This window comes from Danio aesculapii, chromosome 17 (assembly GCF_903798145.1).
Source record: "Danio aesculapii chromosome 17, fDanAes4.1, whole genome shotgun sequence".
NCBI classification, from domain to species: Eukaryota; Metazoa; Chordata; class Actinopteri; order Cypriniformes; family Danionidae; genus Danio; species Danio aesculapii.
The window spans coordinates 20,491,966-20,636,144 of NC_079451.1; the positions used below are offsets into that span (position 1 = coordinate 20,491,966).

A 144,179-nucleotide genomic window follows, 5' to 3' on the forward strand; every position below is an offset into this window, starting at 1 on the left:
AAATTGTTTACATTTTTTCTCCTTAACCTCTTACTGTTTCTATTGCCTAAGCATAGAATAACAAAAAGAAATGTGTCAAGCCATCAGAACCGAACCGAAGACCATGTTAAAAACCAAGGCATGTATTGTATTGTAGGCTAACTGTATTGTTGCATCCCTAATGAACACCAATACTCTGACTTTAATATGAATAAGACAATACTCTGAACAAGAGTCTACCACGTAAACAGTGATTTTTGGTCATCTTAAAGGACCACAGACACAAACTTCGGAGGAAACATTTATAGGCTGGTGATGCAATGACATTAATGGATGTATGTGCTATAACATGTAACTGGAAATCATGAATGTAACATTTAAAAAGCAACTTATGTAAACACCTGAATCATATTATTGTCTTATTCAGATTAAGGCAAATCATTAGATCACTGATGTCCATGTAAAAGTAGTCACAAGCCCCAAACCCAGAAAAAAAGGTGTTCCCTGATTTTGTTGACAGCCTTTCCACAGGTAATAGTAAGCTAATGTAATGTTAATAGCATAATGCAAATCTTGCATTCATGCTAACAAACAAATGATCAAAAGAAATATATTAATGCAATTCAAATATATAAAATATTAATTGAGGTAGGTAGCGCAGTAGGTAGTGCTGTCGCCTCACAGCAAGAAGGTCACTGGTTCGAACCTCGGCTGGGTCAGTTGGCGTTTCTGTGTGGAGTTTGCATGTTCTCCCTGTGTGGGTTTCCTCCGGGTGCTCTGGTTTCCCCCACAGTCCAAAGACATGCGGCACAGGTGAATTGGGAAGGCTAAATTGTCCGTAGTGTATGTGTGTGTGAATGAGTGTGTATGTGTTTCCCAGTGATGGGTTGCAGCTGGAAGTGCATCCACTGCATAAAACAAATGCTGGATAAGTTGGCGATTCATTCTGCTATAGCGACCCCAGATTAATAAAGGGACTAAGCCGAAAAGAAAATGAATGAATGAATGAATAATCGATGTTTACTTTAAACTTATTACAAATATATATTTATATTGTTCAATTATAATGATTAAAATATTTTTTGTCAAATAATTTTGTGGCTAAAAGTATCGGTTCAGGCACAGTTTTGTCACCAGTACCATTTTAAAAGTATCGATTTTGCACCGGTATCGAAATAACCTCAAACGATACTCAACCCTGGTAGATGCCCCAAGGATAAAAAGTAACAATACTCCTGATTTAGATATTGTAGTAATCTCTGTGTTTCTATTTCTCACAGGAACTGTGTGTAAACGGAAAGAATAAAAAAAAGCCATAATACTCTCCATTTAATCTCATTGCTGTCTAAGACAAATAAATATATTGAGATTTCTGTTTGTTCTCTTTTTTATAGGCACTGGTCTACCCTTTTAAATCCCTAGCAAATCATATTAAGTTGTACTTTCCAGCTGTTAACTCTCAACAATTGCTCCAATAAAGTCAATGACAGCAGATCTTAACATCTCATTATAAAGCAGGCTACTCCCATTTAGACTAATCATAGTACACAGAAAAGATAATGCAGCATTCCCTAATGGTGTACGGTATATGAAGATCTGGACAGGTGTGCAGAGTAAGCAGTTTTTACCAGCCTTGCACACATTAACCTTATATTGTGATTTCCATTAAAGCTCCTCAACCTTCAGTTGTCACAGAAGTTCTACAGGCCTTGTTAAGTCCACTGCTGAGTCTGAGTGTCCTCATAAACATTTGAAGGGTTGGGGGCACGAACCCCGGCTGCTTACTTTTAGAGCCCGCTAAGCTGAAGTCCTCTATCATTTATTAATGAGCTCTTAGGATACCTTGAATTTTTAAAGCAGTGCGGGATGGAGATTAAAATTTAGCCCAAACCGGTTGTCGACAAGTCCATCCGGCTTTTGCTGACTAGCTCATGCTCTCTCTCTCTCTCTCTCTCTCTCTCTCTCGTTATCTCTATCATTCTCTCTCTCTCTCCTCTCTTTGTAATTACTCCTAATGCAAAAGCTTAATTTATTAACGAAAGTGCTTTGAGCCGCTCTCTGTATTAATTGCTCAACCTTTTCCTGCTGTGTGTGACACTGTTTATTTGTGCTCTTCCAACTCACTCCCTTGTTCATGGTGTTTTTTGTTTGACCACAGCGATGCAGGTAATATTCAGCCACATTCCAAAGACAAGCGCTATATGGGAATTAAATAAACTGGCCGTAGTGTATGTGTGTGAATGAGTGTGTATGGATGTTTCCCAGTACTGGGTTGTAGCTAGAAGAGCATCTGCTGTGTAAAACATATTGTGGGGGAGAAGGGAATTTATTTTTATTACTTTTGTGTCTTTATTTTTTATTAGAAAAGATGTTTAGACTATCAACAGATTAATCGATCTTTTTCTTTTGTATGAGACCATATATTAACCAAGCATACTTTCCTACTGTGTTGCATACTTCTAAGAAGGAACTGCTGACAAGAGGGAAATAGCTGAATAAGAATAAATATAGTGCGAGAGAGTTACTCCAGATTTAACTTCTGTCTAATAAGAAGTCTAGACATATCACAAAGAGCTTGATGCTTGTAGAAGTTGTAAGAAGTCAATAAAATGTTCAGTTCTGGTATGCAGAGAAGGGTTGCAGAAAGAGGAAGTATGTTTGGGTACAAGAGCCAACAGACTGCAGAATGACATAAGTGACGTTACTACAAAACTCCACCTGTTAATATCAGTTTATATTATATGTATATATATATATATATATATATATATATATATATATATGTATATATGCTTGAGTCAGGGAAATGTAAGTTAGTTGCGAATCTCCTGAATGTAATTCTTGTATTTCTTTGGGGTAAAGTAACCCAGAGCTCTATCCTCTAATTATTCATTTGTATCGAATAAATTACTAATACTTTTGACATTTGAAGAAAATCCTCTCCTGACCTTTTTTTATTGAACACGCATGGAATTGGCTTGATATTCCAACAATATGCTGGATAAGTTGGAGGTTCATTCCACTGTGGCGACCCCTGATTAATAAAGAGACTAAGACAAAAGAGAATGAATGAATGATCATTTCATTTTATTTGCATAACATTGTAGGGACTTTTTTTATCTACTTAGTCTGCTTTTATGTTGTCACTGTTTGACTGCTGATACAAATTATTTGAAAATTATCTAGAAATAAATGTCTTTTATACTGATTATTCTCCTAAAATAGATTAAAGAATATGAGTAATCTTGTTACTTTGTGACAAGTTTCTTGTTCTTTCTCAATATGCGTTCTACAGTGATTTTGCTTCCTGGTGTTGTCGTGTAACATCATCATCAGCTGCCAAAGTTCAGTTCCTAAACTCAAGACTGCAAGAACAGAGGACGCATGAAAGTTCCTGAATGTGTTCTTAGTGTTGAGGATGCACCGATGCAGACTTGAGCACCGAACTCGCTCTAGAAGTCCCAGAAGTCATTGCAACTGGAGGTGGAAAGTTAAAATTCCATTAAAAATGCGTGAATGTCACGTGACCATCAGGAAGAACACAGCAGGTTAACCAGTAGGTTAAGGTAGCTCAATCCATTTAAGTTAAAAAACTAATCCTAATGAGTACTGTGAACTTAATCCATTTCAGTAAACGAAGCAATTTGAGCACAGAAAACCCAATAAATGCAGAGAACTCAATACTCAAAAGTATTGTTAAACCCTATAAGTTAAGGCAACTCAAACGTTTTGAGGAAAAATTATTTAAAAAATTATAGTACAGTGAACTTACTCCATTTAAGTTGAAGTAATGAGGTATTAAATTAACTCATTACCTTCAATACTGAGTTCAAAAGTCTTTTCAGATGAGTAGAATTAACTTTCAGTCAATTTTGAGTTAACTGCACTCATTTCATTTGATAACGTTGACTGCTGGATTTTACAGTGTATTTTTCTATTTGTATTAAATCAAGTTATAATTAATAATAATGGTTTTTGCTTTTTAATCATTCAGAAAGGTCCCCATAATTGTCATGAATCAGTTTAAAGTCGTGACAAATATGGGGACTTGTCTGGGATTTGAACCTTCTGTAACCCATTTTTAGAAAGCAAAATTCATTATTCAAATGGACCCTTTTCACAAGACTGTTTACTATTACACTTTTAACAGTAATCGTCATCTTAATTCCTTGAAAGTTTTTAATATTTAGAATTAAAAATTGTATATATGTAATATATGTATTCATGTATGAATTCATCTTTTCATCAAATTACAAAAACAAAAAAACTAACTACCGCTTGTGCAAAGCATTTGAAATGCAGAGTGGGACAATAAATTTGACGTTGTTCTCTTTTCTGGTTGCTGTTATCAGTCTCACACTATTTTTTCCTTTTTTCTGAAAGTCTTGATAACACTACTGTGGAGTTTTTTTTTTATTATTTCAGCAAATAGTATTGTAAAAAAAATATTTGTTGTACTCCCCTCTTCACTGCGCTCTAAATTTAACAACTATGATGATTTCCACTTCTGAGAAACCCGGAAATGTGAAAAGAGTCCATTAGTTTTATTAGAATTTTAGAATTGCATTGTATATTAGAATAAATTGACATGCTTACTGTACAAATTTACTTACAGTCGGTAGAATGTGCGTTTGGGTTTCAACAAAAGCAACAGCCATATCAACCTGCAGTCCAAAACCGGGTTACTCACTGAAGCTAAGCAGAGACCACAATGCAAAACTAGGTTGCTGTCGGAAGTGGTGTTAGAGAGGCCAGGCCGGTCCTAATGCCACAGTAAAGAGAAGGGGACACTATACTGTCAGTGAGTACCATGTTTCGGATGAGACGTTAAACTTAGGTCCTCACTCTCTGTGGTCATTAAAAATCCCATGGTAATTTTTGTAAAGAGTAGGGGTGTAACCCAGGTGTCCTGGCCGAATGTGTTCCATCTGCCTTAACCCATCATGGCCTCCCAATCATCATCATTCACTGAACTGGCTCTATCACTGTTTCTCCACTCCATTAATAGCTGGTGTGTGGTGAGCGCACTGGTGCCATGGCCCTGTGGCTGCCTTCGCATAATACAAGTGGATTCTGCACACTGGTGTTTGTGTGGAGAGGCCCCCCTCATGATTTTGAAGCACTTTGGATGTATGGCCATACACAATAATAATATGTAAATACACACTTCATTACAAAATAAAGCATTATCAGACATTAAATAGTCTACCCTATGACATTTAATGAATTGTTACGACAATCATTTGTCAATTCGGTAAATGTTTAAAAGGTAAATCATCTATTTAAATGTTTGTTTAAACTACATTTTTATAATATCCCAATTAGTTTGAAAAGCCCTGGTTTATTTCACAATGAAATATTGTTTTTCTGTGGTCTACAGTTATTCGGTAGACTACAGTTATTAATTTGAGGTCATGGGAGCAAAGCTGGGAAAGGTTTCACCGCTAAATCTTTCTTTTTAAAGGCCAGTGGCGAAATATGGATTTTGTCAGACACGCGAGGCGCTCAAAGCATGAGCAGCTATTGGGAAGATTACAGCTGGCCCATATGCTCTATAAGATTTATCCCCAGCACAAACCTCTTTGAAATGAGATCCTGTTATCAGTTCACTGGTAAAATAGTTCTCTGCCACCGTCACAAGCCACAGCCTTAGTGTTGTAGTTTTTGTAAGGATGGGTAAAGAAAATAAAATCCCAGGAAAGTGTCTATAGCTTAATTTAATTGTTTTAAATGAATATTCATTCCAAGACTATGAAAATAACTGCACCTAATTTTTAAGTTGCAGGTTTCTGTTTTAAAATATCAGTCATGGTATAGTTTGGGGACAAGTTCACACTTTTAATTTTTGACTACGACTTTTGTCTCAAATAAACATCCAGTTTGCTGCATATTAATAGGTAGTACTGTAAGTGCTGTTAAATTTAGGTATGTGATGGGATTATGGAATTTAAATATGGTAATGAAGTACAAGGCATTAATCAGTACTAGTAAACAACTAATATTCTAAATAGATAATAGTGGAAACTGTTCCCCAAACGAAATTATCAAAACGCTTTTTAGCAAGACTCCTTTATAAATCTGTTCAGAAAGATTTCATGGGCAGAAAACATCATTTTGGTCACACAACATCCACGCGCTAACTGTTATCAATATTTAAATGAGGCTGTTTGATCATAAAATACGTCTGGAGAGATTCATTTGCAGCCGCATCCCTCCGATGGGTCAGTAGAATTGCATTTGCTCTGTTTACGTTAGTTATGTTTGCAGAAAGAGTTAGAGGAAATATTTCAAGCCCTTGAGTCAAAGTGACTGACGGTCTCTTGGCAGCAGGTGTTCAGCTGGAGGCCATCCAATCACAGAGCTCGCCTGTGGAGTGTGTGCCAAAGCTGAAGCCAATCAATTTTAGAGAGAAACGTTGCAACCATCTCATCCTCCAGCTGAGTCCTGTTCAAAGCACTATTCAATCATCTTCATGAATTGAGTATCACCACCGCAATCCACTTTGCAAGAATCCCAAAGCAGCCCCGCGCTCCTTTGGTCTTACTCGAAGGTACGGCATTGGGAACAGGACAGTCGAGGCACAATATTTCACATTGGTGTCTTTATTGTAAATGCACTGTGAGTAGAAATTGTATCAAATGTAATATTGCACAATATAAATCAATTGCACTTTCTCAAGGTATAATAATGCATCTGTGTTATGCTACAGGAATACGTTATGCAGGTACTGTGCTCCAATTAAACAAGATGTTGTGACTGAAGATGTTTTTTTTTCTTAACCTATTGGTACTTTCAAATACATAACCTACATTTATGAAAACATCCTGCAATTATGAAGGATCTTGGGCTACAGCTACTGTAAATACAGTGTTTGGCACTGTATTGACGAGACATTTGACTCGTCAATTAATTTCCATTCAGACTCATTGGAAAATGGGCCTCTACCAACATTTTTGCAAAACACAGACAATATACCAATACATTCTGTACATTTAGCAGAAATTAATATGAGAATATTTTTCCCCTTTCACGCTAATTATGATTACAGAGGAGAATATTAAATAATATAGACTCACTTCTGCACAGTTCCTTTCACAATACCATGTTATCGCCTCATAACATGTTTGCGTATAGTACATTTTAATATTTCTATACAGGGTTTGAAATTAACTTGTTTACTCACCTGCCAATTTGGCTACATACTGTTTTGTTACAAATAACTCATGACTCCCTCAAGCCAAAACAAAACATCTTAAATGACTACAATATTGAAGTCATAGCTTAGGTGTTCATTAATTTTCCTTCAGCTTTAAGAGTTCACACTTAGATATTGTTTGACAATTGTTAACAGGTTTGGCATGGTGTCCCAGGAGAGAACCCTGAGCTCGGAGATAGTTGAGCCCAGGGCTCCCGCCTGGTCCATAGAGCATGTGAAGAGAGTACGAGATCAGGTGGTTCTCGAGAGCTCCCCGTGGTAAAGGAGGAAAGGAGGAGAAGGGGTGGATAGGGGGTTTCTTCGGAAAACGAAGATAAGAGAGTAGTTCTAGCTAGGTTACTTATAGTGAGTTGTGATTAATCTGATTGGTTAACTAATGAATGTAGATGGGTGGCCAGCTGCAGTCAATCATATCACATGCTCCTTTCGAAATTAGTTTGTGAAACTTCACTTAGTCTCTATTTCAGAGCTCACCACAGCGGAATGAACCACCAACTATTCCAGCCAACCCAGGCTCATTCTGAATATGTACCGCTATATACATTTCGAAGATCGTGAAATACGTCCCAGGAAGTATGTTATTTGCATTTTTTTTTTTGCGGACCAGAGGCCACTGTGTACGCTTTTTGGCTGCATTTAAACAGCAGATCTTGATGGTCAATTAGATTTTGTGACTGTATCCTATTTTTTTGATGGCCTGCTTACATCATCTTTTAAAAGTAACTCGTATCTGATCGTCTGCATTTACACAGCATGCAGCAAAGGGGCAATGACCAGGAAAAAAAAGAGCGGGCGCTGACTAACAGCTGATAATTAAAGAGTGCTCTTTTCTCTGTTCCTGTATGTAATCTGTTGGCAGCTTTTGACAGGCTTTTTTACTATAGTTTATGACAGAAAGGGTCTCATTTGTCTATCGTCTTTTGACATAGAGGCTTTTTTTAAACCTTTAGGCATCTTAATGTCATGTCCATGGCGTGATTTATGCATGTGATGCATGCACTAGTTTTATATTAGTTTATATTGATTACGTGGCGGACATTTTGCTCTCTCGCTCTCGTTAACATGCTGAAATACCTGTGCTATATGACAATTTGAAAGCTGTTTAAGTCCTCGTGTATAAGATTTAAGGTTTGCGACTGCTTACGTCTGGTCTGAAAAAAAGTGTCAGACTTGACGTCATTCGTTATGGTTTTAAATGACGCGCGATTCACATTGAAAGGTAAAAATCCGTTCTTCCTGCTTACATTGCAGACACGAGAACACAGATCCGATTCATATCGGACAAATTTCCACATATGAACAAGGCCTGAATCTGATTTGAGTAAACCGGAATCCATGTGATTTGTTCCTGCTTACACATACATGGGGCATATCCGATCTGTGCCACATGGGAGAAAAAAAAATCGGAATTGGGTCACTTGAACAGTGCAGTGTAAATGCGGCCTTTGAGATCTCAAATTTCTCTCGCGAGTGCCATTACAGTGCATGTCTTTGGTCTGTGGGGGAAACCGGAGCACCCAGAGGACACCCACGGAAACACAGAGAGACCATGCAAACTCCACACAGAAATGACAACTGGCCCAGTTGAGGCTCGAACCAGCAACCTTTGCTGTGAGGCAACAGTGCTAACCACTGAGTCACCAAACAATAGATCTGATAATAGATAAAGGCCAAAGGGACAATTTTAATTAGAATTAGACAATTAGAATTTTGTATCATTATAATGGTACTAAAGCCCCACTCATACCCGTATTTCGGCCATGATTTGCTTGTCTGAGACAAACTTTGTAAATTCTAAAAGATTCCTATAATCCTAATCTTAATTCGGTGAACTTTGATTATTGGTTTGACATTCACTGACAGCTGATTAGTGGCCATTGCAATCATATTTTCACACTTTTTTCACTCTTTGCTGCAGTGTGACTTTTTCTACATTCAACATCAAACCAAGAAGCAGCATGAGCGCTAAACCTGGTGATGCAATAAGCGAGACAACTTTAAACAACCTCACGAAATGTCAAAAAGAAAATTCTGGTTTTATTGCCATGGCATGTTATGAGTAAAATAATGCTATTGTGGCTGTGTCCGAAATCATATGCTGCATTCACACCAGACGTGGAAGAAGCTGAGGCTGTGCGAATGACTCTGCGCGAGCTGAGCATTTTGCGCGATTTACGCGATTAGTAGACTCAGACATGGCTCCAGACGTATTAATGCTGTTTTTCAGCCTTCATAAAAGCACATAAACACAGCAACTCTCTCAATAAAATCCATGTTAGCCATTTAGCAATGAAGCTAGAGTCACATGATGCAAATCCGCGTGTGTTGTGAAGTGAATTTGACGCGCAAATGAAGTGAGTAAACTCAAAATGTTCACACGCGAATAGCACAATTCATTCACGCATACTGCATCTGGTGTGAACACAGCATTAGCTGACTTGTTGCCTAGGTGTCTTTTTCCACAAAACTTTCAGACAGACCTTTGAAACAGCATAACTATTTAACCATGTACAACAAAACAAATAGAGTTTTGGTGAAAACCAAGTGAATATTTGCTTACTACATTACTAACTCAACGTTGGTCCAAAATATATTTACACTTTGGAGATGCCTTTTTTTACTGAAAAACAAAATCTGTCAGAAAAGAGTGCACAGGATTGTGGGATTTCGAATGCAGTAAATGACACATCTATGCTTTTTGTCTATAGGCTCGTTTCCACTGACTGGTACAGTACAGTATGGTTCGGTTTGGTACGGGTCACCTTTATCAGGCTTGCGTTTCCACTAACAAGGGTACCCTTTTGGTGGGCATGGTGTATGACAGAAAGTTTCAGTCGACGTCATTCTCACTCGAGGAAATGTCTACAATAAAGCTGTTAGGGATCACTTACATATCATATGAAAAGCACTTCTCACAAAACAGACACTTTACACACATAAATACTTGTGTAGAAAACAGTGGAAACGGCCATAAAAGCGTACCAAACCGAACCGTAGCGTACCACTCAGTGGAAACAGGCCATATGTCTTTGAAATTTGATCAGGAAAAAGGTATTTCCAGAGGGAGGGAGTAAAGCAGGATTTGGGTTCAAACCTGCCTTCATGTATTCCTGCCTTTGGAGGCAGCATTTTAAAGCTTTTAGACAAAGCCGTGTTAGCTGTGCGGTATCATTTCAGAATGTTTGTTAATGAACGTGTGATGGATTGATGAGGTCAAACTTCAGATGAATCTTACATTTGTCTGTGTTTGGTATGTCTTGGTTGTCGTTCAGTCTGATATTATTACAATCGAGATCTTACTGATATCTGTGAGAATCCTAAGTCCATGTGGGTTCCAATAGCTCTTCTGCAGTATTTCTGATGATTGGGGTGCAGTTCAACAAAAATCTACCTTCTGCCACTTTTCCAAATGATCAACTAAAAGTCAAGCTATTATTTGTTGGTCTTACAACTGGGATGGACGACAAGACTTTTGTCAGGAAGTGTAAAGTTGCACAGTGTGGGCCTGGCTTAACTCATTCCAGTCCTCCAAAACAGCAAGTTGTACACCAAGGACAACTGCATGAGTGGATAAGGCCGGTCATAAACTGATATTTTAGGCTTGATTTTAAGCCTAATGTTGACTTATACGACTCTTTTTGTTGAATCTAGATGAATTTCAGCTTTGTTGTGCATCATTTGTCGTGTTGTGTCCATGCAGTATACAGGCGGAATGGAGAGGTTATTAAACTCTACCAACTGACAAATAATGTATTAGGAATCGTGAATATATGTGAGGGAATCGCACAATTGAATCAGAGCTACAAACCAATTGAGCTGAACTCAGTGTTCATGCTGCCCCTGCACGAAAATAGAAACAGATACAAAATTCTGCAACATAGACTCATTCTGAAAACATACCCTTATAAATTTCTGGAGATCGCAAATTATGTAGCAAGAGGTAGGTACGTATGGCTGCATTTCATCTTTAAACGAATGTGACGGGGTGGTATGGTCAATTGGTGCTTTTTAAAACACTATCGGTTGGGTTTAAGGAAGTAGGAGGGTGGGTCAGTCGACTGGTTAGTCAGTCAGCCAGTTGGTCAGTCAGTCAGTCGACAGCAGCCTCTGGTGGATTTACATGAGAACAACAGGCGTGAATGGCACTCGCAAAAGAAATTTGAGATCTGAAAAAGCTTACACAGCAGCCTCTGGTGGATTTGCGAAAACAAAATCCGCAAAAAAATACCTCGTGGGACATATTTGGCGCTCTCCAGAAATGTATACAGGGTTACGTATTCAGAATGAGCCTGTGTTGTCATTCTGGGTTCACAGGGATTTTATGATGCAATTTAAAAAACATATTCTAGATTGCAAAGAAACAATTAAAAGTGTATGAAATTCTGTTCATATTTTTGCGAAATACAGATCTGATTAGAAAAAAAACTGTAGTGGTTTTTAATTTCCTCCTTTACACCTGAGCTTCACACTCCTTCCAACCAGTATTAAACGAAAAAGAAAAAGAGGGAGTGAAGTGCCTCAAAATATTGCATCATGAGTACAATTATAGAACCCCAGCATATAATTTCATGATAATAAAATTACAATGCCCTCACAATCAGTTTTGTCAGTAAATATATCTCAGTGAGAGCCAGTACAATAAAAAAAAAAAACCTGATTGATCTTGTTCTATGTTATTACGTTGAAAGATGTGTCACTCCTATCAGTTTGCCTACCCTCTTCAGACTTTGCTTTGCTAATGTTTGAAGCTCCCTTTAGGGGAAGGCACTGAAAGTGATTACACATAAGTGCTAGAACATCATTTACAGCCAAACTAGCTGGAGTGTAAATACGCATTACCCACCGAGGTCAATATTCTCCAGCAATTGGCAGGTGTTAATTTCAAACCCTTTTTGAATCACTTACTGTATTTCTGTATGTATAGTATACTGTACATTTCTAATGTAATGAACTTTCTCAAAGGCTCACCTGAATAGAGATGCATTTAAGATGCAGAGTGCTTAGGTTTTGAGTTTTGTGAATCCTTCAATGCTGTTGGATTGTTCTGGTGTAAGGTTTAGTGTACTATATTTGATGCTACTTTCAGTAACACTCATTATCTTTTAGCAACACTCATCCATCATTTGATTCCCGAAATGACAACATACAGCACATGCATGACACAACATAAAGCAGAAAACTCATAGCGCCACTCATTGGTCATTTCACATTGAAAATTCATACAAGAACCAATTATTTATTTTTATTTATTTTGCAAAAATGCCACCACAGGCAGATATTTTTCATGAGTCTGGGTTAGAATATCTAATACAAATATAGTTTAAAGTTAATAAATGCTAAGTTTGTATATACATAGCCCTCTATGTGATACCTGCATGATCATACTCCCCCGTTTGTGTTGTGATTGTTTCATAACTTTGCTTCAGGTGGGTAAACAAGCACAAGATTTCAGTGATTGACCGCCATCATATTAAAATTTAATTGAACAAATGACATGTCAGCTTGAACAGAGTGGTGTGTGGTTTAGGCCAGAGCCTATATCTGCTATATTGTGTTCCGAAGTTGTGCACTTTCCACCAAATAACACAAAACAAGGTTCATCTAAACAGATTAAAGGTGTTCTCATACTTTTTCCATCATGGTATATATCGTCTAGAACTAATCTCCAGCCAATTCAGTCACATTATCAAGCATCTTTAAAAACACATCTACTGAAAAAGTGACCTAGGGTTCATGTTTATGCTGTGAATATAGTGTCATATTGTCTTATTTATTTCTGTGAATGCTTTTCTTATCAAAGAAATGTTAATATCGCAATATCTCTGCTGAAGAAATCTGCAAAAAACTGAAAGAAAGATCACAGTTTGTGTTTTCATACATTATGAATCTTTTTTTAGAATACCAACTGTGTAAACCCATTTACACTCACACATTCACAGCCTAACCAGTTCTGACAGACTAATTGTGCATCCTCAACATTTTCCAAGAAAAATATCTCTACAAAACCAATGATTATTAGTGCATGCAGTCAACTGATTCTGCATTTACTCAAAATGTTTAATTGAATTTGTTCTGTTCTGTTCTGTCTTTTCATTTAAAACCAAAGAAGTGAGAGTTTAGAAAGAAAGAAAGAAAGAAAGAAAGAAAGAAAGAAAGAAAGAAAGAAAGAAAGAAAGAAAGAAAGAAAGAAAGAAAGAAAGAAAGAAGGTAAATTTCAGCTACATAATCTAATTTATAATTCTCAAAAGTTTGTGCTTTGCTGATTAGATGTCTTTGATGTACGGCTCCAAAGTAGTTTTGTGGCAAACTAGCATTTAGCTTTGAGGTTTCTTGACGCCTCTGCAGGGTCCCTAAAGTAAAATGGGATAAATGTGAAAATGAGTTAAACATTGCAAACACAGACACACACACAAACACACTGCGTCTACAAGCATCCCTGCTCTCTTACCTTGCTAACGTGTCTAAACCTAAGGATCATTGTGTAATCCCTTTGGAAAACATGAGATCGGGTGAATTCAGCAGTTCCCAAATTCAGAGGGTTTATCAGAGGGTCATGATTAGAAAACAACTGTTATTCCTTAATAAATTCCAGTCGCTCGGTGGATCCAGTGACACGTTCCAAAACGCTGGCTAAAAGGGAACATTTTTCCATGTTTATCCATTGAGTGAAGCAGAATTCCAGTAGAATTTGCTTGTTTTGGTTGCCTGATGGTTTCCGGATACTGAATCCACGGTTTAGAGGAACCAGAGTTTCCACCGAGCGTGTTTCTTGGACTCAGTCTTGGACTTGCGCTTGGGTGTGGAGGTGAACACCTCGTGTGTGTAAGGCAGAGAGGGGTACAACGGCTCTTCTAATGGACACAGTCTCTTCATTAAGGGCTGAAGTTTGTCCTCTTGAAGTTTAAAATCTAGTTCCACACTAAAAGAGAAAAGAAAAATAATTTGAGTTAATAGATTACAACATCGTATTAGCAACAAAATAGGGATATAAATTAGACATTAATCAAATCATTGACTCCATTTGCTTTTGAAAATGAATTTCCTTGTCATGCTGGATCATTTTATTAGCAATATTCCAAAAGAGCATTTTAAAATGCATCAGTGTTTGAGATCTTTTAGAATTTTATCAAAATATAATAATTTTATTAAAGAGCCCCTATTATGGGTTTTTGAAGATGACCTTCCATGCCATTTGTAACAGCTCTAAGTGAAGTGAAATACCAAGCTAAGGCTTAAATCTAAAAGTACACCTTGTTTAAAATTTTTGATTCATCTATAAAAGAGTCAACTCAAAGTGGTCCAAATGAATCATCGGGGTAACAAATCTTTAGCTGTGTCGGCGTGATGTCGATACGGAACTCAAGCCCCACCCATTTGTGCACCCACAGACCCGGGAAAATTGAAACCCCCGCCTACAAACACTGTAGCAGATATAGTTGAATCATGTCGCGACGACGCTGTGCTCTGAAATGTGAGGGAAAGTTAGTGATATTTTCTCTACCCAAAGATGAGGCTGTGAAGAGTCTGTAGTTTTTGCAAAAATATCTCAGCAGTATAGCCCCAGCCGTCATTTTTTTTACAAGTCCTTCAGCAATCTACATGCTTACAGCGGTATCTGGTTAACTCTTTATATTCTCATATCGTGTCTAAAATCACGTTGAAAACGCAATGCGTGCCGTTTTGTTTACGGATCGACTGCTATTTACCGTTATTATAGCCATCGTTAGCTGTTCCTTTACACATGCGGCGGTCAAGTTTCAAAATAGTTCAGCTCTTGCCGCTGTGTGGATTAATACTGAATGTGTTATGGTTAAGATTAGAGCAATATGCTGGTGTTTAACTGCACTGCTTTAATGCACTCCTGCATTAGGCTCACACATACACTCTGCACTCTGACTACTTCAAAATTGTTAATAAGCCATGGTAGGCGATTTTTTGGGAACAAATTAATTGTTGAACAAATCATATGGGAGTCGTTAGGATAATTAGGTAAAAATAAATGCATATAATAAGACAATGAAAGTGTTTTTTGACCTTGCATGCATATCAGCCTGTTTTGGGATATGCAGACCTCCAAAACCAAAATATAACCTTTTTTAATGCATAATAGGGGTTCTTTAAAATGAATTTCCCTGTCATGCTAGGTCATTTTATTAGCAACATTCCAAAAGAGTATTTAAAAATGCATCAGTGTCTAAGAACTTTTAGAATTTTATCAAAATAAAATAATTACATTAATCTTTTGAATCAAAATGAGTTGTTCTGATACCATTCAAATAATAAAACAGTAATAAAATAGTTTATATATTATATTAGCTATGACAAAACAGGATCTTACAGATCAAGATCACAACATTAATGGTATAAAACATCAGTCTACAGAGATCTGCCTGTATCTACCACATTCATGAATTCACCAACATTATAAAAATAAATTCTAAAATAAAGTATAGAGCTGTAAATGTTTACATCGCAGTCAGATTTGTTTGCGCCTGAGCAAATAACAGATAATTGCAACTAAATATAGATGTACCCAAAACTAATTATATTTCACATTGAATTAGAGACGTGCTCTGAGGGACCGAATGGCTGCTGATGAACGGGATGTCCTATCACAAAAATCAACTACACACATTTTAAAACAGATGCAACAATATAAATAAACCACATATTTAAAAACTAAACTTCATTATGGCCTGAAAAAGGCTCACATTAGGTGATACACATTAGGTGATAAATACATTAGGTGGTGCAATAGCCACATATGAAAACTGTTGTTTTAAAAGACAATAGTATCCACAATATCGCTGCATCATTGTTTGTCCTGCATTTTTTATCACATAAACACAGAGGAAAAAGTTCATGCATTTGAGTTTTGCCAGCCTTAGCAAATGTTGTAAGCGTAAAGCACCTCGTCCCTGACCTCTAACATCATGACTAAGCTGTTTAGCTCAGTCTCACAGTATGTGTGCGTTTGACTGTCCTCACACAGCCGTCTGACCTAGTCCTCCCTCTAAAGTCATAATCCCATGACAATCAGATGATTCCTGATGATTGCAGTGGCTCAACTCCCAGATTAACCATCAGAGGCAGCTTTAATCTGATCTAAATGAAATCATTCACAAAGCAGCGTCTGACTCATCAGTGTAAAGAACAAACATAGGCAGACCAATCACACACTGGCTATCAGTACAGATCACTCTCAACTGAACCCATTCCTTTTTTTCACTTCCCTGCCCTACAAATGAGCGCATTGGAAATCAATGTTGTTTGACACATCAATTACATCCATTTATAAAAGATTTGCGCAAAAAGAGAGAGCTCTCCAACCAAATTGCAGGACAGAAGTCAATTCTGTTTATCTGCAACCTTATACTGTTTGGTTTTCACTAAAGAGTGCTTTATATTCAACAGTGAGCTGTCGTTTTTTCCTTCACCTGCACTCAATAAAAAACATTTTTCATTGAGTTTTTTGGTTTAAAGGATAACCTGTGAACAAAAATTCAACCAGAAAGTAACAATGTCAGTTAATCCATTAAAAGAATAGTTCACACAAAAATGAAAATGTGCTAGTAAAATACTCATCCTCAAGGCGAACATATGTGATTTAGGTGACTTTTTTCTACAGTACAAGTTTTTTTGTTTAAACCATGCTCATGAATATGTACCCCTGTATAAAGTTCTAGAGAGTAAAAAATACGTCTAGGGAGGTAATTTTTATTTTATTTATTTTTTTCAGTTTTTTTTTTCGCGAATCCACCAGAGGCCACAGTGTACGCTTATTCAGATCTCAAATTTTTCTTTGCTTCAACCAATAGTGTTTTCAAAAGCACCGACTGGCCCGCTCACCACCTTCCCTAAACCCAACCAACAGCCTTTTCAAAAAGAATCCAGAAAAAGTTTCAGACTCTCTTCTTCCATCTTGCAAACTCTCTGCACTTGATACGAACAGTGCCACTGATACACTCTGCTCCACACTAGCATCATGTCTAGACAGACTATGTCCTCTTACATCCAAGCCAGCATGTAAATGCACAGTACAGTTACAATCTCATTGCCACATTATATCATTTTGATAACATGATATCACTGCTTTCAGTGATTTCTTGAAGACAAATACCAAAAAAAAACCACAACTGAAATAACTACAGCAGTCTTGATCTCATATGAAGTAAAAGATTGTGATGACAGGTGTTGTAGTGGTGTCCCATTTCATAGGAGTATAATTTGAAGCCCTTCCCCTTCACACTCTGTTTCAATGGCCAATGGGAAGGGGTAAAAAAAATAGAATTGGGATTGGGTCTAAGAGGCAACAAAACGCATACAGACAAGATTAATATGACTCCAGACAAACAAGATTAATATATGTGACTTCTAACAATATATTGAGGTCTCTATGTAGAAAAACAATCAGTCTGTGCAAGAATCTGAACATTGTTCACAACGAAAGTTTGGTATCATTATTTTTTTAATGATAACAATACCAAATCAATACAGATTCACAAATTAAAGATACCAAATCCACTGCAATAATTTAACAATAAATAACAGTTACAGTAATAACAACATTGTCGTTAATTACAAACAGTATGACCACTTTCAATACAGTTTGCCAAGACTGTGGATTAAAGGTAATAATATCATAAAGCATGTCCAGATTTTTGCACAGTCTGTTCAGTTCGCTTCATAAGGCTACAATAAATCATCAAATGGCTAGATATTTAAAGTGCCAGTACTTGACTTTCATTTTATGAATAACCAAAGACCATAGTTCCAGCTAGATTTTTAATGCTACAGAAAATAAAAATTTGGAAGTTAACTATCCCAAAAAAGATTTTACATTTTGTTTCATTAACGGCTGCTACAGTGGAACACAGACATTAATCGTTCAGTTCATAACAGCCTTTGAAAATCCAATACAGCTTTATCACATATCCCCACAAACAAGACATCTCCCACTACATGCATATCAAACTTAACAAAAACCAGACTAGAACCCGTGGAGACAAAGTGATCTGCATCTCATTTTCAAGTCTGGCCTGGATTTTCACAAATGATCAGAAAAAACTTCTCTGTCATGATATATTTAGCAGCTGCGGTGTTTGGTTTGTCTATTTACAGAAGTTGTGAAAGCTCAGCGATTCTCGGCAGACACTCGGAGGGTGAAGGGGAAATAAGCAGCAGCGTTTCCCGCTCCAGGATGAGCTAAACTACACTCAGCAATTAATCACAGGACAAACGTGAGCAGATACATTGCATACGCGACTAACAGAAGGCTGGAAAACATATGGGTGGCTAGTGAACAATGAACAGCAAACAATAGCAGAATCCGCAAACCTGGCTCAGAACGGACATGATGCCTCAAGGTTATCAATCCTAAAAAAATATTTTCTGTAGTCCCAGATGGGCTTGAACAACAACAAATGCTGTTTATCTGCTGTTTCATATTCCATGCTCATCCCAAGCAATTGTAACTGATATATTTTCACAAAAAATCTACTAGAGAAAAAGCAGAGCAAAATCTAAGACTATATTCTATCCTACTCTCCTCTATTCTATTCTATTTTCTTCTGTTCTGTTCTATTCTGTTCTGTTCTGTTCTGTTCTGTTCTGAATGTATGTATGTGTGTATGTGTGTATGTATGTATGTATGTATGTATGTATGTATGTATGTATGTACTGAATCCTGATTGGATACCTGCATTACTCCCAAATTGGTTGAATATATTTATATATATATATATATATATATATATATATATATATATATATATATATATAAAAAAAGAGCTGTTGCGCTAGCTTTCCCAGAACGTTGTGGCAATTCAGACATCCTCATGTCAAGAATTAACCATCTCTTTGACTCTGTAATCTTATGGTTTTGTTTTGCATAATTTAAATCATGTAGGTAAAGTTTTGTTGTGATTATATCTTAAGTTCTTTATCTTTGTTATTTGTCCATAGACATTTGTTTGTTTTGTTTGCTTGTTGTTCTATTAGTTTATAATAAATAATTTGCATTTAGATTATTTTGTCAGTTGATCTCTCTTTAATGCTACGACATAAAATCGTAACATACAATTGGGGGCTCGTCCGGGATAACTACATGTGTAAGGTAATGAATAATGTTTGTGTTCACCAAAATAAAGGAGTAGACTTCAATATAAATGTAAATTAAACAGAGCACTTCATTAAACTAGTTATATAGTATCAAATATTTTAAATTAAAAAAAAATATTTGCATGTAAAATATAATATAATACAATATAATATAATATAATATAATATAATATAATATAATATAATATAATATAATATAATATAATATAATATAATATAATATAATATATCAAGTCACTATGTATGTTTTGTAAAATCACATTAGGTATACAAACAGGAAAATAATTTTGAGGTTTCTTAAAGTAAACACAAAACTCCTCATGATGGTATTTTGAAAACAGCAGACTGTAAGTTCTGCAAAACATCTTACGTTTCAAGCAAAGCCAGTCATATTGCTTAGAAACTACATAAGGAAAAATAAATGAATTGTAATTTTTGCATTAACAACTCTTTTTACAGTGGTTAGTAGTGGGTTCACTAAAACTTAATTTCAAATAGATTTTTAATAAATCTCTGTGGGTACGAATAGGTGGGATGTTAAAATAACTTGCAGTTGTTAACATCATATATAAGTGGCCTGGGTTCTTGCTCAATTATTTGCTTCACTGCATTTCCGTAATTCAACATAACACACACACATACATACGGTCACACTCAAAGGGAGCTAAATATTTAATCACAGTAAGACTGAACATTATCCTTTATACAGGTACACAAAGGTTCAGCGCGAACTTCAGTCAATGGCAGTGTCAGATGGCACAAATATTATGTTCAAGCACTTTACCGCAGGGACAAACTGTAATAGGTTCAGTCAATGAGAGGCTTTATTAAAAGAAAGGCTCAATCATGGACACAACAATGTCAAATATTATGTTCCAGTACGAGTCAAGATCGCAATTTATTTCAGAAGGAGGCCTTAAGGTTTTTATCTAAGTGTGCAGAGGCTGGTGCGAGAGATCAGCTGGATCATTTCTGAGAGCTTTACTGAAGTGACTGGTTTACCAATGTACCAATCTTCTTCTTTTTTATATCCGATTGTGATTGCAGATTTTTTACAAGCAAATTGGCTGTTTCTGATTTAAAATGTCTATTTTTCTAATTGTCTCTACACTGGAGAAAATGATGTCTATATGTGTTGAATTTAAACTAAATAAATGTAATAATTTTCAACTTAATTTGTTTGTGTAAATTCACACTGTAAAAAAATCCTGGTTGCCTTAAATTTTAAGCTGAATCAAATTAACCTTATGAGTCCATTTAACTTATATCATGTTAAACTGACTTAAAATGGCTTGCATAACTTATAAAATTAAGTTAGAACATGATTAACTCATAAGTTACAATGACCTAAAAACATTTGCTGTCAGAACTAATTGATCATATAATTTTTTACAGTGCAGCATAAATAAAAAGTTTACAACCACTTAACTTAAAGCAATTTAACAAATTCAAGTAATCATCTTTGAATCATTTTTTCAGAGTATTATTATTCATTTTAATTACCTTCCATGCAGTTCCAACAGGCATACAACATCATAAGACATTAATATTAGGTTAGATTTCTGTCATGACGTCAGGTGACCAAAATTCAATGTCTAGTCAACGTGTAAAGACAACGTTATTTTGACCTCCAATAACGACGTCAAATTACAATGATTTTAGGTTGTGTTGCAAAGTGACCAAAATCCAACGTCTGATAGATGTCATAGTGGTAACGTCCACACAACGTCAAGGTGTAACATGAGTAGACGATGATATTTGTTTGATTTTACGTTGGACGTTGAACATTTATGTCGGCCTGACGTTGGATTCTGATATCAACCAGATTTTCATTTCCAAATTATTTTTTAATAATAAACTGAATAGTATGATTACAATATAGCAAGTCAAAACTAAATTATTCAAGTTTAGCTTTGTGAAATAATGCTACATCACACCTTAATAAAAAAAACTGTAGACAAGCTGAATCAAATACAAATAAACTCTCTTTCAGTAATTAGCGTCTATAGAACAGCAGACGTAATGACATTTGTTTGTTCATTTGTTCTTCCTGCATGAGTGTAAACAAAGCCCTTATGCTTATATTTACTGTGTTATATATCACAGTAAATGTTCATTAATTCTAGCTTTAGATAAAGGATTGTAAAGATTAAATTAACTTAACATACAGTATGCTCATTTTTTCAGACTTTTTTAAACATTCAAAAACACTAAATATGAGCTATAATAAACATGAGCCCAGACACATAAATCTGATGCACACAATCGTTTCATTTAGTGTTGAAACATTGCAAAAATCACATAAGTGCGAATTGAACAAAGGACAATATGTATTACATTTGTAAAAGAATGTCTTGTGTTTTCTGGGGTTTCGTTTTTTCTTTTCACACTTACGTTAATTACGGACACATATTATCAACCTATAAAGGATTATTTCCATGCAGTTCTTTGCACAACACCAAATAAATACCACAAAACAAATTAACGGTGTCAATTATTTGTAATCGTAAGTGTTTGACTCACCTACTGTACCTATTTCAATATGGGCAACTTTTCAGGCATGGTCAGTTTGCTCAGTAGCTTACATTGTAGAGTGTTATAATGTGATGCAGAGTGCTCAATTTTAATTCTGTTGAAGCACGGTTCCACAAAAGATATAAAATCCAGGAAAAACTATGTGATTGCAGTCCTATTTTCTCATAAGTTTGCTTTTGAAAACACCATTGGTTGGGTTTAGAGAAGGGTTTAGGTCAGTGATTCACTAGTCTAGGTGATCGATATGACAAGCGCCGCCTTCTCGTGGATGTGAACAAGAAGAAAACTTATAATAAAACATACCCTAAGTAACATATTTCAAATTTACAGAAATGTAGACACTGTCCTCTAGTGATAATCACATCTGAAACGTGCAATTAAATGTACCCAGCGCAACGTATTTTACGTTTTGCATAAATGTAGGCTGAAGGCACCTATTTCCAATGAACCTCGGTTAGCTAGATTTTTAATTGATTCATTAATTTATTGTTCCCTGAAACTGGATTCAGGTGGTTTCATACAGACAGGTCAGGTTGATTTGGGAATGAAAGACGAAGACCTTCCAGTGACTAATGGGCTCACTGTAGTTGCAGTCTTGAGAAGCTGCCGCTCATCCAGTCTACTATGCCAACCGCAGACATCACAATCAGCGCCTCCTCGCCAGCCGCTCTGCCAGCTCAGGGCAGGAAATGAGATTTTTGGCAATCAGACAATCAGAGTTCCTCTTGTCTTGTGTTTCCTTTGCTGTTTGCTAGTGAAGAACTGGTCTGCTCATTAGTGCTGAGAGCAGCACAGTATTCAGCACAGATGAGCAGCAGTATCCAAACACATGAATGTTCGCTTTCTGAACCAGTTCTTTTCAAAAGCATGTTCACTTCTCATCATATATGCCTTGCTGGGGAGATTTCTTGGTCATTTTAGTATGCTACTGATTGCACATTGAAGTCCATAATGCAATGGGATTAATAATTTAATGTTACGTATCCTGAATACTTTTCTGTAACTTTTTTTAACTTTTTACTTAAAGGGTTAGTTCACCCAAAACTGAAAATGATGTTATTAATTACTCATGTCATTCCAAACCCAATCCAATACAACTTGATATAGTTTAGGTGCAATCTGAGAGCTCCCTTATACCCCATAGACAGCAAGGTTTCTTATTGAAAAACAAAAATAACGACTTCATTCAACAGTTTCTTCTCCTGAGTGTTATATTGTTTGTGTTCATGAGCACTGTGAACTAACACTTTAACCTTAATTTTAACATAGATTTGAATGGGATTATTGTTGCACACATTAACCTTTTCTTGTGGTGGTTTTAAATACTCCAGCTGACCTTCCTGCATGAGTTTTTATTGTGATCATTACTTATGATGCATTGTGTTCCCAAAGTTCACTATGAAAGTAAGTAACTGTTTATCTGGGAGAGGAATAGAGAAAATAATTGAATAAAAATATTGAAAAATAATTATTATTGCCGTCTCCATAGACATCCGCGTTTTACAAACTTTAAATATTATGTTTTTCTAGTAGTTATGTGTATACGAATGTCTGAAACCTAATATAAGTGAAGTTTAGTTATAAACAAGTTTCGAGAGGATCACGTGCTTATGATTGCTAGCGGCTGGATCCGCATTATCCAATTCTCAATGCACCAATCAGACGACTCCTAAGCTACTACAAATACCCTGGGTTACGTACCACCGCTATCTTCGTTTTGAAGACAGCTCTGCTCCGAATCAACTGCTACTGCCTACAACAACTACTTCAAAACGACTACATCTCCAACTATACTCCAACAACAACATCAAAACCTTCCACTTCAAGTGCCTCACACAACGCATCCGCTGTGTCTTCAAACCAATTCTCCAGCAAGATCACAGTCAAACTTGATCACCGTCCATGAACTCTGCTCAACTCTCAAGACGCCAGCGATTACGCCATGGCAATAAATAACTCACTGCTCTCCTAGCGGTGCACCTGCAGTAACGTATATCGCATGCTTTAAGGGGAAGCCTCGCAGAAAAATAACTACTTCCCAACAAGACTAAACATCTACAAAGCTTTTGAAAGACAAGAATCGCATGACTAGAGAAATTTCAACCAATAACTCACCTTTCCAGCCTCCTGCCCGTCCACTGATCCATAACATTCCAAGTAATTCGACTGCAAAGATCCAGACAATCTAGTCCCTAAGCTTTGGTCCGCGGCATGTTCGTGCGTAGAGAAACATGACAGAATGCGCTGTCATCATCCAATCTAGTCACGGAGCGCAGCTGCGTCTCCTACACATTAACTCTAGTATTCTGGTCAACAAAATGGCCGCCGATCTTTTGATTGACACCTCATTGAGCCAATAGCTAAAAGAAGACTTGTCACCATCCAATGAGCTCCCAACTCGAGATGGTCCCGCCCTCTCTGACAATTTATGAATGAACTCGGCTACAACACCTTGTGAATTATAGGCTCGTGATTTAATAGCATTGAGATTCCAAACTTAATGTTAATGGATTAAAGTAAAGCCTATAACAACATTCCATTCACAGTTCTTCTAAGTGGTGACTTTATAGTTCAGAGTTTGATGTTGGCAGTTGATTATATTTATATTAAAAAAAAAAAAAAAAAAAAAAAAAAAAAAAATTAATTAATAAATAAATTTTTACCCAATCATTTAAATTCAACACATCTAGCACAGAAGTTAAATCGTAATGTGATTCATATGTCCATACCAAGCGGCAACCTCCCGCTCTCCCTCGGGAAGCCAATACGGAAGTAACTAAAACTGCAATTCATCAATTCCGCTAGTCCCGGATCCATAATAGAGCAAATTGCAGTTGAGCCCACTGTTAGAATGGCCAACTTTACAAAAAAAAAAAAAAAACATTGTTTACACCCTGGTACAAAGAACGATTTGGCTATTATTACCCTCCATGACAACTGCGAGGGGGGGTGAATCTTTTATCCATTTCCTTTATATTAAGTTTGCATAATTAAGGGCATGGCCACTTGAGTGACAGCTAGGTCTCGCTGGTCGCCGTCACTTCACCTCAGCTGAATCTGGCAGATTAGCCACTGATCTCGGCATATTCATCGTATTTTTGTTTTGTTTTATGTGGCTTTACACAGTCAGCTGCCTTTTGGACTTATTCTTACAATTATCAGATATGGGATGCTGTGTGCACTTAATTGTGCTCACAAACCATTCATGTGGCCTCCGTTTCCCATGTGAGTAAAGTTATATACTTATACACCATCTCTATAAATGTGTGTGTTTTTATTAAGTTCATTCATCATTTATAATGTTCTTTAGAGCTGTAAAGCACTCCAGAATGTGACAGATGGATTAGCTGTAAGCTCTAGATCAGTCATCTGAAGCGTTATCATACAGTGTTATGCTGGAGTTCATCAATAGTTTGCATTTACTTACACACACTATATCTGAAGTGTTTGGAAGTAGTTCGCGTTTTCCTCCTGTAGAAAACGTCATAAGAACAATGCTTAGTGGCTCAATGTATTACAACAGTGTTTTTAAATGTCTAAACACTTTACTGATATAGTGTACAGCCAAGCACATGTGGTCAGAACACAACAAGTTGCAGGTAATAAAGTATTAAGTGTTTCTCCCAAAGTAAAGTCTGTCTGCCAGGTCTAAGCAAAGTGCCAGCAGGTGTCTGTAGCTCCGCTCACTCTCCGCCTCTTTGCCCTTGTTTGGTATCCCGCCGTGGGTGCGATGACGCACAAACAAATGGCGACGGTTGGCCACACCCACTTGTAGCTTCTTTTGCGCTCTTCAGAAACCTATGGGTGGCGTCACGGATGCTACGTCCATATATTTTACAGTCTATGGTCCATATACAAGTGACATGCAAGGTCATAATAACAATTCAGTTGAATCTGAAAAGGCAAAGGAATAACTCCATGCTTGATAAGTAGGAGGAGGACATTTCTGACAATAGATCTTCAAGAGGTATCTGTCTTCAAGAAGTACTTCCAGGACCACCAGACAAGCCACACCCCATATCCTCAGCTCTCCATCCATCTGCCATCCCGTGGGGGGACGAATGACCACCCCTACCATCCTTGCACTTCATGTCAACGAGGCTATCATACCATGCATTAACAAAGGCGCTTGAATTCACAGTTACCCATGCCCTTATTAAGATGCCTCACATGGATATCAGCTAAAACAAATTATTATGTCTGGCGTACATGTATCATGTTGTAAAGATTTCATTTCTGATTCTCTTTGGTTTCTCGTTTCAGAGATTATGACTGCCGGCCCTAGAAGCTAACCCTCATCCAACCTATTACAATCCACATCATTCCAAATACATTCACATTCCATGCAAAGGATACATTTTCACTAACCCAGCCCACACCACGATGCCATATTCCCACTTGTCCCTTTTAGTTTTAAGATGTTCTGAACTAACATCAAATGTCAATCCCAAAATCCACCTCACCACATCTGATCTAACTTTGCTGGATGAAGAAACTCCATGTTTCTTTATTAAGCAAAGCAAATAGCTCAATTTCATAAAGGACGTTCTGGATACTTCCTCGATATCCCCTCCCCCACACACTCATTCCAAACCCTCCAAGCATTCTTACACAACAGTAGAGCAATACCCCCTCAGGGAAGCCCAGCTGATCCTCTCCAGCCGAATTCCACCCACACGCATTTCTAGGTATAAGCACGACTCTGCCTTTTCCCCCTATTCTCTCCTACTAACATAGGCGCTCCTTCACTGCCCTTCCCACTTTTTACTTCATTTAACTTTCCCTCCAAACTGAGGTATTCCATACTCCTATTCACCCCCATTCACCACAGCTCACACCCATTTTGGGAGCACCCAGAGTTTCAATTGCTGCAGCAGAGACGCTCTAAACAAGCTCACATACACCTTAATTTCCAATACTACTATCGTGACACTCCCACGTACTCATACAGCAGCAATGCTTCTACGGGTGCGCACATTACCTCCATACTGACCCACTGCACCTCTTCAGTAGCATAGATGCTCTGCCGAGCTGCACTTACCCATAGCACCACCGCAACTGTAGTGAAGCTCTAGCTAAGCCCTTATTTTCCTTCATCTCTACATATCACTACGGACAGTATTTACATTCCAGTAGGAACACTCATAACTCCAATACTGGCCACCTCTGCAACCGCAGAGGCACCCCGCTGAGCTACACTCACCCATAGCAACCAGCAACTGCGGTGACGCTCTAGCTGAGCCCCTATTTACTCTCATCTGTACACATCACTATTGACAGCATTTAACATTCCTGCAGGAGCACTCATAACACTTCGATATTGAATACCACTGCACCCCCGCAACAGAGGAGACGCTCTGCCGAGCCTTATTCTCCCTCTCCACCACTGTTGCAGCAGTGACGCTCCACCTGAGCTCACACACATCTCCATTTAGCCATTCACTACCAATACACTCCCCAGCGCTACAACATCAGTTAAAACGCCTCTGCGGAAGTGCACTTGCCTTCCAATTTTGACTTCCACGACACATTTGCAACAGCAGAGAAGCTCCGCAGAGCTTCCTTTCCCCTCCTCAACACTGCCGCAGCAGTGACGCTCTGCCTGAGCTCACATACACCTGCATCTAACATACCACTACTGACACACTCCCCAGCACTGCCACAGCAGTTAAATTGCCTCCACGGAAGAGTACTTGCCTTCCAATACCGACTTCCACCGCACCTCTGCAACAGCAGAGAAGCTCCGCTGAGCTTCTTTTTCCTCTGCTCCACTGCCGCAGCAGTGGCGCTCTGCCTGAGCTCACACCTCAAGGAAACCCAGCTGGCCCTAACCAGCTAACACAATACTCCAGAACAAGGGCTCGAGCATGACCCTCTGTATGCGTGCGTATGTGTGTACATGGATCTATGTGTATGTGCGTGTTGGTATATATGTGTATATGTGTATGTATGCGTGTGTATATATGTATATGCATGCATATATGCGTACATGTATATGTGTACGTGTGTGTGTGCTTATGTATACATGTATGGGTTTGCGTATGTGTATGTATGTGTTATGTATGCGTGTATTCATGCGCGTACTTGTGTATGTGCATGTGTGTGTCATGTATGCACGGTATGCACGCATGTGCATTTGTGTGTGTCGTGTGTGCACGCATGCATGTGATGTGCATGTGCATATGTACCTGTATGTACATACCTACCTTTCTGTTTCCAAGCTTTGCTATGCTTTGCCATCCCACCCAACAGCTCTGACCCCCGCAGGGGTCTAACCCGAGCTTCGACTCCCGCAGGAGTCACTTCAAGCCCATCCCTGGCCACCCCTTCACAGTCACACCTCCAGTAGGAGCATCCCTGCCCCCTCCTTTCTCCCCACTCTTACTGGAACCCCACCCCCCCATGGCTCTAACCCCCGCAGGGGTTGCTCCGAGCTTCGACTCCCGCAGGAGTCATCACCGCCCCCCAGCCTTTAGGAATGGTATGCACACACGTACGAGCAGGTATATATGTGTGCATTTGCGTGTGTGTGCGAATGTGTGTGCGTGCATGTGCACGCATGCAGGTATATCCCTTCTCCTTTGCTTCCTTCCGGCGTCGAGATCCTCCGCCACCCTCTTTTTATCCATCTCTTTTCAGCGAATTACTTCGCTACTCTTTCTCTTCCCATAGGCCCTCAATCCTCAGCTCTAACTCCCGCAGGAGTCACTAAAACGAGCTTCGACTCCCACAGGAGTCTCGCCCCGGCCACCTCCTACAGTAGTCTCCACCGCCCCCTCCCTCCCTAGACTACAGCAGGAGAAATGCCCACATCAGCTCTGACCCCCGCAGGGGTCGCCCCGAGCTTCGACTCCCGCAGGAGTCATTCACTGCCCCTCCCTGGCCCTTACTTATCGATTTTTATTTATATATATATATATGTGTGTATATATATGTGTATATATATTTTACATTTATACTCTCCTTTTCTTCTTTCCGGCGTCGAGATCCTCCGCCTGGCAATTATTTGCCCTTTCTCTACTTCCTTACAGCGTTGAGTGCTTTTGCTACCTTTCTACCGCTTCTTTTATCTCCTCCCTTATCTCCTTATCTGTCAATTCCCCCAATAATTTCCTCCTTCCTGCGGCAAATTTTCTCCGCTAACTGTTTTCTTTCAGCATTGATTCCGCTACTTTTTACTTCCGCTTAGGTCCTCAATCCCCAGCTCTAACTCCCGCAGGAGTGACTAAAACGAGCTTCAACTCCCGCAGGAGTTCATGCCCCCCCTGGCCCACCACACACCATCTCATGCAGGAGTCTTCACCGCCCAATACCTTTCCCCACTCCCGCAGGAGCCTGCCCACCCCAGCTCTCACTCCCGCAGGAGTGTATCCAAGCTTGACTCCCTCAGGAGTCAATCCAGCCCTTCCCACGCCTCCGCTTGGACTCACGCAGGAGTCTACTTTCCTCTGCTCCCGCAGGAGCCTCTCTTCCTAAAATATCAATATATCCAGCAGCCGGATATGGCATTGTTACATCTGCATTTTGGGGGGTTCTTAAATACGCGGCTGCTGTCCCGAGCTATATATGGCATTTTGGGGAGTTCTCGAGATCTACCTGAGCTCAAACTCCCTTCTCGCCTTGCAACGGGAGGGAGCCCCGGGCTCGAGGATCTTATGAGCTCAGGGCTCTCTCCCGGGACAGCATGCCAAACAAGCTTATAATTAATCATCAGCTAAGTGTGAACTCTTGAAGTGAAGTTTAGTTATAAACAAGTTTCGAGAGGATCACGTGCTTATGATTGCTAGCGGCTGGATCCGCATTATCCAATTCTCAATGCACCAATCAGACGACTCCTAAGCTACTACAAATACCCTGGGTTACGTACCACCGCTATCTTCGTTTTGAAGAATCCCCCCATCCACCCCTACTCCTCCTCCTTCCTAGATGGGTGACACGGTGGCCCAGTGCTTAGCACTGTTGCCTCACAGCAAGAATGTCTCTGGTTCTAGGCTTTACCAAACCAGCAGACATTTCTGTGCGGAGTTTGCATTTTCTCCCCGTGCTCACGTGGGTTTCCCCCGGGTTTCCCGGTTTCCTCCCACCGTCCAAAAAACATGCAACATAAGTTAATTGACTAATCCAAACCGGCACTATAGACATGCTCCTAGTAAATGGTTATCTCTCAAGAGCAATCACTGGCTGTTCATTGGTTATTACAGCGGGGGAGTTCTCGAGATCTACCTGAGCTCAAACTCCCTTCTCGCCTTGCAACGGGAGGGAGCCCCGGGCTCGAGGATCTTATGAGCTCAGGGCTCTCTCCCGGGACAGCATGCCAAACAAGCTTATAATTAATCATCAGCTAAGTGTGAACTCTTGAAATGTTATTTGTTTGAAAACACAGATAAATTGTGATTTATGACAAGCACTGCGCACCTCTGTGCCTCAGAGCCAGCCGTCAGATTTGAATTTGAGCAGTTGATAATGCATTATAACGTTCTCATCACACCGCTTTGATCGTACACTTCAGAGACCAGCCAAGGCTGATCTCACCAGTGTGATCATATGCGTGAAAGGGTTAAAAAACTATTTAAGTAGCTTTAAATAACTATTTAGTTAGAAACTAGTTCACTCAATTTCTCATTTCAAAATATTGCTTGATATTTTACAGTAGTTGTTGTTGGATCAACTTGACTTAAAATTTTAAAAGTTTTAAATATTACTGGGCTTTTGGTTCAACATTATCCAACCTGTATGTAGCCAAAATTTTTAAATGTTTACTTAATATTAGTGAGTCTTCCTAACGATAAGACTATTAGATATAAGACAGATAAGAATATATAGATATGCTTAGATATTTATGCTCTTCCAACACGAAGGTCAAAACTCAGTACTACTCCATTTTACGCATTTTTGTCTTAGCTCAGGAATGCTGAGGTTTTTTTTTTACATTCTTGGGCTGAATGCATGTCACATAACATCAGAAAATCCCACGTTTAACAGTCGGCTAAGTCTAAAGTGAAAGTAAACATTTGTGGATTTTTCTGGGTAAATGATAGCAGACAAAATTAACACTTTGTCATCATCGGCATTAATCAACAACAAAAAACAAAATTAAAACTAATACTGAAATAAAAAATTGGGAAATTCATTAGCTACATGTGTGAAAGCTTAGAATGTTACATGCTTAAAAAAGTTTATTTTTTTACTACATTGAGTATGGAAGATCATTATGATTACCTACAATAAAAAACCTCATATGACCAACTGAGAAAGTAAGTGGCATCGTTGTGACCATATAAGAGTATAGAGCCCTAGGCTACAGCTAAAACAAGAGTCTGCATTTTTATAGCAAAAGAAATTCAGCCTTTATACATATCCTTTTAAATATGACATTTGTGGTTTTGTTCTCAGCTACAGAATGTACAAATAAAAAGCCAGTTGGAATAATAAAAATTTTCCCCTCTTGCTGTATCAGTATCAGATTTAATTAATCAAAATAACAAGTCTATAGATCAAGCTGCCTCATTCGTTTCGTTTTTTGATTACACAGCGTTGAGAATAACTTTTTAGAAAGCACATGTTAATGGTAGAATATTAGACCCTTATAATGTTTTTTCATGCTGATGATGATGTATACAAAATCAAACTAAAAACCGTGACCACAGAACCCCTTTATTTTTATTTTTTAAATGTTTTCTCCTTACAGAAACACCACAAGAGCTTCACATGTTAAAATCATGATAAACACACATGGAGCATGATAGATTTTCAAAATTTCCAAATGAGAAGCTCATGTGATGCTTGTGTTTTTCTGTAAGGGGTTTAAAAAAGAAAGAAAAAATAAAAAAAATATCCTTTTCTTAGTTATTAACACCATGGAATTCATTAAAGCCTGTCACACCAGTTTTCTCAAACTGTGGTAAATGAAAGAACCACAAGGAGTTGATGAAAGCTAATAATTAATTAACCTAATTAAAGTGAATAAGTAATTTTTAAGCCACTTGACTTGGAAATAATGAGTGTTTACCTGCATGTCGGCGTGACCATTAACAAACACCAGAGAACTGTGGACATGCAAATGTGTTGTTAAATTATTAAAGTATTCGTTTTAAATGTAATACTTTTTTAATCAGTAAGTTACAAAGTTTAGTAACAAATATAATTATTCATCTCATACGTGGTACTGTAAAACTATGCTTCTAAGGCCAGAATTAATTGCATGGCCATTCTATATTGCAAACATACAAAGATGACAAAGTCACCAGCCAATTAGGCTATGATATTTACAATATTTTTTCTGTAATTATTACTAAATTATTTTTTATATTATTATTATTATTATTATTATTATTATTATTATTATAAATTATACAACATTTTAAATAAATGTATTGGTAATTAAAAGCATGTTTTGTGTGGGTGTCATTTCAGGATATCTAAAGTTTCATGTTTCAAGTTCTTAAAGGTTTTGAGGCCTTTTGTTGACCCTGGCCACATGGTTAAAATGTTTTTTTATTGATTTTGTCTCTTGTCTCTCTTTTTTAAAATGCTTTTAACTAACAAAAGCTTCCAGGATGACATTCTCCTCCAGAACACCATGTTGGAAAAACAGCAGCACTTTTTTTGTGTATTCCAGCACTTCAGTTTTGTGATGTTTCCAGTAATTGTCTCATATAAAAAAAATACCTAAAAACATGTAAAATATGGTTACAAATATCAAAAATGAATTCCTATGAGTACAGAAAATGTGTTTGTGAGTTTCAAGAATCAAAAGGTAGCCAGTTTAAATCTAAAATGTGATTTTTCACACCAAACAGCGTGTGAACGAAGCCATATTTATAACTCCGGCGCCTATATTCTGCTGCTGTGTGAATCTCGCCATTGTGATTAGATGCAATTCTCTGAGCTGCGAGCGAGTTGAGAAATCGGAAGAGAGAACGGGGACACTTTCCTACATTTTGAGAAATCATCTGGAGTCTGTACAAAGCACACGATTTACCCAGTTTATTCCTGCTTCATAAATTCTTAATGCAAACCGACTCGCTGCTTATAATGAGAAATATTGCGGCCCTTTGAAAAAGTGAGAGGAGAATATCTGCATCACACCAACTCAATAATTGATGCGCACAAGAAACTTACAGTAATCCGCTCGGAAAGAAACAAAGACATTTAAAACACCATGTACAGATCCAACTGGAACACATCACAACTGTATTTGGCACCATTAATGGGCCTTTTTCATAAGCAGGAAGGATGTTGCCAAACGTCTATAGACACCCACTGGGCCACCGTAAGACGTGACACAAAATAAATGAAGTTGGAAGGGAAAAGGTGCTAAATGAGAACTGTAGGAATACCACAGGGAATCATCTTGGACGGCGTGCAAGAAAAACTGATGGTTGTCACTATTTCAAAACTCTAATGGTTACATTTTTTTCCCTACTTGTGATGAATGAGTCATGCCTGTCTCCCGTCAGCGAACCCTGAGGACAGAGCCTGCTGCTGCAGGACGGCCACGGGTCGAGCTGTTCGTTCTGTCTCGATCTGTCTCTCGGTATGTGTCTGACTACAACGACACTGCGGTACAATCACACCGTGACTCTGACATATGAGAATGTGAAAACATACAGGAGGGCATGTACACAGATGTATACACAGGTGCAAATGTGTTGAGAAACGAATACTATTTTATCTTTTTTACATGCACTGTAGTTTCGAAGAAAGTGTGCATCAGCTTTTTGTGTTGCCATACTGTATATTATGCTGCAGACCCAGTTACTTATTATTAGTTATTTATTAATTGTCTTCCAGGGAAGAGGTTGTTTTTATTTCAAATATCTAAAAAAAAAAGTCAACAAGTATTTTCTAGACAAGTAAAAACTATAATTTTGATTAAAAAAATAATAATAAGTCACAATGTAGGTGACACGAGGGCTCAGTGGTTAGCACTTTCACCTCACAGCAAGAAGGTCACTGGTTCGAGTCTCGGCTGGGTCAGTTGGCATTTCTGTGTGGAGTTTGCATGTTCTCCCTATGTACATGTGGGTTCCCTCCGGGTGCTCCAGTTTCCCCCACAGTCCAAAGACATGCACTATAGGTGAATTGGCCGTAGTCAATTCAATTAATCTTTATTTCTATAGCGCTTTTACAATGTAGATTGTTTCAAAGCAGCTTAACATAGAAGTTCTAGTAAATTGAAACTGCGTCAGTTCAGTTTTCAGAGTTGAAGTTCAGTTTGTTCAAATTTGTGGTTCAAATTTCACTGCTGAAAGTCCCAAACCAAGCAAGCCAGTGGCGACAGTGATGAGGAACAAAACTTCACCAATTGACAAACGTGAAGGAGAAAAATACTTGAGTGAAACCAGGCTAAATTGGGCACGACCATTTCTTTTCTGGCCAAACTTATGCAGAGCTGCAGTCTAGGTGCTGGAGGGTGGAGAACGCTTGATGTCCAACATGGAGAAGCTGCAGTTGTATGAGTGTGTGTTTGTAAACGAGTGTATATAGTTATTTCCCAGTGCTGAGCTGCAGCTAAAAGGACATCTGCTGCGTAAAACATATGCCGGAATAGTTAGTGTTTCATTCCGCTATGGCGACCTCTGAAATAGAGACTAAGCTGAAGGAAAATGAATGATTAAATAAGTCAAAATTAGGTAAGTTAGTGCTTAAAACAAGCTAAATAATCTACTAATAGGGTAGGTAAAATAATCTGTTTAAATACTTTATGAAGCATAGGCTCATAAATTAATTATAATTTATTAAGTTTATATTACTTAATTAAGTGAAACAATTATATAAATGTATCTATAAAGACACAACAAAATGTATACTGTATTACAAATGACAGTGATACAGTACATCTGGAAAGAATTCATAATGCTTAATTTTTTCCATTTTTTTATGTAATAGCCTTATTCCAAAATGAATAAAATTTATTTATTTCCTCAAAATTCTACACACAATACACACAATTCCACAAAATTCTACACAATAAATGAACATTTTCTCAGTTGTTGCAAATTTATTAAATATGTGTTATGAACATGTATATTAAAAAAACTTAATGCAGCAAGTATTAATAATACTATTATAAATGTACCTATAACTGTCATTAAAATACATTTTAAGATTTCTTGTGTCTTTATAAATACATTTATAGAATTGTCATGCTTGATTATAAATAATTATAAACTGAGAAATAATTAATTATGAGCATGGGCTTCATAAAAATGTGCTACCAAGATTATTTTACTTACCCATTGGCAGATTTACCTATAATATATAAGATAAAATGTTTTAATTTATATGTTGACATTATTTCAGAAAATAAAATATTTTACTAATGCTTCTTGATTTGGGGTCTTTTTAGATTTTTCACCAGAAACAAGACACAAACTTTAAACAAGAAAAGCATTTTTTGCAGTGTTGGATAGTGGGTGAGTGAATGATTACAAAATGTTCATTTCTATCAATGCTTTATTGCATTAGCAGCATTAACTGACAGTGCACGTACACATCTTTTAAAGCAGGCTCGCTTTTTAACCAATTAATGCACTAGCTTAGCTTTCGAGAGCATATTCAGCTGGTCATATGGTTTAGTGAGGAAATAAGTCCCTAGATTATGAGGCCGATGCTGTTTTTGCCATATGTTCAGGAGCATTGAGCTTTTGATAAGAATCTTTGTAGCCATTTTCTCTGAGATACGACAGCCAAACAAACGCACTTCGAATCGGAGCTTAGCTGAGCTCAAGAAAACATGAGAAATAACAAAACTGCAGATCAAGTTTTCAGTAGAGCACACACTTATGTTTTAGATACGACAAAAATACCCACATTACATGGAAGCTGCTTATCATACTTACAACACACATAGCAAAAAATCAGGGGCATTCTTTTAATTGGCCTTTTTTACATTGTACATAAAACTGCAACTGGTAGTGCTGACCAGTTGGGCTGCTAGTCTTCCATTTTTTTGTATAATATTTTTTTTTATCTGATATCTGACCGCTTATTTTTAATTTATTTAACAAGGTCGTATGATCGGCCTCTCTATGAGTCTGTATTAGCTGAAAGGTGCTTAACTGCTTATTGCTCTTTTTAATACATTTAACACTGTATGAATTCAAAGATTAAGGTCAGTTATTAAGTGGATAAATTAATTTCAATATAAATGTAATATATTTTAATATAACCTTGTTTCATCCTCTTTCAAGTTAAAAATCTTTGCTATTGACTGTAAAGATAATGTAACCTGCACTAAAATCCCTATAGCTAAAACAAACATGCCACATTTTACATTACATTCATTCATTCATTCATTTTCTTTTCGGTTTAGTCCCTTTATTTATCAGGGGTCGCCAAAGCGGAATGAATCTCCAACTTATCCAGCATATGTTTTACACTAACCTACTTATTATTCAGTCTAAATATCGTGCCAAACATTTGAAAACAGCAACATAAAACATAAATACGGATATAAATGTAAGTCACTCTAACAGTTAAGATGATTTGTAGTAGGCTACCTGCATAAACCTGTGTTAATACTTTCAACCTTGAAATGTTGTAATTGGCCAATCAACAACAGCGAACAGCGACAAACAAATCAACAAACAACTATTATAAAAGCTATTATAAAAAAAATCTGTCACAGTAAATACAGCACTCCATGGGAGCTCACATTTACAAATAAATTCAAATAACCACTATCTTTATAAATAAACTACATGCTTCAAGTCTTCATGCATGGAATTCTTGCCTGAAAAATCTCTTAAAAGTACAATTCAAAAGACATAAATGCAGAAGAATTTGTAAATATCTATGATGAAAATCATCTTTTGTAAGCTGATTGGACAGAATATTGCGCGCAGAGTCATATTGGAGTGTTTGAAACACAATAAGTCTCTTTTTTTTAATTTCCTGATGCTAAAATAGGATCCAAATCCCTCCCATTTTGAGGCCCACTGCAACTTGAGGTAGAAGTGCGGTTTCCCACCCACCGAATTGATTGACAGCCACGTATTAACATGTCTCTATAGTAACTCCATAGTATAATCATATCAACAAGACAGGACGTGCACAAAGTAACTGAGATTAAAAGATCTGTTCAGCTCACTAGGATCATCATCAAATGTGATCAAGAATGAGTTTCCCAAGTTTAAAACGTTAAAATGTTGCACGTTTGTGATAAATTATAGACATTTAACCGTCTTTATCACCACAGCTGCGTGTCAGTACAATTATCAAAGAAGACGCTTCAATCCCGGTTTGTGGACGTTAAATCAGCTTTGTTTTGTACATTCACATAATGGATACCCATACAGCAGTGGATATTAACTTGTATCCTGTCACATTTGTATGCAAAAACAGTGCAAAGTTAAACACGTGCACTGTGTGTGTGTCCACTGTGTCCGTGTGTCTGTGTGTGCATGAACTTTGTAACGACATTGTGAGTGACTCGTCATTGCAGAAGGGCTCGATTGTATTCCACAACAAACACATCAAATAATCACTGGAAAAGTTGTAACTGTAGTATTTCTCACAAATGTTATTTGAGATCTCCCTTCATGCCTGTCTGTTATCTGACGCAGCCGAGGCAGAGATTGAGGCACAGCTTGACAGGCACGTGGGAACAGTGGGCGTGGAGAACTAGCATTAAAGGCACAGGCAACGAAAATAGCTACACTGTGTTTAAAGCTGAAAAATCTAATGTTCTGAAAGGTAAAATAAATAATCTGATGGGTGTTTTGAGCTGAAACTTTACAGACACATTCTGGAGACACAAATCTTAAATCTTAAATCTTGAAAAAGGGTTAAAATAGGTGTCCTTTATGTTTGCTCCTCTACCATGCAAGTCACTGTAGTGTATGTGCGTGTGCATGGAATGTATGACAGGTATTACAAGGATGACATTGCAAAAGCCTTGTAAGTCATACAGAATAATTTTGTCTTTTCATAAACCAAAACTGCACACAGTTAGGTGTAATGATGGGGCAGGGTGATAAAAAAATATATTTTGCAGTGTAAAAATAATGAAAACCTATGGAATGTCTACACAAGTCAACCTCTGTGTGTCTGTGTGTGTGTGTGCATAGATTGAGTGGTGATATTGGTGTAGCTAAAAAGACCCCTTGCCAGATTATTGCTCACAGACTCCAAATTGCTCTACGCTTTCATCTAGGATTTTGGAAGACAAATCTGCATTAAATGGTTTGGGTTGAGAGAAGGATGCGTCATTGTTTAAAGAAACAATGTGGCACAGTGTGCTGCAGCCAGTTATTTGGTTGTTTGCTGAGAGCAAGCTGATTTCTTGCAGTGCCTTTTCTGTTCCTTTGAGAAAGTTGTGATGGAGGAACAGTGAGAGCCCGTCTTTCAGTCTTACACCACGCTGGCATCCATTTTAAACCCTGTATAATCCTGTATGGGTCATGTGGAGTACACTGAATGAGCAATGAACTTTGACCTTGTAGGTCTTCTTCTCTTGTCCATTAACATTTGTGAGTTGAATAGTGTACAGCAGGGCCAGAAATTAAGAAGGGCGATAGACAAAAATGAACAAAGATGCCCTAGAAATTCAAGATAAGGGGACAAAAAATGGCCTTGCACAATCAAACTATAAACTATTATGGCAGTCATGATTGCTATTATGATAAATAAATGATAAATAAGCAATAGTTCACCCAAAAATGAACCTTTACTCACCCTCAGGTGGTTCCAAACCTTTATATGTTTTGTTTCTTTTGTTAAACACAAAAGAAGATATTTTGAAGAAAGCTGAAAGCCTGTAACCATACTGTGAAAAGCAAATGGAGGAGCGGGGTTACTGCAGGTTTCAACATTTTTCTAAATACCTTCTTTTGTGTTTAACAGTAGAAGGAAACTCATAAATGTTTGCAACAAGTAACATGAACTATCTATGGGTGCAGAGAGAGCTTAACGTGCTGCAGTTTAAGAAAACACATGCAATTACAAAAAAACGCAAGCAAACTGAGAAAAGATCTGTATCCGTTTGACAGCATTTAAATAAAACACTGCATTTTCTCACAACGCAAACAATTTATGAAAACGCACTGACAGAGCTGGCTATTATGAGTTTTTGTTTATTATAACATCCTGATTTCCTTGGCTTTAGTATTTATTAGCCTAAATAACCATAACCTATATGGTTATTTAGGTCAATAAACACTAAAGACAAGGGAATCAGGATGTTAGAACAAACAAAAAACTCACCAACTCATAAGTTGCACTCACTACTTACTTCTATTTTTTTAAATATATTTATTATCTGTTTTTTGTCCTGTCTCTGTTATCCTGTTGCACTGTAGAAGCTTTTTCACGAAAACAAATTCCTCGTATGTGTGAACATACCTGGCAATAAAGCTCTTTCTGATTCTGATTCTGATTCTTTCGAAGATCACCTACAACTTCACTGAGCTATGTTTCTCAATATGCGTTCTTCCGCAATCTTGCGTCCTCGTGTTCTCGTGTAACATCATCAACTGCCAAAGATCAGTTCCAAAACTCAACGGAGGATGCGTGAAACCTCCCGAATGTGTTCTTGATATCAAGGATGCATCCATGCAGACTTGAGCACATAACTTGCTCGAGAAGTCCAGGAAATCGTTGCAGCTGTATAAAGGAGGTGGGAAGCGCAGCATTTTGTATAGATTTATTATTAAAGTTCAGAGATATAACCTATTTATCTCAGGAGTTTCCCTATATGAAACGATAAAGATATAAAATCTTTATAAAGGCATAAACACATTAAGGGTGTTTATTTGCTGAAATTTTTATTAAAATTAGTTTTATTTGTATTGTGCAACGTATATTTATAGGGTCTTTATGCAATGTGTGTATATATACATATATATATATATATATATATATATATATATATATACGTGTGTGTTGTGTGTGTGTGTGTGTGCGTGTGTGCGTGTGTGAGTGTGCGTGCGTGCGTGCGTGCGTGTGTATGAGTTGTGAGGATTTGCAGCACGTTGTTGTCAATTGGATGAAGATCTTTTCAAATGTTTTTGTAATTGCACGTGATTTCTCACCGTAACTATCCCATACATTTTGATGTTAAATAGATTTGTGCATGATGCACAGGCTTTCTTTCTATATGCATTCTGCATCACTGAGCCGTAAAAAAATAAAATAAATAAATAAAAATCACACCCTGAATGCAGTAGCCAATAAATGTAAAACATACAAATACCGTAGCCAACCAAATGTGTTTGGACTAGTCACTGCCGCAAATGCCAGAGTTCTGATTTCAGAAAAAAGATTTGTTCTGCCATTATAAATCAAGCTGAAAGGTGGTGAATGGAGCATTTTCAGTGTTCTTTTTCAATGAACACTGTGTATAAATTCTTAAATAAAAGGTTGCTGCATAGAAATTTGTAAAATATAATACCATCAGATGCCTGATGACCATATTATATCATCTACTGAACATGGACCATGTCAACTGTGCAATTTATCAAAATTAGTGAAACTAACACTGTAAATGTGCTTATCACAATTATTTGCAATAAATGAGTAATATAATACAAAGTTCCTGCCACTAACTCAAACACTGGAAAACGTTTCACCCCTTCAGGAAATACAACCCCTGGCAAAAAGTATAAAATAACCACTATTAGAAGATGTTCATTCAAATGTTTAATTGTGTAGAAAAAATAACACATACATGCTACAAAACTATTTCCATTCAACCATTCAACCTTCTGACTGCATGAAACACTTAAAAATAGAAATGAAACACCAAAAAATAAAAGGAAGAACACTGTAGTCAATTACAACTGTTTTTACAGATCAAACAGAGGAAACAAATATAGAATCACATAAATCTGAGGAAAATGATATGGAATCACCATGTACTTTGCAGTTTTAAAACAAACAACTGTATCTGGATTACAACTGCTAATTAATCTGCAGTTAAAAAGAGTGCTTGCACACCTTAGTGAGGGTTTGAACCAAGTTGATTGACATAACTCATGGCTCCAACACGAGAGAGGTCAGTTGAAACAAAGGAGAGGATTATCAAACTTCTCAAAGGTATTTTCCTCTGTTTGATATGTAAAAAAACAGTTGTAATTTAGTACAATGTTCTATCTTTTTTTAAGTGTTTCAAACAGCCAGAAGGTTGGATTGTTGAATGGAAAAAGTTTTGTGGCATGTATGTTTTTTCTACACAATTAAACATTTGAATGCGCATCTTCCAAGAGAGGTGATTCCATACTTTTTGCCAGGGGTTTTATATTTACATGTCAATGTGCATCTCATTGTTTTTGGGGGTTTTTTATGTCCAAAAATCTGTTCGATTTTAAAATCTCTGAAGTATCTGGCTGCTTTATGCATCAGTAAAATATGGCCGATTGATATTAGATTTAATACAAACATATGTTGCTTATAAAAAAAATGGTATAAAAAAATTATAAAATAAACATTAAAAAATTATAAAATTGAAGTAAAGTGAGTTGTCACAGCATTTATTCAGTATACTGAAACTCTCTGATGATTTGAAGTGCTTCTTTTATCCTCACTTGTAAGCTGCTTTGATTAAATGTGTCTGCTAAATGAGTAGATGTTAATGTAAATTATTATTTTGCGTATTGAAATGATGTGTTACATCATTTTTACCATACCATTCCTATATTTTTCTTTCACTATCACGAAGCCCTAGTGAAGCAGGTGCTCTGTCTGATCATACAGACTGACGGCACTGATTCACTTACCCCAAGCAAAGCAGGGAGCACCTTTCCCCTCTTCACCACCTCACCACTTTGGTAACTATGACAACCACATTATCCTCACCAATAGATGTCTCTCACACAACGTTTCTGTTCAGTATCCCTCTCATACTAATGTCACAGTGTGTTCTCTTCTGTAAGGATCTTCCAGTAGGTTATAGGGGATCTCCGGAAAAGCCATTGAACTGCAATTTCACACTCATACGAAGCAACTGTACTTCTACTGTGAGAAATCAGATCCTCCAATGTCACGGTTTACTTCACAAACTATTAATATTTATATTCATAATAAACATACTCACAATCAAACAAAACAGTCATTTAAAACTAGTTTTTATTAGTAGTGTGCATTCCACTTCATTTATATAACTTAAAAGGTGATTTTTATCAGTATTTTGTTTTGTTTTTTTCAAGCCAGATATTGAAAATGTTGTATCTCTTCCAAATATTATCCTATTCTACTGTAACAAACCACAGATCAATGTAAAGCGTATTTATTCAGTTTTCAGGTGATGTAAAAATCTTAATGTATAATTAATTGCTTATGACTGGTTTTGTGGTCCAGGGTTACAAATGTAATCAGCTGTGGCTTATTTATCTTAGAAATAAATATGCCACATTCTAAATTTCACAATTATACTTAAAGGGACAGGAGAGTTGTCTCATTATGTACTCTCCCTCATTGTGTTTTAAAGGGCACAGATGGTGAAAAATCTACTTTTCAAGCTGTTTGGACAGAAATGTGTGTAAGTATAGTGTATAGACCGTCATATTGGGCTGATATAAACACACCCAGTCCTTTTTTTTCAAATTTAACAACAGAAAAACGGTGGACCAATTGGAGCTGTTTTCAGATCGACCGCAACTTTACATAGGAGTGCGGTCCCCCCGCCCCCCAATATTGATTGACAGCGGCGCACATTAATATGTCCGGTAGTCATGTGTATAATCATATCAACAAGAGAGGACGAGCGCAAAGCAACCGGGAATAAAAGGTGTGTTCAGTTCGCTAGGATCATCAATCATCATCAAACGTGATCAAGAGTGAGTTTTACAAGTTTAAAATGTTTTAAAACAGAGCACGTGTGTAATGAATTACAGCGATTCACTTCAGATGCACTTAATCAGCACAGCCGCGTGTCAGAACAATTATAAAGGAAGACGCTTAAATCTCGGTTTGTGGACGTTAAATCGGGTTTATTTTGTACATTAACATAACAGATATCCATACAGCAGTGGAGATTACCAGTATCATGTCACATATGCGTGCAAAATGAGTGCAAAGCTAAACGCGCTGTCTCTCTCTCTCTCTCTGTGTGTGTGTGTGTGTGTGTGTGTCTGCGCTATGTGTGTGTGTGTGTATGTGTCTGCGCTGTGTGTGTGTGTGTGTCTGCGCTATGTGTGTGTGTGTGTCTGCGCTATGTGTGTGTATGTGTCTGCGCTGTGTGTGTGTGTGTGTGTGTGTGTATGCGTTATGTGTGTGTGTGTATGCGTCTGCGCTATGTGTGTGTGTGTATGCGTCTGCGCTATGTGTGTGTGTCCTCGCTGTGTGTGTGCGTGAACTTTGTAATGACATTGTGTGTGACTCATTGTTGCAAATCCACAAAAAAATGCATCAAATACTGATTGTTAAAGATCTTACTGTAGTATTTCTCACACACGTTACGTGAGATCTGCTTCCTGAGGCAGCCGAGGGCGGCGATTGCTGACAGGCACGTGGGAACGGTGGGTGGGGAGGACTAGCCTTAAAGGCCCAGTACAAAAAAAACAGCAACAACTTTTTCCCAGCTATAATATAGACACTTCAAACAGCTATAATAAATAATCTGATGGGTGTTTTGAGCTGAAACTTGACAGACACATTCTGGGGACACAAAAGACTTATATTAAATATGAAAAAAGGGGTAACCTATGAGCCCTTTAAACCTTCATGAGTTTCTTTCTTCTGCTGAACACAAAAGAAGATATTTTTAAGAATGCTGTGTGCTAACACTTATCAACAACCACATTTTCCATATTACGGAAATTATGGTAATAGAGTAAAATCTGGAAGTTTTTATTATTTTTTTTTTTTTTTTTTGCAGGGGGGCATTGGGTGTAGTAGGATTAAACTCGGGGTTAGGATTAAGACTATAGGGTTGGAGGGGAGTAATAACCTTTGATTTGATGTGTTTTGATGCACATGTTGGGCCCTATCATACACTCAGCGCAACGCGGCGCAAGGCTTTCATACTGTCATCACAAACAAGATTTTGTGCAAATATGAATGTAATATGAAATCCATTTAAAGGCATGTTCATATATGGTTTGAAATCCTATCAAAATTGCATTTCAGGAATCTGTTTCTGTCTGAATGGCCTGATCACAATTTTTTCTTTGTCACTTTCTGAGTATGTAAAAAAGGTAAACATGATAAAGTAAACAGAGAAGAAGGTTTTTGTTATGTCAAAATGCAAGCTGAGCATAAAATGACAATACACTCCTAGTTGGTCTGCACACAACTTTGGATACTGAGACCAGCAAAGGTGGCAGCAAGAAAGAAAGTCACAAACACAGACCGTCTACATTTCTGCTGCTGACTCATTTATTCCAGTGGAACGGCAACCTGCAGTTCTGTTATATGACAACATCTGTATTGCAAAACCTGTTGCCATTGTTGTTTATGGTTTAGGCATACCAATGCGATGTCATAGAAAACAATCCAGGTCTGCTATGACACTTCATGTGGAAGGTCAATTATTTAGATCCTTGATGTGATAAAAAATGGCATCATTATACCTAAAATATATATACTCTACTAATTACTACACTGTAAAACCTAAAAAGTTAAGGTAACTCAAACCATTTGAGGAAACCGGATGCAACAAACCATTTAAGTTCAAAAACTAATCCTAATGAGTACTGTGAACTTAATCCATTTGAGTAAACGAAGCAATTTGAGCACAGTAAAACCCAATAAATGAAGAGAACTCAAACCAACTGAACACTGTAAAACCCAATAAGTTAAGGCAACTCAAACTGTTTGAGGAAACTGATCGCAACAAATCATTTGAGTAACAAAACTAATCTATATGAGTACTGTGAACTTACTCCATTTAAGCTAAAATAATGAGGTATTTAATTAACTCATTGCTCAAGAGTTTAAAACTCTTTTCAAATGAGTAGAATTAACTTCCAGTAAATTTTAAGTTAACCACACTCATTTCAATTGATAAAGTTTACTGTTGGGTTTTATAGTGTACAATATGTGTGCAGGAGTATTCTGTACAGTACAGCATCTGTATTTTTGAAAAATCTATTTTATTTCTTTTGTGAACTAAAGTAAGCTAGTGCTGGAAGATTGCTGATTCCGTATGCATATCCGTATGCATTTAACATCCCTCCTCAGTGGGTAAACTGAATTGTGTAGTTCTGATTTCTTTTCTGATGCAGGTAATGTATTCCAGGGGCGTCTGGTAGGAAGTGAAGTGCTGCATTTGTGTGATGATAGATGACATGCATTTATGTACATGTCACTGCGTTTGATTTCAATGTGTAAATGGATTGATGCAAAAATGCTTTGGAGGCAAAAACTTAGTGTTTTCCTTCCATGTGTCAACATATTTCTGCAAAACAAACATTAATTAATACATAGCCGTGAGTCTGTGTGCAATGTAGGTCTGTGCTGTATGGGTTTCAAAGTCATATGGGTTCAGAGGGGTAAATAATTTTGTAATTTATCTAATAATATGTATTTGTATATAGTGAGGGGAAAAAAAGAAAAAAACAGGAATAGCGGATTCTGTAATGACAGTATGTGCTATTAGTGCAGCAAATGAGAGCACTTAAGATGCTTATGAAGTGCTTAAAGTCAACAGGCCCTTTAACTGGAAATCCATTTAGACATTATTGCTTTCATATCAAAATAATTAACAGCAAACCCATTCATTTAGGGGAAACTGTTATATTCAGAAACGTGATAATATCAGCAATAAAAGGGATAGTTCACCCAAAAATAAAAATAAACTGTATCATCAGGAGGCAAGGGGTATTTATTTTGTTTTGCTTGTATGTGTTTTGTTTCTTTTAGGTGTCGGTAGCTATCAGCTTTGTGTCCATACACCTATTATTAAGAATATTGCATAAAATAATGCTAAATGGAAATGCTAAGATGTGCGTACATTGAGTATTCACATAAAAAATGAGAAGGTTTTGGAAGTCTGGCTGCAGATTTGCACTTGCAATCTCAGGCTTGCACTCTTGGGCTTGCACTCTCAGGCACCTATGCTTTAGGGGTGGGCGATATGACCTAAAATTAATATCACGGTATTTTTTATCTTTTGAACGGTGACGGTATAATATCATGGTATTACTTTCAATAGCAAAATAATATACATCTCAAGGAAGAACGGACAAAAGAAAGTCTCACTTCTATCACTCATTAAAAGTTTTGGTTTGGGTCATTGTACATGCTCAGTCTCGTTATGAGCTGATCTTCATTTCTCTGTGTTGGTGGAATAAAGCAGGCGAGTCAGCCGCACCAATTTATGAGCAGACAGAGCAGGATTCTCATGATGACCACCGGCGCAATTCCGCTCTTTGTTATGAGCTGTAGTTTCAGTGTAAACTTAGTAAAGGCGAGTTTCTTTGGCGATGATGTGTACAGCGTTAGATTTTATATTTAGCAAACATTTGCGCTGAACACGCGGTGAATGCAACACATCGAGAATCGGGCACCTTCTCCGAAAACACTCGATTGATCTCAGCTGGCGGATCAACATTTATCTCATGTTATGATCGCTGTCATCTGCGCCATTATTATTATTATAACTTTAGGTGAGGTTTGCAAACCTGTGCACTTTTCACTCTTCAGCCGTTTGCATTTCCTGCAGTAACAAAAGCTCCTTGTTATCTGACAGCGGGAAGCGTTGAGTGACTGACAGCTAATATGAACCAATACAGCAGCAGGGTAGAGCGATTCAGCAAGTTTTTAGAGAAAATCAAATCAGATTGCACTACAACCATTATATTCAGACACACAAATGCTCCCAAATATATTATGAGGGCGCATAGATTAAATTTCGGGCGCTCATGCGACCAAAGTGGTTGCAATTTCGAGCCCTGTAGTATAAGGACATGTATTCAGACCACAACTGAACGTTTGAAGAAAATTGAATGCCTTATTATTTAGAATTAGCTATTATTGATGTAAATGCAGCCGTTCAAGGCGCATAATTGATTTATTACGGTATTGACGGTATTAGAAAATCCATGTCGTGGCGCAATGTCACACCGGTGATGACTATGACACCGGTGTACTGCCCACCCCTACTATGCTTCCTCTGCAGGGCTCGTTTGCATGAAAGTCCTTAACCAACAAATCCCCCAGTTTAAAAGTTAAGAGTACCCTTAGTAAAAGTTGGGTTGCAAAAAAAAAAAGAATCAACTTAAGGAATTTAAGGCTGCCCTTAAGTATTTTCCCTTAGCCTTTAGTAACAATTTCCCTTTAAAACATTTAAGGGACCTAATCAGCTCGCTTATATGAACAAATGACACAAAATTCAAGCATTCTCGCCCAAATAAAAATGTTTTCGATAAAAGACTTACAGGACTGTAGATAATTTAATAAAACCATTTATTAAATAAACTAATATACTGTATACGTGTCTGCGCAGTAGTGTCTCCATATGAAATCGCAGTTTCAGTGCAGCTTCAAAAGTCTCTACATGATCCCAGCCCAGTTTTATAGGTCCTCCAAACGTAATCTCACGAAAAGACGAAAAGAAAACAACACAGATGATGTCTACTGCAAAGCTGTTTTGAGGCAAGCATTAGTGGTTCATTACAATCTGTTTACGTAACTATAGCAACTGCGGCACCGAATGTTGCCAGAAACTACAGTGAAATGCTTTAAAAAAAGGCACTTAGGTAAGCGTGACAGATAAGAAGTTTGTTGCAACGCTCTTAATGAAATCCTTTAGTTAAATTACTGAAGGACTTTCATGAAAGTGGGCACAGATGACGATTGTAAATGACGTCACTTGCAGAGGAAGCGCGATTCTACTCACATCTTGGTTGTAATCTAATAGATCTTGGAAGGCCTGAATAAATGAAAGCAATAAATAAAAGGTGAATAAATAAAAGCAAATTTTCATTTATACGCGAAATGTCCCTTTAAATGTTTTTTTTTCTATACAAAAAGCTGTATTTTTGCAGTTCACATTTGCCATCCCTTAGTGGATTTTTCAATTGGTCTTGTAAAAATGCATGAAGTCCATTTTCAGCATGCATCAAAGGAGCTCAGCCAGTTATGATATTTTTCATTTTACCCTTGAAAACTTTTATTGGTAGAAGAGCTCGGGCTAACAACGCAAATGTTATACACTTTAGTTCTTCAAGGCTTCACTGCAACAGAAGCAAATTTGACAATATGATTGGATACTACAGCTGCACTGTGTTAAAGTATACTAAATATCTCTGAACCAAAGCAAACCATAAAAAAACAAGTTAAATGTAAATACTTGAGCCAAACTTCCAAAATTTAGATATGAGATTGAAACTCACCTATATATGATGCAGGCACTGTTACGACACGTGTCACAGTTGGCTGTATCCTGCCCAGTTCGGTATGACAGTCTGTGGAAAAAACATAAAATGAAAAAAGGTAAATGTAGAATGCAAAAACAATACAACTCATAAGTTAAGAGTAAAATACAATAAGCAATTCTTTGTTAAAAGACTGGTCCACTACGACATCATATTTTAAACTTTAGTTGATGTGTAATGTAGCTGTGTGAACAAACAACATCTCTGAATGTAATACGTTTATAGTTCAATGTAAAGGGAGACATTGGCTTTTACAGAGTTAGCTTAGCAAAGCCTACAGTGAACAAAGTTTGGAGACTACAAAAAATACATCCGGGTTAGTGAGATCACAAACATTTTAGGTTACGCGCATTCACTGTGCGCATACACCCCGCACAGCAAAGGGGCGTGGCCAGAGGGGATGTAATGTTATAGCAGAGAAAGCTAAAATGCTGTCCAAATGCTGCTCTTTCCACAGAGCTTGTTCTGTTTCTGTATTTGGGCTGCCAAAGAACACAACACAAAGAAAGAATTTGACAAAGGACAGCTTCCATAATCTTTCTGGATTCAGCTAAAAAACTCCTCAAAGAAGGAGCAGCTCCAACTGTAATAGAAGAAGCTGTGGATTGTGAGCCACAACCTGTAAGTATTTTTATTTGTTAAAATTGATCTATTACATGCATAGTTTCTTGCATTAACATTATGTTGTAGCAAGGATGTAAACAACGGGAAATGCTGTTTGGCACCGCTGACAATTTAGCTACAAATTCATATTTATCCGTCAAACCGCTGTAAACACCCAGAATCTTCACCAGCGCTGCAGTTTCTCTTTATGTGGCCACTTTCCCTGCATTCTACATCTCAAATAACAAACTTAAAAAAAGATATGTGAACATATCATATTACTTACACATGCTTATAACCCGAATATATATGAAAGACACTTGTCAGATTTTATTTAAGAGAGCAGGCGTGAGGTTCAGCTGTTTCCTCTTAATTTTCTGTCTAATTCAGGCTCAAACAGCTAACAGCTACTCTGACTGACAGTATTTACACAGCAGAGGCACAGTGCATGCCAGAGACATGATTCTCAAAACTGTCCATGTGTCTTCAATTGGTTCAATCAGAATATTATGAAGCTACAAGAATAATTCTGTGTGCACATAATAATGAAAACCTTTTTAGCTGTTTCTCCTCATTGTCAGTATAGGGCACACACACAAGTATTCTCATAGCTTGATAATATTTCGATTGAACCTCTGAAGACATACAGGCTGTTTTGAGGATATATTTTGGTACCTTTAGGAGTGTGCATGAGTCAGAACCATAGCAGTTTATGGAGGATCACAGAGCTCTCAAATTTCACTCAAAATATCTTAATTTGTGTTCGGAAAATGAAAGCTGCGTCCCAACTGGCACACTATACATTATGCACTTATGCACTATGTACTTATGCACTTACACACTCAACAGCATAGTAAATGAATGTAGTGTCATCCCAAATGGAACACTAATGTTAAGCGGAAATTCAAACCGTTTCCCAGATGACGTTTGACTGTCGCCAAATTTGTGAAATAAATGACAAAACTACCGAATAATACCTGCTATGAGTATAACTGCATTCACCATCAGCAGGCGGTATTATCACTCTCTATCACTAATACAATAACACAATCTAAAATTAATAAAGTAATCCAACATGAGCGCCCAAAAACTCCGCCCCTTCCGCTATGTGACCAAAGCTACAGCTGTTGAGTGGTAAAGTCTAGATAGGATACACGGCCGGCCGGAAGTGTGATATGCACTTCAATAAAGCAGCATTTTTTATGACACTGTATAACAATAATGAATATTTTTACAATGCTGTGACGGTTAGGTTAAGGGTTAGGGTAGGGGTAGACATAAAAAAATTCAATTTATTGGGTAATTTAATTGATAACATAAATAATACTTGGTACAATTTTTTTAGGTTACTGTGACGGTTGGGTTTAGGGTTGGGGTGGGGGTAGACATTTAAAAAAATACAATTTATTGGGTAATTTAATTGATAACATCAATAATACTTGGTACAACTGTTTTTAGGTTACTGTGATGGCTGGGTTTAGGGTTGGGGTGGGGGTGGACATTAAAAAAATACAATTAATGGGAAATTTAATTAATGATATAAATCATTTTTGTTATCTTCCAAACGCAACCATATCTAATCTAGCAACAACCCCGCTGAGTACGTGAAGTGTCCAACAGGCCACACTTCATATTACGAGTTAAATAAGTGCATCATCCGGGTAATTAAAGTGCACTTATTATTTAGTTTTCAGTGTGAACACAGTACTTACACTATTTATACTACAAAATGGCATAGAATAGTGCGTAAGTATACAATTGAGGATGCACCTAACGTCTCAGAGGATTTGGAATGACATGAGGGTGAGTAATCAATAACCTATTTTTTATTTCTGGGTAAAGTGACCCTTTAAATCACCCTCGTATAATCTGATTCTGGGACATTGGGTTATATTAAAGAATGCTAAATGCTAAATAAATAATGAGAGAAATGTCATCTTTGGATAAATATCCTAAATGACCAGGAGAATAGGAAAAAAACCCCTTTCCCACACATATCTGACCTAAACAAAATGACTAAGATACAGTTTTAGAGGACACGTGTTTTACAGAAGCCTTCTACTAAAATGTCATTCGGTGTAAAAAAAAGAGGGTTTATGCTTTATCAGCACATATTTATGTATTAAATGTATCATTTTAATTTGATTAACAGCATGTCCAGATGAATTCAATAAAATATTTTAACTAAATCAAAGCCTCATTTATTTCTTATGCACCAGTAAGAATTATTAACACAGGGCTCCATGCAGTTTATTGCCTGAATCCGCCCGTGCCCAAGATTTATACACATTATTTCATCATGGAAGTCAGTAGGATTGAATTCCCTGTATCTGTCCGCCTTTCACTCGTGGCCCCTGGGCTTCAGCAGCTTTAATGTATGTACAAGTGGATGATGGATCATACACTGGCCTGGCATATTTGAAGTGCTTTTGATATATTATTTGTGTGCCGATGTGACAGCGTGACACATGCCTAGCATTCCTACAGAGACAATAACGGGGCCGTACCCAGCAGCCATGCAGTTATGCATTTTCATTAAAGCTTAATGAAAGCCTAATTGGATCACTTTATCCCTCTGAGCACTCAAGTGTCAGGATGGTCATTGATATTCTGCATTCAGTTCGATCTGGCGTTGCTGAAGAGTTCACAGCGACAGCAGCTACACACATTATGTCCAAACGCAAAGAGAGACACCAACAACAATTGAACTGAGCTTTTACTTCATTCTTTTGTAGCCTAAAAGAAATTATATTTTTAGCATAATTATATTTTTACTCTGTGGGCTCAGAATTAGGGCACCGCATCAAGGCAGGAACAGCACTTAACAGGAGGAAAATCAATTCGGTCAATATGATCTAAAAAAGGGGGAATGAGATGAGATTGAACCCTAAAAGCACTGGAAAATAATAAGCCTAAAGGTCAGAGAGGTCAAGCAAATATTGGTAGAAAAGGTGACCCAAAGGACAGCCACATGTAATGAGGTGTGCTCTTAAAGAGATTTACCTTTATCTAACTGCTCTTAAAGAGTTCACCCACAAATGAAAATTCTGTCATCATTTATTCAAGAAGAAAGCTGGAAACCTGTAATCATTGACGAATATTTGTTTTTCATACTATTGAAGTCTATGGTTAAAGGTTTTTATCTTTCTTCAAAATATCTTCTTTTGTGTTCAACAGAATAAAGAAACTCATAAAGGTTTGGAGCCATTTGGGGGTGAGTAAATAGTGAGTACATTTTCATTTATGGATGAACCATCACTTTAAAAAATAAAGATTCTTTACTGGCATTAATGGTTCTATGGAGTACCTGTAAACTGCATGTAACCTTTATATTCTTTATAAGAATATTAAATGTTGAAATGGTTATTTGGATCATTTGTTAATAAATACATGTAAGAAGCATTGGCCGAAAGGTTCTTTGGCTGATGGTGTGGTTTTTTTGATGGATGTCCGCTCCAGAATGGCGTAACACATATCCTTTCTTATGTCTTTATGATGATTAATAAGGTTGAATGTTTAAGAGCCTGGATAAGGGGTGCTCAACCCTGTTCCTGAAGATCTACCTTCCTACAGATTTCAGTTGCAACTCATATCAGACACAGCTGCCTGTAATTATCAAGTGCTGTTCAGGTTCTATTGAACTGGTTCATGTGTTTGATCAAGGTTGGAGATGAACTCTGTAGCAATGTAGATCTCCAGGAACAGGGTTAAGCACCCCTGGCCTAGATTATACAATGACCTTAGTGTCATCCCACTTCAGAGTAAAACTGGAATAATATGTGTGCGATTGCTTTTCTGTATGCCAAAAGATTTGTTTCCTCAGGATCTTCCCAGCTGGGTCAGAGGTCTACTAAGTGGACCTGGACTCTTGAACAATTGGAGCAAATGTTTCCTGAGTTATTTGTCATTTTAAGTGTTAAATCTTGTATAGTTAATTCCTTTGTATGTAAGCTGTCAGTTTGGATATAGATTATACCGGTTTTTAACCAGTTTTAATAAAGATGGCTGAGAGTACACTCAGCCTTGGGTAAGAAACAGATTGTACTTTGAGTGTGTGTGTTCTATTCGATTGTGAGTCCTTTCACAGGTCTGGGGTCAGCTCTGAACAGCCTAGTGGCTGTCTGACATTTGTATGCTTAAGATATTGAGATATCGTTCAAAATTGTACATACACACTCACATGGAAATTCGATCTGTGGAAAAGTCTATCTGTGTTCTAACCAATCAGGTTACCGTATATACTGTATGTATGATGCAGTTAATGACATTATGTAAGATATAATTGTTGATGTTTTTGAGATTGTAAGCAGAGTGGCCTACGAACTCATTGCAAGTGTTGCAGCTGGCGTCTGCTGATGAGACTTCAAACTATCGTCAGTAAACTTACTTTAATTGAATCTCTGACTCTGGTTCTTCTTCATCTCACAGACTGGTCATTTTTGGGTTCAAACTGTAAATATCCCTACATAAGAAACAAAAATTTGTTCTTCTATACCGCAAAGTAAATAAAAAAAAAATAGTTTTGGGAATGTATGTTGGTTGGGTTAAGTTTAGGAATGTATGTGAAAATGTTACCATTTAAGCACATTTGAAAGCATGCTGAAAATGCTTAAATGTAGCTAAAGTGTTTTTAATGTGCTTTAATAAGCATAACTGACTGATCCTTTATTGCATTGTCACGTATTGTGGATGCTTAAAATGCAAAACAAGTATACAAGAATCCAAAATGCCTTCAAACCACAGCAGATCATTCTTTGCTAAATCTTATTGTCATCCAGACACTGACAATCTGTTGCTGTCTGGAAAGTCATTGACTCACTAGTGAGTCAGTAGTGATAATGATTAAATAGTCAGTGGGGTCCAGTGTAGGTGTTGTTAATGTGTATTATCTACTATAATATTGTAATTGTCATTTTAACAATATGCAAACTGACATTATTGAGTAAAACGCATTGTTGAAAAGCTAAACAAAAAGGCAAAAGCAAAAGGGTTTAAGGACTACTTTAGAGTTGACAATACTAAAATAATTCAGTCAGGCAGGCTTTGCTGGAACCATGACAAGGGCTGTCCATGTAAGTAAAAGGTGTGTGGTTAGTTTATTTAGTGTCATATTTACTGTAAATATAAAGTTGAAGTCAGAATCTGTTTATTTTTCCCCCACTTTCTTAATAATGGAGAGAAGATTTTTTTCAGCACATTTCTAATAGTTTTAATAACTCATTTCTAATAAGTGATTTATTTTATCTTTGCCATGATGACAGTACATAATACTTTACTAGATATCTTACTAGACACTTCTATACAGCTGAAAGGGACATTTAAAGGCTTAACTAGTTTAATTAGGTTAACTAGGCAGGTTAGGGTAATTAGGCAAGTTGTTGTATAATGATGGTTTGTTCTGTAGAATTTCAAAAAATATGTATATAGCTAAAAGGGGCTAATAATTTTGACCTTAAAATGTTTTTTAAAAATTTAAAATTGCTATTATTCCAGCCAAAATTAAACTAATAAGACTTTCTCCAGACGAAAAAATATTAGACATACTGTGAAAATGTCCTTGCTCTGTTAAACATCATTTGGGAAATATGTTAAAAAGAGGCTAATAATTCTGACTTCAACTGTACAGACACTTAAACCTTTTTGTGTAGTCATTTTTAAACCTTTATCTATTGCATCTAAAGCTTATTTATATTGCATACTATCATATCAGTGTTTCCCCTACCATTATAGGGGGGCGCCCCGCTCCCAAAAACTTTCCCTGTCCATTTGAAGTCAAGTTAATTGTATTTTATCTATTGCACCAGATTACAACTTCTTTTAATAAACAAGCTAAATAGGCGTATGTAATATCTTATTTACACAACGACATGTGATTTCTGTCTCTACATGGTCGCGCGATTACTGTACATATTTCTGCTCTCTGAATCACACATGGTGGAGTTCACACAGCCACTTTCTGCTGTATGAGAATGAGAGTGCGCGCGCCACACCTGACAGAACAGAAGACGCACAAGCACTTTTGTGTATAATGCATAGCCTACAGCTTCCAAAACGAAGGTAAATGATGTGTGGGAGCGTAATTCGCTCGTTACTGCAGCTATACAGATGCGATGGGACCCCTGTTTAGTTTATTGGCGCGACCCGCGCAAGTGATGCTCTTTGTTGCAAGTGCAGCCGTTGTATTTCCACAGTTTTGAGCTGCTGTGACGCGTTCGCCTCTATATAGCGTCTCATCCAACCTGACCTCTCCCTAAAGATCCGCAAGTCTCCTGCAGATTTATACTGGCCCCCAAAATGAGTTCGAATACTCGGAAATCATGGCGGCGAGAGTAAATAAGCAAGACTTGCAAGACAAGATTGCGAGAGGCACAGTTATGGTCTAAGGATTACATTTCTTCAGTTAAATCAATAGAGCAGTAAAGATATCACAAGTGCAAATCCCCCTATCTCTGAGGGATCTGCTGTCAATAGTTGGAGACCAGCATTATTTTTGAATGGTCTTTCATGTATTTAAGCATTTTTACATATATAACAACTGAAAGCTCTGTGTTGACAAAATTGCAAATTCAGTAAAAGCTGGCTGGAACTATTATTTTTAACATGAATATTTAATAATATAAATTCTTGTAATACACTTATTCCTATAAACAGTAGTTTATAGACCCCTTTCCTTTTAGTAAAGAAGTATTAGATTTATAGGTGTGCATTTTAATTCATATGCATCAAACATACGCTCCAAACTTGTTCTTAATTGAGACATGTTGAATTCTTCTTTAATCATTTGCAATGTTTCCAAATTGCATTGTAATTTTTAGATCTCTTTTATTATTTTCTGGGGCAGTTCATTCCGCTGTGGCGACTCCTGATAAATAAGGGACTAAGCCAGAGTAAAATGAATGGATTAATTATTTTCTGTAAAGCTGCTTCTGGCCATGACACATTCACACCTAAATGGTTATAAGAGACGTGTTTAAGGTATTATATGCAGCATCCTTGATTTATTCTCTTAGGTAAGGCAAGATCTTCTCTTAAGGTTCATACTTAGAGGGAAAATGTGCTCAATGAATTATAACGCTTGAAGCATTACAATCGGTGCTCAGTATCAGCCGATCACCATGACAAGTAATCGGTACTCAGTATAAGCAGCAAAAATCCTGATCGGAGTATCCCTAGCTTTGACCTAACTTGGCTGTCAGAGCAGCAATACTCCCCCTGGCTGTACAAGACTGATCTTGGTAAGTCAGTAAATACACCCTTAGGAAAAAGACAAATACTTAAGTAAAGGTCAAGTATAAAAGTATACTTTATTTAGTAAGTAATTAAGCCCAAGGCCCACTGCAGTGACAAAAGCCGCCGACTTTGTGGATAAAAAAGATATAAAAATAAATGTAAATTTTTACCTTGTACGGTTGTACAGTTTAAATAATTGTTCAGTTTTTTACTGCTGTCAATAAAAGAAACAAATTAATTCAATTCAATTCAATTCACCTTTATTTGTATAGCGCTTATACAATGTAGATTGTGTCAAAGCAGCTTTACATAGAAGGTCATAGTAAATAGGAACAGTGTAGTTCAGTTTGTAGTGTTTAAGTTCAGTTCAGCTCAGTTCAGTGTGGTTTAAAAATCACTGAACACTGAAAAACACTGAAGAGCAAAACCAACGATGCGAAGCTCTATAGATGCGCAGCTCTATAAATTAACACCACGACTCCTTGTGTCAGTGTCAGTCTGAACAGCCACGCCACGCCATACCCCCGCCATACTCCCCCCCCCCCCCCCCCCCCCCCCCCCCAAAAAAAACTGTAAACCTAGGGGAAACACTGCATATATTTATATTACGTTAAAATAAAAGATTAAAAATAATAATAATATAAAAAATGCCTTTATAAAATAAAAGACGATCAGTTTAGGGGCCAAATATTGCCTCTTAATGGAAAAGCAGATTTTTATTACTCCTGTAAATTAACCATTGCAGATCATTTGAAAAATATAAAAGTGACTGCTGACTGGGCCTAAACCAGCGCAGTTACACACTCAGCAAAATATTGTCTATTCATTGTTATAAACAAAATACCAACCTTTGTCAATACTGCACATGCCAAATAATGACTCTTATTTAGAGCTGTTTTACAGCTGTAATTTAATTTATTTTACGACTGATGAATCTTCCTGGTTATTACTGTAAAGATGTTTAACTATCCACAAAGTACAACATAAATAAATGTGACTTGATTTGAACTCTAGTCCAATAATGTATTGGACCCCAATGACTCTCAAAAACAGCTTGAAATTTCTTCTGCATACATGATTTTCAGTTTTGGAATGACGTGAAGATAAATTAACACAATATTTCCATTGTTATATGAACTATCGCTGTGAAATAGTATTATCAAGATGATCTACTGACTTATATAAATATATAACATTATATATAAATGTAAATATATAAATTCAATGGGTGACGCAGCGGCGCAGTAGGTAGTGCTGTCGCCGCACAGCAGGAAGGTCGCTGGTTCGAGCCTCGGCTGGGTCAGTTGGCGTTTCTGTGTGGTGTTTGCATGTTCTGTGCTCCAGTTTCCCCCACAGTCCAAAGACATGCGGTACAGGTGAATTGGGTAGGCTAAATTATCCGTAGTGAATGAGTGTGTATGGATGTTTCCCAGGGATGGGTTGCAGCTGGAAGGGCATCCGCTGTGTGAAATGTGCTGGATGGGTTGGCGGTTCATTCTGCTGTGGCGACCCCGGATTAATAAAGGGACTAAGCCGAAAAGAAAATGAATGAATGAATGAATGAATGAATGAATGATAAATTCAATAGATACATTGAATCAGTCATAAATGGATGGAGTGGGGAGTGTAAGTAAAGACAATTTCCATTGTTGCATGAACTATCCCTTGAATCTAATACTGTATAGAAGATGGTCTATTTATTAGCTTGTTCCTAATTATATCAGTGAAACTATTCTAAACATCAGCTAAAAATCCTACAGTTTTTACACACATTTATTATCTTAAGGAAATGTGAGTGGTTCTTGTATAGGATTGTGTATGGAGCTATTGTGTCATAAATATTTCACAAAAAAACATGCGTAACCCACTCCTCACACTGCTCTCACACAGGTCACTCGTACCCTTTAGTCAATCAAATGCGACCACACTCATCAACCAATCACAACCTACATATAAATACATAAAACATTGCATATAAACTCAATAAACATATTGCATCAGTCCTGCATTTCGTTGCCTTGTACTTGTACATGTGTGATGACAATAAATTGAATCTAATCTAAAAAAAAAAAAATCTAATCTAATTAATGGAATGAAGTGGAGAGTGTAAGTAAATGAAGACAATTTCCATTGTTGCATGAACTACCCCTCGAATCTAATATAAACAAGATGGCCTATTTATTAGATTGCTCCTACTTATATCAGTGAAACAATTCTAAACACCAACTAAAATCCTACACCATCTGTACAAAACACAGCTATGGATTTTACAACAGGGAATAAATTAGAGTTGTTATAAATTAGAGTTGTTATAGGTCACAGACGTTTCTGTGGACCCTTTTTATTTCAGTGAAAGCGTGAATGTGTGGATCGAAGCGCAATATTATGTATACATTTCAGTTCTTTTGAAATAAACATTGATCAGACTGTAAGCGCGTGTGTGTTTGTGTGTGTGTGTGTGTGTTTTATCACTGTGAGCTGGCTCTCGGTTATTGCAGACATCAGCTCTGTCCTCTCCTGCTGGAGGTCTGCCCTGAAAGAGGAACACTGCTACGCTCCAGAATAACCTCTGAAAAACTGACACTGGCAGCAGAAGCACGTCTCGCATTACATACCGTGTAATAGAAAGGCTAATGTTTCTTTCACAATGGTGTGGCATGTCGTTGAAATTCAGTGAATGCTATTAGGACATACCCGTGTTTGCACATGCTAATGAGTGTAATGCATGATAATGTTCAATCACAGCAGCTTCCGATGATACTCCATTGACTTATATGAGCAGGACGTTGCTCATGGATGATTTATCTGTTAATCAGAAAAGGCAGAATGTAGAACTATTTTTTTATCTAAAGGAAATGGTTTTTGTATAGGATTGTATAGGGTTGTGTATGGAGCTAGATTAGTATCAATAATACTTCAAAAAAAGCATGATTGGGTACTGAAACCTATGTAACCGTTATGCACTGAATCAGCATATGAATTTCAGTGCCTAATTTCGCTGACACTGGTGCTGCGACAAGGATGTAAGAAGCATCAATGGGTACATCAAAGGCACACATAGGTACACGTTGTGTCACACCATCTCTAAATCATTTAATTCTAAACAACTTTGAAGGATGCGGACACCGACGGCGATGTTAAGTGTCTGTTCATGTTGTACAGTGCATCTGGTGAGTGATTCCCTTCGGATTTATCAACACGCATGCTTAAACTAAGCATTTTAAAGTATGGCTATATTTTACAAACAAAGATTCTTGCGTGTAAGTTGCGTGTAAGGAGGGAAATACATCAAACCTAAACATTTGAAACATTTAAGGGCACATGGAATTAATGCTCTGTCTTTGACAGCTTGCGACTTCATCTAGCACTTTCGTTTACATGGACACCAATACATCAATACATGGATTAAGACAATGCTCTGATTAAGAGTCTAGAGCGGAGGGTTTTTCTTTCCATTCGGCGTGCAGTTTCAAATTCCATTAGAACAACACTCTTTCACCAGTTCTTACTTCATATTCTCATCCAATATCTCAGTTTGTCGTAGGGCATGAACAATATGTTGCAAGCGAAACTGCTTAAGCTGAAACTGAAATAAGTGAAAGTGTCGAACTTCAGGTCAAAAGTTGGGTCAAGGTCAAAAAATGTAAAAAAAATTAGACACCCAAAATTATATGAAAATCTAGAGCAAAGACGCATAGCATAATTATGGTGGATGACTCTGCAAAAATCTTTTTTTTTTTTGTCAAATAATGTGGCTCAAAAGTATCTGTTCAGGCACCATTTTGGCATCAATATAATTTTAAAAGTATCGATTTAGCACGAGTAACCAAATAACCAAATAACCCAACCCTATGCATAACTCACTCCTCACACTGCTCTCACAGAGCTCACTCGTAAATGTGAACTCATTGTTCAACCAATCATAACCTGCCTAAAGAGGTTAATCTTAATCTTTGTATACACAGACCAGTAGGAATAGTAATTCCTAACATGAGCATCCCGTCATGTTGTTTCAATAACAAGCCTTCATTTATTTATATTCTAAAGTTACAATAAATCATTCATTCATTTATTCATTTTCTTTTCGCTTTATCCCTTTATTAATCTAGGGTCGCCACAGCGGAATGAACTGCCAACTTATCCAGCACCCATCCAACCCATCACTGGGAAACATCCATACTTTCTCATTTACACACATACACTACAGATAATTTAGCTAACCCAATTCACCTGTACCGCATGTCTTTGGACTTGTGGGGGAAATCGCAGCATCCAGAGTAAACCCAAGTGAACACAGGGAGAACATGCAAACTCCACACAGAAATGCCAACTGACCCAGCCGAGGCTCGAACCAGCGACCTTCTTGCTGTGAGGCGAGAGCGCTACCCACTGTGCCACCGCGTCGCCTACAATTAATCAAGTAACAGTAATTGTCTTGACAAATATGCTATGGAATACTGATCTGAATCTGGAAAAACATAGTGAACTAATATAATAGTTTTCAGTTATATCAGGTCAAGTCATGTAAAGCTTTATTACCGTTACGCTACATCTGTTGACATAAAGTGGAACTTGCAGAACCAGAGTGATAAATTAATAAACATAATTATGAATATAAACACAACTCTGGATGTAAGAGCAATGTTTTAACTTACAGTATACTGTGCATAAACAACATACTGGAGTGGTAATCTAACTATACATATACCAAAAATACTCAACTACAGACTGTGCAAGTACTTTACCTTAAACAGAAACTATATTGTGCAATATTTTTTGCTACATTCACAAATAAACATTGTTTAACTTATTGAGTCCTTGTAAGATAGAGTTTACGAAAAGTTTTTAGTGCGTATAGAGCGAAGAGTGGTTTTACAAGTGGTTTGTCAGGCCCACTCACCTATGTGAAGCACACTCAGAAATGTACAATGTTTTTCTGGAGATAATATGTAGAGATTGTAAGAAAGTATCTGGTACATAGAGAGACAAAAGACTGTTTTTTTCTACAGGTGGTTTGTCAAGCCCACTCACCACTTAAAACCGCAATATGTTTTGAGGTATGTGTTGTGTTTTGGTGGGGAGAAGAGGATGGGGGTCCTGATTTTGGGAGCTGGGATTGTAAATAATATATCAGAGGCGGATAAGGTGATATAAATATTAAGTTCTAACAGAAACTATTAAGTAGATTAGCCAATCAGGCTCTAAAAAACCAATACTTCCCTCCATGTAGCAAGAGCTGGAAGAGACTGTGGAATGGATGGGTGGAGTCTTTAACAATACTGGTGGCTTTGATGGAGCAACGAAAAAGGAAAATGACCTGAATGGAGGGAAGATGAGCACTAATGATCTTGTAAGCTGTTTAATAATTTTTTAATCATTACCATAATATGTTTTTTGACATTGCGTAGCGTATACTGTTTAGGCCAGTTGCATTTATGCATCTTTTAAAAGTAATCAAAAATGTCATACAATCAATTGCCAATAAATGAATATTTCCTGCCCAAAAACAAGTATTGCAGAATCATTTAAATCATTACAATTCTTTCCCTCATGGTCATCCATTTAAAACTTTCTTCATATGCCTGGATGTTGCTAGGTAGTTGCTAAGGTGTTCAGAGTATTTTGGTGTGTCTAATAAGCATCACTGGCTGTTCCTTAATTGCATTTTCATGTATTGTGAATGCTTGGAAATGAAGTAAGTGCAAAAGAATCCAAATGCCTTCAAACCATAGCAGATCATGCTTTGCGAAATCCCATTGCCATCCAGACACTGACAATCTGTTGCCGTCTGGATAGACCATGGTAGTCATTGACACACTAATGAGCCAGTCGTGGTAATGATTAAAAAGCAGTTCAGGCGGCTGGATCTCCATTTGGATACATCACCCAGTGACTCTGTCCTTGGAAAGCACTGCATTAAAAAGCTGCTATCATTTAATATAATGGTGAAATGAACTCGGTGAGTGGAACAAAATGTGTTAAAGTATACTTGGGGAGAATATGATATATTGTTGCTAATTTGAGACATCAGTAAATTTAGCAAAGCAACACAAAATCTTCATTTATTCTTTCCTGGGATCTTGCAAATGTCTCCGTAAAAATATTTGAATATGTTATGTGTAAATTATATTTTACTTTTATTGAATTTAATTAACGGATTGAGTTGGTATCTCAATATGGCCTTAAATAGTGTATTAAGGTGTGTTAAACCTCATGCACTGTTCAAATTGACAACCCTTTTGTTATGTTAGGGATACTAAATTTAGATACTACTAAATTGTTTAGAAAGTTACAGGATTGTAACTCTTTAATTACCAAGTTCACAAATGATGTCGCTGATTTGGTGAAAAAAAAACACAAATTGATGTATTCTTAATGTAAAAAGTAATTGTGGACTGGATTTTATTTACCTTTTATCACAGTCTTGGACATGTGAACAATTAGTAACAACATTGACTTTTGATGCATTGTTAGATTTTCATCTTTTCTCCCCAATTTACTGTTGGTGGCTGTTTTTTCCCTATTGACTCCCATTATAAGCACATTTGATGTTGCATAAACACACAGTCTTTGTTTTTGTTTACTCCATGTAGTACTGAGAGCCGAGATGCATATTTAAATTTTCTCAGACATATCACAGTAAGTGCGCAAAGGTCACTCTCACAAACACTCAGACACACACTTTAATTTGCTGTTAAACTCCATAAAAATCCAAAAACAAAGCTTTTATTAAATGGTTAGTGGTGCCTAGGCATGGGACGATAACCGTTTTCAAGGTATACCATGGTTTGGAAAGTCGAGGTTTTAAAAATGTTCTACTATACCACTCCTAAGGTTCCTAAAAAAGATTTTTTTATTTACTTTTACTTTTAGGACAACAGAATCTCCAGCAGAAAAGATATTCAAAAATGCCGTTTTAAATTGCAAAGAAACTTTGTTTTTGAAACAAATACAGCATGAGTCAATGACTCATTTTCATTAATTAGCCCAACATGTTTTTCAAAATAAAATATATTGTGTTCAAAGAGGAAAAACTTTTTATTTTTTTACCCAGACATTTAAAAAGAATATATTTTAGAGCAGTAATCTCAATACCGTGATACCGTGATATTTTTTTTCTAAGGTTATCATACCGTCAGAAGCTTATACCGGCCCATGCTAACTGTCATAGTTTTGCAATCTAAAAAATTTAATTATAATGGAAGACAATGGGGCAAAAACAGCCACCAATAGTAAATTAGGGAGAAAAAAAATTTAATTCAATCAAAAACAATGCGTCAAAGGCAATGTTGTTTCATATGTCTAAGACTTTGATAAAAGGTAAAAAAAAATCCAATCCACAATTACTTTCTATAATAAAAATATGTAATTTTGTTTGATTGCTTTTTCAGCAAATCAGTAATATCTTTTATGAATTTGGAAATTAAAGAGTTACAATCTTGTAATTTTCTAAGCAAATTAGTAGCTTTGATCAGGACTGAGGTTTATTAACAGATTTATGCAAAAATATTAATCGATGCATTTTTACAGCAGTTTAATTCTGTGGATGTTATCATGCTTAACATAACAAATGGGTAATAAATTAGTGTATTGTTTAGTTTTTGTTTTTTTTTTCAAAGAATTTTCTCAAAATGTGTCAAAATAAGATGTGTCACCAAAAATCATTCTGCCAGGTGAAACACAGACAAAATTATGGCTAAATGAAGAAACAAAATCACCCCAGAGTGGATGAAAACATCCCCAACAGTACATAAGGGTTAACACTTGTAATTCAGTTCTCTTGGTCTAGACCAAAAAAGACAATTATTTTATGTTTGGTCCTGGTAAAGTTATGTCATGTTTAACTCTGAACCTAAAGATTTCAAAAAAGAAAGCAAAAAGGTTTTATAATGTGATGCCTTTAGATTGTTGCATTCATTTTTCAGTCAAAGTGAACCAAGCAGGCCAAGACCCATCTTTTCAGCAATCTTTGTATGCTTGTTTGCTGTGCGCCAAGAGTCAGGCAGCAGAGTTTAAGCTTATTCAAACTAACCATACTAACAGACCAACTGCACCTCATTTTAATTAGCCAAACCTGCCAAGTGTCAACACACAAATTAAAAGAAACTTGTTTTCCAAATTTTGGCAACATATGTTATTTTTGTTTAAAGTGAAATGGCTGAAGAACAAATTATGTTGAAACTAGAATTTTTTTTAAGGTTTGTTATTGAACAGGCATAATTAATATTAATAGTATATAAGCTTCTGTTTATTAAACTTTCCTTTTGGAGACTTCTTCTTTTAAGGTCATTTATGGTTCAGTCACATATATTTTCAGATCTCTATTCAGTTCCTTATCCCCAATTTCCTTGGCCGAACTCCAAGTGTGGGCCACCGTGAATAAGCTGATATTCACTGTATTTAAAGGCGAATGTCTGAAAAATAAATAATGTTGAAGCTAGAAATGTAGCTTGCTTCCCTCTATCCAAACAATTGCATAAACCTGTCAGAGTGCCAAAAATACCCTGAAATGGCCATGCTGAGGCACATTAACGTGCCCTCAATAGACTGGCTATGAGATTCTATATTTGAATCAGCTTTAAGCATGTTTGGAGGATGGAAATTTGTTCATTTCAGAATCTGAAGCTACAGGGAGTTATATGTGTGGTATAACCTGCTGCATTAAGATCACACTTATCTGGAATTAAACCACATAAGACATTAAAAATGAAGATCCCCAAAAGATGTGTTAATAACCAAAATATAAAAGAATATTAATATGGTATATCGTTAATCTTACTTGGGTTACAGGCATGCAAACTTCCAGGGTAAACAAAAAACACAAGAAGTGTTTTTCCCTCTCATTTTTGAACAGTCACTACTAGCATGTAGTACAACAAAAAATGCTAAGGTCAAGCATTTTTACTAATAGGCCTTTAAAATCTATGTTTAAATAAATAACAATGCCATCATCCTTCAAACGTAATTTTAACCCCTTGTAATCTGGTTCCAAATAATCATGTAAAGCTTTCATTAATCATAATTCAACATTAACTAATGCATACATGAAATCCAAAGTGGTGTTTGTTAACATTAGTAAATGCACATTAAGTTAACATGAACTAATGTTATTTCACTTAAAAAACATGAACTAACATTAACAAAAGAAAATAAATAACGTAATAAATGTATTATGAATTGTTTGTTCATGTTTTGTCCATTATTGTAAAGTGTTACCAAGTGCAGCGGTTCCCGACAGGGGGGTGGCGGACCCAAGCATACTGGACCCAGGTGAGGAAGCTCCAAACATTTCAGGGTCGCAGCGCAGGCAATATTGGAAACACGAAATGCAGGAAATACCAAGATAGTTACCTTAACTAAGGTTTTCTTCCATTTTCTCGAAGCAAAATGTTTTTGATCTAGCCACAGTGCGTTACATGCACCAAAGTTTTTGCTAACGAATGCATGAGGTCGTCCAAATTAATAAGACATTTGCAGACAACTCACCCCCAATACCGTGACAAGCCCAGAGCATTTTTTGAGCGCAAGGCAAAAGAATTGACACACACCTCAAATTAGAACAGGGACATCACAACTACTGACAAGAAAATTAAAAAATATCGTACACAGTCACCGGAAAAAAAAAAACGCCAAACTAAAAAAGGGCATACAATTGCAGAAACTTTGCCATGCGCAACAGAGATTGTCAAGGAATTATTTGGAGAGGATGAATCAAAACAACTGGCCAAGACACCATTATCAATTAATACGACAATATCAAATGTTGCATTGCAACAATATCAGAAGACGTGAGGGATGAGCTTTGTGCGCGACTTGAGGAGGATATGCTTCTTGCCATCTTCTGTCAAAGATCTCTCCACATATTGAACAAATTATTACTCACTGCCAGCAGCAATCCTCACATTGATTTAGGGCTGTGCAATTAATCGAAATCGAATTGCAATCGCAATTTGAAACGTTGCAATTATTTCATCGCAAGAGGCTGCAATATAAAGTATATATGTATATATAAAGAGTTCAGATGCAAAAATTTTCTTCTGCGCTTTTTCTTAGCCCCTTATGTTAATGTTTAGTTATTTCATGTTAAAAGAGATGAAAATAATCTATTCATTGCCATAAAAGTCAAATTGCTGAACCTAAACATAGGAGCCTGAGAAAAATGTTAATTTTAGATGAAAATTTCAGATGGAAATTTGATAGAAAATTAAACCTGCTAGACTTTCTGCGAGGCATCGCAGACATGGCATTGGTTGTCGTAAACTATGCCACATTACACAAGAAGAAACGATTGAATCTTATGTCACAATGTCTATTTGATGTTTACGACTCCCCACAACACCCCACGCCAAGGAAATCATGCCGAAATCCTGTGATCTGACTGGGTCCAATTGAGTGAGCACACTTTCGTTCTGCAAACAGCATTTGTAATATGGGAATATTTTGGTTTCAAAGTCACAGACACAGACCAAAAACAGGTCATTTTTAAGAGCTGTCGCAGAATGGTTGCCATGGCTTACAGATTATTGAGCTGAAGCTTTAAATAAATTCAAATCAACTTGAAGCTTGAATTAAGTCGTAAATCAAATCTTAATCACATAAAAAAAATAATAAAAAAAATTTAATAAATAAAATTAAAATAAATAAAAATAAATAAACAATAAAAAAATAATAAAAAAATTCGCAATTTCATGTTTTCCCCAAAACGCGCAGCCCTACAATGACTGATAAAGCATAACAAATAACAAAATAACATGCAATACAAATACAACATACAACTGGCCTACTGATGTTTCGCTTTTATATCTAGATATAGTAATAAGCATACCGTTTGTTTGAAAACAACATTTATTGTCATCCTTACTGCAAACATAAGTTAAAACGTAAACTTAAAAAAGTATAAACCCTTTCTTTTGATGATCCAGTTGAGTATTAGTAGACTGTCTACTTAATATCTGCTGATACTGCTCCTTCAACAGACATTTAACGGACTATAAAAAACTTTTCAAGTACATGTCAATTTACATTAACCCTAACCCAACCCCAACCTTACAGTCTACTTATAATCTAATAAGAATTCATTGGCATGTAGATGTAACTTAATTCAACAAACGGATCATCAAAATAAAATGTGACCGAGCAATAATATCATTAAATGTGGAGGAGGCCTTACAATATTTCCCAAGGGAAAAGGGAGTCTCAGGCAAAAAAAAATCCTGAACCGCTGACCTAGTGTACTGAGTAAATAATAGCCTACTGTATATTATGACATTTAATATTTTGGATTAATTTATGTATTTCTTCCACCACAAAAAAAAACTCCAACTGAAAAGCACCCAAAAATGCCCTAAATCCTGCTGGAATCATAAGTGCACAGATAATAGAGTGCGCTCTTGTAGTATTTTCAACTCTGAAAACCTCCTTAACTGGATAAATTTCCAGGCTAGGCATGACTCTATCAGCATTAAAAGCTGGCGTAACACCTGAAGTCTCTACCCCGGCGCTCCAAAGACATCCATGCCAGGGCTCCCGAGTGCTTGGCATTTTAAGCTCTGCCCACCCTGGCTGTCAGCAGCATGCAGAAGCTTTGTTTGCTCTTTGTTGTCGCTGCTCTCAGACAGAGAGGAACATCAAAACCTTGGCTCTGGCTGGTTTAACCTAGGGAGACCGGTTGGGCTTTCATATGCCCACACTGAGCCACTCATCGCTTCTGTGCTCAGCTGCTCTGATGACACCTAGAATGTGGGAGTGCAGGTGCTGAGGTCCAGCCTCTAATAATAGACCCCACACTCATTGTGGAGCTACACATACACACAAAAAAAAAGACGCACTTTCTCCCTTGGAAGATAAAAGGGCTGCCTGATGAGGCGCTACTAATTGAGGCTGTTTGAGTGGTGGGTTCATGCTCTGAAAATGCACCCCGCTTCTCTCACTTCTGGCTCGGGATTAGAAAGAAGTCCGGCTTTCTGTAGACAGTGCGCTTGGCTTGAGGGCCATTACCTGCCCAAAGCAATGCCTGGAGGACCTTAAGTGCTGAGACTGGTGGTTTTAGACCTGCTCTGAGTGGCCAATTTGACTCATTTCAAGGAATTTTTAAGGTGAGATATACTCAAATGCACCTATCTGCTGCTGACAAGATGTCTACCATATTAAACGGGGAATGATATGGTGGACGTAAAGTGGATCCATTTAGAACTAGACCATAATTGACCTCTTGCTGAGCGGTCTAAAAATGCCAACCAATCCTTCCTTAGCAACTGTTGCCATCTTCAAGAACTTTTCTCCAGTGTCAGTTTGCAGTGGATCTCTGGGTTAGGATAGTTTTAAGGTGTAATTTCATCGAAATTATCCAGAAATATGAAAAGTACCCAAAAAGAAAAAAAAAGCTGTTAAATATTACTAAAAGTCTGTTTATAAATGAGTCTCAGACCGTCTCAGGTTTTTGAAGAATAATCTAATCTGCACCTATTTATTACGTGCATTCTAACTGCCTTGAACACTCAGGACCTTTTACAGAGGCTGTGGAAAAACGTTAATACTGTAGCAGTTAATGTTGGGATCTTTGCACAGACTGATCATTTCGTTGTATAAAGGCCTCCATGTATCATCTAGAGCAGTGTTTCCCAACCCTGTTCCTGAAGGCACACAAACAGTACACATTTTCAAGCTCTCCTTTATCCAACACACCTGAATCAACTCACCAGAACATTAGAAGAGACTCCAAACCTGAAGTAAATGGGTGAGATAGGGGAGAAATATGTTCTGTTGGTGTGCCTCCAGGAACAGGGTTGGGAAACACTGATCCAGAGCAACAGGTTATCAGAAATTCTATATCAAAAATGTCCAAAAATATGGTAACAAGTCGGCGCCAATAGCCTAGTGGTTTTGTGCGCTGATATATAGCAACGACATGCTCACGGCGACCCGAGTTCGATTCCCAGCTTGAGGTCCTTTGCCCTTCATCTCTGTCTGCTCCCAATGCTTTCATGTCTAAAAACTCTACTGTCCTATTATAATAAAGGTCAAAAAATCCTAAAAATATTTACATTTTTTTTTTTTTAAATACGGTAACAATAGATCTCAATATCTGTAGCACCTTTAAACATCAAAGGGCAAAGATATTGACACTTAGAACATGGACTACAGTGCATGAATATGTCATGGTTATTCATTCATTGGTTAATTTTCTTTTCGGCTTAGGTCCTTCATTAACCACAACGGAATGAACCGGCAACTTATCCAGCAAACGTTTTACCCAGCGGATGCCCTTGCAGCCGCAACCCACGCGAGCATGGGAAGAACATGTAAACTACGCACAGAAAAGACAGCTGGCCTGTTAAGCATTTGAACCAGCGACGTTCTTGCTGTGAGGCAACAGTACTAACCACTGGGCCACTGGGAGTTTGCATGTTCTCCCCGTGTTGGTGTGGGTTTCCTCTGGGTGCTCCGGTTTCCCCCACAGTCCAAAGACATGCGCTACAGGTGAATTGAATAAGCTAAATTGGTCGTAGTGTTTGTGTCTGAATGAGTATGTATGGGTGTTTCCCAGTACTGGGTTGCAGCTGGAAGTGCATCCACTGTGTAAAACAATGCTGTGGTGTAAATTAACAAATTACAAATACTCAAATTACAGTAAATGAGTAGCTTTTTCTCAGGAATTGTATCTTACTAAGTAGTATTAAGAATGGATACTTTTACTTTTCCTTAAGTGAAGTTTATTTATAAACTAATTTCAAAAGGAGCACGTGATTATAATTGATCACGGCTGGTTCTGCATTAACTAATGCATGATTCACCAATCAGATGACTCCTAACTCACTATAAATAATCACTCTCTACAGTTATCTTCACCCAGAAGAATCGCCCCTTCCACCCCTACTCCTCCACCTTTCCCTCTATTGGGCGGCAAGGTGGCCCAGTGGTTAGTACTGTTGTCTCACAGCGAGAACGTCACTGGTTCAAACTCTTAACAGGACAGCTGTCATTTTTGTGCATAGTTTACATGTTCTTCCCGTGCTCGCGTGGGTTTCCCCCGGGTTCTCTGGTTTCCCCACAGTCATAAGTGAATTGATCAATCTAAATTAACAGTATAGTCGAACTCTAAACCAGCAGTATATCTCTACATAGCAAATTATGATATGTCATCAGCTCTAAACAAAGGGGCAGGAGTTCTCGAGACCTAGCTGAGCTCAAACTCCCCTCTTGCCCTGCAAACAGGAGGGAGGAGCCCCGGGCTCAGGGATCTTATGAGGTCAGAGCTTTCTCCCGGGACAGCATGCCAAACTCACTTTATAATCAATCATTAGCTAAATGTGAACTCTTGAAGTACATTTTTAGTGTTGTGTTGGTACTTTACTCTATTATTTTCCTTCAACCTGCAGTCACTACTTTATTATTATTCACTATTTTATTCTTGTCAACAGGGATTGATAAAGTGGAAAAATAAGTCCTGTGATTCCCAGCTAATCAAACCGCACATAGAAAGTAACAACCTCGAAACATGGGCACATTATAAATGCAGCAAAGTGTTTAGAATCAAGAAGATGTCCAAATTCTTTACACGCACAAACTCAGAGACTGTTTAGACACAGATGAGAAGATGAAGGATGTACAGCATACTGTATGATGACTAAAAAACATGGCTAAATGGCCTTAAACAGACACTAAAACCACTACAAAATGTTACATTTACACATGTAATGTAAACACATCAGCCGTTCACAGCATAATACTCACTACTCTTGAGTAGTTTTAACAGGACTACTTTTTACTCATATGAGTAATAATTTTTGAGTAATATTTACAACAGATGCTTTTCCTCTACTTTCACTACAGTTTTGGCCAAGTAATGGCACTTTTACTTGAGTATTGACTTTTCTTGAGATACTCTTTCCACTACTGAAAACATGTGCTGGATAAGTTGGCGGTTCATTACGCTGTGGCAACCCCTGATGAATAAAGGAGCTAAGGGAAAGGAAAATGAAAGAATAAATGAATGAATGAATAAGCTTAATGAATATGCTTAATGAATATCAGTGAATAACCGTTGTGCTTCTTAATATTCTTGTGGAAACAGTGATACAATTATTTTTCAGGATTCTTTAATAAATATAAAGATCACACACATCTTTACTGTCATTTTTGACACACCTGATGTGGTTTTGCTGAAAAAAACATGTATATATATACATATTTTCATTCCACAGACATTTGAGGGGTAGTGCATATGTATAAAAAACATACAACTCCTAACATTCCTATTGGATGTCTACCAGGGATTAAGAGCTGCTAATATCTCCAGAAGCTGCTCTTATCGACCTTACTAAATAAACTGTCACGTCCCGTCCGGCCAACAGCTGAGGCAGGCACTTCTAAAGCTTCCCGCATCCCAACCAGAAGAGACGTCCACTTAATGGAGAGGCATTATTAAACATGAGGAGCACTGATTGTATCGAGCTTTTTCCGCTCACAGGGCGGCCCGTCAGAAGCACAGAGAAAGTGAGGCTGGCTCTGTGCCTACAGAGCATCAGGTATTAGGGAATGCAGGATGACATCTGACATTCAAGTGTCCCTGTGTTGCTTGTGCAAGTGACTTTCAAAAGGCACCGAAGCGTCTTTTCACCTCATTTGCTTCCCAGGTTCCAGTTTCAACAGGCACCACAGCCCATAACCCAGAATTTTTTGGCACTTACAATGGATGCTGAGATGGAAATAGAGCTGAAGTGCATTTAAAAGCCTTAAACAGATGTTATAAATGGATGTGCATGTTGTTCACAGTGCCCGTTCATACCTAAATGCAGTGAAATTAAAATATTCAAGCTGTTGAAATTCAATACATATTGCCTGCTGACTTCACACCTGCCTGTGATTCATAAATCAGGTATGGCGGATCATTTTAGAAATGTTTTGTCGACCTTGTCTGCTAAATGACGTATAGTGGAGCAGAAGAGTAGCTTTAGCACTTTGCACAAACAAACATTATTCTTCAAGCTTTGAACAATGAATATGAACAATGAAATGACACTTAGCAAAGCCCTGTCCCATTTAGCTACTGCAGATAAGACAGAGCAGCGTCATTTCTCAAAGGAATGAGTTAGAGATTTATGTGAATGCTTTGATTGTCAATAACAAACTGTGCACAAAACATGCTAACAATATCTTACTCAACTGGCTTGGAATGAATTTTGGCAATGCATTTCCCATGTTGCAGTATTAAAAACTGCAGAGCATTAATGAAGGCAAATTATTAATAATCAACTGAAAAGTGTCATCTGAATTTACCGTTCAGATATAACATTAGGATACGTGAACTGAACTTTCACTATGAACTTATAGCAACACTACAGTGAACTGAAACAATACCTAAATTAAATGATGTTACGTTTAATTAATCCCAGAGCAAATGTCAGTGTTCTTCTGGATGTTCAACATGTTCATTCTGGAAAGTAGGTGAGACAGTTTAATTTACATTTAAAGCTTTATTTAATTGAATTCATTTGGATTAGGGAAAACCTGATTGAGTTCTCTCTAAGTACTTTTTTTATCATTTCCAAAAACAACTGCATGTACACACATTCAGACACATAAATGCTCACAATGGAAAGAGTAAAGTGTCAACATCATACTGTAAATGATTTAAACTGTATTTTGGTACCATCACCAGGCCACAAAAAATATTGCATAGTGTATTATTTATAACTTATTATCTGTGGAGTGCATTTGTGGAGCCCTGTTGATTGCCATGAATACAGATAATTTGAAAAGGAAAATTTTAAAGTATTTAAAAGTAAATACAGATCGTTAAAGGAATTGTATTCTTCAGCTAATGTTAGGATTAAATGAAAATCAATTCTAGTAATTTTTTAAACAGTGTATTTTTTCATTTTTTTATTATACAGTTGAAGTCAGAATTATTAGACCCCCTGAATTATTCATCCCGTTTATTTTTTTCTCCAATTGCTGTTTAACGGAGAGATTTTTTTAACACATTTCTAAACATAATAGTTTTAATAACTAATTTCTAATAACTGATTTATTTTATCTTTGCCATGATGACAGTAAATAATATTTGACTAGATATTTCTCAAGACACTTCTATACAGCTTAAAGTGACATTTAAAGGCTTAACTAGGTTAATTAGTTTAACTAGGCAGGTTAGGGTAATTAGGTACTGTAAGTTATTGTATAATGATGGTTTGTTCTGTAGACTATCGAAAAAAATTGCTTAAAGGGGCTAATAATTTTAACCTAAAAATGTTTTTAAAAATTAAAAAACTGCTTGTATTCTAGTCGAAATAAAACAAATAAGACTTTCTCCAGAAGAAAATGTATTATCAGACATACTGTGAAAATTTCCTTGCTCTGTTAAACATCATTTGGGAAATATTTAAAAAAGAAAAAAGATTCAAAAGGGGGATAATAAATCTGACTTCAACTGTATGTCAAAATAATAACGAAAAGAGCAGCATATATTTCAGTTTCACTAACTTTCTAAATGTGCCACACACTGTTTAACTTGAGTTGATTTCAGTTAGGGGTGCACATCAGTAACATATTGGTTAACAACCAATTTTAGTGTTTTTATTTTTACTTATTTCTTAATATTGCATACAGTATCATCATTCAACACTATATATTTTAATTAACATTTAAATGACCTTTGTTTAGGTGTGATTTTTAATGCTAAAATATTATACTAAATATATTTTACATTTATGATGTTGGCGTTAATCCTATAAAAATGTTGGTGTACACATTGGTGTATTCTAGTCACAGTTACGCTTTAAAAACAGTGTGACAGCTGTATATTGTAAACATTTACATGTGGTACTACTCACATTCTTGCAAGTAATTTGATTTTACAGCATGAACATATGGCGGTTCATTCCGCTATGGCGACCTCTGAGAGATTGGAGACAAAGCCGAAGGAAAATTTATAAATGAATGTATGAACATACATACTGGTGCATTGGAATTACTCATCACCACAACCCAAACCTTTCTCCCGGAACCTAAATCTAACCCCTAAACATAACCATACCCTTCAAACTTAAATATAGGAAATGTCTTGTAGATATTTAACATTGTTTTCTCATTTATGATTACTAAGTGGCATATTCTTGCAAGAAATAGAGGTTCAGTAGCCTTTTTATTTTGGGTATTGTTTCTATCTTTGTTCACATTGAGAAAACAAGTCTGCAACACAAAGCTGCATAAATACAGTGATGAATAGTAAAAGTGTTACATAAAAAACTGATGACTCACCCTTCTCGCTGTGCTTCTCCTCTTTCCAGTTCCTGAATGACCCCCAGCAGCACTTTGATGGTTTCTTGACTCGAGCTGATCAGAGTCTCCATCGCTTGAAGCCTTGCTTTCACGTTCCCATCGACCCCCGGGAGAGCAATCAGCTGCCCCCTAGTGCCCTGCTGCTGGGTCTCTGTGGGGCCCGAGTTTTGGCTACTGTGACAATGGGCCTGTATGTGAGCTTGGGAAGCGCAGCTCGCCGAATGAGGCAAAGCCTGAGACTGTGTCTGCAGTCCATTCAGCTGCGCCGTGTCTTTTTTGCGAGCACAGCTCCCTGAGGGACTCTCCGGGCACTCCACTTGAGTCAAAGACGTCCATGCAATAGGGCCGGAAATCTTCGAACAGTCACCCCTGACCGGCAGAGGTTGAGTCGGTGTGGTTGAGGAGGCACAGTTGGGCTGTTGTCCTACTCCTGCCTTGCTCTCACTAGATAATCCCTTGTGCTTGGCCCCACTCCCTGGGACATTGGCATCTGACTGATTCAAAGCTGCATCTGACAGATCAGGGCAGAGTTTTCCATCCGAGCAGTCCGGCCCGGCGCATAAGTCCTTAGCATCGCTGCACTGTGGCGTAGTGTGAAGCAACACTCGGGTTTGCTGCACATGCCCGTCACACCTTGCGCCCCGCTTCCCATCCTTCACATCACTCAGAAAGCCATTGTTTTGATCTGGGTGGTTCTCAACCAGAGCAGTGTGTTTGATGACATTTCCCTTCTTGCGCTCGAAGGGGAAAGTCTGGTAGCGCTTCTTCAAGTCGGGTGAGGTTTGCACTCCCGTGCTCTTGGTGACATTTGGGATGGAGCGGCGTGCAGGCATGGTCATGTACCTCCGGTGGATGACCTTGCAGGAAACAGAGCGGTCCCTTGCACCTCGGTGGGCGACCTCATTCTGCGCCTCGCAGATGTCTTTAAAGCGCACCTGCAGGGCTTTGTTTCGCTTGCGCACCGCGTCTGCTCCGCTCCGCTCCAACGAAGGACCACCAGACTCCGAGTCAGACTCTGAGCTTGACAGAGTGCAGCGGCCTGCCTCCTTACTGACCATAACTCCTGCAGGGGGAAGAGAGAGGAGAAAGAATGAGGGATGGTGAGAGAATTTACTGTTAATATAATATAATGCCGGTGATTGCAGCTCAAGCACAGATGGCCTAGTTTTGTCTTTTCTTCAGCACACAACATCCTGGCAGTCATAGCTTGTTTTTTTTTTCTTTTTGTTTGTGCGTGTGTGTTTTGTTTAGCAGTGGAAGTCACAGCTGACACAGTGCGACCTGCATTCATGCTCTCTCATTACACTAAGGCTTCATCTCTCTAATGAGGCTGCTAGTACATGGGAGATGGGGGCTGAAGCATAGGCTGCCAGCGAGACGGAACAGGGCCTTTGAGTCATCAGATACGAGATACAACTTAACACTAAATGGCAAATACTGACACGCAAGAACACCTGTATTATGAAGAAACAAAATGATGGCAACATTTCAACGATCAAAAATAGGTGGAAGTGCATAAAAAGAGTGATGAATAGGATGTTTTGCTGTTGTCACTGTTCAGCAAATTGGACTAGAATAAGCTGTATATATACACAAAATCTAATGGATGGTGAGTGTGCTAAAAAATGCTGCTTTACCAGTCGGTGGACCATGAATAATTTGCCAATTTGCCAATTTGCTTTCCATCTCAAATGCGCGTATGGCGATACAAAACTCCCTGACAGTGCTTTGGTGAGTGGTTGCCAGGGTGATGCTATACGGCTGCAAAGGTGTTCTAAGTGGGTTCTGATGGATTGCTGCACACAGAGATGCGAAAATACGTATTTTATTGCTTTTGAATATTTTTTACATTTCTATTTTGCTGAATAACAAATAATCAGATGTCATTAGTAATTAGGTAGTTTAAGAGACTGTATTTTTATTTATCTTTGAACACCAAGCTTAATAAGACTATCAAATATCATCTACCAATATTTTGGACAGATGCAAATAAATCATGACATCCCATTGGCTCCAGTTTGCTCACACTGTAAACTAGTGAAAACAAGAAAAGGACTCACTCTGGTGTAAACTGATTAAAGATAATGTACTGCAAATTGTAAATGACCCTACATACAGTATACACTATACTACATGTATTGAGGTGCAAGGCTTCTTATTGTATGTGACACCATAATAAAGAAACATGTGAATTAAAAAACAAAGTGTGGTACATGCATGATTATTAACCACATGAAAATGTTATTAACCACAATGCAGTAAAAGAGGAACATGTTCTCACAAATATTTTGCAATCATATTCCAGTTCTGTTTGACTTTACTGTGCTTTAAATGTCATATACAAACAAAATTACGTTAAAACATCTGTCTAGACAAATAATTATTGTTGGTTAAATTACTTCTGAACATAAATAGCTGGAAATTAAATGGATCAATATATTAGATCTGTGCACTTGTCTTAAAGTGACAGCCACCTAATCAATGTCCTTAAAGGGTCATGAAACCCCCCTCTTTCAGTTCCAGTCTACCTCTGAATTAAAAAAAAAAAATGCTACATGATGGGCATGGAGCGATGTGAGGAGAGGGAGGAGTGATCTTGGCCAGCAAAAGAGGAGAAAAATAGGAGGCCGAACTACTGTCAGTTGACCCACAAAATCAGACAAAAAATATCTGAATGCAGCAGGTCTCCCTATCTATTTCAACCATTAACCCTGCCGTAATCTGGAGATTTTAAACATAGGCGAAGACAGCAGCACAGATAGACGATGTGTCTGAATGATAACAAACTCAACTGATAAAAGACAAGGTCCACCATTCTCCAATTCTCGTACAGCTCTCAAGACAAAACATGCTTGCTACACAAACAGCTTCGCTGTATCAGGCCTGACAGCATCACGGGGAAAACCATACAAAAAAACCCTGTGGATCATGGAAACAAACACATACAATTCGACCCTTTATGAACAGCTAAATACTGCGTGTGCCAAGAAGCAGAGCATACCTGTCAACCCTCCCGTTTTTCACAGGATTCTCCTGTATTTTACAGTTCTATCTCGCTATCATCCCGTAAAGGTATTTTCCCGTTTTTCTCCAATATTTTCAGTCTTTCTCTGAAGGGTGAGAATAAACATTTAAGAGCCAATCCTCCCTATATGCAACCCATACTCCAAACCACCAGGGGTCGCCCCTTTCTCTTAAATGTAAGTTTGTTCTGTGCTTTCGTTTTATTTAGGCATGAAAACTTTGAAATAAATATTAAAATGGCAGGATTCCCGTTTATTTTCAATACAGGAGCCGTCGCCCCTCCTATGCAATCCTCAAAACAGTCATATAGCAGTGCGTGACTGTCAGCTGACACGCTCCATAGTGATAAATAGACACTGTTTCTCAAACAAATTCTGTACAAGCGATTTGAAGCAGAGCGAAAGTCTGGGTTTTGGGTGCGTGTTTAAACAGACATACACACATAATTATTAATAATAATAATAATAATAATAATAATAATGTCAGATGTCGATCTTGGTACTAATTTTGTCCTAAATGAGCATAAAAAGTTAGGAAAGTTTTCATTATAACATTAGATGTGTGCATTTTTAAAGTGACACCTGTTATTTGATGTAATCAAAGAAAAATCTAAATAAATGAGATTCATTCATTGCTCTTTAATCAGAACGTCTTATACAGTGAAGATAAGATTTGATAACTTGATTCTATTTCTTTATAATAGCTATACATTTTAAAAAGCTGAACTGTTTGCTAATTTATTTGCTGCTAATGTGTACTATTTATTCTTTTCTTTTATAAATAATAATAATAAAACATATTACTTACCGTGTAACTGTTTATTTACAGCTCCAGAAAAACAGATTTAGTAATTTGGGGATTTTTTTAGGGTGGGGTGATATCCCTTAATATGGTGGGCATATCCCGTATTTTCACATCCCAATGTTGACAGGTATGAAGCAGGGTCTTCTCATAGGATGAGAAAACTCAGCTATGAATAATAAGGATAAACTGACACGTTATTACTGGACAGGCAGATAGTGCTACATCACCAATTTTGATCCCTCCCCAATAATTATTTTAAGCCCAGAAGATGAAATTGGAAGACAAAAGCTTAAAGCTATCCAGTTATATATTTACAATTAAAGCTAACCGGTGCTAACGTTGTCTTAATTGATGCTCAACACACACAATTCTGTTAAAATCTCTAAAATTACTTAAGGGTTTCTTGAACTTTTAACTTATTTTGATGTATTTGTGCCCATTTCTTACTACATAGTTGCTCACGGCGCTCTAGGGGATTGCTGACGTATTAAAATGAAATGAAGCGAAGTGATGTAGCCAAGGTACGGTGAGCCATGTTAGGGGTTTGTGCTCTGCATTTAACTCATCCAACTGCATGCACACAATACAGAGCACACACAGGCCAAATATAAATATACACCACTCTAAGTGATATTCTAGGGGTGACTGCACCATCCAACAAGTTACCTAACTTAAGAGTAAATGGCCACTGGATTTCAGCTTGCTCGCTACTAAATATTTGAAAGCTGACGCATTAAACTTTTAAAGGAAAAGGTTAAAACATAACCTTTTACATTCAATAAATGGATACTGAAGCCTACAACCAGACGTTAGAGTTGGAAAAAAATGACTTGTTTCACAGTCAGAAAAGAAGCTAAGTAGAATAAACAAGAACAACAGCAAGAATTCACACTTGTTTGTGAGGATTTAACGATTATTTGGGATGAAACTCTTTAATTAAAAGTACAATTTTAAGTTAAATTCCAGGACTACACAGTGGCTCAGTGGTTAGCACGTTCGCCTGTTGGCATTTCTGTGTGGAGTTTGCATGTTCTCCCCGTGTTTGCATGGGTTTCCTCCGGGTGCTCCGGTTTCCCCCACAAGTCCAAAAACATGCGGTACAGGTGAATTGGGTAGGCCAAATTGTCCGTAGTGTGTGTGAGAGAATGAGTGTGTATGGATGTTTCCCAGAGATGGAAAGGCATCCACTGTGTAAAACATATGCTGGATAAGTTAGCGGTTCATTCCACTGTGGCAACCCCAGATTAATAAAGGGACTAAGCTGAAAAGAAAATGAATGAAAGAATGAAGTTACAGTCTTAATTAAATATAAATGTATTTTTCCCCTCACAATATAAGGGGAGAAATACCACAAAGAAATTCACAAGGATTAATTGAACAGTTCTTCATATTTCCATGCTGTTCCACATGCCACCTTTTGTCAGGTTAATGTCGAATCATGTTGGCCCAATTCAGCATGTAGAATTGCCATTGCCATCAGCTGAAGAGAGAACTCTGCTTGGTTATTCAGCAAAAAATCAAAAACTGAATTGACGTAGCAAGTAAACAAGTCAAAAAGGAATACAAATAGGCCAGCTGTAATTTCACTAAATTTATTATGGATTATTAGCTTATCCGTCAAACTTGCATGAGTGAATCCTTACATGGGTAAGTGAAAACTTCTGAGAAAATGGGACTAATGCTGCTTTGTTTACTCACTGAATGTCCAAGTCAAAAATGTAGTTTCTCTTAATGGAACAAGAAAACAGATACTGCCCCTGTGGGTGCGGAAAGACACATCCTCTCATACAAGCCCACTCTCATCTCAGTTGGCTGCCATCTGTTTGGTGTGTTCATGTGCAGCTTTTTGGTACAGACGGCACCAGATGTAAGCTGACCCAAGGTGACAACACAGTTGGGTTTAGTCAGTGCTAGATGTTTGGCTTCATTAAAAATAGGAGCACAAATAGTTTTTTGAAACTGCACAATTTAAAGAGCCCCTATTATGGGTTTTTGAATATGACCCACCATGCAGTGTGCAACACACCTCTAAGTGAATGAAATATCCAGCTAAGGCTTGAATCGGAAGTGCACCGTGTTTAAAACCATTGATTCTTCTATAAAAGAGTTGACTCAGTGGTTCAAATGAATCGCCGCTGTAACGAGTCTTTAGCTGTGTCGACGTGACATTGATATGGAACTCAAGCCCCGCCCATTTGTTGCGCATGCAGATCCGAGAAAATTGAAACCTCCGGCCCCACCCACAAATACTATAGCAAATAAAAAGAAGACAAACACCTTAGCAGATCCCGGTTGAATCATGTCACATACAGTAGACGCGTGAGGGAAAGTTAGTGTTATATTCCCTATCCAAACATTAAGCTGTGAAGAGTCAGTGGTTGAAGTTTATTTTTGCAAAAGTACCTCAGCATTATAGCCGCAGCCTTGTGCTGTGTTCCCTTCGTTTTTCTGACGAGTGCTTCAACAATCTACATGCTTTCAACGGAGGATTCGTCAGCCATTTGTTAAAGGAAGGATCGGAAGACTATTGTATGAGACTGTGTATCAAAGCTTGAAATAGTTCAGATTTTGCTACTGTGTGGATTAATACTGACTGTGTGTCACTGTTTTTACTTATGGTTAAGAATAGAGCAATATCCTGGTGTTAAACTGCATTGCTTTAATGCACTCCTGCATTGGGCTCCCACATACACTTTGCACTCTGACTACTTCAACACTATTGATAAGTCATGGTGGACATTTCTCTCTGTCTCGCGCTAAACTCAGTTGACCAGTCACAACAGACTGGGTCATCGGACCAATCAGCGCAGATGCCTCACGCTAAGGAGGGGTTTGGGAATAAATGAATCACTGAACGAATCACATGGGAGTTGTTGGGATAATTAGGTAAAAATAAATGCATAATATAAGACAAAGAAAGCGTTTTTTGACTTTCAATGCATATCAGACTGTTGTTGGAGACGCCCAAAACCAAAATATGACCCTGTTTAATGCATAATAGGGGCTCTTTAAAATATCACTCATGTCCATAGTTTTATATTAAAGGGGCCCCTTTTTACAAGATGAAAAGTAAGATGTTTGATGTGAAGTTTCAGCTCAAAATACCCCACATAAATATTGTTTTAGAACTCTTTGAAACTGCCCCTTTAAGACTTTGATCAAAACTGTGTTGTTTTGGTGACTGTCGCTTTAAATTTGAATGAGATTCTGCTCTTTTCAAAAGAGGCTGGCGATACAAACACCTGTGTGTCAAGCATAGCAGCAGATTCAAACGCTATCTCTGTCTATCTAAATGAAAATGCTAAAAAGAAGTGGCTCAGAAGAAGGCATATGGAGAATACAGTGTTCATTTTTGCATCTTAAAACTACACATTTATAATGCTGATATTATCTTTGCCATTTATGGTGTAAAAACTCTAATAGCGGATGGCTGCTTCTCACTCAGGGCTGTCTATGCTAATGAGAAAGAGATCTTTATTAATGAATTGGAGTTTCCCCCCTCCGATGACATGGACAAAGGGAGAATGTCAATCAAAGTGTTTCTGCAGACTGTTTTTATCAAGTGTGGTTAGAAAAAATAGAATGAATCACTTAACAATGAGGGCATCATGGTGGCGCAGTGGGTAGCATGATCGCCTCACAGAATTGAATGAGATGAATTGTGTGTGTGTGTGTGTGTGTGTGTGTGTGTGTGTGTGTGTGTGCGTGCGTGCGTGCGTGCGTGCGTGCGTGCATGCGTGCGTGCGTGTGAAAAAGTGTGTATGGGTGTTTCCCAGTGTTGGGTTGCGGCTGGAATGGCATCTACTGTGCAAAACATATGCTGGATAAGTTGGCGGTTCATTCCGCTGTGGCAAACCCTGATTTTTAAAGACACTAATCCGAAAAGATAATGATTGAAAGAATAATTCATTTTTAGCATTAGAGGTTGGCTATATTTACACAATGTTGCCATTTTTGCACAATAGTTCCCCTTTAAAGTCTGCGTGAAATCAAATTTTACTAGTTCACATTGTTATACTTAAGGTGGATAACTAATCAGAGCAAGTTAATACACTGAAAATGTATGTTTGTTTTGGTAAGCTTATATCAAAGTCTGACCATTTGCTACCGCCTTCGGAATGGTGGTCCTTCTGTTGTCTTCAACGTGAGTGGTTTCATAGCAACTCTTTATTAATATCCTTAGCCATGCCCCTCGTACATATAGTTTGCTAAGATGTGCAGAATGATGTGCAAAAGAAAGCCTGACCCTACTCAATTTTGTGTTTCAGTTGGAAATACATCGGCATAATGTAAGTATTTGAGATTTCACCAAATATGCACTATTAAGAATGGTTTAAAATACATCTTAACGCTATTTAAGACCTCAGATGTCAGATCACTAACATATTTGGGCACATACATTTCATGTTAACACAATTTGGAACTTGTCAAAACTAGGCTATACAATGTAAAACAAATGTATCAGCATGTATATAAATATAGCGGCAGGACAGTTTTCATTCTGTATCATATTCATTTCACTCAGCTGTGGTCCATCATTTACTATTAGCCATTGCGATGTCTGGCAGGCTCGGTAACAGGGAAGAATACAAATAGACACCTTGTCATCCGTCAGGCAGCAGCAGTGTCTTTCGGTGTCTGATTTTCACTTCGTAAGCTTATCTGACTCGACAGTGATAACACTCATCCTCCTTGAGTCATTGAACTGCCCCCTCTAACGATTCAATCAGCATCTCAAAATAATGAGCCTGGTGCCCTGACAATTTTTGGTGCTAATATGGTGGGGACTTTCAGCCACGCTGCAGAATATGCTGTGTTTTATGGCAGAGATTCCCAAACAGGGTCAATTGTACAACAGTTTGCTTCAGTCTGAATGTACACATTTTTTTCCTGAATACATTGTATAGATTTTATTTTTATCTTTAACAAAAGCCCCTTTCACACAGTGATACCGGAAAATTACCGCAACTACTTTACCTGTAAATTGAAAAAAGCGCTGTTTACACAGGCAAAAATGTTCCAGAATTTTTTCAGAAAATATCATTCACACATATATTCCAAAATACTAGTAAATTCTGACATTATTACCCAGAAATGACCTCTTAACGGCTGCGCTTTTTTTTTGTAAACATGTGATTACATTCCAAACTCTGTGGATGGATAAGTATTGTGAACAACTTCGATAAAAACATGAAGAAAGACTTTTGTGTGTCGAGATGTACATGTGTGCATGTGCTGGTGCTCACCGGCTGCTTCATGTGCACACACGTGGTGTAAAGCAACTAAAGCAGAGTTTAAAGGTAAACAAACATCAGTTTATCAAAAGCATTTTATCAATAATTATTTACACAGTTGGCATTAAAAAGGAACAGAGAGGTTATCTGACTAACATCTAGCAGCTTAATGTGTCTGGAAAAATATTCAAAGGCTTTTATTTTCATAAACAGCGCGTATATGAATGCGTCTGAATGTTCTGATTGGCTGGAGTAGATGTCTCAATTCAACGCGTTCTAAGCGTGAACGCGCTCTTTACGGAGTTCACACAGTGCAGCATTCTGGCAAATTACCGGTAATGTTACAACTTCTCTTCCTGGAAAATCGCTGGAACGAATTTTCCCGTATTTTTAAAAAGGGCCGGTTCACACGTACAGACCTTTCCGGAAAATTATAAGCAATTTTCCGGAAAGGTCTGTATGTGTGAAAGGGGCTAAAAGGTAATTATCATTGACTATCTAAAACTAAAAATGCTAAAAACACATTTGATAATTGAAAAGGATGAGAGTATTAAAATATTAAAATTAAATTCAATAAAAATGTTGTCAAAAGATTTAGTTGAAACTAAAAATACATACTGTAACTTAAAATTAAAAAAAATAGATTAAGCATAGAACTACACGTAAATATAAGTAAATATAAATTTGAATACATTAAAGAGCCCCTATTTTGCATTATAAAAGGTCATATTTTGGTTTTGGGGGTCTCTAACACCAGGCTGATATGCATGCAAGGTCAAAAACACTGTCATTGTCTTATAATGTGCATTTATTTTTACCTAATTATCCCAACGACTCCCATATGATTTGCTGAGCGATTCAGGCTGCGGTCACACTTGACTTTTCTCCCCATAGACTTCCATTTATATGCACACGAATGCGTCAGACCGGAAACGCAGGGTCATGTGTTAAGTTTCGCAGGTTGCTGCGGTGCAAAGTTCAAGCTTGGTGAACTCTGACCTGCGAAATCGCATCACTTGACTGCATGAGACCAACCGAAGATCAAAATATGACCTCTCTGGACAGAAATGTAAAATAAGGACCAAGCGCTTGCGTTTTTTCATGTCTAATTATCTTGTTTAATCCCGCCCTTTTTCGCAGCGCCGTACGACAGAATTTCGCAAGCTCAACCTCTAGTGTGACCCCAGCTTCATTTGTTCCCAAACTCCTCCTTTGTGTGAGAATAATCCGCTGTGATTGGTTCGATGACCCAGTCTGTTGTGAAACGCCCACCACTGCTATGAAGTAGCACAGAGTATGTTAGAGCCCAATGCAGGAGTGCAATAAAGCAATGCAGTTAAACACCAACATATTACTCTGCTCTTAAACCCAACCCCAAGTAATTACAATGACACACATTCAGTATTAATCCACAGAGTGGCAAAACTTGAACTATTTTAAAAATACACTGCGCCGCGCATGTGTAGGAACAGCTGATGTTGGCTATAGCAAAGACAAACAGCAGAAGATCGCAAGATCAGAAACGCATTCAAACCGGTAAAGCAAGAAGCATGTGCCGTGTTTTCAACGTAGTTTTGGATGCAATATGTGAAAAGCCGCATACAGATTTAACCTAATACATTATACGAATTGATCTATAATAGATAAGTGATTACAAGCCATGTGGCGCGATTACAACACATAAATATATACATAATTTGCAAACGACACAAAACGAGGCAACAATCTTTATTACACTTACATGTTATGATCCTGAGGAAGAAGAAACTGATCCATATGAACTTTGATGCTGCGTTCACTTCAAACGCGAATGAAGCATCAAGCGTGAGTGATTTACATGTTAAGTCAATGCAAAGACGCAAATTGCCATCCTGCGGCACAATACGCGCGAATGAGGCAACATGAATGACGCGACTCACCTGAATCACTCGAGTTGAAAAATCTAAACTTCAGCGGACATTCGTGCCACATTGAGCAATCAGGAGCTTTCTCTTGTAGGAGCATGATTATGACATAGTGCCTGTTGTTGGTGTCCTGGGGGAAAATCCTCTTCCATAACATAACAGCATAACAGTTACTGACAAAGTCCCTGTCAAAGTCCCATACATAATAGTCTCTGCTGCTCCTTCCTTTAGCAAATAGTTAACGGAATCCTACAGTGCAGTGTAGGTTATTGTATCTAAAAATCTGAAAAATGACAGGAACAATCATAGCACTTTGTTGTCTATACTGTGGGGGTTTTGTGAAAACGAACTTTGACCCTTTATTCCCCACAGCCGAATCTCCAGCTGTCAGAGATCGTCATCAGTCCCATGATCCCCCACACTCCGCTAGTGTCTGAAGGGAAAGGCGTGTTCACGTTTTACCAGATCTGGCACTATATTTGGTGATGCACCGTATCTTCGTCGAAAAAGATTCAAACCCAACACGATTCATTTATTTGACTCTGAGTCGACTATTTCATTAAAGAATCAATAGTTTTAATCATGGTGCACTTTCAGATTTAAACGTCAGCTGGATGTTTTTATTCACTTAATGCTGTGTTACACACTGCATGGAAGGTCATTCAAAAACCCAGAATAGGGGCTTAATAAAAATCGTTCTATAAATTTAATACAATAATTATTACTGAACTAAAACCCTGTTCATTTTAAAATATGAGCTACATTACATCCAGTGAATTGAAATGGCAAATGTTTGTGGTTTGGTGTCAGTGGTATTGTGCATGTCAGTGAAGCCATTCATCATTTTAGGTCTCGGAAGAGTGGTTACATGCCCCTCGATGTGCACTTTTGCAGAACATGCAGAGGTGTGGACTACAGGGTGAACTGTTACCCAGCAGGCCATGTGGCACACCCAGAAACATGCATTTGGCACATGACCAAAAAATGTGTTTGTATCAATTGTACAGTCTCTATTGTGTGTTTTCCAGATGAATGCTTTTTAAATATGGAATCACTTGTCAGAATTGTATTTTCGTACACATGCCAAAATCTTAAGATTCCTCGTAGCATCTGCACTCACACCGATCTCTGATTTATAGCACCATCTGTCCTTAAACAGATGGCGATGGTTGATTGATTCATTGATTCTGTAATTTAATTAAATCCACATGGTAGTGGCTCACCTGCATGCCTCTTAAGTGCCAACTGAATTGCGACTATGATTAGGATTGAAAACACTCTTTGGGTCATTTGTGAGGACTCACCATAGCATTTGGAGAATTTTTCTGAAATGCCCTGGGAAGGCATTCAAAGCCTCATTCAGGCAATTATTCAAACTGTAATGGTGGACACTTGTGGAATCGATTCTGTTTAGTCTGCTGAAAAGTGTCAGTGGTCAGTACCAGACGCCACAGTGACACTTCCATGTTGTAATGGTATTTCTTGATGATAACAATTACCGTTATCATCACTAATTTGCAGTGAATAAATTCTCTTCCCAAAGGGCACTTAGCAAAAATACCATGACATTCTAAAGATACAGACTAGTCTCCTAAAGGGATCGTTCACCTAAAAATGAACATTCTCTAATCATTTACTCACCCTCAGCCTGGTAGTTTCTAGGCAATAGCAATGAATTCATCATTAATTATCATAAAAATAGTTCATGAACTATGAATTAAGCAGGTGGTTATTCACTGAAAATAATTAGCTCTTACTCTTCCTGAAGGATTCATGGGAAAAGATGTAATGTCCAGTTTAGCAAATAATAATTCATTTAAAGGCCTTCAAGTTAATGGATTCGCAAACGCCATCTGAAAGATTCACTCATAAATCTGACTGATCAGATTCTCAGGTTTAAAAGAACACTCGACTTTTTTTGAAAAGGCTCATTTAACAAGTCTCCTAGAGTTATCACAGTTATAATGCACCACGCCACGTCACGCCGCCACTGCTCTCCCACCAAAACTGTAAACCAAGAACAAACCAAGGGGAATCACACTTACTTACACTTGTGAAATGGAGGAAGAAACTAATCCATGAACTGTGTACTGTAAAGTTCTTGTCAAGCTCTGATAAAGTCCCACACATCAATAGTTTTTTCTGATCCTTTCTTTAAAGAACGGCCGACAAATCCCCCATTGTAAGAATGTAGATTATTAAAGCACTCATCAGAAAAATGACAGGAAAACAGCACAAGGCTGGCGCTATAATGCAGAGATATTTTTGCAAAAATAAACTTCAACCACTGACTCTTCACAGCTTCATGTTTGGGTAGGGAGAGTAACACTAACTTTCCCTCACACTTCAGAGTACAGCGTCTTCATGACATGATTCAACTGGGATCTGCTACAGTGTTTGTCTTCTTTTTCTTTCAACAGTGTTTGTGGGCGGGGGGTTAAATTTTCCTGGGTCTGTGCGCGCAACAAATGGGTGGAGCTAGAGTTCCATATCAACATAACGCCGACACGGCTAAAGATTCATTACCCGGGGGATTTAAACCACTCTGAGGCGACTCTTTTATAGATGAATCAATAGTTTTAAACATGGCACATTTTCAGATTTAAGCTGGATATTTGACTTCACTTAGAGCTGTATTACATTTTGCATTTTCAATAACCCATAATAGGGGCTCTTTAAGTATAGTTTCGGTTAAAAAACAAAAAGATGAAAAACTTACCTACATCTTAGACGGCTTAACAGCAAATTTTCATTTTTGGTTGAACTATCCCATTCAATTTCAGTCTTTAGATCATGCAAATTAATACACAAGTTCAGCCCACTTTTTAATCCTTCATCAGTGTTAAAATCTTTATGGAATTGGTAAAAAAGTGAGCACAATTCTTTAAAATGTGCGTGAACTATCACTTTAAACCAAATCTGCCTTTCTCATTCTCTGTCTTTAAAGCACACACACAGAGGTCCCCCTTCAACCCTGACAATTTGGCCACCGTCAACCCCAGGATTATGAGTAATGCATTGAATCTAAAATTGCAAAAGTAATCCTCTTAACTCTCCTCATGCACTTTAGCAGCATGTCAGTTCAAACAGGCCCACTGGTCCTATTGAAAATAACTGTGAAAAAGAAACAGCCTTTAACTCTAAAGCTATGTGCGTTTTTCTAGGTTTATCCACATTTATTTATTAATTTAACCCACACCTTTATCCAGTCGTGTCTATGGATGGCTATCACCAGCAGCAGGTACTGCTGATATGTAAAGCTCTCAGGGTTCTTCTTTAGATAGGCAGGAAAGCCAAAGTCCCAAACAATGTCTTGTACAAAACATCCTCTTACATCCCTTTTCAATGTCAGATGTTTCTTTATGCTTAAGGTCTCATTTATGCCTGCTTCAGTGTTTTAAATCATATCAACCTGGAGCACAGCCTGATAATCTGCACTGAAAGAGACCTCAGATTTAGGGGTCAGTTTCACAAGGGACTTCAAACCAAAAATCTGTCCTAATCTGCTGATTTTGGGAGGATAATAAGATTGGCTGTGGATTTGTGAGCTGATATGACTTTTCAGCACAGAGATATAATTAGTATTCCTTTTACGTAGCAGTGATATAACCACACAAGCTGGTTTTATTGTAGTGCGTGCATCAGGAGCTTTATTGTATGCAATTGTATTCAGCTGTTGTGAAAAACCTACAAATATTATTCATGTTTTGGAATGCAAATGAAGCATGATGTGTGAATGAAGCGTTGTAACATTTAGAAAGGAAATGGTGCTAACGCTTAGAGACAACATAGAGCGATTGCCTATAAAATTTAATATGCATCATATATTTTATATAATGTGGAGTGTAGGCACAACTTTTATATATTAAAATGTAATTCATTGTGTTTTTGCTGTAATGGTTTTCTAGATACTATGCATTCTGTTAGACTAAAGATGTGGAGGAGAACGCAGGCAGATTCTTAATATCACACCTAGTTGAAACCATCATTTTGAACTGATTGAACTGATTTGATGGCTTGATTTCCTGTCTTCCTTTTTTATTTCTACAATGCTGCCTTTGAAAAAATATCTGCGAGGGAAGCAATCAACCAACTACCAGCAAGCTTTCAACCCACCAAGAAGTCTATGCAAGATTCAAGAGAGAGAGGGAGAGAGAGAAACCGGATGGATGCATTACTGCCTCTGCCATAGATAAAACAGCACCTGACTGACTGTCCTTCTGCATCAGGCTGAGGTCTTGAGCCGTCCCTGTCTGTTGCACTTTTGATAACACACTAAACTGACATATTTCATTATGTGCCTTTGAAAAAAGGTTGACCACTTTGTAATACAATATTGTTGGAAATGTCACAGACGTCACAAACTGACGTATTTTTTTGTGACTCGTGACCATTGATTAGCATTGGAGTTCAGTGGGTTCGTGGCAAAAATGAAGGCTGACCTGGCTCCAAACTGTTTCTCAGAACTTACCTTTGACATTATTCATCATGCAATTCGACATTAAAAAATTAACATGAAGTGAGTCACTAACTTCAGTTCCTGGAAAAGAAGCTGGCTTCTAGCTATTTATTTGAAAAACCTTGGCGTGTTTGTGATTTATAAATGCACTGTTTGTTCCAAAAGCACACAGTATAACATAATATCCCCAGCCAGTCAAATGTTTCCCTTTTTATCCTCTCCCCCTCCTCCCTTTATCATAATCCCAAGCTGCATGTGGTGCAACAGTCATTAATATTGGGAGAGCTGTAATCTCTGTCTTTTATTCTGCAAAGGGCTTTGAGCCCTGCTTGTAGCACCAAACCTTAACGTGAAAAACAATCTAATGATTTTCCAGAGCTGCCTTTGCCTTCCGCTGTCACCACATGGTTGCACAGTCTGAAACCCGAAAGCACTGACACTGCGGTACAGTAAAAAGTTATGAGTCACTGGAAGGTTGCTCGCTGGGAGGCCAAAAGTCCTCACACTCCTGTCTAACATATATGGTACTTTCCAGAAACAAGGTACAAATTAGACCTGACACTCCTGAGAAGGAGATATTTAAATTGTTATGCTCGAGAAGGCCAAATTAATGGTACGAAATAAATGAAAATGCAAATTAAACAACAATAACAAATATGGTTTCAGAAGGTTTCAGCAGTCAGAAATCAGTGGAAAGGCCCTTGCTTTGACTGACTTCACTAGTAAACTAATGTGATCTTACTCAGTTCTTCTTTAGTCTCTTCCACAGTTTGGTGACAATGGTGTAAAACTTGTTGATAAGGATTTTCCAGAGATTTTTGATCAGGTTTAGGTCAGGGCCCTGTCCTGGCCATTTCATTATTTCAATGTTTTCTGTTCAATGAGTTATGTTTACTGTGTAACATGGGGTTCACTGACCTGCATGAATATTGCTGGCTGAAAACCTAAAACCTAGTTCACAGTACATATCTTTGAACTTCAGCAGATCAGTCTCTTAAACACTGAGACACAGCTGAAACATATCCTCACCCGGCTCGTTCCTGAACTGGTGGTCAGTTTTAGCTCGCTGAGATTCTCCACATAATACTGTCCTCTTGTGTATTTATTTATTTATTTTTTATGGATGACCAGTCTTTCCAGGGGACTTGAATGAGGAAGTGACAATGTAAAGATGCAATATTCTAAAAACCACAGATTTGTAACGGGCAATTTCTCTTGCTAAGGCTAAAAGGTTTGGTGCTGTGGTCTTTATCTGGGACAACGGACAACATGCGGTTGGGGGGGGGGGGGTAGTTTTCTTTAAACAACTTGTAAAGTCAGCGAAACAGTAACGTTTCCAGTTAGATTTGTTTTGTCAGAAAATAAAGAAAATGAACAGCAGTTGCAAGATTAGCATTAATAACTGGAAGGTATCTGAAAGTGTCCTCTTATTTTAATCAGTGTTCTTTTCAATTATCTGATTTAACTTTTTATACTGTGTTTAAAAATATTTGTAACTCAATAACTCTTGAGTTTCATGAATAGCATTTAGAAATAAATGAGATTATTTTCCTGTCTCTTCTCATCTTGCTAGAGAAAGCAAATCTCCATTTTAAAAAAAAAGTAAATATACCGTAAATATATTTACATATAATTTATTATTATTATTATTATGTAATTGGGTTAAAAAAGTTCAAGTCGTTTTCTTTACATTGAGGTATATATTTGGTACAAAAATATATAATTGTCTGGTTTTATTTTCACAGAATGTCAAGAAAGTCAAAAATAGTGGAAAAATCCTAAATCATTTTAAATAGAGTTACTGTCTCAGGCTTCACTGAGCAACATATTGCCTTTGGTCACTGGCTGGTACAGAGAAGGTGCACTAGTTTGTAACACTGGATTTACAGACTTATCAGCAAGCCATGTAAGGAGTGCATGGGATCAAATGACTGCTATTACCACTGCTCTGTGCGAGGGGCTGTGAATGTGAAATGTGGCGCTAATCCCACTAACAAGCTAAAGTATTAAAGTGACTGAAAGTGGAGGAATCCCCTTTCGGATTTGTGATTTACACTGGGGTGTCATTAAACCACTGTAAGTTGTGGGTGCATGAGAAGAAGAAAATGTAACCCTTAGTTTGGTGCATGAACCACAATGGGAATAAAATGTAACCATTCATTATTGATTCAAAATGAAATATAGTAGCATTATCTGAATGATTAGGCATTTTTGAGGCAATGAACTGCGTTTCTAATTTTGTACTACTCTCTTCGGTCCACTCAAAGCATTGTCAACAATTTTAACATTTAAAAAACATCATAATTTACGATTAATAGGCTATTTTATGACCTGTTTTGACTACGTCATGGGGACACACTTTTTGAGTAGGCATGGCAGATAACTCTGAAGTAAACTGGTGTGATTGGCTGCATATCCTTTTAACTTTCCCACCAAGAAAAAAAATTGGACTGCATTTATTAACGCCTAATGTCACTAGTTAACACACTCAATGCATATTTTTTCAACACATGCCATAATTTTTTAAATATCAACCTCTACCAAATGGTAGTAATGTCAGTTTATGGTAAAAGCACTGAAATTAATACATATACTATGAAAAATATGAAAATATGAAGTGTACTGTAAGTGTAAACAAAACATTTTTGAAGCCTAAATCATCTTGACGTATGCCATAAAATATCTCAGATACTCATCAAACATGTTTACTTGGGTTTTCTTTTTTTTTTTACAATCAAACCAAAATCAAGTGTAGTAGTGCAACAGGATTATGTTTGTTTGATTTTTTTCGTAAACCAACAATGCTGTGTGTGTAAACCATTATTTAAAACAGTTAAAATATAATCAACCGTTTGGTAGAGTGGGCAGTCAAAGGGATATTTAAACATTTTCGAAAGTTCGACAGGACAGGTGTGTGCCCACTAATGTAATCTTCTTCTTGTATCATATATTTGATGATCAAAAAATTAATAAACCCTCAAACGATCTGTATTAACTAAGCTAAGGTGACCTTCTAATAAAAACATCTATTCACACTTGTGTGGTGCAACATTACTGTCAGATAAAATATAGTCAGCAGAGCATCATCTTGCTTTTCAGTATGTCAGATAATTTGGTGTTGCCTTGTATGTAAACAAATCTGTGATAAAATGGCATGACTAAGATCTTACTAAGTACATCCATTTTTTCCTAACGGGATCAGAAGGAATGCAATGCAGAGACTACATTTTTCATGAAGCACTGCATATCATCCTGTCTTTAGAGTCACTTTTATTGTTCGGTTCTGTAGACCTGTGTTTAGGGCTGGCCGATTAATCGAAAAATATTCAAAATCGACATTCAGAACCTATAATCGACCTAATTTTTCCAGGTCAATTTTTTTTCAATTACCCCGCTCTGTTAAGGCTGAATTACACTTATTATACTATGATTTATAATTATTATATTATTATATTATACTTGTGCCATGAGCACATGACTGGTGCAGCCTTCGCATAGCCACGCACCACTCAAAGAAATGTACTTATTCGTCATAACAACCAGCAGCGCAATTTTGTGATTGCCTGGTTTGGTAGCAGTGACGAGGGTGGGCGGGGCAGAGAGTCACGTTTTAGGCAATGTGTTTTAATTTCAGTTGTTTAGCGTTGATGTTCAATAAATAATCATAGATAGTAGATAGCATGTGTTTACTTCAATTGTTTTAAAATCAAGTTATGCACCCTACATTCAAAAATCTCTCACTTGTAATATGTGAGCATATTCATTCATTCATTTTCAGTGGAATGAACTGCCAACTTATCCAGCATATGTTTTTTACACAGCAGATGCCCTTCCAGCCACAACCCATCACTGGGGAACAACCACACACTCTCATTCACACACATACACTACGGACAATTTTAGCTTCCCCAATTCACCTGCCCCACGTCTTTGGACTTGTAGGGGAAACCAAAGCACCCGGAGGAAACCCACACGAACACAGGGAGAACATTCAAACTCCACACAGAAATGCCAACTGACCCAGCTGAGGCTCGAACCAGCGACCTTCTTGCTGTGAGGTGACAGCACTACCTACTGCGCCACCGCATTGCCCTATGTGAGCATATTTACTGTACAAAACTTGTCAATGAACTATGAGGGTAATAACATAAAATAAATCAATTAAATAATAGTTCATTAATCATAAACGAGTTAAAATGTTTAATTAATCAAGATTTTGATTTTAGGCCAAATCGCTCAGCCCTACCTGTGTTTGCCTCTCATACTATTTACTAGTATCATTCAAAGTTTGCACATATTCATTGCACTACATTGCACTGATTCACTTATTTGAACTGTACATACCCACTATACATATACATTTGTAATTATGTTTATCTATCTGCACACTTCTGCTATTAATAGTATCCTGTACATATATTCATTCATTGTAAATCTGTTCATAGCTAATACAACCTGTATATAATGTTTATAGTACATCCATCTGTAAATATTACCATAGTTTTTCTATAACTGCACTTTATAACTTATACCTGTATCCTGCGCTTGCTGCTATTGCACTGCTGGTTAGACCGAAACTGCATTTCGTTGCCTTGTACTTGTACATGTGTAATGACAATAAAGTTGAATCTAATCTACAGTATATGCACAAGTCAGTGGGTGGAACTAAGCTAGCAGTGTTGTAAAAGCAGCTGTTGATTTCCTTCTACAAAGTTAAGTTACATGATTATGTAATAAAGGGGCACATTCCTCAACCTGTCGTTTTGGCAGATTGGCTTCAATATAACATGTTTTTAGACTAACAAGAAAGTTTTGAGTTCTGAAACTTACTGGAGGCTTTTAGAATACAATGACCTCTTTTATGTCAAAGAAGATCAAGGGAATTTACATTTCTCAGGTCATGACCCCTTTCATACTCTAACCATTGCATAATTCAAGCTGAACTGACAGTGACATTTTGATTTATTGACAGCATCACGCCAGCAGCATAAACTCCATAAGTTTGAGTAAAACAACACAGATTAGGTTTTTCAGAACTATTTGAAGATTAATTATATTATAATTTCTATACAGCACTGAATAACCACTGAAATCTCAAAAATGTTTTATTATTTTTGTCATAAAATCTTTGCTTGACAGTTTTTAAAATCACACTGCATCCTCACACATTTTTACAGCGGATGGCATGATTAAAGGGATATTTATTCATTCATTTTCTTTTCAGCTTAGTCCCTTTATTAATCAGGGGTTGCCACCGTGGAATAAACCGCCAACTTATCCAGCATGTGTTTTACACAGCGAAAGTCCTATTAGCCACAACCCAGTACTGGAAAACACACATAGACTCTCACATTCACACCTCCACACATACACTACGGCCAGTTTAGTTTATTCTATTCATACCACATGTCTTTGGACTGTGGGGGAAACTGGAGCACCCAAAGGAAACCCACGCCAACATGGGGAGAAAATGCAAACTCCACACAGAAATGCCAACTGACCCAGCCAGGGCTCGAACCAGCGACCTTCTTGCTGTGAGGCAACAACGCTACCAGCAGCATCACTGTGTCGCCGATTAAAGGGATAGTTCACCCAAAAATTATTATTTTTTTATCTTTTACTCACACTTGACTTGTTTTGAACAAGTTTGATGATATACTGAGGAATGTCAGAAACCTGAAACTATTTACTTCCATAGTTTTGGTTTTATGTAGCGTGTTTGGCATGCTGTGCCGGGAGAGAGCTCTGAGCTCATAAGATCCTCGAGCCCAGGGCTCCCTCCTGTTTGCAGGGAGAGAGGGGAGTTTGAGCTCAGGTAGGTCTTGAGAACTCTCCTGCTATGTATGGTTAATGACAAATTAGGAATGGCTACGGAGAGATATGCTGCTGATTAAGAGCTCGTCTATGACGCAAGTTTTTGGACTGTCGGAGGAAACCGGAGAACCTGGGGGAAACCCATGCGAGCACAGGGAGAACGTGTAAAATCCACAAAACAATGTTGACTGGCCTGTTAGAGACTTGGACCAGTGACGTTCTTGCTGTGAGGCAACAGTGCTAACCACATGCCACCCTATCAAGGAAAAAAAGGAGTAGGAGTGGGAGGCGCGATTCTTCAAGATGATTGAGGTAAGGAACTCTGGTTATTTATAATGAGTTAGGAATCATCCGATTGGTGAATCATGCATTAGCTAATGCGGGACCAGCAGCAGTCAATCATAGGCACACGATCCTCTCGAAATTAGTTTAGAAATAAGAATTACTTTACAAAGAAACTCAAACTGGTTTGGAACAAGTTAACATTGAGAAAATGATTATGCAGTTTTCATTTTTGGGTGAACTTTCCTTTTAAAGAAGATGAGAAATATAAAAGTGGGTGTTTAATTTGCTCTGCATGTTGATTTGAATATCATTACAGAGATTTGGAGTGCTGAACAAAACAAGTGAAATTCTGTAATTTATCATGTAAATGATCTTTTGCTTGTTCAACAATTGTAGAGTTAAAACGATGGCTAATTTCAATGGATCACCATCAGTCATGATGTACAGAAATGAACAAAAACTAAAGATCAAGCGAAAAATGAAGTAAAACAAGGAAAGAGAGTAAAGACGCTGTGGTGCGTGACTAAACGCATTCAAATAGAGGCCTAAGACTGCAGGACAGGGGAAGACAGTGATCGGAAATGATACTAAAATGAGATGGAAGGATGTAATGCCTCACTCATCCTTGATTCAAACCCGAGAATAAGGTCTCAAAAGGTAAAAATCTGAGCATCTCATCTTCCCAAAAGAAGAAGGTAATGAAAGAATGATGGAAACATTTTACTAAAATGGGTGAAAAGTAATACGCTGGAGGATTTCCCATCCTGGCATGTGTACAAACGACAAAAAGTTCATATCTGGAGAAAATGAGATTCTGAATCACAGTGAAGATAGAAAGTGTCATTTTATCATACAGGGTAGTCCGTGACAGAGTGGAAATCTCTCTCCTTCTCACACACACACACACACTCACACAAACACACACACATACTGACGATGAAGCACAATATCATACAGAAGGACTGCCATCATTCAAATGCACATCCTCTCATGTTTTGCTGACAGGTTTATACCTTACATAAAAGTTGTCCTGATGATTACACGTCACGACTACAATACAGCTTCCAATAAATGCTTCCTTAACTACCCATAATAGTGACTACGGCTTTTAAACAGATCTCCATCAATAAAATACATACTTTACCTGATGATGCACGTTATCCATATTACAAAATCACACAGTCAGAAACACACAGCTGAGGCATGGGAGACAAAAAAGCCCTGATCCACGAAGGACAAAATCCCACCTTTATCAATTTACCTTTGCGCCCACAAATAGCTTTCAGGAACTACTATGACACAGATATGTCAGAGGAAAAAAAAACTGGCTAACTAAACATCAGACTGTTGCATGACAAGAGCGAGCACAATCAAATCACGTCAATGTCCAACCTAACAAGCTCCAGCAACCCCCAAAGGACAGCAGGGGGGAAAAGTGAATTATCATCCTCCACTTTGAGGATGCACAGGCACAGATGAAGTGTAATTGAACCAAGCTCACTCACTCACTCAGCTGCGGAATACTGTAAGTAACCGTAAGCCAGCCGTATTTCAACGAAGCACATTGCAATGCACAAACAGACCTTCCTGCGTCCAACACTTGATGTAAAAAAAAACCGGGGCTGGACGGAGGGCACACTCACCCTGAGAGGACCATTAGCGGAGGAGAGGAAGACAGTGAAGGCGTCAGTCTCCCGCGGCACTGGGGCATATCCGCTGGTTTAGGAGCCATGCGAGGCGGCCGGCAGCAGACGAGTTGCTCCACATTTGCTGAAGTGCAGCAGTGAGAGGGTTTGCCCGACGCCGGAGCTGCAGCGAGCGGACACGCTCACGCGCACACACGCGCGCACTCACACACATGCAGAGTGTACGAGGGCGAAGATGCGCGCTTCGTTTAGTGCGTCAAATTGAAATCCCACCACAAGGAGGCTTAAGAGATGTGCCCCTCTTGATTTCTCACATCACTGAGAGAGAGGTACATGTGTGCGCGCATTACATACACACACACAGAGGGAGAGAGGGACTTTCAAGTGCAGACAGTTGGCGCGCGCTCGCGGACGCAGACGATGCTCCTCACCGCTGCTGCAGACCGTGTGCGTTTGATAAGAAAAAAGAGAGAGGGATAAAGGAGCGGGGAGAGTTTGGAAAAGCAAAAGGTTGACAGAGGATGCGAAATGAGCTGAGAGGAAGTCCTGTTTTACTTTAATTGGTCACCATCGGTATCATCTACTAATACTGTAACTTACTAACCCGCAGATCTTATGTAATCACATGGTGGGTGTGTGTTAGCGATGTTTAAAAAGCCGAGAAGTAATAATACCGACGCGTTTTAATTGGCTGGCCCTTGTATTATCACACTGATTACACCTCGTTACAAGATGACACGATTTAAATGAGAAAGAGATGGAGAGATTGGAAGATTACAATGTGGGTGAAAAAAAAATCAAATGTAGGGAAGCGTAATTGGATTGTTAATTAACGCGAGTCATCTCTGTGTTTTATAATTAGCAGAATTCCTCTGGGCATAAATCAGCCTTGTTGATGCTGCTTCAAACACGCGGGCGACCGTCCTGATCATCATACATGCTGAAATGTGACTCGCGTAAATCATCTTGAAAGACAACAAACAAAATGTTTACTTGGTGGATTTGGTGTTTTGATTAGGGTGTTCAACATCCTGAAGCTGAAGAACAACTAAACTACTGAGGTAGAAAAGAAACGCACATTGAAGTAGCTTATCTGAAAGAACGAATATACTCTTACAACATTAAGTCAAACCAAAAAAACAGCATAGTATTTGGATGAAGGCTTTGTTAGTTCAGTACACTGAAGAAGTGATTTGTTTTTCAGTCCCCCACACACTCTTCCCAGCATGCACTATGGTATGAATAATTAATATGGTTGTATTGTTTGACCAAGGGCTTACACACTGCTGTTTGTGATTGTGTTGTCATGTTTAGTGAAATGTTATGTCAATGTGTTTGTTGTTCTACTCAAAATGATTATTATGTTGATTATTTCATCAAAATATTGTTGTGTTTGGTTAGCAACATGATGTCAATAGTTTAAGAAAACAAGCGCTTTACTTTCCATGGCATATGTGCATTTTTAATGTGTATTGAAGCAGATCATATTTAATTAAGTCCATGTAAATAAAAGCACATTTTGCACTGAAGCCAACACAACATTTTAAATAATATTTAAAGGTAGTGTAAATAATAGAGGTTACACTTGTTTGAGCTAAGCAGTTGTTAAAAATATGGCAGATTTTCAAATTCAGATAATTGGCATACTGTACTTACAATAATAGAATAAAAAAATTAATAAAACATGGAAATTGCAGCCTTTGTTTTTTTATTTTCATTTTCAGAAATTAATTAACTTCATTCCTTCACCCAAGAGTAATATGTTGCCATTCTGAACTGAATCTTCGTTTTTCACTCACTGTCACAGAAATGCACATGAAATATAAGCTGGAGGAGTAAACACTTCATAAACCTGCTTCAGAACAATTCCTTGGTGCATTAATTTAGTGTCAGAACCCCTTTACTGTACCTGCACTGGAATACAGCACATCTGGGGATAATAAATGAACTCACGGTCAGGGAATTGACCTTCATGGCCAATAGTGTGGAAGACAATCTCTGTTCAAAATCCATTTTAATTCCACAATGTGATGATATTTAGAAAAGAACCGGCCTTGCTATCAGAACTGCTTTAATTCTTCATTTTGTAGATTAAACAATGTGCATGAAATATTCCCAGAGATTGTGGTCCTTAAATAGCATCATGCTATCTTTCCTTTGGTCCCTACTGACATGGAAGCATCTGGCGATTTTCATCTGACCTCTGCCATCAGCAAGGAATTTTCGCCTACAGAACTGCCACCTACTGGATATTTTTGCAGCACTTTATTCTGATAGTCCCTTTTATTAGTTAGTTAGTTAGTTAGTTAGTTAGTTAGTTAGTTAGTTAGTTAGTTAGTTAGTTAGTTAGTTAGTTAGTTAGTTAGTTAGTTAGTTAGTTAGTTAACTTTTTTGTCCCTGTAGTGAAATTTCATTTGCAGCACTCACAGAGACTTCTGACATTTCCCATTTACCATATATATATATATATATATATATATATATATATATATATATATATATATATATATATATATATATATATATATATATATAAATAAATCATTTAAAAACATGGTACCCCTACTTAATTGCTTGGGGTTTAAATTATAATTTTTTCCTGTTTCTTACACACCTGGTAACACAATATCAATGACCTGATGGTAACAATTGGAAGGTGTTTTATAAATGATGTCTCTCATCATTGACAATCATGATATCCTTATTTAGTACTCTTTCTTAGTATATACTTTTGTGCATTTTGTTAATGCAACTACATACCAAATAATTCTAATTACAAAACTGGCCAAGGTGTTTGTTTAAATCTGCTGACACTGCTCCACTAACAGGCTCCACTAACCCTAACATTACAGTCAATCTAATGAGAACCCAGCAAGCATTTATTGTTTTTAAAAGATGTCTAATAGACATCTAAACATGGCTAAATCTGGGCTGTCACTAAAAATGTAATAGACGTCTAAGAGCAGGCCAAAACTAGACTAGTCATCAACTAAACAGAAATGAATGACTACACATATAAAGTCTGTCTAATCTGTCTGTTTGACGACTAGTCTAGTTTTGGGCTATTCTTAAATGTCTATTAGATTTTCACTGACAGCCCAAGTTTAGCCTTGTTAAATCCAAGCTGTCTAAGCTGGCATAGTTGCAATGTAACAAAGTCAAACAAAATGTGCAAAAGGGACAATCAAAACAGAATATAACCCATATTGCTAACACTTTATAATAACTACACACTATGAATCATTTACTAAGCATTAGCATCTAATGAATTCATTATTGTTAAGCATTAATTCTACATTAATAAACGTTAGTAAGCAGTTTATAACTGCAGCTACAAATGCTGTATTCTTGACTTATAAACACATTTATAATGTGCTTATTAAATATACTTTCATACTTTGTTAATATTTTATTTTTCATTACTAAATTAAGTATCGCATTATTTACAAACCATTTGTATTTAAGAGCAGTTGAGGGTTTTCAGGATAATTCATAATGAGTTATTAAATGATTAATAATCTTTTGAAATCAACATTTATATATCTAATTATTCAGGCATATACTAATAGTTAACTAATATGTTAATAAATGCTTTATTAACTCAACTTCATGCAATTTTGTGACCTAATCTAAAGTGAGGACTATTTATGCTTTATAAATCCCTTATAGATGATCATTAAAGGCTCAGAATCAAATGAACAATAATCTTTACAATCTTTTCTAAAAAATAAAATTACTGTAAAGTTTAAACATTGCCAAATAACAGGAGTGTCAAAATACGACATAAAACTGGATAAAACAACAACAATATAATAATTTAACAATATAATAAGATGCAATGTTTAAACTGTATAGTAATTTTATTTTAGATAAGGTTGCAAAGATTTATTTTTCATTTGAAGTACAGTTTTATTTGTGTATCTTTAAATGAAAAAGAATGAATAATGTCAATTTTTCTGTTTAGAATTTAAATGAGCCTTTATTTGTCATTTATAAGGGATTTATAAAGCATAAATAGTCCTCACTTTAGATTAGGTCACAAAACTAGATGAAGTTGAGTTAATAAAGCATTTATTAACATATTAGTTAACTATTAGTATATGCCTGAATAAATAAGACATATACGTTGATTTCAATAGTTTATTAATCATTTACTAACTCATTCTGAATGATCCTAAAAACCCTCAACTACTTTAAATACAAATGGTTTGTAAATAATGCGATACTTAATTTAGTAATGAAAAATAAAATCATTAACAAAGTATGAAAGTACAAGTATTAAGCACATTATAAATATGTTTGTAAGTCAAGAATACAGCATTTGTAGCTGCAGTTATAAACTGCTTACTAACATTTATTAATGTAGAGTTAATGCTTAACAGATAATGAATTCACTATTTGCTAATGCTTAATAAATGATTTATAGTGTGTAGTTATTATAAAGTGTTACCCCAATATTTTCTCTTATTTAAACCATTCTTTGTAATCCCTACAGGTTCTGCATGAAAATACCAGTATATCAGCAGTTTCTGAAATACTCATAACAGCCTGTCTGGCACCAACAACCATTACTGCATTTAAAGTCACTTAAATCATTTTAGTTTCTCATTCTTCTTTAGCAGACAGTCTTGACCATGTTTTTTTCTTAATACCAAGAATACAGAGAGATGGACTCACATTCTTGTGAAGACTGGTCTTACTAGACCACAAAAGACCACAAAAACACAGAAGGTATCCTGTGAACAAATAAGCTGCAATCTTCATGATGGTCAAATAACCTTCACGCATTTTAAATAATTATTATTTTTTAAACATTGCTTGCTTACTTACTCCCAGGGCAGTTTTTTTTATCGAAGCTGATATTTAGCCACACCATATGGGTGTTTTTAGCAGAAATTTTTATGAGGTGGGTTGTTAGTCCAACGCTCAACCCCTAACCTGAAGGACCAGGACATACACACAAACACTGCGGACAATTTAGCTTACCCTATTCACCTATAGTGCATGTCTTTGCACCCGGAGGAAACCCACGCGAACACGGGGAGAACATGCAAACTCCACACAGAAATGCCAACTGATCCAGCTGGGGTATGAACCTGTGCCCTTCTTGCTGTGAGGCAACAGCTGCCCTTTTTAAACATTACAAAGACACTTTGCACAATACATATAAACAGATTCTAATAATTTCCAATCATTTCAGATTAATAAAGATGTGTTTATGCTTTTATTAAAACTTTCATGTCAATGTTTACTTCACAGTCTCATTTAGGGAAACTATTTTAGGCTAACAAGTTTGGCTATATCTTTGAACTGTAAATAATAGTAAATATATAACGCTGCACTATACCCTCCTCCTTTATTTAGCTGTAAAGACTTCTGGGACTTTGAGTGAGTGCTGTGCTCAAATCTGCATTCAATGCATCCGCGATATCAAGAACACATACGAGTTCTTTCATACATCCTCAGTTCTTGCGTTTTTGAGTATTGGAATTGAACTTTGGTTCACAAGATCCCTTATTGAGAAACAGCTCATGTCTACATGTGCAAATGCATTGATTTGCAGCAATGTCATTAGCTGATTAATCATTTTATTAATGAGTTGTATACAGTAGGTGTACCAATTGAAGTTGCCAGTGAGTACATCACTGCATTCAATTTAAAATGGTTCTTTCAGAGTGATTAGGGCATAGGGGTGAGCCTTTCCGAATGGTAATGCAGTGTGCAACTCCAATCAACTTCACTGACCAAAGGAGTGGCTGAAGTGTCCATCAGTTGTACCCTTAAAAAACCTTCATTCCGAAGGGCCCTTCAAGTGGCTAGTTTTGGAACGACACTTCAATATGTAATAGAAGCCATGATTGTTTTCCCTCCCCTTTTTTTCGGTGCTCTTTGGAGGGTGATATATTCTGTTTGGTATGCACCGCATATCACAGTTCCTGCAAAAATAATAGAGGAGCTTTGATAAGCCTAACAGGCTTCTTTCAGAAACTAAAAAATTTAGTGACTCAAACGTTTGAATGGTGTTTTTATGCCAACAAACGGAATGAGTAAAACTAAATAATATACATTTGAGTGCCTTGTTACGTTCCACTGAAATTAAACTGCATTTGTTTTAAAATTCACTTTTAAATGAGCATCTAACTAATAATCTGCTACTCCAACCAGAGCATTTGGCCTTTCATTTGCACCGGTAGTTTTTATTCAACCTGTTCAGATATTCCTGCTTGATTGCTTTACACATTCAGCTTACTCTGCAGCAGCTAAAAGTGTTCCTACATCAGTAAATGTGCTCATATCATATTCATGAACTTCAGGAAATATTCTGCATGCATATTCTGCAATTAAAACAGGCTGAAAAAAAGGCTGTTCTCATTAGAGGCTGAGAGAAGGGAGTTCATACAAAGTGTCTCTCTTAGCCAAAAAATGTAAGTCTCTGCAGGTGTCTGTGAAATGAAACTTCTCTCCCTTGTGCCTCAGGCCATCGGCTGTCATTAGCCAGAAAGTAAAATAAAGCTCTCCCCTCCACCAATTACTGAAGGAGAAAAATCTTGATAATTCTGCAGGAATGTCGAACCGCATCTGCCAGCACAGCTTAAACAGTTTGAAGACACGCAAAAAGATTTGTAAGGAGACTGCATTCACAAGATGTTAACATTAGGAAATGTTGCGAGTTGACATTTCCCAGAATGCCCTAAGTGGTAATAGTGTGCAAATTATACAGTGACTTTCAGTGAGGTCAGATGTTTTAAATGGAATTTCTACCGTTTTCAGGACTTGCTCTGTTGAGGTTTGTCTTGTGCAATTCAAATTGTCTTTTGGCGCCGCCAGCACAGACACAGCTACATTTCAGCTCTTTTTAAGTGACAATGAAATCCGAATAGGCCCACTGGCATACGGGACGCCCCCAGTGGTGCAGGGCAGCCCAGATCCTCACAGCCTTATGAGCCAGATATATTATGGTTCAATTTGCCTGTCAAGGCCAATTCTTCTCTGCATAAAAGCCAAAATCGAATTCAAAGGTGTCAACAACAGGCAATAGAAGAACAGAAGGAAATCATTTTCTCTTCTGGTTGTTTTAACGCTGATATGAACATGCCCTGAGGTGCGAGTCTGGATATGAAGGAAAGAAACAGTGAGAGAGACAGCAAAGATGTTTGCTGAGATTCACTGCTGATTTCTAGCCTATATTACCGAGCAGGGCTAATCAGAGGAGTGAAAGGAGAGAGGAGAAAATCCTGTCTGCGTTGAGCACATCCTCCTGCTTTCTCTTCCCGCTGCTACTCAGAGTGATTTTCACTGCAGGATCTCCATTGGCTCAGCTCACACTGAAAGCCGCTGGGCTTCCTCTTATTGTTACAGGAACAGATCACCTTCTGCTCGCTAATTTCATAATGTTCGTGCATATTCCCTCAAGACTGCGGGAGGCCACTGCGTGTGTATTCTGACTGCGCATGATAATAATCATAAAAAATGCTCCCACTTTTTTCTAACCATTATTTAGGTCACTTAATAGTTTTATGGTTCAAAAGGTTATAAAAGTCAATGAGCAATGTAATTAAAATTGCATGATGAAATATTAATCAAGAGGGGTTCACAATCTATTTCCTTAAGCGAAAACACTTATTTTTGCATTCTTTTAAAAATTGTAATACAATTAAAAAATTATGTAAAAAATTTATACAATTAAAAAATCTATATTTATTTCTATATAATTCAGATTATTTAACATTTCTGTGAGCAAAATGGATGATTTAGTATCTTAAAAGATGGCTCTCATATATAGAAGGAAGTCACATGCATTGCTCAGGTGTGATGTTTTCACAGACTTAATCAGAGTCTAAAAATCTTGATGGTTCTGTGGGTTTTGTCTGTCCAAACTTCTATTGGATTCGGGTCAGGTGATTGGCTGGGCCATTCTACAGCTTGATTTTCTTTCTCTGAAAGCACTTGAGAGTCACATTAGCTGTGTTTTAGGATCATTGTCTTGCTGAAATGCCCACTCTGGGCATTCATCTTCATCGTTCTGGTAATGTAGATGTTGGACTGAAGCATCTAATATTAATTTACAATGACGAAGGGCAGAGGGTTGTTAATTAACTACTGAGAGATTTCAGCTGCTGTCTGGGTTTTCACTGCCTTTCTACACCTCCCTTTCTTCATGTGTTCAATGCAGTTTTCCTGTGCCATTTCATTGTATTACACAATGACTTAATTTGTTAATTAGATTTGTTTTCTGTTTCTGTTGTTATAAAAATTTGGTTGTTATATAAAATATACATATATATTGTGATGTTCACGTCAAATAAATAAATAAATACATACAGTGCCAAGTCATACAGTTAATCTAATCTTTTTTATTCATTAACACAAATAATGAACACAACCAAAAACTGAAGGGTATTTACTGTCTAAATGTCATTTTCTATCATATTTTATATGAGTGTAAATGAGTGAAAATAAAAGTTTATTATATCCACGCAAATGTATCCCCCACCCTCAATCATGGAGAAGTCTAGCAGTCAAATTAGGTAAAAATTTAGTTCTAAAAATCAAATATTTTATATATAATTTTAGTTGTGAATTCATTTTAAGAAAACAAATCATTTAAAAAGTTTTACAAGATGCTTTACATGTTGTTATTCATATTTTGCATTAAGACAAAATGTAGAAAAGGAGTGATTAAGTGATATAAGAAACATAAAACAACTAAATAAATCAATTAAAAATAAATTAAAGTTGCATTTTAGAACTTTTGGGCCCCATGGCTGGAATTGCTTAGGGCCCCCCAAATCACTAAATCCGCCCCTGCATATAGTTACTTAGGCTTCATTCAGACTGCAGGAAAACATGTTGAAGATCCAATATTGTTTTCTCATACATATGATTCAGATCATTTGTTTTTCATTATAGTGTTAAGAGGGACAACAGAAAGGCATACATCCTAAAACATGAAGGTGACAACATTTTCTATTTGGGGTAACTATCCCTTTAACTTTAAAAATGCCAGATTTCAATGTGGACCACAGAAGCTCTCTTTATTCATGCAAATACAATAGTGCTAAACCTACAGATAATGGAAATGAGAGATTTCTCCAGAGTGCCAGCACGAATCGACCTTGGCTGAAAGGATGTTTACACAAATCATTTAGCAGTTCTCCATTTTAAGGCACACTGAACATGTCGCCAATATATTTAAATGTGTACTTTGAGACAAAGGTTGGTATTAAAGAGCAGGGTGAGAAGTACTGTGTTCATCTCATGTGTGCTGTATAAAGGGATGTGGGCAGATGTTACGGCTGCCGAGGGACCGAAAACGCTGGATGTTCTACAGGCTGTGAAGCATGGTGCACAGGAGATTGACTGTGATTAACAGCATCACTGGTGGTTGTTTAAACCTTTTCTCAGGCTTTATGGTGTCACCAGAGCTCTCTTGGCAGCACGTGTGCGGGTGTCTGTATGTGCGCGTGTAGAAAAAAAACAAAGCAGGTGTCTTGCTCAGATTCAGACTATTTACATCTACTGAAGCGTTGCTGCCCCCTACCTACAGCAATAACCCTTTACCTAGTGTATCTAAACACATACACACACTGATTTTTCACAATGATAAAAGAGATCCCATGCCTAGTTAAACACAGATGGCGACTGCACAATTGACCACACTTTAATCATTAACCTCCTCTTGTTACCAACAAAACACTGCATTATTCCTTAGAGGCATTGAAGAAAGAATCTATAAGGGGCAGGATCCGCTTTCTTCAAATGACCAGCTTGTTTGCATTTACCAAATCAACCAAGTGTTCATGAGACCAAAAAAAATGGTTTGCCTGTCTAAGTGTAGGTTTGACAGTGTAATGTATCTGGACTTGTTAATTAAATTCGCCGACATGCACCATATAATTGCAGGTCTCCTTAAGGTGTTCTCCAATCTTACATTTCATTGTTAACAAGGCATTACTGGATCCTCGTGGTCCTCTCTCTGTATGGCTAACATGTTCTTGCACAGCTGTAATAAGGGTAATGGAGGCAGAGCCACTACAGTGAGATATTTACACTCTGGGGACTCATTTACAGTTGGGTCAGGGTTTGCAGCTGAGCTGTAGGATGTGAGCAATGTCATATCCTTGTTTTTTTTTTCTCATTTTTTTCTGACCCAGATGTTAAAGGGACAGTTATACTAACAGTTTGTGCCAGCTCAAAAACTGCTTTGGTACAAAAAAAAAATGTCAGGATGTGTTTAAGGCATGCATTTACAATTAGCTATGAAAAGGTGTGCTCTAGATCTTAACCCAAATAGTTGACTTCACTAGACCTTACATTGAGTTCAAATGTTAGTTAAAGGGCTACTTAGCTTCATCTTGTGAAAGAAAATGGTTAAAAAAAGTGGTTTAGGGCAGTGTTTATCAACCACTTTCCTGGAGGACCGCCAACACTGCATACTTTGGATGTGTCCTTTATCTCTTACACCTATTACAGGTCTGTCAGTCTCGGTTAATGAACTGATGATCTGAGTCAGGTGTGTTTGGTTAAGGAGACTTAGAAAAAATCTGGAAAATTGGTGGTCCTCCATGAATGTGGTTGAGCAACACTGGTTTAGGGCAGGGATGGGCAAACTCGATCCTGGAGGGCCGGTGTCCCTGCATAGTTTTGCACCACCCCTAATCAAACACACCTGCTTGTAGCTTTCTAGTGATCTTAAAGACACTAATTAGGGTGTTCAGGTGTGTTTGATTAGAGTTGGAGCAAAACTCTGCAGGGACACCAGCCCTCGAGGATCGAGTTTGCCCATGCCTGGTTTAGGGCAATGGGTTTCCATGTAATTTTCTTGTCAAGTTCAATTTGGGTTAAGAGTGTGTACATGGAGTATTTACATTACATATACATTTGTAGGAGTTCCCCTTTCAGATGGAGATAATCTAAATTAACTGAACAATGTGATTAACTACAGTTTACAGCAGGGAATTTACTGGTATTTGTACTATCGCTTAAAGGCCAAAAGGTATGTCCTATCAACCTAGACTTTTCTTCATTGACTCCACTTCTTTGCACTGGTGTATGCACTGCATTAGACATCATACACTCTAAAAAAAAAGAAAGAAAGAAAGAAAGAAAGAAAGAAAGAAAGAAAGAAAGAAAGAAAGAAAGAAAGAAAGAAAGAAAGAAAGAAAGACTAGTTCAAACTACTGTTTACATTGTTTTATAAATGCTAGTTTTAGATTTCCAGTGTGAACAGATCATAGTCTAAAACTGACCCGCATGCACAAAAGTACAACTTGGCACAGCACATAATGCCTATATTGTATGAAGTGAATAAAGCACTTGTCAGATTATGTTTAATATGATTGTTGCTGTTTTCTCAGACAACGTAAATGGTTGTTTTGCTGGTTCTAATGTGCATTTTAGTGTGTTTTTTTTTTTTTTTTGTGATTGAAAACACTGATAATTTGTCATTTATGACAAGTGCGGTGCGCGTCTCTCTGATCACCGGTGTGGTGAACTCATCAAGGGTTAATGAGCAGCCGCAGAGTAAACTGTGAAGGCAGGGCTTCTGTAAGGATGCTAAGTCTCTCCATAATATTAAACCCTGATAACTGTTATGGAACTCCACATGAAACAAGACCATGAGAATGGCCAGGTACTAAAACAATAAACTTTCTAATCTGTGAAGAAGATTAGCGAGGAAACCAGTTGCTCAGGTTGTCTCAATCATGCATCCTGAGCACCCCTCTTTGCCCTGGACTTTACCTTCTCCACCAGAGCAGTTCCACACAGAATGTCTAAGTTTTTAATATGGTGTATCTTGTGGCTCTATGTTCATGTTTAGTGTCATTTTAAATGCCTCTGTGTGATTGGTAAGGTGGTCTTAATTTTAATAGTTCCCTTATATCAGTTAATTTGGGTTTTGACTTTGATAAGATCTTTGGCAGATGCTCCAGGGAAAACGGTCTTCACATCAACTCATGACCAGACAAGGGTCTTGGTGAAGCTTTTATTGTCTTGAATTTATGGTGATTTGAGTATTTAAGGGAAAGGTGCAGAAATGTCTGTGGGATTCCGTAGCCAGGATACACCGTTGCAGTGTATTAATACTGATTTGCTGCAATGTACTTCTACACAGTCAGGTATTAATCTTTAACTCTTAAATGATGTTGTACATTTCTAAATTGGCTTATTTTGTTTAATTATGTGAAATGGAATGGAAAATATTTCCCTAATAAATAAATGTAAAATTCTTGTTTATCTCTAATATCTCCTGAAATCATTTAAACCTAGTAGATTGTTTAGGCTGATGTTTCCGCAATCTACAACCAGGATTTGTTCATATATTCAGGCTCAATGGATGGAACATAGGCACAGCATTAGAGACCTGTTGATTTCTAACAATCACAGACTTAGTATAATATAATCTAGTGGCTAAATCAAACTTTATGTATGAGCAAGCATGGGGCGGCCTAACATTACTTCAAGGAAATGAGTTTATTAGTAAACGATGAACTATTAACTAAAAATAAGGATTTATTAGGTTAATCAATCTAAATTAGACCAAATCACAACCTATAAGGTGATCAGCTTTAATTAGATGAATCTAAATTTAAATTATTATAAATTGGATTCAGTTCAGAGTTGGAAACAAATGAAAATAAATTTTAACAGATAAAAATGTTTCTTTTCACATGTTCTAAAAAGGCTTACACACGTTTTGTCACCTTAGAATTATAAGGTTCTATCTGACATTTTTTGTCAAAATTGAGTTATTGACACATTCTTATTAAATGACAACTTATTTACATTATGGGATGTTTTTTTATGAGTTGTTTACATTTTAAGTGTTTACATTTTTATTTAAAAAACAAAACACACATTGTCTGCTATGGAATGCAAAAACTTTGAATCTTAATATCTCAAAATCATTCAGAACGCAGACAGAACCTTATAATTCCAAGGTGACAATTTAACCTTCAACCATGCTGTTAGTTCTCTCAGGACTAATAGATGGAACCTTACAGTTCATTTGTGTTGAAAATTATAATGTTTGTATATCGAGCGGAAGTTGTCATTCAAACAATATTCAAAATAAAGAACCTTCAATTTTTGGGATAAAGTATTTGCACGATGTGTTTTTCTTTGCCGCTGTAGAATAGAGGATGTTTGCAGCATGATCCAGTACAGAATAATTTTTTACATTTACATTTAGCAGACGCTTTTATCCAAAGCGACTTACAAATGAGGACAAGGAAGCAATTTACACAACTATAAGAGCAGCAGTGAACAAGTGCTATAGACAAGTTTCAGGTGTGTAAAGTCTAAGAAGCAAAGCATTAGTAATGGTTTTTTTTTTTTTTTTTTTTGGTGAGAGAGAGAGAGAGAGAGAGAGAGCACAGTTCAAGAGTTCCCACTTAGATATGCTTGGCGTATAAAGCTGGTTTGGCATGCTGTCCCGGGAGAGAACCCTGAGCTCGGAGATCTTTGAGCCCAGGGCTCCCGCCCGGTCGATAAGCATATCAGGGGATCCGAGATCAGGTAGGTCTCGAGAGTTCCCCCTTTTAGAAAAGGGAGGAAAGGAGGAGAGAAGGGGTGGAAGGGGGGATTCTTCCAAACGAAGATAAAACATTAGGGAGAAAATGATCCATTTATAGTAAACTAGGATCGCTCTGATTGGATTATTACTGATTACAGATGGGTGGCCAGACGTGCTCAATCATATCACGTGCTCCTCTCGAAATTAGGTTTATGAAACTTCACTTAGTGGTATAGCCAGAGAGGCAGTTAAGATTAGGAGGGAAAGTGGAGACTAAACAGTTTTTAGTCGTTTCTTGAAGACAGCAAGTGACTCTGCTGTTCTGATGTAGTTAGGGAGTTCATTCCACCAACTGGGCAGATAATGACGTGTGTTGATCAAAATGATGTAAAAGTGACATGAATTCCTACATAACCATTCACACTGCGGTCGGATTGCAAAACATCAGATCTGTATCTGATTTAATACCACATATGGCACCAATAAAAGTTGAAAAGATCAGATTCCATGCGGTTTGGGCTGTTCACACTGTCATGACAAAAACAGATCTGAGTCACATAAGGGCAAAAAAATCTGATGCCTGCAGTGTGAACTTACCCTAAATTAATAAATAAATCTTTTGAAAACTTTCCTTTCTTGTGAATCAAGTGCACTGATTGTCCTGTCATGTTTTACTAAAAAGATTTCTTTAAAAGAATCATTTGTAAATTGAACTGGACTGGTTGACAAAAGAATTATTGATTTAAAAAGAATTGTTGTTTGTGAATTCGACTAGAGTGTTCACACTGCATGTTTTTGATTCAGTAAAAAAAAAAACGTCTGTCTGTGAATCATACTGCACTGATTGCACTGTCATGTTTCAAATTGTTTTTGAGTTGGATTGGAGCGATAAAGCTTTGATTGACTAAAAAGAATCAAATAAAAAATTATTTGTTTGTGAATCACAGACTGCACTGTATGTTTTTAGTGTGGAGCCACTGTGTGAAACGCTCAATAAAAAGACAAGCTTTCTTTCCATTATTTTATTTCATGCTGTAGATTTATCAGTGAAGGTGCAGAAACACCCAGTGAAAGACTGATCATGTGATTTTACGGTTAGTATGTGATTTTTAAGATTGCTCAATTGAAGATCGATATTTTTAGCCTGCAGACCTACTATTTTGTCATTTAGTTGAATTATTCACAGCAGCTCAAATTGCCTTCCTCAAGGCTACATTAATAATGATGGTGAGTTTTGAACCTACAATCTTTTTTCTAGACCAGATCTTTAACCCCCAAGCTTCACCATCCTGCTGTTAAACCTGGGTTGTCAATCACTCAGCTTTATCTGAAATTACAAATAATGGATTCGAGTAATTACGTGCAAAACCTGCTGAGAGAAGTGGGGTCGCCTTAAACTGTATCCGATCTGCGTAGCATCGAGTCTCTGATTAGAGGGTATGTCTGGATTTAGCCGACTGACTTTTACCAAGAAAGTCATTAAACAGTAAAAACTCCATCTTTAATACAGTGAGAGTGACAAAAGCTGCCGACTCTGACACTGCAAAGCTGATTTTAAAAAGCAGGGACTGACCTTCCTCTATCAAAAGCAATTACAATCACATTTAATAATGCAGTTGAAACTTTCTCCAATGCATCTTAATGCCAAGCAAAATCGTCACGATTAATGTCACTTTCAAAAGCACAGCTGTTTTTTTCTTTACCTTGAATGACGTTACAGCATTCAGATAAACACTTTGATTCAAAAAGTCAGTATTTCTCCTGATGAATCAAATGCATTTTGTCATTGTATGTACTGTAAAATCAATATCTGTTAATTAACAGCTTCCCTATTTTGTGATTCACAAGTGTTTGAGTTGCATAATGGGACCTTGATCTCTGCTCTATCGACATTTGATGTTGAAATTTCAACTCTACAGCTTAACAAAGTAACTTTTATTGACATTTTAGTAGTTTAAAAAAATATAATGTGTAAGGAATCATATAGAGAGAAATATGTCTTTAAAATAGCAGAAAACATATGGGCAAGGTTTTTATAGCTTAACACTAAACACTAAACCAGGCAATATGTCACTTTAAACTATCAAAAATCTTAACAAAAGTCACTTTTTCTAACTTTACAATGTAAAAAGTTGTTGAAAAATCAAGGTAAATGAGGAAAAATAAAAACATGAATAACAAAATGTGGGAAAACGCTAATTTATGGACAATTTTTACAGTGTGGTCAAGTTTGATTCTGCCCAGCAGGAACACAGCATAATACTTTTCCAGTGAAGACATTTTGGTGTCAAATAACCACATCAAATGACATTGGTATTTGGTTGATTTTACGTTGGACATTGATATCGGACTGACGTTGGTTTCTGACATCAACCTGATTTTCCAAACAAAATGCTACGTCCCTACAATGTTGGGGTACAAGTTCAATCTGACGTCATGTTTACTGTACGTCCTGTGCCTGCTGGGTGTTATCTTAATTTAGATTAGTTAGTTTCTCTCTTCTTTATTTTGTCTATGTTTAAAATTCATTTGATATTCTAACACTAACAATCAAGTTTTCTATTTTTAGTTAAAAAACAACAACAACAACACAGGCTCATTCTGAAAACGTAGCCCTATATATGTTTCTGGAGATTGCGAATTATGTAGCCAGAGCTACATATGGCTGCATTTCGTCTTTCAAACAAATGCTACGGGACAGCTTGACAGTCAAAAAATAAAATAAACAAGTACATAACAGGGTGAGAATGTGGTAAAAATCAGGGGGGGGGCTTGTCTTTTTCTGGATTTTCAAAACACTATTGGTTGAGTTTAGGGAAAGCAGTGGGCGGGTCATTTGGTGCTTTTCAAAATACTATTGGTTGGGTTTAGGGAAGGAGGAGAGTGGACGTATCGGTCAATTGGTTAGTCAGTTAGTGAATTAGACAACAGCGACCTTTGGTGGATTTACATGAAAACAGCAGGTGCGAAGGGCTCTCGCGAAAAAAATTTGAGATCTTAAAATGCTTACATAGCGGCCTCTGGCGGATTTGACAAAACAAAAACTGCATAAAAGCGTAGCTCCTGGGACAGTAGCTCCAGAAATGTATATCGAGCTACATAATTTTAATGAGCGTGAATTGAAAAAAAAAAAAACTTGCTCTGACTTTACTAGCACTCTAACACCACCCCCCATTTTCAAATACAATCCCTTTTCTGTTTTATTAATGTGACAATCTTAATATAAATAGCATGTTTTATTATGTTTATAGCAAGTTTTTTATTTTATTTAAAAAATTTATATTTTGTTTTAGTTATTAGTCCTCCTCTAGAAATGTATTTCTTTTTTTTCAATATTTATCAGTTGATCTTTTACAAAATGCTTGTTTTATAAAAGCCAAATTATTAAATGTATATGTAATATAAATTCTTTTAAATCCAGAATTGTTTAGAGCGAAAAATATTGCTTTGTAATACAGCCATAATAAATTGTTAATTTACTTTATTATAACTTTATATATTTATTATTTATTAAAACACGTTGAGGAATTAATATCAACTGCATTAAAGGGTGAAATGACATGATGCATAAATGTGCATTAAACACTTATACTCAGCAGTCTATGTGTGTTTGTTGCCTCATTACAAACATATTTGTGCCAATTTTCCCAATACACATGTTAAATTAACAAAGGATACATAAATAGACCTTATGCCTCTTCAGGGTACCTCTGAAGAAATATATAGTCTGTATATCTTGCATTTTGTGCCCGTCACATACCATGCAGGGGTGCATTTGACAAACAACAATGTAACTCGCGACTGAACTACCATAGTACAATGCATTGTTAGTGCAAAGAACGATGTAGTGACGAGTGTTTCCCAAAACCATAGTTGCTTTGTCACAGATCCATCGTTAGAACCACGTTAGTTATAACGTAAAACATCCATAATGATGCTCTAAATGGGGCGGACTAACAACTTCTTCAGAGTAAAAACCATACAATTCTTTGTGCAAATTATATTGTTTTACATGCACACGCATTAAAAAAAGTCCAAAATTAGTTTTGGTAAAAACATGTACTCGTTTTCCATATTAATTGAAATATATGTAAACGGCACATTTAGGCCCCATGTTTCCTTTACAAATATTATAAATATTCCATATTCTATTCTAAAACATAGAGCTAACACGTATTATCTTAATTGTTAATGGTTGTAATTTACATTTGGCAATTTATGAATAAATGAAAAAAATCCTGCTTAATAATAACAATAATAATAATAATAATAATAATAATAATAATTATTATTATTATTATTATTATTATTATTATTATTATTATTATTATTATTATTATTATTATTATTATTATATAAAATTATTATTATTAATTTATTATTATTAAGGATATTTATTTATTTTTTATATCTACTTTTACAACTTTGACACATTCAAAACACTGCATAAATGTTCTAACCAACAGGCCCATGTCATATACAGTACAGAAACATTTCTCTATAAATAACCTACTATAAATTAAAACCATTAACGTATGCTATATATTTGTGTTTTCACAAGCTTTAACGTAACATCAATTCTGCTTTTAAATAATAGGTCACCATAGCTTTCGTCATGAGCCACAAGGCTGCATTCAAAATGGCATAAATGTTTTCAAAGTGCACTATGAAGGGTGCAATTGTAAATATGAAAATCGTTAAAACTGAACTGTAAAAATACTTTGAAAGCAAATTACACCTATGAGAGATGTTTTTTTTTAAATCATTTCAAGTTTAAATGTTGGAATGTTCGAAATTAATAGGGCATAAGTAACTGGGAATAGAACACAACCAGGAACTATGCTTCTAACTACAGCTCCAGAGGTGTAGTTGCAAGCGTACATGTTTGCGGTGCAGTTTGCGAATGTTCGTTGGAATGATAGATTTGGAAAACATTAAATCAATGGAATATGTTTGTAACGACAGAACTTGCGACCTTAGTTGGCTAATGATGGTTTTCAGAAACGCACCCCAGGAACAGCATTCAGCATCTATCCGCTTTGCTTAAAAATGTATAGAAAGCAAGGTAAAGATGTGGAACGGCATAGTGGGCTTTTGTTTTGGGCTTTTCTCCTGTTTTTAAAATAAAAGTCTTACATACCTAGTAAGTATAATGTAAGCTTTGATAAACAAGAATGGGGGCGTTATCAAATGCATCCTGTGGCATGCATTTTAATGATCCCATGTGCAATGTAACATTCTCCTTTGTTCCGATTGGCTTGATTTTTTTACCAGAATTTTACATTTATGGGATTTACATGAAACAATGGAAAAATATGTTTTAGAATCACGATATTCCATATTATTCATCTATGCTAGGTATCTTCAGATTTTCACTATATGGCACCTTGTAGTTATGAGTAGTTTGACTTTCTACAATGCTAAAGCTACAAGCGAACACTGCCAGTAACTGGTTTTGTCGGGGCATCCACGGAACAGAAGTGACGGGAACAGTGTCAACCTAGCCATAAACTATGTATCAACTATACATCTGTTTAACGTTGCTCCCTCTGTTCTGTGGGTTGTAACTCTTTGCTTGGAGCAGATACAAACACAAAGCACTGAGGCGTGTTGGCAAGACATGACAGCTTTGCCATCTAACAGATCTCACCACATGAGGAGGCTTTGCTGTAAAAGCAGGCATCCTGGAGAGAGTTTCAATGCTGTCAAATGTCCCTTTGTCACCACACAGCAAAATCAGAGGAAAATGTAAATGCTCGTACTGTTTGTAATGCAGTGATGGAGTGTTTGTCCTCTCTGACAGTGCATGATAATAGATGTAAAGGCTTGTTCCCAGTGGGTACTTGGGTGTTTTTATTGCCGATGCAGTGGTGGATGTTTTTTTTATTATTATTAGTGAAGTAGATTAAGTCATTTTTTGGTGAATTATGAATAATTTATGGCATTTTTCACTCTCATTCTTTACGTAATTGGTTGATAGAAGAGTTTATATTTCTTTTCTGTTAGAATAGTCAGAATACAGCCCGAGGCACAAACAGAGTCCTGCTTAACATTTGTTGGGGGAAAAGAATTCATGAGACAGTGAAACACAGAACAAGGCATTCATTAGATTCTTAACGTGGATCTGTTGTTTCGTAATGCCATAACAAAAAACAATTAGGAAGACCCATAAAATATGCAAAATGACAGCATTTGGCCGCAAGGACAACATGATCACATTTGTGTACATGCAAAGTGTGGTTCTGTCACAAACATTTTATATAATATTAAAGGAATTAATAGTTGGATTTTATTTATAACAGTTAAAATAGTTTAACAGCATCGTATTTATTGAATCTGTAAATGCATTTATCACAACTGAATTGATACAATAAGACATTTCATTTTGCTCTGTGTGGCTGCTCAAGAACACACACAGACCTATTTACATAGTCGTTGAGCTTTGATGATAATTAAATTCATCCACACAACAAATGCAAATGACTTTATATTGCATTACTCACATCTTGACTTCATGTGTAAATAAACTTGCCATCGTTTTACTACAGGGACTAAACTTTTACATTATTTAATAATAAACAAGAGGCCTGCTTTGAAATGACTTTGCAGTAACTTTGTACTGCAATGATTCTCCTGAAAAACCTTTCATTGTTTCAGTTCAGACTAGTTATCAGATTCATAAACATTTGTACATCTGGACAGACGGAAAACCTGTATTTTAATATTTCAGATTTTTCTTGAATCATTGATATTGGTCTTGAAGTTTTCTCATTTATAAGCAAACAAAAACTTATAGATCCATTTTAAAGGTAAGTGCCCTCAAGAGTAAAAAGTAATGACAGAGTTGTGTAGTGTGTCGTATTATGACTGATGGACAATGTAGACTTGTTAGACGATCCCATCATCCTTATTCCAATTCATAAAATTAGCATTATTTGGCAGAGATTTGGATGATTTTTTGCAGCCTGTTTAAGGTACACATTTTATCAATACATGCTTTTGGGTATCAAACTTGTAATTGTCACAATCACCAGCTATCTAGTCCAAACAGATCGCTAAAGAACTACAAATCTGCCAGTAAAGGAACTACAAATCCTGTCATGCACCGCACACTCACACCTGTTCCAGTTCTCCTTTGATTACACACAGAGCTGAGAGCTGCTCAAGAACTGATTACACAGACTATATAAACAGCACACACTCTCAAGGGCATTGGTGAACACCACCATGGTTATTTCCTTTAGGTTTAGTTGATTTGGATCTACTGGACAATAGCCAGGATTATCGAAATATCACTGATATGTCAGGGATATTAGAAGATAGAATTATGACAAAATATAAAGAATATACTGAAGTGTACACAGATGGCTCTAAGAGTTTGGATTCGGGAAGGACAGGTTTTGGTGTTTTTGTATCAAAATTAGGTATTTCAATAAAGAAAAGAACTGCAGATCACCAGTATGGCTATAAATGGCTATAATTGCTGCTCTGAACTGGACAAAGGAAAGTGGCACAAAGAAACTAATTCATATGTTCAAATTCCAGTTCAGCATTGAGTTCAACTAAGTCAATATCATCAAAAAACAGGCAGGATTGCATATATTTAATGTATAAAATTTTATTTAGTCTTTAGAGAACAAATGTGATGATTGTGTTTGTGTGGATTCCAGCACACATAGGAATTAAAAGGAACAAAGCTGCAGATGATTTAGCTAAAGAGGCATGTAAGCTAGATGAAATTATGAATATCCTATCAGAAGCAAAAGTTATAGTTAAGAGTAACATATTAAAACAATGGCAATATAATTGGGATGGGGATATAATGGGCACTACTATAGAGTGCAGGAGAAAGTAGGAAATCGAAGGCTAGGTAAAGGAAATAATAAAACAAGGCAAAACACAATTGAGAATGGCACACACATCTTAAATAAAACATTACATTTAACTATTCCAACTAGATTATGTGATCATTGTCAAGAGGAGGAGTCAGTCGAACATGTTTTATGTCACTGTAAAAAAAATCATTATAAAAAGAGAAATATTAACAAATTAAATTATGAAGCTAAACTCTTTTGAAATCAGCATTAAAATTATACTTGGGGGAGCATATAGCATTCAATCATTTTCTTTTTGGCTTAGTCCCTTTATTAATCCAGGGTTACCACAGCAGAATGAACCGCCAACTTATTCAGCACGTTTTACACAGTGGATGCCCTTCCAGCCGCAACCCATCTCTGGGAAACATCCATACACACTCACTCACTACAAACAATTTAGCCCTGCCAATTCACCTGTACGGCATGTCTTTGGACTGTGGGGGAAACCGGAGCACCCTGAGGAAACCCCTGCGAATGCAGGGAGAACATACAAACTCCACACAGAAACCAGCGACCTTCTTGCTGTGAGGTCACATCACTACCTATTTCGCCACTGCGAGGGGACATAACAATGAAAGTTTATTAAACTATCTAAGAAGAACAGGACTATTTAACAGAATTTAAAAGATGAAAGTTATATTGTATATATTAATAGTTTTATTATTTTATTTATTTTATTATTTTATTTTTGTTATTTGGGAGGTAGTTAACTCTCCAGAGGGAGATCATTTTAGCTTTTATTTGAAGTCCAGCGCATGATGTAATTTTGAGGAAATTAAGAAGCAGTTGAATATGCAGAGGCAACTAAAATTAGATATTGACATGTTTTTAAGACTTTGTAAAAATGAAATGAAGACTATAATTCGACAATATGTGAGAAAGAGATGGCAAAAGAAAAGGGAGGATGAGAGAACAGGAATATGGTATTACATGATCCAGAGAATGGTGGGTAAAAACAGAACCATAGGGAGAAATAGATGTGAGAAAACCGTTATATCAAGGTTAAGGTTTGGACACACTGCTCTGAATAGTGGGCTGTTTAAAATAGAGAGACATACAAGTGGAAATTGAAATGAAGAGGAAAATATAGAGCATATTGTAAAGAAATGTCTATTATATAGTGGGGAATGGAATATGATGATAATGGACATTGAGGAAAATAATGTAAATATAGATCACTTTAAGTAATGGAGTAGAAGATAAAAGGTTGAAAGCTTTATTAATGTTTCTTAGAGAGAGTGGTTTATATAACAGAACCGAAATAAACTAGAATAAGAGGGTAGAAATTTCACTTTTGATCAACACTCCTAACTAGTAGGTGGCAGAAATGCACCTTAAAGTTGTATGCCAACCGCCAATTAGGAAACCACGATGATGAAAGTCATTGCTGAGTCTTGTTTGGTATCAACCCTGAAACATTACAACGTGGTTGTCTCGCCTTGCCTGACCTTGCCTTCTTCTGTTTGTTTACATTGCTTGCAGCTGTAGCTGACCATTCGCCTGTTTATGACTATGCTCTAGAATTCTCTGCATTACCCGTTTACTTCTGCTCTGACCATTGTTTGTATGACAACTCTCCTGAATAAACCTGCATTTGAATCCTCAATTCCATTGTCACCCTCACGTTACATAAATATAATACAAGAACATTATATATTGAGCTTTGATAATATGAAATATTTGGCTGATGCTTGTACTGTGTGATTTCTAAAATGTTAAATGGATATGCTCCACCTCCATTATGTGAGTTTGTGACACACAAGAATAATAATGGCAGAGCAACACAATCTATTACTAGAGAAGACTGTGTTGTGCCGTTTAGACGAACAACTTTTGCATGGTCAGTCTTCTCGGTTAGAGCCAGTCATTTCTGGAACACACTTCCTACTGATTTAAGGGGTATTACAATTTATTCAACATATAAGTACAAGTTAAAGAAATGGCTTCAAGCAAATCAAGTTTGTTATCATGTGTAATTGTATGTTTTGTCTTTTCAAAAATCATTCATTTATTCATTCATTCATTCATTTTCTTTTTGGCTTAGTCTCTTTATTAATCAGGGGTCGCCACAGTGGAATGAACTGCCAAGTTTTCCAACATATGTTTTACACAGCGGATGCCCTTCCAGCCCCAACACAGCACTGGGAAACTGTGAGGCGACAGCGCTACCCACTGCACCCCCATGTCACCTGTCTTTTCGATGTATGTAACTTTACTTGCCATTTACTTTACTTTTTAAAAACCTGGCAGGAGGCAACAGATGAAAATTAGCCCTTGTAGCTAACTCTGGCCTGCTTACAGTTTTACTGTTGATTAATGAGCAATGTCCCTGTTAAAAATAAAATAAATACAATTACATTTTGATTGAAGCAATGATTGTTGTGTTGCTCCACCAATCGAGCTACACTAATTTTACGCTGATAGAAGGGCACAATGCATTGTGTCTTTAAGTAAACGCTGGATTGTATTACAGGAAACTGACTAACGACCTCTACAAGAGAAATGGTTTATAACTGTCTGTTGATTTTACTAATATATAACCAAGAAAAGGTATTAAAAGGAGCTTCTGACTAAACAATAACTCCACTGGAACCTTTCAGTAAAAACTCATAACTCCACCCTCACCTCTAACTTATCTCAGTGTAAGGGTAAATCAGGAACTGCTTGTTGTAAATACAGCATTTGTCTTTAGTCAAGAAATACTTTGTTTGTAAGTGCTAATATTTCATGAATTTGAAGAAAGAGAAAAGTGGAGAAAAGTGTCTCAGTATAGCATAGCCATCTATTTAAAGCTATTGAAGGTGCAAATTTTTCATGAATTTGTCAAAAGTGCTGCAGTACAGCATTAGCCATCTACTGATCTTTTACAACATGAGATTTTTCCAGAACATGTTCAAGATTTGGGAAAAACTGATCATCCACGTAAGTGCAAAACATTTTGTAACTTGTAAGTAGATGAAAATATAAAGTGATCTACTAGCTGTTTTCAGATATGGCTGTTCTAGTGATGAATAAAATTTACTGGTCAAAATCCATGATTTAAAAGTTGAGTTTGATTTGGGTGAAATAATTTAATGTCACTTGCTAGAATTTGACTATATGTAAAGGTGCACTAACAACACTGATATTCATACATTCATTTTCCTTTGGCTTAGTCACTATTTCAGAGGTCGCCACAGCAAAATGAACCACCAACTATTCCAGCAGCAGAATATGCAGCAGATGCCCTTTCAGCACACACTATGGCTAATTTAGTTTCTCCATTGTCTTTGGACTGTGGGGAAACCGGAGCACGTGGAGGAAACCCACGGCAACACAGAGAACATGCAAACTCCACACAGAAATGCCAATTGGCCCAGCCGGTACTCGAACCAGTGACCTTCTTGCTGTGAGGCGACAGTGCTAACCACTGAGCCACCGTGCCGCTCACAACACTGATAATGTTTAATTATTTGTTTTTTTAGTAGAGGGATTGAAAATACAGTTTCCATTTGACAGTTTAAATTTGTACCTACAAATAAAAGATTAATGTCTTAAACATGCTGATTTCAGTGTACACAAATGTCTTTAAAAATGAATGAAATTCCTCTGACAAGGCCATACTATCCCTGAAAACACACACCAACAATTCTAATATATGACAATTTGCCAATATTGGCCTAAAATGCATTATGGACCAAACTGCAATCCAGAGCATTTGTAAATAGCTTAGTCATCTTATTCCTCGTCTAATTTCTCTTGTGTTTCTGATAGAAAATGTGGCTAGGAAAAAATATGTCCTATTTTAGGCAATTTTTGTGGAGTTATTCTTCTGCCTGGTCTGTTAGAACATAATTACGGGTCCTTAAATTAGATTTAACGAGTGAACGAACAGCTTCATTGAGTGAGATTGAGCGTATTCCCCTGACAACGGACAGAACTGACCCTTGTGGACTGAGAGCTTCGGCTTGTCACATAATGACATCGCCAGGGACAATTTGATTTCTACAACACTGGCCGCGCACCCACATAAATGTCACGAGGCTCTGCGCTGAGGAACCTTTTTCAGCTCTGGATTACAAATGAAAGAAGCGCACATGATTTTTTTAATGAGCTGTGCTACGATCAGGGGTGAGAATAGCGGCACGTAAATGGGAGCTTCACTTGGGGTACATTCTGAAACATTAATTTCCACTGATGGTTGATCTGGTGCCAGTGGATCGCAAAGCTAACATTTGCATTGTGACAGAAGCTCATTCAGCGACAGCCCACATGCCTAATTCGCGCAAAAGATCATCTGAGCTCTGGGAAAACTCATCATGACTATTGTGTTTAATGTGCAGCTGAAGCAGCATGTTCTCATTCAAAATGACCCAGAAAATTTGACTAAAACTGCAGTTTGGGCTAACAACTTTATAAATGTATTAATAATAATGTACGTTAGCCTGAAATTAGTCAGTATAGGGTTTTCTGTCAAAGTAGCATGTATAGAATACATTACAATTACTATAATAATGAATTACATTAAGCGATATTACTTTCACATTTGTGCAATTGTGTAATCTTATTGATGTGAATTAATCAGGATGAATTGGAACATCTGTGACTGCCTAATGAAATAAACAAAATGAATACTGAGTGACTAACATTTTAAACACAACATTTCCATTTCCATGGTGTATTTTTGCTCTGCCATTGAAAATAGTTTTAGAATAATAATTTCTGAATGAATCAGTGGGGTTGAATGTATTTGTATCTGTGAATAATTCAAGTAATCGTGTTTGAATTTGAATTTACAGTATTCATAAAAAAGATGGTTAAAAAAGCACCTGCGTCCAGCATTATTCTAAAGTGCGCAGTACTCTAGATGACCTGTTTAGTGGGGGGAATATTACGCCAGTGTTTTCAAATTAATTTCTGGATAACCACTAGCATTTTTGGTCATACAGACAAGAATATGACACTGAAAGAAACTATAAAATAGCAAATAAAATAGTAGATTTTATACAGTGTAGGTTGTCTTTTATATAAGGCTGTCTGCACTACAGATCTTAAACAAGAACCATTTCAGATTGAGTACATTTACATGGACACCAATAATCGGAATTTATTTTGATTAAGACAATATTCTGATTAAGAGTCTACCATGTAAACAGTAATTTTTGATTAATTTATTCCGATTAAGGTCATAATTGAACTAAATAGAAACTGAATTAAGACAAAAGGAGTATGTCGATTTTAGTCGCATTATTGAAGTGCAGTCCAGACATGTAAACACTGCAATCAAACTATTACTGTTGTGTAGGACATTTTGCCGCATTTTGTGACAGGATAGTCTGTACACACACGCGGCTGTTGGACACTATTCTCTGCACCTACTGATTCAGTGAAGGACCACAGACAACTGCATTGTGAAATGCAGAGGTTTTTCTTCCATACACTGTGTGGTATCAAATTCCATTATATAACAACACTCTTCCAGCAGGTCATACTTTGTTTGTCACAAAATGTTTCTGAATGAAACTGAAAGTGCCAAGCTGCAGTTAAAGGGTGCTTTCACACCTGCCTTATTTAGTTCGGCTGAATCGCACTAGAGTTCGTTTTCCCTCTTGGTGCGGTTCGTTTGGGCAGGTGTGAATGCAGCAATCGCACTCATGATCCAAACTAAAACAGACCCAACCGCAAAAAGTACTGTGCCTTTTTGGACCAATCCAGCTGCCATAGGTCCATGCGCTGTGCATCATGGAATGTGGAGGAAAATACTTTTTGACAGCGCTTTGCCAACAATTTTAAACAGAGAGAGAGAGAGAGAGAGAGAGAGAGAGAGAGAGAGAGAGAGAGAGAGAGAGAGAGAAAGAAACATTACCTGATGGATCGATAAGGTATATCGGTAAGATTTCCAGAAGGTGACCATGTCGCAGTTTAGCTGAATTAATTCACGGCTCCTGAAGTGACATGCAATGCGCCTTTGCCATTTGCAATACAATAAAACATTGTTTTCCAGCCGCAATCGCACTTCATTATCGAAATGTATAGTTTGTTTAAAGTGATGTATACAAACTATATAGTACACTATGAGCAGGGATATAGTCAGCCAGCGCAGTCAACCCTCCATAGTCAAAAGCGACATTTTGTGTCTGCTGGTTTGTTTACTTGAGGGAGTTCCATTGGCATTTTCCCGCACGTTAATTTTGACCAATCGAAAAGCAGTTTAGGAAATAAGTTCAATAACATCTGGCCAATGAGTGATGTGGATTTTGTCAGATGACTGCATTTGGGTTGTTTTCAACTGGTTTGGACCAAAGCAATCAGTGTGGTGTGAAAAGGACCCAAAAACAACAGGAAATGCTACAGTGTACCATTTATTGCCCTTGGTCTGGACTACAGATGTGAAATCACCCAAAGTCAACAAATTAAAAATGAAACACCCGAAATGACATGAAACTCTAGAGGAAACGTGGATAGCGTGATGACATAATGACGTTAATAGAATTATCAGCTATAACATGTAAAACGGGGTCATGAAAGAAACATTCAAAAAGCAACTCATGTAAACACCTTAATCATATTATTGTCTTATTCAGATTAAGAAAAATAATTTGATTACTGATGTCCATGTAAATGCAGTCAATAAAGTCCACCAATCTATAACTGATATAAAGGATACATCTATGATACATACATGTGTTTTTCAAATAGGTCTACCCTGTATAATGGTAGATTGTACTGTGGGAACATAATACTGGCATTGTGATTGGTCAGATGACCTATCAATCAAACTCATGGCAAAGAGACAAAATATCCTAAATGAAAACATGTCAGTAAATTTCAGTCAATCTCGTCATGTTCATACAGTATGCTCTTATTATATAAAAATCATACAGCAGCTCTGCACAGAAAGTTTGGCCAGTGGAGAAATGGTCATGCCCAATTGAGCCTGGTTTCTCTCAAGGTTTTTTTCCCTTCACTTTTGTCAATTGGTGAAGTTTTGTTCCTCACCACTGGCTTGCTTGGTTTGGGACTTCTGGAGCTGCGCATCGATGGATTTGCTCTTCAGTGTTTGGACTTTAAGCAGTGATATTTAAACCACACTGAACTGAACTAAACTGAACTTCAACTCTGAAAACTAGACTGACTCAATTTACAATTTAGTAGAACTTCTATGTTAAGCTGCTTTGACACAATCTACATTGTAAACGCGCTATATAAACAAACATTAATTGAATTTATTATCACAATGACACAGCAGAAATTTAGTTTTTTTGTCACTTATGTCAAAAACAAAATATGGGCTTCAGTTCATTAAAAAAGCCAATCAAAGCTAAAGGTTTTTATTATATAAACTTGCAAGATTTTTAAGTTTTTTTTATTATTATTTGACACAAGAGCTACACTATTTTCATTAAATGCAAAACTTGTGTTTTACTGAGGTCAAACTCTTTCCTAAGTTCACACACTCGAGCTGTCACTGGAGTGGTACCTTTTCGAAAGGTACACATTTGTACTTAAAGGGTCCATATTGATACCTCAAAAGTATATATTAGTACCTAAAAAATTTAAGAGGAACACTTTTGTACTTTTTAGGTACTAATATGTACCCCTGAGGTATTAATATGAACCTTTTAGGTACAAATGTTTACCTTTTGAAAAGGTACCACCCCAGTGACAGCTCGAGTACCTTAATTTCTGAGAGTACATGATGTTTGTCTTTGAATGCAATTCATTTTAGACATTATTTCCTAATCAAATAAATCTTGATTTTGGGATGTCTGAATTTATGCATTAATGCAGTATACTGTACCAGGTTTACTGTTAAGATCCCACTTTAAGTAATTTTTGCAACTACATGTATTAGAAAAAGTTAACTTGTAGTTGGTAAGTTTCTTATGGTCACTAGACTCTCGGCAAGCATTTATTTGTGTTTAGAAGACTTCAATAAGACATCCAAATACAGACATCTTGGCTAAAATCATGCAAGGCAAAAATTGGGCTGTCAGTAAAAATCCTATAGATGTCTAACAATAGTCCAATCAAACAGAGAGATCCGACAGACTGTCTAGTTAGAGAATTCGATCTATTTGATGACTAGTCCATTTTGGTAATTAGATTTTCACTGACAGCTCAAATTTAGCCATGGATGGACATCTTTTAGACAAAACAAAAAAGGCTTGCTAGCAGGGATGGGCAAAAATACATCGAAATGTATTTTAAAATAAAACACTAAATACATCGATTTTAAGTGTATCAAAATAAACTACAAAATACAGCAGCCACAAATGTATTGAAAGAAAATACTGTATTTTGTATTTTAAAAATACTACAAAATACTTTTAAAATGTAGCATGAAATTGCTACCTTCGATGAATTAGCCTGTTGGATCAATCCCTTCACCATTAAATTGACTTAGGCCCAATCCCAATTCTACCCCTTAGCCTTTCCCCTTACCCCTTACCCTCATTTTGGGTGTTCACGTGAAGGGGTAGTGGTGTCCCAATTCTCTTTAGCTTGAAGGCATAGGGCTAAGGCGAAGGGCTACATAGCCCTCGAAAGAGAGATTTTTCAGGACCACACTCGAAATCAAGAAGTAATAAAAATTCCCAGAATACACCAGCCACAACGACTGCATAGCTGCACCCGGAAGTCAGGAGAAGCACAAATTAGTATTTTTTTGTCATTATTACAAATTTTTACGACAAACAAACATATGTTTTAAAACATTCATAACCAGGTAGGGGTACAAAAATAGAATTGGGATTTTGGCCTTAAAGTAAAGTAATCAAGGTTTGATAATAACAAATTTTCTCTGCCATTTCGTTCACCTATAGGGGTAGTTGTGGCCTAATGGTTAGTGAGTTGAACTTGTAACCCAAAGGTAACTTGTGTTTCTCTTTGAGTTTAGTATAAATTTTGCACAAGATGAGATCCTATGGTTTAAATCATTTAATGCAGAAGTCAATAATATATGTTGATTATATTTCCACATATTGTGTGGCCAGTAAAATTCCCATCATCCATATTCCATCTCATTTCTTAAGCAAAGATGCTAAGTTGTACACTATAGCCATTATATTTTTCTGGTCTTAGCATTGCTTAGTAGCTATTTTTTATGGTTGTTGACATGCTCCTGAATATACCCTCACCCTTTGTCTGTTACTTTTGTTCAGCATAATTTCCATCCATCCAATCATTCACCACCTTCCCAAAAATAATTTCGTTTTCTGTTCTGATTTCAAGCTTAGGTAAATTAATGAGAAAGCACTAATCAAAGGCTTAATTTTTAAGACGATGGACTTGTACTGTGAAACTACAAAAATACAAGACACTAAAGTATTTTGATGCAAAATATTAAGCCATTTTCATCAAACCAATCAAATACAAATGACAAAATACTATTTTATATTTGAAATACGTATTTGAAATACTTTTTTCATAAATACTGCCCATTCCTGCTTGCTGGTCTGTCTGTTGAGGGAGCATTAAATTAAAGCATTAGCACATATTAATATAATAATACTCTAATAATGACTGTTACAGTAGCTGATGTAGTTGCAATTATTCTATTCAGAATCTCTAAAAGTGACCATCAAAATAACATTTACTTTTTCAGCAGTTGCGAAGTTGTTCTTATTCAAATGTACAATGCAGCTTCCTCTTTTTGAATGAACTGGTTAAGTGAATAATTCAATGATTTGACCAGTTTGTATCAAGTATTCCAATGATTACATGTTATAAAGGTCTATAAAATGGGGTACCTGAGTTGTATTAACTATCAGTTTGAAATGTTTAAGAAGTTGCTTCCTGTGGCTGAGAGGAGGCGCATGTTTTCATCTCTCTTCTCCCTCTCTAATCTGCATCAGAGAGTTAATTAGTGCTAGAGTCACAGCCGCACCTCCTTGTTATTAGTGCTCAGCAATTACAATCAGCACATTGTCACACTGAGCACAGAGGAGCACAGAACAGATATTAACCTCACTGACAGTTGGCACTCACCCACTTGAACTTCATGTTTTTGTTTTTTTACCGTGAAGCACCACCAGCGTAGTCTTGGTACAAAAGTGTTTAAGTGCTCTTGAATGTACAGAGGAAAAGCAGTTGGTTTATGCAAAGCTGTGCATTACATTCAAAGATGAACAGATTTAAAGTGCATATGGATCCAGACACCCACGTATAGCGAATGAAGAGTGATTTATCCAAGGTGCCCTGCTGTGTGAACACAGACGACATCACAAATTAATCACTGGTGTTATGATAGCAAAATATGGAAATCATTTTATCATCATTCATTCATAAGTCATTACATAGTATAAAACATTAGACAATTCAATAGTTAGTGGTAAATTAACATGGATAAATGAGTCAAACTTTTGAGACGCATCTAATTAAATCATTTTGAAGACAAAAAAACTCATTCTGATTTTAGATAAACTTCAAATATTCACTCAAATTATTTGTGGCAGTATTGGAATGCACAGTATCAAATTAGAGAACATACTACTTAAACTTCAAGATCACTGCTAAGTCCTATATGAAGTTATCCTAATAAGAGTAACAAAGTATATTTTAACATACTGTAACAGTTTCCTGTAGAATCTATAATGACCCGAAACTTACTGCAAATCAATTACAGCAAAAATACTGTACCATTTATCTTGCTGTATATGTATTTACAGAATTGTATCCATATCTTTACTGTAAAATTTACAGTAATTTTCACAAGGCAACTTTAAAATATAGTAACATACTGCGTACCTGTTCTACAGTAAAATACAGTTCATATTACAGTTAAATACTGTTATTTACAAAAATTAACACACTTTAACCGTAGCTTTGTTTCCACCTAAAAAAAGCTAATTAGATTTATGTGCAAAACTGGAATATTGCATAAAAGACATGCAAATAAAGCAGCGTTTCCATCCAATGAGTCAAAGCCAACAAAATGTCACTTCCTGATAAACTGGTGCCAAATGTCAACAGTAAAAATGGAATTTACTGCGGTAGGAGAATCTGCATGAATCTTTTCCTTATTTAATAAATGTCTTGCACCTCAGAAGACAATGCCAACATGCAATGAACGCATGGCGTCAGGCACTAAGGCGTTTTAGAATGACCACATTTCAGATTTTTTACAATGTGCTCAGCCTGCTGGTTTTGTCCAATCACACACATTTTGATCATCACACGACCTCCAATAACACAATCACATGACTTTTTTAATCTGCATGTTTATGCGCATCGTTTCTTATTAAATAAAAAGTTTATCCTAAGTTTTGCGCATAAATTTTTTATGTGCACTTTCAAAATTGATGCGCATGATGCCGTTTCCATCAACCATTTTTTATGCGCATATTCAAAATGTGCATAAAAATAGGTGGATGGAAACATAGTGTATGCTATATTGCAACAAGTTTTGGAATATTTGCCTTTACAAGCACATAAGCTTTAATAACATTCTTAATCTGTGGGGTTTATTAGAGAGTTGGCCCTAATTTGCTGCTTTAACAGCCTCAAGTCTTCTGGGAAGGCTTTTCTCAATGTGTGTTTATTTAGGTATATGTGTAGGTATAGGAGTGGGTTTTGACTATTCTGCCAAGTGCTTTTGTGAGGTCAGGCATTGATGCTGGGCAATGGCTCATGGTCTCTGTTTTAACTGTCCAAAATGTATTGGTATGCTGAAGCATTAAGAGTTCCTTTCACTGGGACTTCACAAATGGGCCAAGTTCTACCTCTGAAAAACAAGCCCACATTATTACAAAATATTCTGACAGTATCACAGTACAAAATACCTACAACTCTGATCAAAATTAGAAAACACTTTCAGATGCCTCAAAGTTATTAGTGTTAATCTGGCACCTGGTGGTGGTTTTCTTAATTATGACAAATCCTATTTAACTGGCAGCCTAACAGTTTTCACCCACTGGAGAATAGTGAGCTGTTCAAAAGTGACTGAAACAGCAGGTTGTCAACAAAACAAGAGAAGTCTGTCATTCTATAATTGTGATTTCTAGAAAATAACATGTTTACAATGTTACTACCTGATTCAAGTCTTTAAAAAGACTGGCCATCATGAAAGATAAATGCATGAGGGGACAGGATAATGCAGAGAATCTTAATGGACAACTGGCCCAACAGCTGGAATTGCTTTCCTCTTCTAAAGCTTAAAGCTTCCTTGTCTATCCATGAAGTGAATTCAAATGGTTATCAGAAGCTCATCTGACAACATGACATTATTATCCTGTGCAGGACAATAAACCACTGCGATTACACTGGGATTTTTCAGGCGAAGTCAAAAGCACTGAAATAATGAAATGGCCAATTCTGAGTCCTCATCCAAACCTGATTAAAAAAAAACGATTAGCACAAAATTTATGGCTAAGAAGCCTACTACAGCCACTGAACTGAGGAAGGGACTGAAGAAGTGCATCAGTATGTGGGACTAGTAATGTACGTGAGAGACTAGTGACTATAGATGTGCTGAAGTCATTCAAAGTAAGGGCCTCTAAACCTCATACACATTTCAGACTCCTGTAACCTTCAGGAACTGTAATTGTAATGTTTCTTTGTGCTAGACTTCTGATCACTGCATTTGCCACCAAATAAAAGGGTTTTGTTGAAGTGCCTTGGATGTGGTAGAGGTCCAACTAAAATTCCTTCATATTCTGAACAAAAGCTTGATGCTTTTAATGCAACTGGCTTACTCACACACCGTTACTAATCACTTTTTACATTAAAAGCTCAGTTTGTTCATATATTGTACACAAATTTACACTGACTAAAAAATGAACAGTTTTAGAACCAATAAATGATGGCAGGATTTAATGTTTGGTAATGCAGTTAATATTTGTTTGCATGATGTTTATTACCACGGTATTATTCTTGACATATCTGTAAGATGTCATGAAAGTTCCCACTCTATTTTTCTTATCAGGCAGAGACAGACTGTATTCGGGAATAATCTGCTGTACCATAAATATCATGAAGTTCGATTAATTGCTAAGCAAGATGTGTGTTAAATTGATTTCCTGAAAGAGACAAAAAGCGAGAGTGTAAAGCAAGAGGAAAGTGAAGGTAGGATGGAAACATAATCATAATCCCAGATCGTTTTGAGCGAGTCTGTGTTAAGCCTGCAGCAATGCAGAAATAAACTTCACTGCTTCACCTTACATGGAGTAAATCTTTTAAAAGCTGAATATTGTACTTTTATGACTGAACTTCACTTAACATGGAATGAAAATCATACAGGAAGTGCTCACCTCAGCTAAATCTCTGTGGTTCTGGATGTGAAACTTGCTACCGTCAGATTTGAAGTTGGTGTTTTAATTGAACATCAATCTGATGAAATGAAGACCTCGGGACAATGTTTAACTCTGAACACTGTCTTCAATTCTGCTGCGAGACAAGCCTCAAATTCTGAATTGCAGTTTAATAATGTATGAGGAGCTTGTGATAGCAAAGCAAACATAACTGGGAATAAAGTCCAAGGGACTGATTTACTAAAGCAATTAGCATGTCTAATAGGCGAGTGCATGGAATGTCAGTAATGTTATTAGGGGTCCATCAGGGGCGGTTTTGTTGCTTTAGACACCAATATCTAAAATGTCTTGTCATTTGAGACCTACAAACATGGTTAAGGATATGTTTACCTGCTGGTTAACTAGTGCAATGGATAATATATGAATAAAATTATGCTCATTCTTTAGAATTAGTAAGTTTTTAATAATTTCATATATTTACTTGTGAACATGTTTAAAATATATATTTAATAATTTTTGTGAACCTGGCAATGAGTTTTTAAAAATCCAATGATTTTTAAAGCATTGATTTGTGGTCACTGTGGGTATTGCTATGGTTATGACTGTCATATTCTTATATTCTGGTCAATATTGTTTATTTTAATTCACCATTTTTATTAATTAATCGCTTGTAATGTACTGATTTGTTTGCTTTTAAACAACCCAAAGCTGGAAAAGCTGATTGGCAGCAAATTTAATAACTAACCAAACATATCAATACAAGATTCTATCTACCAGTTTTTTCACCTAAGTAATAAAATAAAATTTCATTTAATTTAAAAAACTTAAAATAAAATAATAAAATTAAATTAAATTAAATTAAATGAAATTAAGCAAAGAAAATAAAAGAAAAGAAAATTAAAAATTAAAAAAAAAAAAATTAAACATCAAATTTGAAATAAAATATAAACAATAAAAAATTATAAAAGAAAAGAAACGAAATTGTAAAACAAAAGAAAAGAAAAGAAAAGAAATAATAAAAAATTAAACAAAAGAAAATAAAATTTAAAAATTAAAAATAAAATACAAGAAAATTAAAAATCAAATATAAGAAAAGATTTTTTATTTAATACAAAAAAAAATTAATTAAATACAATAAAATAAAAAAATATCAAATTAAATTAATTAAAATAAAAATAAAAGCATATAAAATATCAAATCAAATTAAAAAATGTAATAAAAAATATAAAAAAATATATATATAATGAAATACAATAATTTAAACAAAATTTAATTAAGTAAAATATAAAACAAAATACAATACAATAAAAAAATAAAATAAATTATAAAATAAAATAAAATAATGCATCCTGGCACTTAAACAGCATTGCCATTTGCATTTACATTTACTGCACACTCTGGCATATGCACAGTCAATGACCAATTATCTCTTCAGCACACAATAAAATGAACACACAAACGGCATGCTTATAGTGACATGCTAAAATGATTACACAGCCATGTCACAACGATAGAGACGCTATGTGTGCATGCGAGGTGAGATTATGTGCATGGTTATTGGCAGTAAATGAAGCGTGGAGGAGGCAAAGACAAACAGCTACATTGGCTTCAGGGTCTCAACCGAGTGCCAGAGGACTAGATGGATTACACAGCTGCCCAAATCTGATGTTTTGCAACTACTTTGTCATAGCAGCAGCTGTTAAGGGGATTTAGACCTTGACAACAACTTGGAGGGGGTTGATATCACATGCACACAAAAAAAAAAAAAGATCAATGACAACATAAATGGCCATGACAACCTAAATTTTTACATTACTTTAGAATATTAAAAGCAATTAACCATGTTTCATCTTAATTCTATAAGTTATACAAGAGTAAGCTTAGTCATTGAAGTTGTTTTAAGAGATTTTAAGTTCAAAGTTCTTTTAAAGGGATATTGCTTTGTTTATTTAACTTAAAAATGCAAAGATGTCAGAATGAAAATCTGAATATAACTAGACATAGCTGAATAATAAGAGTTCAGTACATGCAAATGGAATTCTGCATTGTTTCATGCAAATCCAGTAGAGTGTAAAATCCTGGGGAAAACAAGACTATCAGAGTAAAATAAAACTGTGATGATCCACACAGGATTATTAATATGCACATCCCATCCATTTCTATGTATGTGGGACTCTTGCTTTTAAAACTGGACCGGCTTTTAAGAAGAGTAAGCAGCTCTGTGAAACAGGCAGCCAAGCATGACCACAAAGTAGGTCTGTTTAAATATATCTTTTGTTAGTTTAGTGTGTATACTGTGAGATTTGTGCCATGAATGTTTGTAATGAGGCAACAAACACATGTAAACTGCTGCATAAAAGTGTTTAATGCACGTTTATGCATCATGTTAACGCTCAGCTCTTAATGGGATTTTTCTGTAGTGTAAAAAAACAGAGGTTGATATTAAATTCCTGGCTGTGTTTTCATACATGTTAAAATCACAAAATTCAGCTCTAAATACATCTCTGTTTGCCCCTTTTGTTGAGTATAATTTTAATTAATAAAGAATTATATTTATAAATATGTTCTAAATAATATTTTTCAATCACAAAACATGTCAGGAGGAAAAATAGGTCACTGTGGTTGTCTAAAAAATAGCTCGCTCACTCCATCTTGCTGAAAAAAAAAATATAAAAATGTAAATTTTTTTGACAACTGAAGTATTATTGCTTGCATGTTGTACTTAAGAGTACATCATGTTGTGTGTGTGTGTGTGTGTGTGTGTGTGCGTGTGTGTGTGTGTGCGTGTGTGCGTGTGCGCGTGTGCGTGTGTGTGTGTGTGTGTGTTGGCGTGTGTCTGTGTGTGAGCGTCAGGCACTGACATGAGCTGCAGGAGCATCAGACCAAAGCTTATTAATATTCACGACCCTTCCAAATATGGTCAAAAACAACCATCATATTAGACCCTAATGTTTAGTAGACCCTAATGTTTAAAATAGACCTCTAATGCTTTTTCTAAAGTTGTAAGAATAATAACAGATCAATAAAATCCCTTTCACAGAAGGATGTTGCATCAAAACCCACTGAAATAACATATTGGACTCACCTTGAGTGATGTTGATTGGAAAAGTTTGGCTTCTGCTTAATCGCTATCTCTTAACAAACAAGGTTAAAGACATTCAGTTTAAACTCCTTCACAGAATATATCCTGCCAAACTTAAAAAAAAGATACAGATGTAAGATGTAACTTTTGCAGGTGGAGGCCAGAGCATGCTGTTTATTTATTTTGGTATTGCCCTTATGTGTCTTTTGTTATATGTAATTGCTGTCAATATTGATGAAAATATTTCTTTACATTGGAAAGATGTACTTTTAGGATTTTTTAAAAACTCCTAAAGAAGACAAAAAGACCAATAAATATTTTTTTAAATGGCCAATTTTATTTCATATTCATTCATGTAAATTTTCAGGTAAAAATCCAAGTTTTATTGCATTCAAAAATGAAGTGAAGCATGATATTAAGTCCATATCACCTTCAAAAAATTCAAAAAGCTATGAGAATTGTGCAAGCCTCTATATAATTGAATATATTCCTGTGATATTGTTTATATCTCCCCCTAGCTTTTGAAATTTACATTTCTTGTACTTGACTTGCATTGTATCTTTTGACATTATTCAATAAAAATAAATAAATAAAATAAAATAGACCTGTAAAACTGTTTCTAAAGAAATAATGCACTTACCTAAGCCATGTAGGGGAGAGCGGGCACAAAGTAACACTTTTTGGTGTTGGCCAAATAATGAGCAAAGTAATGGGGTTAGACAACCCATATTTTTTTATAAACAACACACAAGCCTCTCCTACATATGAGCACTGGTTATGATCGCCGGACCTATGGTTTCTGTGCAGTATTGCCAAAAGTGCCTTAACAGACAGAGGGTTAGTTGTAACACGTGATTTTACACAAATAATTTAAATTCAGTTTACTTTAAATAGTAGCTATATTTCTTCAGTACATAGCACAGTATGTTTATTTATTTATTTATTGGATATCCATTATTATACAATGCATTTATTTGCATTATTAGCAATAAAATTCAAATAAAATTTCAATTAAAAATATTTTGTATATAAAAAGGTGTATATATATATATATATATATATATATATATATATATATATATATATATATATATATATATATATATATATATATATATTTTATTTATTTTTTTTTTTACATCTTTCAAAATGGTTACATCTTTTAGCCTAGAAGACGGTAATCACAACAATATAAGATTTTACTTGCATTCACAGATTAAAAAAAAAAAATAATAATAATAAAAAAAAACATTTCTCCTGTGTTTCTCATCCAGATTTCATCCAAATTTTCCAATAATCTGCCAACACTGTGGTGAAAACCTTGAAAGCATGCCGTGGATAACCCTGAGCAAATACCTTAAAAAATATGTTACAATAATTTTACCCTGTTACTTTGTGCTCCGTGCTCCTCTACCTTCTATTTAGATATTTAAAAACATTGTATCAATGGCATCTTTAAGGTAAATTCAACACATTTTTACAGTGAATAAAACATTTTACAAGGATGTTATTTTATGGTGTTTCATGGGTGATTTTAGAAGATGTTAATGAGTTAGGAGGGCTGTGTTGTAACCCTGAACTAATACTGATCAACCTAATGGACCATTAAAGCTATAATTTTGTCATGGTATTATCATAGGCTTCATAATTAGTTTCATTAAGAGATGAAAGCAAGCATGCATTTCATTTTTCGGCAGATTACAATGAGAAGGAGCAAACTAGTCAGTGTTTTATGTATATATATATATATATATATATATATATATATATATATATATATATATATATATATATATATATATATATACATCTGCATGGCAGGTGTAGGTGAGTTCTGAGATGATGTTGGGTGAAGCTGGGTATGAGGGTTTTCTATGCATGTCCTATCCCCAGGATACTAATAAAGGCAGTGGATTCAGATGCAAAATGATATGCATAATAAGAAATGGGCGCTCAGCAGAGCGGAAGGAGAGGTGTGAAGTCATAGATTCATTCCTGGAATATTAAACAAGGCCTTCTCTCCTTTCCCCCCACTCGCTGGTTTGAAAAAGCATGTGTTTCCATCATGTTTTAGAAACTTCATTAAGGCTTCCTGTGACTTTTTCCTTTTATGTTTATTGCTTTTTTCACCATATGCATCATATCTGGCCTCTGCCTTACAGACATGTTGAGAATAATGCTGTCCTTAGTTTTTTTTTTACATTGCTTGAATGTACTAATATCAATTTAAATTCTAGCATGTGTTCAAACGTTGCCATGAGCTTGTATTTATCAGAATCCTCTTAATGCATTATTTCAACAGCCACCAGCATGAAATTAAAATTTCACCTCCTGAAATTGTACATATGGCTGTTTTCCAAGACTATGATGGAGCTTAGTCCTGGATTAAAGTCTGTTGTTGTTATTTTTGATGATAGTTGTTATATACGTATATTAGTGTGAGGCTGGGTGAGACTTTTCAATGTTTGCATCTGCCAGAATTGTTCACCAGTAGATGGCGACAAGTGCTTTTAGTCAGTAAATCATCCAATCAAACAATTTGTTAAAAAATAGCCATTTATTCAGAAACTAAACAGATGACTGGCTATTAAAGATTTCCCTTGCCATTTTTCAGAGGAAAGCATTGTCAAAACAATCTGCATTCACATACATCTGCGGAAACAAGAATGTTGTATTGTGCATGCCAGACCAGTAGATGGTGATGTCAGTCTGTAAAGTACACCCACAAACATGCAAACTGAGAACCTGTGCAAATGCAGTACAGTCCTGTTATTATTTGGGTTGTCAAGTACTCAAGTTTGGGTTGTCGAGTGTATGACAATAGATCGTACACATATAAACATATTACTTATCATTTACACTGCACTACATGGAAAGTCCATGTAGTGCTTTAAGCTGATTTTAGGTGCGTCACAAATTGCATACTTATGCACTAGGGATGCAACAATACAGTTAGCCTACAGTTCAATACATACCTCAGTTTTTTAACACGGTTTTTGGTTCGGTTTGGTTCTGATAGCTTGACACGTGTTTTTCTTCAGTTGTTCTATGTTTAGGCAATACGAACAGTAAGAGGTTAAGGAGAAAAAAAATAAAAATGATTTATTGCAATACTCTTTAAATATACTTTAAAGCCAAGAAAAGTACAGTAGTTCCTAGTGTACTGTATAAAAAAATAACACTGAAATCTCACAGCTGCTGGTGTCCTATGTACAAACTGCGGTACACATACATTCCTACATTTTGAAAGTAAACGTGAAGTTAATAAACATAAATTGACCATTTCAAATAAACATATTTGTACTTCAGTAAACATAAATAAACCATCTTAATTATCTCGGTGCTGAAAAAAAGTGCGAGATGGTAGTCTGTAAGTTAACGCGGATCGAGTGCTTTTATAAGATGACAAAAGCCGGCATCTCCAATTACTGAAAACGGCTGCAAATCTTTATCAATGAACACCCTCACTGCCTTTGTTATTTTTATGTGTCTCTCAGAAACAGTTTGGTGTGTTTGCTGGAAGAATTCAGTGAGGGATTGTTGATTTTTGGAGAACTTTATTACCTTCTCTGCTATCCTGCCTTCAGACAGTGATATTGCTGGGTGATGGCGCCGCAGATGTGCAATCATGTTGGAAGTGTTTCCATTTGAGTCAGCTATACGTGTTAAACAATGCTTGCACACACATTTTTTGTTCAACGTTTTTTCTTTCATTGGCATTATACTCAATGGCGAAACCGAAATGTGCTCACACCGCAGATTTGAAAGATGCTGGTGTGGTGAGAAATCCGGCGCTTCCTTGTACTGTTGCATTACTTCACCGCCGCTCGCCATGTTAAAGTGCGGAATGATGGTTAAGCACCCCCTAACTAGAGCATAGTGATTGAATATTTACTCGCATTAAGGAGTTTCCTTATCTCAGCTCATAGACTCACAGGCACACACAAACAGCCAATTCGGAGAGATATAAAATGTACACAAATTATTTAAACGTAAAACCGAAAAAAATGCAATTCACAAGCGCGTATTGAACCGTGGATGTGGTACCGAACGGTTCAATATTATATTGAGAATTGTGGCATCCCTATTATGCACTATTCTACGCCATTTTGTAGTATAAATAGTGTAAGTAGTGCATTCACACTGAAAACTCTAATAAGTGCACTTCAGTTACCAGGATGAGGCACTCATTCAGTCCGTAAAATGAAGTGTGGAATGTTGAACACTTCACGCGCTCAATAGTCGCAGCTTTGCTCACGTATCGTAAGGGTCGGAGCTTTACAGCGCTCATGTTGGATTACTTTATTTTGGATTGTGAAAGCAAAACTGTCCTACGAGAGTGATTATACCGCCTCCTTATGGTGAATGCGGTTAAACTCATGGCAGGTATTATTTGGTAGTTTGGTTATTTATTTCACTAATTTGGCGACAGTCAAACATCATCAGGGAAACGGTTTGAATTTCCGCTTAGTAAAAAACAATAAGTGTTCCTTTTGGGATGACACTACATTCATTTACTATGCTGTTGAGTGTGTAAGTGCATAGTGCATACAGTAAGTGCATAGTGTATAGTGTGCCATTTGGGACGCAGCTATTGCTTAAAGAGATCCAGTGGAATGAACCGCCAATTACTCTGACGCATGTTTTAAACATGTCACAACACACATGAGTACAACCCTTTATGCTGGGAAAAGCACACACTCTCCCAGTCACAAACTACAGCCATATTGGTTTATTAAATTGACCTGGATGCTGCGTCCCAAATGGCACACTACACACTATGCACTTAATCACTATGTACTTCTTCTGCACTTACACACTCAACAGCATAGTAAATAAATGTAGTGTCGTCCCTGAGGGAGTATTGTAGTATTTCCCTGAGGATGTAGTATTTCCCTGAGGACGTTTGATGGTTTCCAAAGTAGTGAAAGAAATTACCAAACTTACAAATAATGCAACATAGGCTCATTCTGAACATGTAGCCCTCATATACATTTCTGGAGATCATGAATTATGGAGCCAGATTTACGTATGCCTGCATTTTGTCTTTAAAATGAACGTACGTGGTGGTATGACATCGTTCCTTTTCATGCTTACCAGCTGACTACTTTCCCGATGTTACCAGTTTGTCCAGTAGCTCGCCATGCATGTTGGTGGACTGGAGAAGCAGAAAGGAGTTGACCACGATGAGGGGGTTCGAGAAAGCAGGTAAGACAAAAACAGAAGCCAAAAAATTAAATAAACAAGTAAACAGGGTGATAATGTGGTAAAATCTAAAAACGTGGTAAAACTCAGGTTGCCCTGAGGCCTTTTCTTTTTCTGGATTGCTTTTTAAAACTGTCGGGGGTTTAGGAAAGTGGGTGGGCGGGTAAATCAATGCTTTTTAAAATACTATTGGTTGGGTTTAGAGAAGGAGGAGGGTGGGTCAGTCAATCGGTTAGTCAGTCAGTCGTTCAGTCAGTCCATCAACAGCGGCCTCTGGTGGATTTTTACTCAAGAAGAGCAAGCACTAAAGGAATTTTGAGATCTGAAAAAGCGTACACATCGGCCTTTGGTTGATTCGCGAAAACAAAAACTGCAAAAAAAAAAAAAAAACGTAGCTACTAGGGCGTATTTGGTGCCCTCCAGAAATGTATATTGGGTTAAGTTTTCAGAATGAGCCTGGGTTAAAATAATACCTGCCATGAGTATAACCACATCACCATCGGGAAGCAGTATAATCACTCTCGTAGGAGAATTTTGCTTTCACAACCCAAAATAAATAAAGTAATCCAACATCAGTGCCCCAACAGAAGTTCCGCCCCTTCTGCTATACGTAAGCAAATCTGCGATCATTGAGTGTGAAGTGTCCAACATTCCACACTTCTTTTTAACAGTTAAATAAGTGCATCATCCGGGTATTTAAAGTGCACTTACTCTTTTTAGAATAAGAAGAGATATTTCAGTGTAAATGCACTACTTACACTATTTATACACATAGAATAGTGCATAAGTATGCGATTTGGGACACACCAATGGGGGAAACTGGAGCACCCGGAAGACACCCGTACCTCCTGGTGCAGCTGAGACTCGAACCAGCAACCTTCTTGCTGTGAGGCAAATGTGCTAACCACATAGCCACTGTGACACCCTGAACATACAGTAGTTATTTTACTTAGTATTTTAGGGCAATGGATTTACTCACTTTCTTTAAGCAAAGTCAACTAATTGCTTTTTACAGTGTGGGTATTATTATTTTAACTATCACTTTTTTTAAGATAACTAGTTGCAAACCAGGGTTATATGGGCTGAGTTTAAACAAACAAATTAAGGTGAACATTATTGAATTGAATTTGTTTAAATTCAGCCCATATAAATTGTTTTCAACCAGTTACCTTAAAATTTTAGTAAATCCAATAAATATTTATTTACATGTACTTACTGCTAGGGTTGGTTGCATGCAATAATGCATAATTTATTGTTATTTTCTTCATAAGTACATGGAATACATAATAAGAACACCCAACAGATTTAGCCTGGTTGTTGCTAGATACGATTGTGGTCGAAAGATAACAAGAATTATTTGTATTATTAATTAAGTTTCCCATTTTTTGTATTTTAATAAAGTTTGCCCCCACCCTAACCCTAAACCCAACCGTCACAGTATTGTAAAAATATTAATAATTGTTATACAGTGTCATAAAAATGCTGCTATATTGATGGACGTATCGCACTTCCGGCCGGCCGTGTCTCCGATCTAGACTTTACCATTTATGTTACCAAGATTTTCTGGTTTTCTTTTTGCTCACGCTGGTGCAGCTCTATCTCCACAGTAAACATCTGACTGGCTGATCTTTACTTCATGCGAAACTGATTACAGAATATATTTTATGAAGCACAAGGCTGAGTTCTGATCGAGAGATTATCACTAAATTTGCCAAAGCGTGAAGCAGCCTTGAGATATGAAGATAAAGCACTGGTTTGAATTATGCAAGAGTCTCACAGAGCAGTAGGCTGTTGGTTTAGTGCATCTAACCACACTGAGGACCAGTTCTCAAATCTGCAAAGCTTAGAAATATTTGCTGAGTGCTTGAATTTGATTAGTCTTCTCTAAATATCCTGGAGTTCTGCCTGATGCTGCCGTTTCATAGGCTGCTCTAATCACAGCAGTGGCTGAAAACTCATGGTGCCGACTCAAGTACTGTGATACTGTTTGTGTGTGTGTGTGTGTGTGTGTGTGTGTGTGCGTGTGTGCGTGTGCGTGTGCGTGCGTGTGTGTGTGTGTGTGTCAACAGAGTTTGTTTCTTGGCATATTGGCTTTGTTCTTGGCAGGCTCCCACGCAAATCTCCAGTTTCATCTCTGATTTTAACACAATCACATCCTGGTCCACCATGTGCCTACACACCTGACATCCTCATCTGAGACTTCCCCCATTTCACCTGTCTGCTTCACTTAAACATCAGGTGTGGGGGATATTCCTACATTATAATAATAATAATTATTATTATTATTATTATTATTATTATTATTATTATTATTATTATTATTATTATTATTGGTGTTGTTGTTGTTGTTGTTGTTACTTTTTGCTGTAATAGTATAATTGCAGTATTCATATTTTTAATTCAGTTAAACAAATTGTTACTAATTAAAATAAAAATGACTTCTTTTTATTGTATTTTAAAAGGTGAAATACTTGTAATAATAATTAAACAGTTATTAAATACTTCAAATAATGACCATTATTATTATTATTCAATAATATTTAACAATTTTATTTATTTACAAATAACTATGAATATTAATAATTTATGGATAATTTATTATTAGAAACATAATCATTTATTGTTATAATTATTGTTGTTGTTATTATTATTAAAAACTATAATTAGTTTTATAGTACAACAGAAAAATTGCAATTTATAGATTTTTGCTTCAGTTTTTATAGTAAATGATAAATAATGTTGGTGATGTTAAATAATAATCAAAAAATGTAATAGTATAAAGTTTATTAGTAAAATGTAGAAAAATTATACATTTATTGATTTTTCTTTTACTCTTAATATCTTATATAATAAAAATTGTGAGCAATAATATTAATAATTTGTATAATAATTCTTCTTATTATAATTAATTAATGTCGTTGTTATTGTTATTAAATAGCAAATTATTATTTTAGTATTAAAATACTTTAAAGATTTTTGCAAATTCAACTAATTAAATAATATTTTCAAATTTTAGTTTTTAGTTTTAGTTTAGTTTAGTTTAGTTTTTTATTACTGTTTTAAAATTATGAATCTCTTTATAAAGTACAATAATACTTGAAGGGGCAGCGCAGTGGCGCAGTCGGTAGTGCTATCGCCTCACAGCAAAAAAGGTCGCTGGTTCGAGCCTCAGCTGGGTAAGTTGGCATTTCTGTTTGGAGTTTGCATGTTCTCCCTGTGTTCACATAGGGTTTCCTCCGGGTGCTCCGGTTTCCCCCACAGTCCAAAGACATGTGCTTTAGGTGAATTGGGTAAGCTAAACTGGCCATACTGTATGTGTGTGAATGAGAGTGTATGGGTGTTTCCCAGTGATGGGTTGCGACTGGAATGGCATCCGCTGCATAAAACATGTGCTGGATAAGTTGTTGGTTCGTTTCATGGTGGCGACCCCAGATTAATAAAGGGACTAAGGTGAAAAGAAAATGAATGAATGATTACTCTTGAAAGTTATTATACTAACAATACAGGGTTTTTTGTTTGTTTGTTTGTTTGTTTGTTTTTACTTGTAATATACCAGCATACTGATGTGAAATCCTACTCTCTCATCTCATTAAAATCAGTTTTAAATCTTCTAAGCCTAAAACACCATATTTATCCATCATTGTTTATTACCATCTTCAATCATATTCAAGGTGTTAGACTTCACCCCTGCTGGCAGATAGAGGAACAGCAGGAGCAGCAAAGAGTTTTTCCACCTGCTGAGACACTGTACTGTCAAACACACTGAAGTGTAAATCTCAGCCCAGCACCAGCACACTCTGAGGAAACCCGGTTACCA

The 144,179-nt window shown here is 36.7% G+C and overlaps 1 protein-coding gene across 1 annotated transcript; it reads right to left on the bottom strand.

The window, feature by feature from the left end:
- Positions 1–13,393: 13,393 nt before the first annotated feature.
- On the bottom strand, positions 13,394–97,747 carry insyn2ab (inhibitory synaptic factor 2Ab). Its single transcript, XM_056477777.1, has 5 exons — positions 97,451–97,747; positions 74,263–75,346; positions 48,127–48,198; positions 13,644–14,114; positions 13,394–13,545 (listed from the first exon to the last, which is right to left on the bottom strand). The coding sequence occupies exons 2-4, from the start codon at positions 75,339–75,341 to the stop codon at positions 13,931–13,933; spliced, it is 1,335 nt and encodes a 444-aa protein (XP_056333752.1). The 5' UTR covers positions 75,342–75,346; positions 97,451–97,747; the 3' UTR covers positions 13,394–13,545; positions 13,644–13,930.
- Between the last annotated feature and the right edge of the window lie 46,432 nt (positions 97,748–144,179).

Bases quoted from the DNA above. Each gene is read 5' to 3' on its own strand.
- insyn2ab (XM_056477777.1), bottom strand. From the start codon at position 75,341: ATGGTCAGTAAGGAGGCAGGCCGCTGCACTCTGTCAAGCTCAGAGTCT. The intron at 48,199-74,262 runs GTGAGTCATCAG...TTTTTTCCACAG, and splicing joins GGAGAAGCACAGCGAGAAGG to ACTGTCATACCGAACTGGGC. The intron at 14,115-48,126 runs GTGAGTTTCAAT...TTTCTCTTTTAG, and splicing joins AGTGCCTGCATCATATATAG to TGTGGAACTAGATTTTAAAC.